The sequence below is a fragment of the Cricetulus griseus genome (assembly GCF_003668045.3).
Source record: "Cricetulus griseus strain 17A/GY chromosome 1 unlocalized genomic scaffold, alternate assembly CriGri-PICRH-1.0 chr1_1, whole genome shotgun sequence".
Lineage (NCBI taxonomy): Eukaryota > Metazoa > Chordata > Mammalia > Rodentia > Cricetidae > Cricetulus > Cricetulus griseus.
Window position 1 is genome coordinate 215,930,534 of NW_023276807.1, and position 144,179 is coordinate 216,074,712.

Sequence of the window (144,179 nt, forward strand, 5' to 3'; positions counted from 1 at the left end):
TCAAACCAGGCCAATGCTCTTTGCAATGAATACTTGCAAATAGAGATGTCTGAACAAAGGGGTTTACAGTGTGACTTGTTGGGTCAAACTGCAGCTTCCTTGACAAGATTTTTAATTTCTTCCCTTTTAAATTTTTTCTCATTTTATTTTCTTTATTTTTTTTCTCTTGAATTTTGTTTTGGAGGGGGATTGCAGGGATGCAGGGGTGGAGGGCAGATGAGAAGGGATGGGTAATGGATGGGATCAAGAAATATGATATGAAAAACACATAGAATAAATAAATAAATTTTGAAAATAAAATGATGACTTTTGAACCCCCATAATGCCTCTGTGACTCTCATGATGACTCTGTGTGACCTTAACATTGACTCTGTGTGTTATTCACAATGACATATTCTGACATTCAGAATGTTTCTATTTGCTCTCAGAATGATTGTATGTCCTCATATAAGTATAAATCCTTCACAATGACTCATTTGGATGTTCACTGTGACTCAGTATGGCATTCGTAATGAATATGTTAGACATAACAGTGACTCTCTGTCCTCACAATGAGGCAGTTTGCCCTTGTACTGACATTGTCTGACCTTCACAATGACTCTGGGTGACCCTCACAATTTCTTTGTGACCCCCTCACAATAATGTTGCATGTACTTGACAATTTCTTTTTCTATCCTGAAAATGACTAGTGTGCCCAGAATAATGCTCACATATTGTGAGGCTCAGAATACTTCTATCTGCCCTCAGAATGACTGTGTGTGTCCTCAAATGAGTATGCATCTGTCACAGCAACCCGGTGTGACCTTCATAATTACTCATCAGACGTTCACAAAGATTGCATGCCTAAAAATGATTCAGTGTGACAATAATAACAAATATATATGCCCTCACAATGACTCTTTGGGTCCCCACAGCGAGGCTGTGTGTCCTCACATTGACCTTGTCCGATCTTCACAACGATTCTGTGTGATCATCACAATGACTTGTTGTGATATTTACAATGACTTTGTGTTCCCTCACAGTGATATTTTCTGTGATTCACAGTGGTTGTGTACACACACACAAAGATTAGTGTGCACCCAGTAATGATGGATTTACCTTCACAATAACTATATGTTCCCACGCAGTGACTCTGTGTCCCATTGTAATGACTTCATGCGACCTTCACAATGACTCTGTACACCCTCAGCATAATTGTGTAACCTTCAAAATGATTCCGTGGGCATTCAAAAGCCTCAGTGTGGCCATCATAATGATGTAATGTGCTCACAATGACTCTGTGTGATCTCCACAATGATTTGTTGTGATATTTACAATGTCTTAATTATTGTGACGCTCACAATAATTCTATGTGGCCTCATAATGACTCTTTGTGCCCTCACAATGACTCTGCATGACCTCTCAGAGACTGTATGCGACCTTCATAATGACTGTGTGTGACATTCTCAATGACTTTGTGACCTTCACAATGATTCAGTGTGATGTTCACGATGACTTATTGTGGTGCATCCGATGATCCTGTGTGCTCTCACAATGATTTGTGTGACCTTATATGAGAATGTTTACTCACAATGACTCTGAGTGAGCCTTCCAATAAGTTCTAGTGCCCTAAAATTGGCTCTGTGTGGCCTTCACAAGGACTCTTTATGATTCTCATAATGACTTGCATGGCCTCACAATGATATTATGTAACCTCACAATGACTTCATGTTTTCTTCACCATGACATCGTGATCCTCTCAATAACTAAATATGACTTTCAGAATAGTGTCTTTTGATTCAAGTAACATCTGAGAACTCAAAATGAGTTTGCCAACACATTGAATTGTGACCTCACAGGAACTCGGTGTGATGCTCAAAATAATTTTATGTGCCCTCACAATGATGTCCTTTGACTTTCATGTTGCTTGTTTGTGCTTCTGAGAATGACTTACATGCAGTCACAAAGAGTTTGTGTGCTTTCAACATAAATGTGTCATCTAACAGTGACTTTATTTTCCTTCCTTTGTAATGAATTTCTTTGACCCTCATAATGAGTTTGTGTGTATTCATAATGACTTTATGTGTTCTCCTCAATGACTTTTGTGATGCTCATTAGTGACGCTTGTGAATTTCATAATGACACTGGGTCTACTCAAAGTGACTTCTGTCTCCTCATAATGATTGTTACTTCAGTGACTTGTGATTTTTACACTGACTTTGAATACCCTCACAATGACTTGTCCACCTTCATATTTGACTATATTTGACTCTGTGATGATTGCACTGACTCTGTGTGAATTTTACCATGATATTTATGTCCTCCCAATGACTTGTGCACTCATAAGAGTTCTGAGTGATGCCCACATTAATGAGTAACCATGACAGTGACTTTGGGTGCCCTCACATTGTCTTTTCAGCTAACACAATGCCTCTGTATGACACCCCCCAAAGACTCTGTGGACCTTTACAATGACTTTGAATATCTTCACCATAACCTGTGTGCCCTCATAATGACTGTGTGACATTCATAATGACTCCATGTGACCTTCACAAAGATTCTATGTGATGTTCACAGTGACATATTGTGGCACTCAGAACATTTTTATTTGCCCTCAGAATGACTATATGTGACATCATGAGTGTGGATACCCTAACAATGACTGTGCCTTCACATAACTTATGTGTCATCCCAAAAAGTTTGTGTGTCCTCACACTGACTTTGTGTGACCTTTGCAATGATTTTGATCATGAAAATGACTCATGTGACCCTCATATTGACCTTGTATTACATCAAAATGGCTTTGAGGACCCTCACAATGATTCTTTGTGTTCTTTGTGCTACACAATGACTTTTTGTACTTTCACATTGACTAGTGTGCTCTTAGAAAGACACTGTATGCCCCCACAATAACACAGTATGTCCACACAGTGACTCTCTGTGCCTTCTCAATTACTCCATGTGACATTCACAATGATTTAATATACTTCACTGTGATTGTACACACTTATATAGACTCTGTGAGCCCTCAAAAAGCACCAGTGTGACTTTCACTATGACCTTGTGTCCTCACAGTAATTCTCTGTGACCTGACAATGATTGTATGCTGTTTAATATGGCTTATTTTGATGTTGACGATAAATGTGTGTGTCCTCATAATGACTATGTGATGCTCATCAGTGACGCTTGTGAATTTCATAATGACACTGGGTCTACTCAAAGTGACTTCTGTCTCCTCAGTGTTACTTCAGTGACTTGTGATTTTTACACTGACTTTGAATACCCTCACAATGACTTGTCCACCTTCATATTTGACTATATTTGACCTTCAATCTAACTCTGTATGGACCTCACCATGACATTTTGTGACCTCACAATCTCTCTGTTCGATCTTCACAATGACACTCTGTGACTCTTGTATTGACTTGTGTGCTCTCACAATGACTTTCAGTTCTTTCACAATGACTTTGTAGTCCCCTCACAATGATTCTTTGAGACCCACACTATGTCTTTGTATGACTTTACAATGACATCTTGTGCACTAATAGTGCCTTGTGTCCTCATAGTGATTCTGTGTGACTGTACTATAACTCAGTGTTACCTAACAGACTCTATGTAACCTTCACAATGACTTTGCTTACTGTCACAATGACTCATATTGCCTGTGTGGAGCACTCACAATGTCTCTGAGGGACTGTCAGTATGACTGAGAGTGCAGTTCACAATTACTTTGTGTATTGGCACACATGCTATGATTCCATTTGCTATCACAAATGCTAAGTGTGATCTCCTATGAGTATGTGTGCCCTCACAATGACTCTTTGTAACCTTCGCAATGCCTTTATGTGATTCTAGTAATGACTTGCATCCCTTCACAATGACCTTATACACCCTTACCATGGCTTCTTGCATCCTTTACAATGACTCAGGGTTACCCTCACAGTGAGATTGTTGTGTGCCATCACAATGGCTTTGTTCTTTCACAGTGAACTTTTGTGCCCTTCACAATGATTCTCTATGACCCACACTGTAACTTTTCTGCTTTCACAAAATCTGCAATGTCCTCTGTATCCTCAACATGTCACTATGTGCTCACACAATGACTTCATGACTACACAGACTCTGACACACATAATGATTTTGTATTCCCTCATAATATCTTGTCTGCCCTCATGACAACGATTAATGACATTCACAAAGATACTCTGAGACTTTTACAATAATTCTGTGTGATGTTCACAATAACTTATCAGACCCAGAGAATGACGCTGTGTGCCCTCAGAATGACTACATGTTACCTCTTCTGAGTACGTGTGCCCTCGAAATGCCTGTTTGATCATCACAATGACTCTGAGTGACCCTCAGTATAAGATTGTGTGCCCTCAAAATGACCTTGGGTGTTCTTCACAATGACTCTTGTGACACCCGCAATGACTGTGTAATCTTCAAATGCCTATGTGACATTGACAATGAGTTATTCTGACCCTCATAATGATCATATCCCCTCATAGTGACTTGGGGAGGACACTACCATAAGTATGTGAGACCTCATGATAACTTTGTGTGATCTTAAGAGTAAGTATGGGTGTGCTCATAATGAATTATGTGAATTTCAGAATGACTGATGTCCTCCACATTGGTTCTGTATGGCTTTCAGTCTGACCCTCACATGACAACATGTGCCCTCCAAATGACTCTGTGTGACATTCACAGTGACTTTATCTCTTCACAGTGATGTTGTACACGCTCCATAACGACTTTTTGTGACCCACACTTTAACTTTGTGTGCCCTCACAATGACTTCATGTTGTTTTTCCAAATGACTCTTCATTAAACTCATAGAGACTTTGTGTGAGCTTCACAATCACAACTTGTGCACTCACAATTACTTCTATGCCCTTCCAGTGGCTTTGTATTTCCACACAATTACCTGGGTAACTTCAAAGGAACTCTGGTAACATTCACACTTTTTATATACACACAATGACTTGTTTGCTCTATATTTACTGTGTGTTACTCTCACAATGCCAGTGTGACCTTCCCAGTGACATGGCATGATATCCACAATGATTATTGTCAAACATACACTAGTTCTGTGTATTCTCACAAAGACTATCTGTGATCTAATATGACTATATGTGACTTGACATGGACTCTGTGTGACCTTTGCAAGGACTCCGTGATGCTCATAATGACATGTTGTACCTTCACAATCACATTATATTACCTCAAAATGAATTTGTGGACTCTGACACTGACTTTTGTCTCTCATAGTTACCTTACGCTCCCTCACCATGTCTTTGTACACTCTTTAGAATGATTCTTTGTAACTTTCAAAGAGTCCGTGTGCCCATAACTTTGACTTTTCCGTCCTCACAGTGACTAGTGGGCCCTCAGATAGAAGCTGTATGCACATATACCCACAATAACAATGTGTTCGAACACAATGACTCTGTATGCTGCCACAATGACTCTATGTGACATTCATAGTGACTTTATACCTTCACCACAATTGTGTGACCTTATAGTGACTCTGTGAGCACTGAGAAAATCCCTAGTATGACCTTCATAATGACATTTTGTGTCCTCATAATGACACTCAGTGACCTCAAAATGTTTATGTGTGATGTTCACAATAATTCTATGTGTACTCGTAGGGACTAAGTGAAGGTCACAGAGGAATGGGGAGGGCACAAATGCTCGCATGAGATTACACATAGTCTTTGTAAGAACAAACAGGATCATAATGTATATGACAATATGTCATTGTGAACTTCACTCAGAATCATTGTGGCAGTGACAGAGAATCATTGTTTACTCTGACCCTGTATGACCCTCACTGTGACACTGCATACCCTCACAATGGCTCTCAGGATTCATTTGTGTCCTCTAAAAATGACTCTAGGTTACATCCATAAGGAGACTCTGTGATCCTCATACTGGCTTGTATGCTTTCACAATGACTTGGAGTATCCTCCTCACACTGTGGGCCCTTATATTGACTCGTGTGCTGTAGGAAGCCGGTTCCTGCATTATCCATTACTATAATAGGTGCCGGAAGACACCAAGTTGTAAATTACTTCACAGGCGCTGGGTAATCTCCATTCCTTTGATCTCTGCCTATCCCGTGGCTCATTTTTGCCTGAGGAGCTGAAGCCATTCTTAGGGTAACACATCCCAGGCGGCTGGTCAGCCTTTATATAGGGATGGTTTTCTTGGTTTAGTGTCTCTGCTCAGTCTCTGTTCAGTCTCCACTCTGGTAAGATGCATTAAAGCTTGTCTGCAGAAGGATCCGAGTGTCCTGCGTGTATTTCTTGCTGGCGAGGAATACAGAGCGGGCGCGGGACATAGCCACGGGATAGGCAGAGATCAAAGGAATGGAGATTACCCAGCGCCTGTGAAGTAATTCACATCTTGGTGTCTTCAGGCACCATTATAATGTAGGAACCGGCTTCCTACAGTGTGCCAATGTGACACATGTGACAATGACTTTTTATTCTTACATATGACTTTGTACACCCTTACAGAGATTCTCTGAGACCCACATTGTGACATAAGGAATTCATGCACTCACAATCTTTTATGTGCCCTAAAAATGATTCTTTATGCCCACACTATAACCCTTTGTGACCTTGCAGAGACTCTGTGTTATTTTCACAATCACAATGACTTCTCTTTCCTCATAATAACTGTAGGACATTCACATTATATCACACGCTATGATTCTATTGGCTTTCACAAAGGCTATGTGAGTATTTGAGGCCTCACAGTGACTCTTTGTGACCTTCACTGTGACTCTGTCACTATTAAAATGACCTCTTACCTTCACAATGATTTTGTATGACTTCACAGTGATGTTGTATGCCCAGAACATTGATGTTGTACCCTCAAAATGACCTTGACTTTGTATGGCCTTAATGATTCTTACTGTCACATGACTTGGAGCACCCGTCATTGACTTGTGTGCTATTACAATGACTTTTTCTTTTATAATTACTTCATGCGCCCCTCACAATAATTCTTTGAAAGCCACACTATGATGTTTTATGACCTCACAAGTAAATCTCAGGCATATCAATTTGGTGTACCCTCACTAGAACTCTTTGTGACCTCACATAGACTGTGTGTCACTTTCCCAATGACCTGTATGCTTTCACAATGACATGTCTGCAATCACAATGACTCTGTTTGACACTCACAATGATTCTCTGTCATTGTCAAAATGATTCAAAGTAAAGGTCACAATAACTTATTGTCACATATGCTGTGATTCTATTTGTTTTTACAATTCTGTGTGTGGTGTCATGGGACACCACAATGCCCCTCTGTGCCCTTCACTATGACTCTCTGTCTCCCTCATAATGACTTCTGTATCCTTCCAATAATTATGTGACCTCACAATGATGTTGTGTACCCCAAATATTGACTTTGTAGCCTCAAAATGACCTAGTGTTCCTTAGCCTTGACTTTTTATGGTCTTTACAATGATTCTTAGTTACCCTCACAGTGACTTTGAGCGTTTGTATCATTGACTCATGTGCCATCACTATGACTTCCTGTTCTTTCTCAATGACTTTATATGTCCTTTGCAAGGATTCCTTGTGACCCACACTATAACTTTTGTGTCCTCAAAATGACATCCTTCACATTCACAATGTCTTCTGTGATCTAAAAGTCACATCAATGTATGCCCACACAATGACTCTGTGTGACCTCATAGAAACTCTGTTTGACCTGCACATTAAATTTTTGACCCTCATAATGATATACCCACCCCCATAATTGCTGTATGACATACATAATGACTCTCTCTGATCTTCATGATAATTCTGTGTGATGTTTACAATGACATATTGTGACACTCAGAATTTTTTTGTTTGTCCTCAGAATAACTACATGTGACCTCATATGAGAATGTATGTTCTCACAATGTCTTCTGTGACCTTTACAACTCACTTTGGTGCTCACAGTTACTTATTTGACATTCAGAATGAATATATTGTCCTCACAATGACTCTGTGTGGTGACAATGTTTTTTTTGTGTCCTCTTAGTGAGGCTGTATACCCTTACATTGACTTTATGTGCCTTGCACATTTACTTTGTGTAACTATCACAATGACTCTGTGTGACCTTCATAATAATCTGTGATACTTCACCATGACCTTGTATGCCCCTCACAATGTCTTTTTGTGATCCTTACAAAAATGTCATATATAGCTGGGTGTTGGTGGCGCACGCCTTTAATCCCAGCACTCGGGAGGCAGAGGCAGGAGGATCTCTGTGAGTTCGAGGCCAGCCTGGTCTACAGAGCAAGTGCCAGGATAGGCTCCAAAGCTACACAGAGAAACCTTGTCTCGAAAAATCAAAAAAAGTCATATATAATTCATAATAGATTCTTGCGTCCTCACAAAGGCTATTGTGCACTCAGAATGACGCAGTGTGCCTAAACAATGGCAAAGTGTGCCCACATAACAAACCTGTGTGTGTCACAACAACTCCATGTATCCATTGTAATGACTTGGGATATCTTCATTACGATGTGTGACCTTATTTTTAAAAAAGCCTCAGTGGATCTTAACAATGACTTTTTGTGTTATCACAATGACTATGTGACCTCACAATGTTTCAGTGTCATGTTCACAATAATTTATTTTGGTGTTGACAATAAATCTATGTGTCCTCATACAGACTATGTTTGTCCTTCACTCTGACACTCTATCACCCTCACGATGACATTGTATGCCATTACAATGTGTCTCTGTAATTTTTCCAATGCCTCTGTATGACTTTCAGTATTTGATTGTATGCCCTTAAAATGTCTCTAGTTGACATTCACATTTATACCCTGTGACACTGGTAGTGACTTGTGTGCTCTCACAATGACTTGTATCTTCAGAGTAAGTTTGTGGATCCTTAACACTGACTTGTGTGTCATCACAATTCCTTCTTTCCTTTCACAATGATGTTGTACACCCCTCACATGATTCTTAGAGAGCCACACTGTGACTTCATGTGACCTCACAATGACATCTTGTCTACTCACAATGTTTTATGTGCCCTCATAGGGATTCTGCATGCCCACACTGTAAGTCTGTGTGACCTCACAGAGATTCTGTGTGATCCTCACAATGCCTTTGTATACCATCACAGTGACTTGTCTGCCCTCATAGTGACTGGGTGTAACAATAACAATGACTTTGTCTTACTTTGATAAGGACTTTCTGTGATGCTCACAATGATTTATTGTCATATACACTATGATTCTGCTTGCTTTCACAAAGACTTGGGTGACATGCCCTCTCGGTGACTCTGTGTGACCTTCACAATGAATCTAAGTGACTCTCATTGTGACTTGCAATTACATTGTGTCCTCAATGACGTTGTATGATCACATAACCACTCTTTGGGCCCCTGTTGTCTTTGATAGGGTTTCTATTGCAGTGACAAGACACCATGACCACCGCTCCTCTTATGAAGGAAAAGCATTAATTGGGGTGGCTTACATTTTCAGAGGGTTCACTCCATTAGTATCATTGTAGGAAGCAAGGCAGCAGGCAGGCAGACATAGTGCTGGAGAGGTAGCTGAGAGTTCTTATGTCTTGACTCTCAGGCAATAGGAAGCAGTATGAGCGTCACACTGAGTGAAGCTTGAACAGAAGAGACCTCAAGGCCCACCCCCACCTTGACATACTTCCTCCAACAAGGCCACACCCAGTCCAACAAAGTCACACCTCCTAATAGTGCCACTCCCTTGGGGGTTATTTTCTTTCAAACCACCACACCTACCATTGATGTTTGCCCTTACTATAACTTTGTCTTCCCTCACCACGACTTTGTAAACCTTTCACAATGATACGTTGTGACCCTCGCCTTGAGTTTGTATGCATGTCCTCACAATGACTTGGAGTTTGCTTGACCATGACACTGTGGTCATAATGTTTGTTTTGTGACTTTCACAATGACATCCTGTGTACTCACAATGATTTCTGTCCCTTCAAAATGACTTTTTGTCCACACATAGAATTTGTGTCCTCACAGTAACTCAATTTGATCCGCAAAACGACTTTGTGTCCTCTCACAATGATTTTGTTTGACTTTCATATTGGCTGCTTATGTTCCTCTTAAAGACTTGTGTGTACTCACAGAGAGTTTGTGTGCCTTCACAATAATTTTATTGACACTTAGCATTTACTCCTATGCTCTCAAAATGACTTTGTCTTTCTTTACATTGGTTTTGTATACAGTTCACAATAAATCTTTGTGATCCTCCCAGTGAGTTTGCATGCCCTAACAATGACATTCTGAGACCTTCACCCTGACATTATGTACACTCAAAATTATTTCTGGGTCCTGATAATGACTCTGTTGCCTACACAATGACTCTGTGTGACTTCACAGTGAGTATGAGTTTCACACTGACAGGTCTGCCTGCATAGTGACAATGGCTGACATTCACAATGATTCTCTGTGACCTTCACAATGACTGTGTACTCATTTGCAATGGCTTTTGTTGCCCTCACAATGTCTTTTATACCATCACAATGACTGGTTTTCTGCTCAAAGACTGTGTGACCTGCACAATGACTTTGCATACTCTCACAATAACTTATATGACCTCATAATGGCATCGTGACACTTACCATAACCTTGTGTGACTTTTACAATTATTTGTATGATGCTCACAATGATTGTTGTGAAGCAGAGAATGTTTCTACTTCCCTCAAAATGACTGTGTGACCTAATATGAGTACGATTACCCTTACAGTGTTTTTTGTGCCCTAATTAATCAATGTGACATTTGCCATGAAGATGTTTGCCCTCAAATAACTCTTAGGACCCTCACAATGATTTGTGTGTCTTTCAGTGGTGTTGTGGGACCTCAGTCATATGCCCAGACATTGTCTGACCTTTGCATAACTATCACAGAGACTCTTTGTGACCCTCACAATTATGTTTTATGTGATTCAAAAGGACTTTTTGTGCCCTTACAATGATAAATGTGCCCCCAGCTTGATGCTATATGCCCTAACAATAACTATGTGCCCCCATAGAATTACTCTGTGTGTCATACGATCTTCCTAATGATTTTGTAAACATCTGATTTTTTTTTTTTTGCTCTTATATTGTCTCTGTGAGTCCTCAAAAATCCTGTTTGACCTTTCAATGACTTGGTGTCCTCATAAAGATTCTTTGTGAGCTCACAATATTTCTATGTGTTCACAATGACTTTTTGTAATGCTCACAATTCTTCTATGTGTCCTCATAATTAATGCACATGCCCTTCACTCTGACTCGGTATGAGCCTCACCATGACATTGTGTGTGTGCCTTCACAATGACTTTTTGTGATAGCCACAATGACTCTGGATGACCCTCACTATTTGATTGTGTGCCCTTAAAATGACTTTAAGTAACCTCCACAATAAATCTCTGTGAGCCTCATATGTCATGTTTGCCCTCACAATAAATAGGTGTGTCCTAATAATGAATTTTTGAGTTCTTAACATTAACTTGGATGCAATCTCAGATATTTTTACTCATTCACAATGATTTTGCCCTTCATAATGATTCTTGAGACCCTCTCTATGACTTTGTGTGAACACACAATGACATCTTGTGCACTCACAATGTCTTTTATATTCTCATAATAACTCTCTGAGTCTACACAATAACTCTGTGTGACCTCCCAGAGACTCTGAATGACTTTCACAATGACTTTGTATACTATCACATGACTGGTTTGTCCTTATAATGACTGTGTTTAACATTAATTTTGTATTACCTTCACAAAGATTGTGTGTGATATTCCCTATAAGGTTTTCTGCCTTCAAAATGACTCTAGGTGACCTTCACAAGGACTCTCAGTGACCTCACAACAAATTGTGTACCCTCACAATAATATTTTGTGTCCTCACTATGATATAGTATTTCTTCACAACGACTTTGTACAACCTTCAATGATCCTTTTTGACCCACAGTGTAACTTTGTGTGCCCTCATAACGACTATGTGCCCTTCCCAATGACCCTTTGTGACTCCATGTGACCTTCATGATCACAAAGTCTGCCTGCTTCTGCCTCCTGAGTGAGTGCTGGGATTAAAGGCATGTGCCACCACTGCCCAGCTCAAAATGTTTTTATGTACATTTGCAATGACTATGCCAGACCTCATATGAGTTTGTGTGCCCTCACGATAACTCCATGTTTGGTGTAACCTTCACAATGGCTTTCCATGGCCTTCATAATGACTAATATCGAAACACAATGACTCTATGTGACCTTCACAAAATCTCTTTGTGACCCTTCAAATGACTTCTATGCCTTCACAATTACTATGTGTGACCTTCACAATGATTTTTTAATGCCCTCTCAATGAATCTGTGTGCCCTCAAATCCTCAAAGGACTATTTGTGCCTTTCTAAGAATTGTTTTACTCACTATGATTTTGTCTGCCTTCACAATATGTTGTGAGTCCTCACAGTGACTTTGTGTGACATTCACAATGTTTCTTTGTTCCCTTCACACACCCTCATACTTACTCTGTGGGTTCTCAAAATCACTATATCTTTCACAATGGTTTTGTATTTCTTCACAATTATTCTATATGCTCTCACAATGACACTGTGTGCTCTCAGAATGTCTAGTATGCCCTCACAATGATGTTATAGGAATTCACAGTGACTTGTGTCACCTTCACATGGTTTTTTTGAACTATCAGAATAATTATGTGACCTTCACAGCAAATCTGTGTGATCTTCACAGTGACTTTTTGTAAGCAATGATAATGACCCTGTATGATGTTCACAGTGGCTCTGTATGATATTCAGAATGACTTATTGTGATGCTCACAATAATACATGTGCCTTCACAATGCTTTTCTTTTGAGGGGGACCCTGTGGATGGTCATAACAGGCAGAGAAGTGAATCCTGAAGAGGTGAAATGAAAACTTGGTTCAGATTGACTTTGTCATTCTCACAATGACTTGTGTACTCTAACGATGACTGTGTGTGACTTTCATGGTGATCATTGTGTTTCCCCACAATAAGTTGGTCACCTTCACAATTTCTTGTGTGTCCTCTCATTTACTCCTTGTGTCCTTACCACCCTAGTTGTGTCCTTCACAATAGCTTTGTGTGTACTACAATGATACTGTGTGCCCTCATAATGATAATGTAGGCACTCAGAATAACTTTTGTTTTTTTTGGTTTTTCGAGACAGGGTTTCTCTATGTAGCTTTGGAGCCCATCCTGGCACTCACTCTGGAGACCAGGTTGGCCTGGAACTCACAGAGATCCACCTGCCTCTGCCTCCTGAGTTCTGGGATTAAAGGCATGCGCCACCAACATCCGGCTGCACTCAGAATAACTTGTGTGCCCTCATAATTATCCACCGAGCCTTCAAAATGACCATATGCCTTCACAAATGGTCGTGTGCCTTCACGAGGACTCTATTGACCTCCACAATTACCCTGTCTTTCACAATGACTTGTGTGTGTCCTCATAGTGACTCAGAGTGCCTTCACAGTGATACTTTGGGAAACTCATAATGAGTCTGTGCCCTCATCATAACTTGTGTGCCCGCATAATGACACTGTGTACCTCCACAAAGCCTTAGTGTAACCTCAACAATGGTCAACAATGGTTTTGTGTCCCTTCACAATGACTCTGTGATCATCAGTGACAGTATGATTTTCACAATGACATCTTGTGCTTTCACAATATACCATCATAATGCCTCTGTGTGCTCACACAATGGCTTTGTATACTCACAGAGACCCTATGTGACCATCACAATAACTCTTTGTGACTCTCACAATGACTAGTGTGCCCTACTACCAAGCCTTTGTAACATTTATATTGGTTCTGTGTGACCATAACAATGACTGTGATGTTCAGAATGATGTCATATGCCTTCACAATGACTTTATGTGACCTCACAATGAGTATGTGTGGCCTCACAATAACCTTGTGACTTTCATAATGGCAGTGTGTATACTCTCACAATGACTTCTGTACCCTCACAGTAATGTTGTGTGCCCTCATAATAATTCTTTCATCTTCACAATAACTGTGAATAACTTTCATGTTCATTTTGTGTGCCCTGACAATGATTCTCTGTGCTCTCACAATGACCTTCAAAATACTGTGTGTGACTTTAACAATAGTTCTTTGTAGCCCTCACAATGACTTTTTGTGTTCTTGCCTTAGTGTGATGTACATTCACAATGACTTTTGGATGCTCACAGTGACTTTATGTGACCTGAACAACTATGTCGAACCTTCACCGTGTTTTTGTGTACTCTCACCATGACTCTCTGCGACCTCATAAGACTCTGTGACCTTCACAATGATGGTTTACAACCTTCACAACGACTCTGACATTCGTGATGACTAATAATCTTCACAGTGACCCTCTTTGACCTTTACACCAACTATCTGATCTCCACAATGACTTTCTTTGTATACCCTCACAAATTTTGTTTTGTTGCCCTCAAACTGACTATGTGATCATCACAGCTTCTCTTTGTGGCCCTCAAAATGCCTTATGTGCAATCAACATGACATTGTGAGTCCACTTTTATGACTCTTTGTGAATGTAACAACGACATTGTATTCCATTCACAATGACTTGTGTAACCTCAGGCGACTCTGTGTCTTTGCAATGATTCTGTGTGGCCATAAGTTTGTGCATGCTCACAATGAAGGTGACCTTTAAAGTGATTTTGTATACCCTCAAAATGAGTCTGTATGACATTTACAATGACATCTTGTGACACCATGATCACTTCTGTGCCCTTATGCCTCTGTGTGCCTAAGCAATTATTCTGTGTGCCTTAAAACTGACTATATGACCTTCACAGTGACTTCAATACCCTCATAATGACTTTGTGTGATGTTAACAACAACTTACTGTAATGCTTGCAATGGTTTTATGTACCCTCACAATGACTTTACCTTATAATGTTTAATGTGTGCCCTCACAATGACTCTAGGACATCCACAAGAACTCAGTTTGATGCTCACAATGACTCTATCACAAAAATTTTGTGTACCTTCACAATGACTGTGTGAAATGAACAATGAATCATTGTGATAATCACAATGACTGTGTGTGTCCTCAAAACAATGACTATTTAGTGATCTTTATGCCCTTATAAAGAGCCTGTGTGTCCTCACATTGAATCTGTGTGCTCTTACAATGACTTTCTGACCTTAACCAATGACTCTCTGTGGCCTCACAATGGTGGTCTTATCTTCACATTGACTCTGTGTGACATTCACAACTCTGTATGATCCTAAAAATAACTTTGTTAGACCTCAAAATGTCTCTGTGCATTCCTAATGACTCCCCATGACTTTTTATACTTACTTGTGCACCTTCACTGTGACTTTGAGTGACCTCACAATGACTTTTGTAGGCTCTTCACACTGACTCTCTTTGACCCTCACAATGGCATTGCATACCCTTCCCATTTTTTTGTGTGTCATCACATTGACTTCTGTGCCCTCAGAATGATCCTCTGGGTCATCACAATGACTCTGTATGACTTTCAGAAACACTGTGTGCTCTCTTAATACTTTGTGTATTCTCCCCAAAATGGCTTTGTTTACACTCAGAATAATTTGTATGTGTCCATGATATTTCTGTGTGACCTCCACAATAACTTTGTGTGCCTTCACAGTGTGTGTGTGCCATCATAATAACTCTGTGTGATATTCAATGACACTCTGTGATCTTAACAATGACTTATGTGCTATCATAATGACTTTTTGGGCTCCTGACAATGAACTCTTTGTGATCTTTACAATGATGTTGTAAGCCATTTGCAATGACTTTCTGTGCTATCACAATGACTTATGTATCTTGAAAATGATTGTATGTGCCCTCAATGACTGTGTGTCCTCACAATGATTATATGTGACATCACAATGATACTTTGTGATCTACACAATGACTTTTGTGCACTATGATGTGTGTGACCTTCACAGTAATTTTTGTGTGCTTTCACAATGAATTTGTGTCTTTCATGAGTTCTTGAGTGATTTCACAATGAGTTTGTGTCCCCTCACAATGATTCTATATGTACTCATTATGACTGTGTGACCTTATAATTACTATGTGTGTCTTCACAATGACTGTGTGTGTGTCCTCATACTTTGTGACTTTCACAATTACTCTGTGAGCATTTCACAATCTCTTGTGTGCCCTCACAGTAACTTTGTATGTCCTCACAATGACTCATAGTGCCCTCACTGTGAATTTGTATTGACTTCACAATGAATGTGTCTTCACCGTAATTTGTGTGCCCTCATGACTCTTTGTGGTTTCACAGAGCCTCAGTGTGACCTTCACAATGACTTTGTGTGCCATCACAATGACTCTGTGTGATGTTCACAATGATTCTTTGTGATACTCACAATGACATTGTATGAACTTCAAATGACTTGTATGCCCTTCAGAATGACTATATGTGCTACTCACAAGGATACTGTGTGATCTTTACAATGATATCATGTAGCCTCACAATGACTTCTGTGTCCTCATACTGACTCTTTGTACCCACACAAGGACTTTGTATCCACACGGTGACACTGTGTGACCTTAACGACTTTTGTTATTCCCCCACAATATGCTATGTCTTCATAATTCTTTGTGTAATGCACATGCATTTTGTGTGACCTTAACAATGACTTTGTGTGAGATGCATAGTGACTCACTATGATGCTAGCAATGATTTTATGTACCCTTACAATGACTATGTGTGACTTTACAATGAGTGTGTGTGCCCTTACAATGACTCTGTATGAGTCACAAAATTACATTATGATCTTTCTCAAAGACACTGTGCTATCTTCACAATGGTTTTGTTCACCATTACAATGACAATGTGTGATTTCACAATGACTATGTATGACCCTCACAATGAGTTTTTGTGACTTCACAATGATTTAAGTGTCCTCAAATGAATCTCTATGATCTTTATCATGACATTATACCCTCATAATAAAATTTGACTGTGACTCTGACAAGGACTCTGTTTGGCTTCAGTGACTTGTGTGACCTCACAATGACCTTGTGTGCCCTCACAATGATTATGTCTGACTTTCACAATGACTGTGTAACTATCACAATATCTCTTTATATGACCTTGACAATGACTCTGTGTGATCCAAGCAATGACTTTGAGCATCTTCACAATGACTTTAGGTGTCCTCACAATGAATCTCTGTGACCTTCACAATGTCTCTGTATGATTCAAGCAATGACTTTGTGTGCCCTCACAATGAGGCTGTGTAATCTTCACAAAACTCTTTGTGACCTTCACAATGACTTGTGTGCCCTCAGAAATGCTATGGGCCCTCATAACAACCTCACAATGATTCAGTGTTCCCTCACAATGACTCTGTACTCCTTCATGATGACTCTGTGTGACCTAAACAATGACTTTGAGAGCTCACAATCACTTGTATGTCCTCACAAATGACCTTGTGTACTATCACAATCCATGTGACCATTACAATTATTTTGTATACCCTACAATGTGTGACCTTCACAATGACATTGTATATCCTCTCAATGACTTTTGAGCCCTTACAATGACTATATGTGATGTCACAATGACTTTGTATTCATAATTACTGTTGGTTTTCATTATGAACATTTATAACTCTGTGCCCTCACAATTACTCTGTCACTTTTACAATAACTTTATGTATCTTTATTACGACTTTGTGTGACTTTCACGATGACTTTTTATGGCCTCTCAATGACTTTGTGTGCCCTCCCAATCCTTTGTGTTTCCTCCAGATGACTTTGTATGCCTTCATAGTAACTGTACTTCACAATGACTGACTGTGTGCCTTCCATCACAACTTTTGGTGACCTCAATGATTTTATGTGTCTTCATGACAGTGTGCCTTACAACATGAATCTCCTTAATCTTCACAATGACTTTTTGTGATCTTGTAATGACTTTGAGTGCCCTCACAAATGACACTGTATGCTCTTTACAATGACTCCTTTTAATGCTCACAATGACTTTCTGTGACCTTCACAATAACTTTGTGTACATTTACAAAGACTTCTGTGCCTTTGCAATTATTCTGTGTGAACCCCAGCAACCCTCTTTACCTTCACAATGACTGTGTGTGATCTTTACAATGACTCAGCTTAACCTTCACAATGACTGTGTGACCTTCGCGGTGATTTATGTGCCCTCACAATAACTCTTTTTGGCCCTTACAATGACTCTTTGTCCTCTGTAATGGCTCTGTGTGCCCTCACTGTGACTTGTGTGTCACTCTCCATGATACATGACATTCAGGTGAATTTTTGAAGCAAGCAAAATATAACCACAACCACAAAATTATTTTGACTTGACACATGACTAAGAATAACAAGTATCAATTTTATTCACAATTTTTAAAAAGCATTAAAAAAAGGTTTGTATTGGAAAGCGATAACTTACAATTTATAAATTCCAGCATTAAAACAGTTGTGATGATATCTAAGCTGATATAAACTATCTTAAAAGCAATGATTGTTTCTTTTTTCCTTTTCTGTTCCTTTTCTTCTGACACAGACAGCAGTGTTTATCATAAGTAACAGCAGCAGTAACTCTTGTAGAAAACCCCGCAATTCAAAATATATTCCATATATTCAAAATAGAAAACACATGACTTGCCCTGAATGATCCAAAAATCCTTGTCTCCATCTTGTCCTTGTTTCTGCCATGTGAAAGGTATTGCTGGTTTCCCCTATGCCTAGATGCCTCTCCAGACCAGTGCCTGACATCAGCACTCCAGCTCCCATGTAAACAGCCTTGTAAGATGTTCCAATAACGAGAGTGCAGGTTGCAGTTTTCCCCTCTTGTTTAGAGTATAAAATATAAAACACTATTGCATGTTTCTAGAGTGGCCAGCGGGAGGAGTCTGCCTTTCTGATGATAATCCAGGATCTTCCAAATGCAGCATCAGATGAGATCAATTTTTAACCCTCAGCATTTCTCTTCTGATTGAAAGTGAGGTTTCGGGATTCGGGGCCAAAGTCTCGATTCCAATCCCGTGTCTGTCTTTGAAGTCCATCAGGGCTAAGCATGTGGAAAATATATTCAGGTTACACAAAGGAACGCAACCCTGCTGGCTTTGATCATCTCTGTCATAACACAGATGATTGGGTTGCAAACATGGCACACACATGTGTATTAAGAGTAGGCCATTAAGGGGAGCTCGGCTTTCATCCTCATGGTTACAAGCTGGTTAAATCCTAAATATTTTATCACTTTCCTAAACACAGACTCACATAAGGGTTGGGGACACACAAACAAAATGCCAATAGGTTATGACTGGGCGCCTCGTGGACATGAAAGCAGATATGGACTACCATGGAACACTATGGCAGTGTTCTTCCTACATCTGGTAAAAGAACAGATGTCATGGGAAGCAATAGATATGGATAAGCCACACATCAAAAGCTATGATAATGAATAGAGAGAGGTCACAGGAAGGGGGCTCATTAAATTCTATTCATGTCTTACAAAGAGAGAAAACTATAGTGGGAAACAGAAGATGAAAGACTCTAGGAAGACAGCATCTCAATGATTGGTTTCAGGGTTGGGTAAAAGAGCCCGATTTAAGCAGGGCATCTTCAAAACAGATCTGCTAGTGAATTCTATCACCCTGATTGATGCTCATAGATCTAGCTTTTTAAAGTGTAAAAGTAACAGAACAACAGACAAGGGTTGAAAGGCAGAGGCCAAATCTGATAACATAAGTTCAAACTGGAAACCAAGCAAATCCTGCTCAATGAAGCCATAGGGTAAAGATGAAAAGAAAAACTAGTCCTAGCTCTTTCTTAGCTTTAGAGACTGTCTGGGAAGAAATGCCATCATGGAAGAATATGGAACACCTTACAGAACACCCCCACATAAGAACACCATGAGTATTACAAAGCCTTGGTTAGATACATGGCACCAGGGAGCCTGTTGACTGTCTGTCAACCACACTTTTCCACATCTGGTTCTAATACACACTGGATTCTCACGAAGGACCCTTCCGTAGCACACTGGATATGCTGAAGCCTTTCATATAAGCTTGGGTGCAGATTATACTATGTTTATAAATATTTCCTTTCTATATGAGAAATCTGGGCCTTGTAAGCTCAGTACAGGGGCAGACCTAACACGTTTCTACAGTCAGCAATCCTAGCACGCACAGCCAAGCTTCAGGATATGCATAGTAGGTGGTTTGCACAGTAGGGTAATGCCCTTTCCTTTTCTTCCCCTTGTGCCATAGTCTATCTACATTCACAGCCAAATTCTATAACCCAGGCCTCCTCTCCTGTCAGTTCTGTCACACACTGGGGTGGGGGTGGGGAGCAAAAGAGCTGCTCATAACAGATAGGCCAGTCAACTTCACCAAACTACAATTTAGGCAGGGCTACAAAGCTCCTTCAAACCACTGATGCGTACCACTCTGCTGATGACAAAGTCGCTTTTCCTCAATAGAAATCTCCAGAGCTCCACCTAAAATCTAAGAAAGGAATCTGCCACAGCTTTACCATAGGGTAATGGGTTGTTTCTGAAAGAGAATGTCTATGAAAGTTTATATGCTGGGACTCGTGAAACCTCATTCACCATGAACATCAGGAAGAGCCAGGCTGGGTCCTACCATTCCCACAATTTCGCAGGCAGCACATTCCACCCATCGGTCCTTCAAATTGCCCTCAGCTAAAGTTCTTGCTTGGGGAAGAAGTGCAGGTCCTGCGGCCGCCTACGGTCTCTCCTTGCTTCTCACTGGGGTTTCAGCTTACAGCTGGTCTGGCTCAGAAGCAACTGGTTGAAAGGCTGGAAATGCTGCCAGCTTGGTTCAGATTATTATTGCTTCCAGAAGCCATAGAAGGTCAAGACTGCTCAGTCTGTAAGCCTCAACACAGGCGTGTCCACAGCCACACCTCCACTTCAGGAAGATGGCCTTCAGGCATCCTAAAACAACAGAGAAAAGGCTTAAAAAAAAAAAAAAGGCATCTTCTATGTTAAAGCTGCTTTGTGGTTATTCTAAAACTGATTGTAAATAGCTACTAAGAGTAGTATCACATACTCAAGCATCCATTACTGTGTCTTCCAAGAAAGAAATGACAGTTTTGTAACAACACGATGACCAGTATGTGCTGAGTACTTGAAAGATGACACTGTGACCCAAAATAATCACAACGACTTAAAAACCATTTCTTTTGTTCATCAACCTCATGCAAACATTTGAAGGCACCTAAAACATTTGTAGATTAGTTATTCGTGGCCTCCAGAAATGAAGGTGGCCTGTGAACACTGCCGCTGTATCGATTATCTTAGCCATAGACCCTCAGACTTCCATTCCTGGCAGATGTTTGCAAAGACAGAGGGACTAGGATGGCTCTTAATGGTCTCCCTGGAATAGACACGGTCTTCTTACAATGATAACTCTCAACAAGGGGTTGTATCACTGAAAGTGTGGCCTTACTTCAAAAAGAGACAAGGCATCGGCCAGCTGAATGCTGCTGGAAGGGGCTAGAACCTTGTTTTCATTCAATGTCCCTTGGTAACGTTTTCATCACTAATCTGCATTGGTTACATAAGTAAACCTAAGGAAAACATTTCTAGGCAAAGAGCTTATCTAGAGACCAGAGGTTCTGAAGTCTGAATGCCCGGAAACATTCCTACCAAATATGTTGATCAACTGATGCTATAGTAAACATGTTGACTCCACTGCAGGAGGCAAGCCAGCCTCATTTTATCATATTCAGATTGGAAAACTGGGTGGTCCTCTCAGAGTTTCTCTAATGTTCTGTTCCTTCCTGTTGAGCTGTTTGTTGTTTATTGCTTTGAGTGTGTGTGTGTGTGTGTGTGTGTGTGTGTGTGTGTGTGTGTGTGTGTGTGTGTGTGTTGGAGGGGAGTGCTGTGCCATTGGTGGTCAGAACAATTGGTAGGTGTCAGCTCTTTCCTTCTGCCATGTAGATTCCCAGGATCAAACTCAGGTCATCAGGTTCTTCGGCAAGCACCTTTATTTGCTAAGCCATCTCCCTGATAATCAGCATCACTGTTGACATTAATAGATAATACCAAGAGGGCCAGCAACATAGCTCAATGGTAAAGCACTTGCCATGCATGGAGTTCAATCCCCAGATCCCATAGGGACTCCTGCAAATTGTCCCCTGATGTCCACTCGTGCTTCTCTGACCCAATAACAAAAAAATAAATAAAATTGCAAAACCATCAAGAAAGCTTTTCTTGCAAGAAAACAGGTGGTTAGTTTCTTTCTCTCAAATATCTCAACAACTGCCACCCCACATCCCTCAGCTCTGCTCCCTTCTGCACGGATGTGAACACATGGAGGCTAAAGGTGGCTCTCACACCTATTTTCTCACCCTGAAGGGGGGCCATCATCATCAGGCCCTGGGTGGTCTTAAGGCCTTCTAAGAACACGAGTATGTAAAGATACTGGTTCAGGAAACACATTCATCATGCTCCAGAAATCATAGCCTCCCACTGGGTAAAGACCACAGTGCTGTAAGCCTGGGGCTGCTTCCCAGAAAGTCAGATCCCTCTGATTTTTCAAATGAGCCCATGCTGTGGAATCAAGTCAACGAGTAATGAACTTAAGGAATGGACAAAATTATCTAGATGCTTTGGTTCCTAATAGTAAGATGCTGAAATCAATTTTTTTTGTTTGATTTCATTGTCTTAAAAAAATAAAGTTGTACAAATTATAGGATGGCTCAAAATAAGACCAGTAAGCCATCACTCCTGGCTACAGAGAGATTACACTATCATTTAAGGACACGTTGATAAGCATGAAGGCAAAGTTAGCCCAGGTTACACCCTCACCCAGAAAATGCAGAGATAGGGTCAGATCTCCCGAGAACTTCCCTGCTTTGTGGCTTCAGGAAGCCCCCACATCTACTCTCCTCTGCTCCTGACCACCCCCAGCACTGAACCTGATTTGAACCGTCTGTGCAGGGAGATCTTCCCGTGCTCTCCATCCCAGCTCACCACCACCAGTCTGTTTCTCACCAGACTGAACATTGAGTCAACGCAGTCAAGAAGGTGACAGTGGCTCTGGCATAGGAGGGAAAGAGGAGTCAGAGACTTCATTTCTGTCTAAGCTGATGGTGAATAAATGCCCAGAAATGTCAAGCCTTGACAATAGCGAAGATGGGGGCCCATGGCCATCCATAACTAGCCACCTCTTTGTCAGAAAGCACTCCACGTGAGTGTCCTTTGTGTTCTCATAATATGGTTCTGTTTGTTAGGGAAAACAAGACATTTACTTTAAAACAGTCTTCTGTAATGTATGAGAAATAACAAAACACAGCCATCTCTCATCTACCTCCCCAGATTTCACAGTGGGAACAGTTTGGATCCCTCCGGTGTAGCACACTCTGATACCCATCATTGTCTTACCTGGAAGGACGTAGGTGTAGCTAAGCTCAAGTTGCCACTGCCTTCCCAACCTCCTTGGCTTGGAGTCCTCTGGGCACCCTGAGCTAGGGTCTGTTCCCAGACTGTATCACCATATCTAGGCGAGTCAGTAGCTTCTGTGAAATTTCCAGAAGAATCTGGAGCAGCTGTCCCAGCCAGATCCTGACCGCCACTGGAATCCAGAGATGTTGAGCTTTCGTTTTCTGGATTGAGGGAGTTGATATCTTCTCCAATGAGTTCAGGATACGAGTCACAAAGAGAGATGTCGCCTTCCACAGGATTCCGTATCAGAGGCCAGCCATCAGAAAACTCACCGCAGATGGACCTGGAGACAGACCCGAAGAAAGCTGGCATGGTGTCCCCCACTGAAGCAGCATTTCTGAACACACATAAGAAGGTTAGTAAGTATTGTGTAGTGACAAAAGCCACCATTACAGAACAGCAATGCAGTTATAATTTTTAACTCTATGGCTGCAATACCAACATAGTGAGAATTCCAGTGCTAACTATTGTTTTAAATTTGCTTCAGTGTGGCAACTGCAGCTACTCCATTGACCTTAAAAGTGCTTCTTATACATACTTCTAATTAGTGTAAGTGTATCCGAATAGAGGCCGGAGAGATGACTCAGCAGCTAAGCCCATGTGCACACCTCTCCTGAGGACCTGAGTTCAATTCCCAGCACCCACATTGGGAGACTCACAGCCACCTGTAACTCCAGCTCCAGGGGGAGGTGATGCCTTTGCCCTCTGAGGGCACCTGTATTGATGTATATACTTACACACAGAAACACACATATATGCTTTAAAATAAAATCTTGTGAAAATAGAGAAATATTATGAAGGTAAGACACAATGAAGTGGGTGGGGAAGAAAGTACCAGAAGATAGTACTGGTTTATCAGCAACCCCAGGCCCTGCAATCCCTGCAGAGGAATCTCTTCCCTCAGTTTCCTGGGAGTTGTTGATAATCTAGAAGCAGATTGCAAACAGGCTTATGACATTGTTGACTAAGAGCAGTTACCTCTCCTGAAGGGTAGCCGAAGAATGCAGCCCACAGCCAAGGGCAGTGCGAGCAGAGCTGCGGGCCTCCTCACAGCACAAGGATGGAATCAGGTGAACAGGCCCTGAGAGAGGCAGACAAGTGTGAGACACAGGACTTTCTTCCTGAACTTTCTTGTTCATACCAGTTAAGCCTTGGGCCTCTTGGAAAGGTAGCAGATCCCCTTTGGGTGAGTATTTGGAATAAGGAATGAAATGTCAGAATAAGGAATGAAAATGTCAGATACAGAGATACAATTGAACATCAATATCAAGACTGAAGCAGGCTGGAGGACTTAGGTCAGCCTGGGCTGTACAAGGAGACCTTCCAGGAAGGAGGGAGTGGGGATATGGGTGAGACATTCTCTTCTCATTCTGTGTGTGACATACAGGACTAAGATGGTCCATTCTGCAACATTACCAAGAGACACTGGGTGATTCCAAGAGGCCACTCTAACCAGCCTGGAATATGAGTAACTAGAGCAGATAATAGTGTCCAAGAGATGACTAGGTACTGTCATAGGCACTATACTCAGACAAACCAAACTCAGGACAATAGAGAGGGCTACTGGGCCAGACTGACGCCAGAAGTACTGTTAGCCATGAAGGATTTATGTGTAGGAGGTCACCTTGCTGAGGCCTGGGATTGGACATACAGTAGAAACCTCTGGTCAATGCCAACGAGATGGGGGCAGAGGAAGTCATGTCACCTCTGCCTGGCTGGGTCAGAGACACATTTCCACCTGTGTCAACTCTCCTTAATGACTATTTCCAGCAATGGATCAAGAGGCAGGCATATCTGGACCCTGGACCTTTCTCTTCTCTCTTCCTCACAGAAGTCATTGAAACCAGTCACACTAGTGTTCAGTTTGAATTGGCCAGGTAATCCAGGTGTACTGGTTAGTTTTATGTCAACTTGACACAAGCTAGTCATGAGAGGAGGGAGTCTCACTTGAGAAAATGTCTCCAGAAGATGGGGCTGTAGGCAAGCCTGTAGGGCATTTTCTTAATTAGTGATTGATGGGGGGGGGGTGGTACAGCCCATTGTGGGTGGAGCCATACCTGGGCTGGCTGTTCTATAAGAAAGCAGGCTGAACAAGTCATGAGGAGCAAGCCAGTAAGCAGCACCCATCCATCCATGGTCTCTGTATCAGCTTCTACCTCCAGGTTTATATCCTGTTTGAGTTTCTACCTTGACTTCCCTTGATGGATTGTAGCCCTGGATATGTAAGCCAAATGAAACCTTTCCTCTAAAGCTGTTTTGGTCATGGTGTTTCAACACAACAATAGAAACCCTGACTAATACACAAGGATGTCAGCCCCACCTCTACACAGCAGGCAGAAGTGACTGCAAGTGAAACCGACTCTAAATGAGGAAGGCTGAGCTGCTAACATGATCCCGAGTTCTGTGGATAGTCCTGATTTTTTAATACTGAAGAGACCTGAAACACCCAGACCAATGTGGAGGGGTGTCACTGCCATGGATCAGCCATGACTGTGACCGGCTGCCACCCACTCTGAAGAATGAGGGCTGGACTTGGCGATGCCCCGTTTTGCAGCCCCATTCTACACTCCTGGCTCCTCCGGGCCCTTCATGACCCAACTCACCATATGTCTGGGCTGAGTCCCGGTGACACTGACAGCATGGTCTGTGGGCGCAGTGGTGGAGTCGAGGCTGGTCAAAACATGACAGCTCAGAGCCATTGTACTGAATGTCCTGTGACCGCAGAGACCCTAGGGGAAAGGAGAGACCCACGGTCAACACTTCTCCATAAGAAGCCTGGCATTTTGTATTTTTAACGAGTCCACACTATTATTCTATATACCCCTGCTTACCCCAAGACACTCATTGTAAAATGAAGACACTATATGCCAATCTTCCAAACATTAGTGCTTAGTCTAGAAAAACATAACCTGGATCATAAACTTCTGCTAGCCTACAGTGAGCAAAATCAATCAATACAAAGCCTGTGTCATCACACTTGCACACACATACTTAAAATATTTCTTATTATTTTATGTGTAAGGGTATTTTGCCTACATGTATATCTGTGAGCCACATGCATGCCTGGTGCCCATGGAGGTGAGAAGAGGTCATCAGATGCCCTGGGGACGGACTTGCAGACACTTTGTGAGCTGCCTTGTGGATTAAACCCCAGGGCCTTGCACATGTTAGGCAAGTGCTCTACCACCAAGCTACAGCCTAGCCCGTTTCACAACAGTGCACACGTAATTTACTGCAAATGGGCTGAAAGCGAGAAGAAGCAGAGCAGCTTAATGGATATGCTGTCAGACCATCATAACATTGAAAACTTGTGAGGCTGAATAATGGCAAGCTGAGGACTGCCTAGCCCTTCTTATACAGAGACACAGTTTAAAATAACCTGTTAAGAATGTGGGGTATAGGCAATTTTCAGTTTTGCCTTGTAGTCTTAGGACATCACAGCCTTGTCAGCATCCCTATGAGGCCCAGAAATCCCTGCAGAGGCCTGCTTTTATCTGCCTTGCATCCTAAATAGCTGCTGAGGCTTGTCTTAGCTAGGTCTCTTGTGAACCCTTGTGTAACAATGCTAGCAAGCTCACTTCACAGTAAGATGGGGGGCGGGGGGGACGACTTACAGCTGGGCTTTTTCTCCATGAACTGTCTCTTGCAGTAGATGACACACAGGATGAGCAGGGCTAGCAGCACGGTGGCCAGAGCACTGCAGATGACGGCAGCCAGGGCTGTGTCCCGAGGGCTGGAGGCTGTGGACGAGATCTTCACAAGGTTCACCTTGCTGGTACCTGAAAGTGACAGGAAGGGACAGTGAGCACACCTTCTGCCAACCTGGGCTCGGAATGCTTCCAGCACATCCACCCTTAGCTCATTGTGACACTGTTTTGTCACCCATCAAGTTACATTCCAGAACTATGTAATCTAGTCACTAAGCAAGTTTATGGATTTTTTTTTGGACCCCATTCATTGTTATTCTTGGCTATGCCCAGCCTGTGGGCTACAGGCCGGACATAACACACTGAAGCTAGTGGCTATCATCAGCAATTGCTTCCACAGGATAAAAACAAAAGTGGAGAAAGCAACTTGAGAGGTCTGAAGGTGTTCGAGTACCCCATCCTCTTTCTTGTTATACCTGCACCTTGCACACCCAAATGTCCCTGTATGTCACCCATTGCTCCCACAACACTGAGGACATACTGCCCTCAACACATGGTTTGGTTCCTAACCCTGCCCTTGGCCCAGGGAAGCAGAAAGCTGGATGGTCATCTTGACCTCTATAGCATCATTAAATGTCCCAGGGCTTAGCACACCACAGTATTGGAGTGAGTGGATTTTCCTTCTGTCTGCTCACCTGTTTACTGCCAGGAGCTGACAATACACGGATTAAAAGGAGAAAAGGACACACACGTGTATTTATATGCTCAGGGAATTGAGGTAGGTAATTCAGGAGATTCATATGCCTAGAGGTGCCCACCTTTTTCAGTCCTAATGATGGAACCTTGGGGACAGACAAGAGGTCTGTCACTGAGCTACATCCCATCCCTAGCTCTAAACATTCACAGTCCTCCCTCAGCTCCTCTCGTGTGTCACCCCCCCCTCTCTCTCGTGTATGTGTGTGTGTGTGTGTGTGTGTGTGTGCGCGCGTGCGTGCGTGCGTGCGTGTGTGTGTGCATGTGTGTGTGTGTGTGTGTGTGTGTGTGTGTGTGTGTACGTGTGCGTGCGTGCATATGAGTGAACCCTCTGCCCCTCATCTGGCCTTTTCATGGGTGGTTCCAACCCCAGACCCCATGCTTGTGCAGAAACACTCTGACCACCAAGCCATCTCCCCAGAACCTTGGATTTCTTTTACTTTTTATTTCAATACACAAAGTTGCCCAGGCAGGCCTTGAACCTTCCACTCTCCTGCCCGCAGCCTCCCAACTGTATGATTACAGGTCTGTACTACCAAACCCAGCTTATGCCCATCTTTGTAGGGACACAGAGAAGAGGATAGGCTTCTCTTTTCCTTCTCCCTTTTCTTTTCTTAGAAGAGGTGGATCATCACTGAATGGAGAGAATGGACCCAGAGGCCAGACAATAGTTTGAGTGATGCTCCTGGGGAACCGCATGGGACTACCACGTGACCAAGAGCAGACTACCTAGTGACCAAGTCAGCTCACCGCAGTGACATCTTTGCCTCCCTGGCTGGCCTGAGTTTAATCTCTGGGGAGAAGTTAAGTCAACTTTGCTCCTGTTAGATGCATCTACAACAGCGAACCCCATGTCTTTAACTGAAATAACCAGCATACCAGGGTGGTTAGCCAGAGGCCTGTCCGTTGGGGTGGCATTCTCGGACCCCTTCAATTGGTATATAATATTTTAAAATTCAATTGGAATTAGAATGTCTGCAGTTTAAAGCAGACTGAGCTTAAGTTGCTTCGGGGGACAACTTCAGGGGAAAGGAGTGGCCCTGGTCTCTGAGGCAGTAATCGTGGTTAATGCATTTCCTGGAGATACCCATGTGGCTGTTGCCGTGTGGGGAGGCAGGCAAGACACACTATGGAAGTCAGGGCATTATGTCACCCGAGACCCAGCCCTGGGCTGTGGTCACACAGGGTCCTGGCACTTCGTGGCCTGCACCAGCGTCTCATGTGGGATCCTGACATGATTCTACCATCAAAGCCAGACATATTCTATGATAGGAGCTGATGTGTTCATGGTTTCTAGATGGTAACTATTAAGTTAAGCTCATCAACTGATACTGTATGGGATATTCTGAAGTCCAAAGATCTGGGTTAGAGAGCCCCTGTGGTCTGGTTCTTTTTTTCTCAAATTAGCACAGAATGGGCTACAGGCTGGAATGGAAATACATGCCTTTAGTTCACTATTTGGAGCACATGGGTATTCGCCTGCATTCATGTCTGATCACCGTGAGTATGCAGCACCTTTGGAGGCTAAAGAGGGAGTTGGGTAGCCTGGAGATGGTCATGAGCCACCATGTGACTGCTGGGGATTGAACCCAGTTCCTCTGGAAAAGCAACTGGTACTCTGTTTCCACTAAGCCACTGCTCTAGTTTCTGGTGCCATTGGTTTTAAAAGTCATTTCCAAAGAAGTGGGGTGTTTTAGTACCTAACTGTAATCTCAGGACTTGGGAGGCTGAGTTAGGAAAATATCAAGTTCAAGGCCAGCCTGGGATTCCTGGTGAGACTAAGCCTCAAAAATAAATAAATAAATAAATAAGCAAGCCACAATGGGTGTTAGTTAACACACTTGCCTTAACATAAAATGAACTATCTCTAACTTATAAAAGGGTCCCTGAAGTGACGGTTCTATTTTTGATTTGGTAGTTTTCAATTCAGGATTTATTTTCTCTAAACATAGAGGTCTTGGCGAGAGAAAGATTTCAAGGCAAGGCACTACCTAGACCACTGTGAAGTCAGTGACATCAGTTTACCACAGGAACACCAATTTTAAAGAAAAGTGCAGTCAACATGTCCCTTCTCTATTTTCCCAGGACATTGAAAGATGAACAAGAAACTTGCACACACACACACACACACACACACACACACACACACACACACACACACAGAATCAGTATCTGTCCATCTGGGACATGTTGGGAGATGAGGCACCTATGTGATTCCAATCGCTTTTGAGTCCTCACTGGACCTCGTGCTCCATTCCAGCTTGTATGGACATATATAAGGTGACACTCACGGCAAGTCATCCCTCTGTGGGAATGCTATTGTTGTCGGCTTCCCTCATTTTACACAGTGGTACTGACACAGTCTAGAGGTTACAGAAGCCGTGGAAGCCAGTGCTCAGTATCAACCAGTCCTCAGAACAGCCCCCAAACTCCTTCACACAAGTTCCTGCTTTAAAAAGTCCATTTACTTACAATTCTTTTTACTTTAAAGTCCAAAAGGGGGGAGGGGAGAGGAGGCTTCATTAGCCATATGAAAGGGTTCTTCTCTTAAGCTGTGGCTGAGATGGGTCAAGGATTCCTCAAAAGACCAATGAGGTACAAACCAGCCAAAGTACTGCCCTGCTGCCTGGTGGAGCCATCAATAGCTGTCAAACACGTGCTCTGTCCCCCAGCAACATGCCCCACCCTAAGAGTACCAAACACAATGAATGACTGTGAGGAATTAGACACATTAATAGGTAAAATTAGATGAAATGCAAAGGCCTGCTCTCTTCTGTTGAGAGAAACAGCCAGGGGCAGCATCCCAAGACTTGGGTGAACCAGCCCACTCCTCGCCAGAACTGGTTTCACATAAGCAGCTCAGCCAATCCGCTTCATGGGGAGGGGAGGACCTTGGAATCTGCCAAGTAGCCTCTAAGAATGGGGAATGGGTGTGGCAGTCATGGGGCACCAAATAATGCTTGGGTGTCACCAGGAAGGAAGAGAAGGTGACTTTTCAGGCTGGAGATGACTGAACCTGAAAAGGGCTCAGTGAGAAGGACGGATGGCCACAGACATGCAGAGCCAGCTGCTGGAAGAGCCAAGCCCACACCTGGCCCCAGCCTGGGCTTCCAGCCTCCAGCACTCTCCGTTCTCTGCACCATCCTGCCTGTACCTCTTCGGCTTCCATGTACTTCATCTTTAAAAACGAAAGTTCCTTCCTTCAATCCAGAGTACTTTCCAAACAAGGGGCCTTGCTCAGACAGGGCTGGCTGGGAAAGGAGAGAACTGGGGTCAAAAATACAGGGAATTCCTCCACTTAGCACTCGGGCATTAACAAACCTTTCTCCTTCCTGAGTATGTTTCCTCCAGGGTAGAACAAGAGGAGCTTATTCTGCAGGCCCTGAACCCCTGTGAAGTTGAGACTTTACACTTTAAACTAGACAGAGAAGCAGATCACTGAACCCCATGGCTGTCTGACTTCTGGGCTGCTTTTTCTGAGCTCCAGGTTCATATGGCTCACATCTCAGGTTCACATAGATGGTGGTTGCTAGCTGTCTCCATGGGTATGAGGTACATTAGAGCTCAACAGACCCAGATGGGCTCCTCATTACAACCATGGCCATCTCTCCTAAAGAAAAATCCATTTCTCTCATGTGATGGCTAATTTGGACTGTCATCTTATTTCTGAATTAAGAAACATTTAGGACATTAGTGAGGTACAAACATGTGAGGATGTCTGAAGAGAAGATTGAGGAAGACCCACTCTGATCGTGGGCAGTATCATTCCATGTGGTGGGGTTTAAAAGGGTAAAGGAGAGAGCCAATTGAACACCAGTATCCCTCTCTCTTCCTGATTCACCGAGATGTGAACAAGCAGTCTCATGTTGCCACTGGCAGGAGCTGGTCCCACTGCCATGTCTTTGGCACCATGACGGACTGTATCCCGGGCCATGACCCCAAATAAACACTGCCTCCCTTAAGCTGCATTTTGTGAGGCACTGGGTCTTAACAAGGAGCAAAATGACTACTACGCCTCCTAAATCTTCCCTATCTGTCATTGCCCCTGTCTGCTCTTCCCACATGGCCATGCAGTTCACTCCCTCAGCTGTCATTTGCTGGGTGATGCTACTCACTGAACTAAAGCTGCACTAGCAATCCCCAGGGGTTCACCCTTCCCCCTGCTTTCTCTTCCTCCATGACAGTACTGTCCCCGACATTCTACACATTTCACTTTGGCTCATTGTTATTCTCTGGACTGCAGTTAGGCTGGCTTGGAAAGAGGCCATGCTTCCAGCCTCCTTTGCAGCTAGGCTGACAATGTCTAGGGTCAGGTTATTGGGAATGGGTAGAGATGTGTGGATCATCTCAGTTCACGGACAAATCATTCTCCAGACTTCCCATCCACTGTGACCTGTGAACTGGAAGTAGGGAAAGCAAGAGACCTAACAAGTGAGGTATATTGGTAAGGCTGGGCCAGCACCAGGGTGGGAAGCTGTTCTCTGAACTCACCCAGCAGAAATGCTCCCTGGCGCAGCTGGCTGGGCTGGCACAAAACTTCTGTTTTACTTTGGCAGAAATAGTTTTGAGTTCTTCAGTACATTGGGTTGGCCTCTTCCCTAGTAGTTACATCCCTTACACAAGGCAATGGCTCTTGCTAAACTTGTTTACTATTTACTTGTATTGCCTCCAAGGGATTCTGGCATACTCTTTCGTCTTGAACAGCAGAGCAAAGGAGTAATTGCTGAAGAAACCCCAGCCTCTGAGTACTCCAAAACATTGATTCTATGAGGCCTTGTAGGTCAATGAGATGAGACTGTGTACTGAGTACTTCCTGTCTGGTGGCAGTGCAGATGGAAATAGCTTGAGCAAAGAGCAGCTTTGTTTACAGCCTTTGCTGTGTTTACAAAGAGGAGGCATTACCGCCATTACAGCCTTACTGTGAGCAGAGAGAGAGAGAGAGAGAGAGAGAAAGGAGAAAGAGAGAATCAAGGACTGCTTGGCTTGAGAGAGAGAGAGAGAGAGAGAGAGAGAGAGAGAGAGAGAGAGAGGAGAAAGAGAGAATCAAGGACTGCTTGGCTTGATCAGTATGCAAACCCTGAAGATCATGACCTCATCCTCACAATGAACACCCAACAAAAGCTCAACCTCCCCTTGTAATGACAACTCATGAAGCCATCCTGGAGAGGTGCCAAATTTGATCTTAACTAACTCCTCACAGAAAATGATAGCTGATCTACAGAAATGCCCAGAAGTCATGTCTTCTATCCAACCAAAGCTAATCTGGTGCCAAGGTAATTATTAAGGGAACCAATAAGCATTCACACCATCTTATTCAAATTAGGCATATTAACACCTACTTATCCCGACCCTATCACACACTAGGTCGGGGGAGGGAAAAAATGTTGAGATCAGCTAGAGAATTGCTAACAAGAGCCCACATTCATCTTCTGCAAAGCATTCCCTAAGTTCTCATTAAGACCATTACAGCTAGCAGCATCTGTTCAACCCTGACCTCTCACTTTCTAAGTGTTATCATAATGCTTCCCGGTAAGGTTTCATACTTAAGGAAATACACACATTCTTTTTCATGTAAATAGTAAGTTGGGAAATATTTAATCCTAGGTTTGCTAGATTCTTAAGCTTAAACCTTTTTCTTCCTTTTCCATGTGAGCATGGTGGGCATGCATGTGTGTTGTGCATCTCTCCCCCCTACATACGTGTGTGTGTGTGTGTGTGTGTGTGTGTGTGTGTGTGTGTGTGTACATATAAATATGTTCACATATATATGTGGGAACATTTATATGTGCATGTGCATATGTGTGAGTTCTTAGGAAGTCTTCCTGGATTGCTCTTCACCTTGTTCATTGAGGCAAGGTCTCTCAGAGCTCATCCATATGGCTAGTCTAGCTAGCCAGCTTGTTCCAGGGATCCCTTGTCTCTCCCTTCCCAGTAGGAAACGACTGATAGTCCACCCTGTCCACCCAGGGTCTGCGTGGTTCTGGGGATCTAAACTCTGAGCCTCAAGTTTGCCGCTTTTATAGACAGCATTTTAAATGGTGATTCATCTCCCCAGGCCCAACCTATGCTAGTGTTTTTACATTAAGCTAAATTCTTTACAACCACTTAGAATAAAACATGTATGCCAAATGTAGTGTAAGGGATGATTGGCTTGAGTTTTGTACAGGAAGATAAATTCTAGTTAAGCAGCTGACATATACATTGTATTTTGACCTAATATCAAGCACAAATATGGCTTATCAAGTTCAACTCACTTTATCCCTAAGAATAAAGAGGCTACTGAATTTTAACTACAATGAGAAGCAACAGATGGCTTCTAGAATTAGTCCTAAAACTACTTTTAAAGTACACATTACATCATTAGATCAGTATTGCTACTACTGTTTGAAGGAACAAGTAATGAATGGACTAATGATGCTTTGGGTTTGGGCTATTGTTTTTAGGATCTCACTAATGCCTTGTATGTTCTTTAGAGTGGTAGTACAACGAAGATACTAATCTGGGTTTGCACTGTGTGAGATAGCACTCTGCAAACTGTGACACAGTAGGAAGCATCAATATTCTTCCTTGCTGATGGCCATATTTTGGCATAGGCAATTAATTCTATTCATAATTCTGGAATAAGTGCAATTCAGACATCTTACACTATTTCTCAATAGGATATTTTATCTATCTTACTTTTAGATTTGTTTCAAGTAAACTACAATTCGTTCCACTGCTTTTTGTGATTTCCACCATTACCAACAACCAACATCCAAAATGAATAAAGGTTTGGCACAATGAGAACCTGATGAATTATTTCTAGCCATGCTCTTTAATGACCATAAAAGCTGCTAACAAAGAGCCCTTGCTGTTTTAGTGAGGCAAGAGCACAGCCTCAGAGCAAAGACTTTATCTTGTTCAACTAAACTGGTGAAAGAAATAGAAAATCCACAATAACATTCAGCATACGAAGTCCAGATGTGCCACAGTTTGCCAATGAACAAAATAGTTGTGTTTTTCATCCACTTCATACCAAGAATTCTAATGATGGATGAGCATAAGCCTTAGTCATTCACATTTTCTTCACTCTAGACTTTGATCTTTATTATTTTAATAACTGATAGAAACATTATTTCAAAATAAGATTTTTATGTTTGTTTTTCTATCTATAGCTATATTTATATTTTAGAAATAGATTTTTTTTCTGGAGGGAGGGAAGGAGGAAAGTGATATAATTCTATTTTAATTGAAACTGTGTAAACATTTACATTCTTTGATTTAGTGTTTTGCGCCTTTTCTTATCTTATTGCTTCTTGTGTGTATTGTGTCCGAGCATGAGTGCCATGTCGTGCATGTGGGTCATGGGGAGGAAACTCAGAACTCTGGTCTCCAGGTTTGGCGGCAAGAATCTTTTCCCACTGAGCCACCTCACTGACCCTTATTTTCTCACTGTCACAACATATGAACAAGGTTCTGTGGCAAAGACACTGAGGATATTCACTGTGTTGTGTGGCGACTGTGGCTAATTCTAGAACATGTTCATCACTAATATATCCCCACACACCATCCCCTAAACAATCACTTCTTCACTCAAACCTTGGCAGGCATTAAGCTGCTTTCTGTTGCTATGAAATCAACTACTCCATGCGTTTCTGCATAAATGAAATTACACAATAGACGTGGATGGCCATTGTGTCTGGCTTTTGTTACTTAATATTTTCAAGGTTCATCTACACATCTAGATGTTACAGAATTCACTCCTTTTAATGGCTGAATAATATTTCACTAAACTGTTGCACTGTATTTGGTTTGTTCGCTCGTCTGATGATCCAAAGATCATCAAACAAATTTTGAAGCCTCATAGCTACTTTAGGTCATGTGCCATGAATGCTCATATACAAGCTTTTTCAACATATTTTAAAACTTTCCACAAACACACATTGCCATTGTTGCACATCCTCTCCAAACATTCATTACCGAAATTATAGTAATTAAACTTATCTGAACAAGTCAGTCAAAAATAGTTCCTGAAAAAGAATGAGACCAGGGGTTGAAGGAAACAATGTCACAGCTGCTGGGCAGAGCTAGCTCATGTGGGAATTTACTAACTTATGTGACGGATTTGGACTGTTCTATAAGGAGAATGGAAAATGCTTGACAATACTGGGATCAATAGTCTCCAGCACGTACGGGACAGTCACAAAGGGGGTGTCAACAAATCTGAAATGCCTGAAATCGTGTGAAATATCTTCCAAACAGAGTGGAATAAAATCAGAGATCACAGAAGGAAGAAATTGGAAAAATTTGCAAATACTTGGTATGCTAACAACATATTTCTAAATAGTAGACAAACCATGAACGAAATGGCAAGGGAATTAGAAAATAATTTGAGATGAATCAAAATACAATTACCAAAATTTGTAGGATGTGGCAAAATCTGTACTGTTTACAGCAATGAATGACTGAGTTTAAAAAAGAGAAAATTAATAATTCATAATCTATTCTTCCATTCTAAAACTTTGTAAAGAATAGAGCTGAGAGCAATAAAATATAATAGAAAAAACCACAAAGTATTATCAATAAAACACAATAGTGTTTTTTTTTAATCTTCAAAATCAACAAACTTTGGATTGGCTAGGGAAAGAAGAGCGTAGGTTAAAACTATTAAGAGCAGGAAATGAAACAAAAAGTTTTTATAAGAGCACTATAAACAACTGCAGTCCCCCAGACTAGGCAACTAAGAAGGATTTGTTCCATGAAGGCAAGGGTTAATCACAGACATCAATTAGTTGACTAATTAATCAATTACCTAATGAATCAATCAATATAAGAATTAAATGAAGGAGAAAAAAACTACAGGATAATCTCAACAAAGCCTCCCTCTACCCGCCACCAAAATCACTTGACCAAATACAGCCTCTTTTCCTGATTAAAAACAAAGAAGCAACAGGATCCTCCTCAAGATGCTAGAAACCACTTAGGGCATTGCACAGCTGACATTTTATGTGGGGAGGAAATTGAGTGCTTTGAAAATTAAGCAGCCAAAGGTGTCTACTGTTACCATTTCTAACCATCATAATATTTGGAGACCTGGCCAGAGGAATCAACCAAGAAAAACAAAACTAACAGCTAGCTAACTAACAATTAACTAGCATCCAGACTATAAGGAAGGATTAAAACCATCTCTGTTTGCAAATGATGTGATCATATATGCAGAAAACCATGAGCATTACTAAAAATGGTAAGAAAGAACAAGAGAATTCGACGGATTTGCAAGGTACAAATAAATGTGCAAAGGCAGTTATATTTTACATAGTGTTAGCAATGAACCAAAAAAGAAAATGCACATCAAGTGTGGTGGTGCTTGCCTTTCTTTAATCCCAGCACTCAGGAGGCAGGGGCAGGTAGATGTCTGCATTCGAGACCAGCCTCTTAGGCACAGTGTTGCTGCTTAAAAACAAAACAAACAGAAAGCAAGAAAGAAAAAGGAAAAGAACAATTCTGTTTGCAAAGTCATTAAAAAGACTAAAGCACTTAGAAACCCAGAACCACACTGCTCCTTCCATGCTTTAGACACTGGGAACCCGAAGTAGAGCCCTGATGGCACCAATATTTGTACAATGAAAACTATAAAATTCCATTAAGAAACACTTAAAACACAAAGTACATAGGAAGACATCCAATGTTTGGAGATTGGGAGACTTGCTATTGCTCAGAAGACTAGATAACTCAGTGATGCCATATTTGATTGCAATCCCTACCAAATGGCAACCCAGTTAAACCAGAAAAAGATAATTTTTCAAGTGAATGACAACAAAAGGGTTATAGAAGAATTTGTATGTTTCCCTAAGAAATCATTCTGTCTGTCTGTCTGTCTGTCTGTCTGTCTGTCTGTCTGTCTGTCTGGGTTTTGTGTATGTGTGTATGTTTGCTGATATTGCTGCTTATCAGCAGCTGAGACTGGGGAGCACTGGCCAGCCACTCTTCTAAAGGCTGTACCTAGGACAGACAGCTGTGTGCACGAAGTGGAAGCAATTTTACTCCGTCAGACCACTGTTGTCAAACACTCTGTGGGCTGTTTCCAGTCAGTGCTCAGTACCGTTCGCACTCAGCTTTGCTTTTGGACCCAGTGCACACCAAAAGCAGAGAAAGTCACACCAGAGCAGCTCCTCTGAGAGGAATGCAATGTTCACAAACACGAACTCCAGAGCCTGCTTGTCCACCCCAGTTCCTCTCCTTGCCAGTCCCTTTCATGCTTTAGATGCCAAGAGCCTGAGGCAGAGCCCTGATGGCTCCAAGCTGCCTTGGTTTTAATGGTCAAGCCAGTGACTGATTCTTCAGTATTTCATTTTGAGAAGGACCCTCCCACCAAGTACAGCTTTGCATCTGCATTTCCCAGTTGTGTTTCTGCATTATGTGTGAAGGCAAAAACAGTGTAGGTAATGTCACAGGCAGAGCCTGGAACAAACAGAACCCATCACATCCTTCAAAGACACTGGTGGGCCCTCTAAACTGCACTGTATGAGACGGAGGTTATTTAAGTTTCTATTTTTTAAGTTATTTTTATTATTTTTTTTTTGGAGGGTGCATGCATGTCATTGTGCACTCATGGAGGTCAGAGAACAACTTGTGGGGGCTGGCTTTCTCCCTCTACTAGGAGTCCTGGGAATCAAACTCAAGTTGTCAAGCTTGGAAGCATGTGTCTTTACCCACTGAGCCATCCTGCAGGCCCTTCCTTTTATTTTTATTTGGTGAAAACAAATAGTTATACACATTTATTGACCATAGACTCAACTTTCTCCTAAATGACATCTTAAGAGATATGCCTACAGTGGAAGTTCAAAGATGATTTACCTTATCACTTTTCTGTCTTCTGGATTCTAGAAGTGGAGGTTCAGGCCTTGCAATTACATGCATCAGAGTGTGTCGCTGCTTCGCTTACAGCAGGAGGCTGTTATGAGAAAAGCTTCTTTGATTGCAATTTCACCCTAGCATTTCCAATCGGTGCCTTAGCTCTGCACTCAAATTTTTGCTAAAGCATAGTGAGAAACAAGGTGTGTAGCTGATACTGAACTAGCCAGAACACTGCCAGGAAGCAAGGGATTAAAGGAAAGATGTCAGTATTTAATTTTAAAGAGGTATTGTTTTAATTAGAACTGACTATAAAGTGCTACCAGTGACTTTCTAGATAAATTTATATAATTTATCTAGAACGAGCAGGTTGTATGGAACAAATACTTCCTACAAACTCATCTTAAAGCTGTGCTCGGAGCACTCAATTTTACTAACAAAGAAAAAGCAAACAAGTACAACCCCCAGAGGCTGATATGATATCTGCTGTGCTCTGGAGGGGCAGATTTTGTGAAAAATGCAAAGGACTGCTTGTTTATCAAGCTGAGCATTTGCTTCCGGGAAAACAGACAGAGTTTTCTGTAAGATTTATACGGCTGCAACAGACACAAGTCAAAACACCCACTGAGTTGGACAAAGATTAAAGGGATTTATCTGGAAACCATCTTCCATTGGTCCACATAAGACATCAGGTGGCCTCTACTCCTTTAGCTTTCCCACATTGTCTGCTTTAAATATTCCTGGCATGTGCTGTACATTTAAATGGTTAAGGGATTTACAACCAAGTCTATATTTGAACGCTAGTAGGATTTTTGTGAGCATCTAGACTCTAGATCCTAGAGGAACATTGCTCTCAAGGGATCAGCATGGTTCCCAACACACAGCATATCTCTGTAAATTCACCAAGCATTCTCCCTACTATTTGGAACTGGATATTGTGATTATTATGTTGTTGGGTGTCTGTAGTCCCTTTAAACGCAACTGAAGCTACCTATGTAAGGAACACAACTCACGAAGAGAATGAGATTATATGAAGCAGGACCATTGACTACACCCTGGAATTGATGGAATGGGCTGCAGGGAATTGTATGTGGTTGGGTACTCACATTTCCAAAGTCCTGGAAAATTAATGTCATCAGAGGTTTCTCTTCTGCCTGCCATTCCAGAATAGTCACTCAGAGGCTTAATATTACTTACAAATGGCTGGCCAATGGCTCAGGCTTATTATTAGCTATTTCTTATATTTAAATTAACCCATTGTTTTTTTTTTTTTTGTATCTATGCTTTGCCATGTGGTTCGTGTTTTGTTACCTCATTTTCCACATGTCTTCCTTCCCCGGTAGCTGGCTGGCATCTTTCAGACTCCATGCTTCTTCTCCTGTCTCTCTGCTTGGATTTCCTACCTGGCCCTCTCTCTTTCATGTTGCCAAAAGCCAAAGCAGCTTTATTTATCAACCAGTGAGAGCAAAACATAGTCACAGCATACAGCATCTCACATCTCACAGCAAATTAGGAAGCAAAACTAATGGTAGAGAAAAAGCCAAATGTTTTCTCCGAAGGTGGACTTTCCTTTTCTGTGAACAATGTGGACACTACAAAGAACTTTACCAAAGTTATCCAGTGACGTTAACCAATACTTTATAACAACTAGCAAAATAATCAGTCTTTAAGGATTATTTGAATGGAAATGATAAGCCACAACTAATACAATGCTTTGGGGAAAGTTCTTTGACAGGCTAACAAGAACATTGAACTTATCTGTCAATTACAGGGCTAGTTCAGACAAGCTCAGTGAGGGCCACCTGCCAAAACTTTAAGGGAGCCCTGATAGTGAACACTCTCATTCAAGGGAGTCACCTGGGACATGCAGTCTCTGGGCACATCTATGAGGATGTTTCCAGAGAGGTTAAACTGAGGTGGAAAGAACCCACCCTGAATGTGGCAATGGCATTCCACAGGCCAGGGTCTTGGACTTACCAAAAAAGAGGACCAACAATTGAGAAGCAGAATTTATCTGTCTGTTTCCTGATGGCAGACACAATGTGACCAGTGTCTCATGCACCTGCCACCGTGCCTTCCCACTGATGGGAGTGGACTTCCTGCCACCATGCCTTCTCCATTCTGATGGATGTGGATTTCCTTTCACTATGCCTTCCCACCTTGATAAACATGAACTGCCTGCCACCAGCCTTCCCAACTCTGATGGACAGGGCCCTTTTAGTTTCTTTTCCCACTTTTTTGCTACAGCAACAAAGTGACCGATGTACTTACTTATCATGAAACACAGAGAATTCTGTGTGAATGATAGTATTACACTTGGCTATAATTTCTGTATGAGATTTCAGACTCTTTCCCTAAGTATAGAGATGTACTCAATAAACAGAACGAACTAGAAGAGGTTTTCCTCCCCTAGTTTCACTGAGGCCATATTTTGTACAGTTCGGCCTAATGTTGTCACTGTCATTGTGAACTACAACCTAACCTGATGTGTAGACTGTAACCTGTTCTTGCATCAAGTTAAGAGTCTCAGCCAGTTACAGCAGACTATAGTCAAACAGGGTTCAAATAACTCAGATACAAACTAGCATCCAGCAGGCTGTCTGTATCAAGATGTGTTAGAAATTTGTCTTTTAATGGCTTGGACTGATTAACAACAAATACGTAGAAATGTGAACACGAAGCAAAGATAACAGTTTTTAAATCACATGAAGGATGGATATGAAAGGAAAAGGGACCAGGACCGATGATCAGGACTGATGAGCCGGAGGAAGGCAGAGAAGAAATCCGTTTCCCTCAAACAAGTGTCTGTCCATGTCTACTTCACTGTTCAAATGTGCAGAGGTGGCAGTAAAAAGGAGTGAATGACAATTCTCTCTGTGGACAAGTTAATTAGGTCACAAGTGGGGACCGATCATGGTTAGCCACTCATCTCTGATATGCTGGATTAGTGACACATGGAGAGAAACTCTTGTACTTGGGAGGGACAAGGGGAACAAAAACACACACACAGAAAAACAGTCTGAACAATTCCCTGGCCCACAGAAGCACATACAACTTCAAAGACAGCTAACTCATGAAAATTATATCAAGTAGTGAGGATACTTTACTCAATGCTTTCCCTTTCTCCTGGACTTTACCTTTTAATTTTAGCTGGAGAGGATCAAGCTGTCGATCAAGGCTGGGTACATTATAGTAATCAAGGAAGTGGTGAGAGTAAGTTCAGAGGGGCTCAAATCTCCCTGAGGGCATTTGGCTAGGGCTTCTGCACTGTGAGGTTCAACTGAGCCAGTTCACCACAAGAGTTTTATTGTAGCTTCCTTTGATGCAACTCTTCAAATAACCAAAGCTTTTATGACTAAGTCACCCAGTCATTTGACAGACAGATGACCCTTCCCTTGTGCCCAATGGCCTGGACTGGGGAGCTGTCAATCAAGCAGGCACTTCTTTGACCCTTGGCGACTGGACAATGGCTTGAACACTTCAAGCCATTTTGAATCTGTGCTAGCTGCAGAAACAGCTGTGGCTACTGCTGAGCCATGGAGCTGCCCCAGAGGCCTTGTTCCTCTCATGACTGCTCCAGACAGCTTGTAGCAGCTACAGAGAGACTTCACTTTAGCCATGGTAAGCCTCAATGACCTTTTGATGACCCCATTCATCTAATCTTGGGTCAAGGGCAGAGAACTTCCCTGATGCCTCAGGTTAGCAAAAATCTGACTTGAAGCACATCTAAAGCTCAAAATAGGTGGAATTAGGAATCTGTGCACAAGTACGTTGTGTGCCCTTTTCTATCCATGTGTTGATTCACAGTCTTAAAGCTTCTCCTCTGTGAATCACTATACCCTGGTGTCTTAGGCAGGAGACCAAGGCAACTCTCCTAAAAGAAGGCATTTAATTGGGGGCTGGCTTACAGTGTCAGAGCTTAGTCCATTATCATCATGGTGGAAAGGAAAGGATGGCAGCAGACAGGAATGGTGCTGGAGAAGTAGCTTTATATCCTCAGACAGACAGACAGACAGACAGACAGACAGACAGACTGGGTCTAACATGGGCTTTTGAAACCTCAAAGCCCACCCCCAGTACCATACACCCTCCAACAAGGTCGTACCTACTCCAACAAGGTCATATCCCCTAACCCTTCTAATCCTTCCAGATAGTTCTACTCCCTGCTGACTAAGCATTCAAATATACCACACCTGGTGTTGTGACATTGGCTTCAATATGGTTCTAAGTGAACGGTGGTCTTTCATTTTCCCACGTGTGTTTATCACTGGTAGAGTGAAAGAGCTAATTTCACAAAGAGCAGACAAAACCCTGGGATTCAATCCAAGCAATGACAGTGGCCGTGAGTGCTCTTCAGCAACAGAAAAACTCCAGAGAGATGTCGGAAGCAGAAAACCAGAGAGCCTAGGTGATGGGAGGCAGCAGGCTGTGACATTGAGATGGTGAACGCCGCAGGCCTTGATCACTGGAAGAGTTGCCGAGTGCCACCATGGTTAAACACTGAGGCTCTGACAAACGAAGCCTGGGAACCTATAACATTAACTGGGTGCTACCTACTGACACTCACAGCCCAGAGCAATAAGCCTCTGGCCTGAGCGTCTATACTAATGCTTAAACCTCTGGTTTTGAAAGCTTGGAACAGTAAGCTTGTGGTCTTGGGGCACAAAGTTATAAGCCTTTGGCTTTGAGAGCTGAGAGTTTGCACTGACCTGAGCTCCCAGAATGTAAGTATCTGGCTTTTCAAGCTGGGAACTGTAAGGCTCCAGGTCTTAGGATCTTGTGCCGTGGGCCATGGGGTCTGAAAGCCCAGCCCATGAGCTTCTGTCACTAACATAGTCCAGACTGCCAACACTGAGGACTGATCCTGGCTCAGTCACTGATTCCACCTGAACATAGCGAACTGACCCACAGCCACTGTCTGCAACAACACATTTGCCAGTAAAGTGGGAGTGTGCAGTTAAGTAAAAATGTAGATGTTTCTAGTTAGCCTTGTCAGCTCAGCTAGCTGGGTTTTCTGATTTCTAAAAACTGTTTGGTGGGTGTAGACATGGGTGTGTTTCGTTGGTGGTGTTTCTCTGTCCAACCAAGACCATTATTTTCCAAGCAGACCCCCTCTAGCTACATAACTGGCCTCTCAGGGAAGGTTTTAATAGTCTCAGGCAGCCAAACTCCTTCTGGAGACAGCAACACCCTGACTGCTCCTTGCTGGCACACAAGTAGATTCACCAAGTGTAAACACAACCTACATCATCAAGCCAACTGGTCAACTGGCTGGATTAACAGCCTCAGCATGATGCACTATGCTCTGGCCAATCTAGTTTTATCCTCTTTCCTAAGCCAAAAATAAAAAATTAAAAGTCTCATCCTTTATTATGGCTGAAATAGTAAGTAGTTTAGATCTCAATTGCTAAGAAAATAAGTACATAAAGATCTTTAGCATACCCCTTAAACCAAATTACTAAACCTTAGGAGCCTCCTCCGTTCCTCCTGGCCTTAGTTCCCTGCTTTCCCCTGTCCTCTCTCAAGGGCATGGTCACAGATTCCTGCCTGACCTGACCCAGTATGCATACAGGAACCAGTTTAGTTCACAACAGATTTTACTGGTTCAGAAGCCACCTGGGAAACAGACAGAAAGTATGGCTTCTGAGGACCATTCCTCACAATGGTGGGGGGAGAAGGAAGTGTGACTTGAGTGTCCTTCCCCCAGAAGACCTGTGGTCTGTCACTCAAAAGCACCCAGCCCAGACTATCTGGTTTCAAATCACCACTGACTCTATTGTTAGCGGTTAGTAGTCAAGAGTTCTAAACTTTTCATCAAACTCGACTGTGGATTTATTAGCATAGTCCCTAGGAAACAAACAGACACTGAGACAGCTGCTGGGTTCTTACATCTTCTCAAGCCAACACAAGAAAGTTATAGATGGACAAGATAAAGCCATGTTCTCTCCTCTTCAAGTGCATCATACAGTCCACTTGTAGAGATGCTAACAAGATAAAGCTAGAAGGAACGAGTAGCCAGGGGCAAGGCAAGGCAGGGCAGGGCAGGCATAATGGCCAGAGGTTAGGGTTATTGATGGGGCCTAGGGTGATGCAAAAGACTGGCAGCATCCAGGAAGGCTTGGCAGGTATTGAGACAGAGATGAGGGCCTGAAGCTTAAGTGAGATGGACACACAACCACAGGAGGGGCCTGAGGCAGGGATGGCGCTACTGGAAGACAGAATTTGGGGAATTTACAGACTTAGTTTCCACAGTTCTACTGGCTTATTGATCATTTGGCCTAGGAATATATTTCCCACCAGGATTAGGCAAATCAAACATTATCGTACATGTCTCTGAGGAGAAATGGAAGAATGAAAGGAAGTCAGAAAGAGCTAACCACACTGCAGGAGAGTGGCTGGAAGGGCAGGGAGGTTTTCATGCCCCAGTGATGAAACATCCACTGAGGCAGTGTGAGGAGACTGCCCTGTGCCTTTATAGGAAGTCTGTCCCAAAGGACAGCTCTTTCTTCTACATTCCTCTTTAGCACTCGAAGGCTTCCATTTGGGACCTTAATTAGCATAAATACTATAATTAACACTGAAAAAAATTGTAAGCCATCAAAGAGCAGCTGATCATCTGTAGAATTTCTTTGCAAACACAATAAAGTTAAAGGAATTTTTCCTGCTTTCAAGGATGTTGCGTTCTTTTTATTACCCGCCCACCTAAAAGTCTCTCAGTGTTTATTTGCCTGGGGAAACAATGAAGCTTTTAAACTCTGCACCAAGAATCAGAAAAGACACCATAAAAGAGAAACACATTATGATGGCTATGAACATCTGTGGAGAGGGACAGGAAGCTCAAATAGGACCTCAAAGGGACAGGGGCAGGGGCAGGACCGCCATCTGGAACTGAAACAAGGGAAACCTGGGCCCTGCCCTCCCCCTCTCAGCTCTAAGTGTGCACTCTCCTTAACCCTTGGAGTGCCATGTACTACCAGGGCCCTTAGAAAGCAGAGCTTTGCTGGGAGTGGGGTGTCATATGGAGACAGACACACTGAAGTCCCAGAAATCTTCCTGGGATCCCGAATTAGTGAGGTGGTTAAGAAGCAAGCTGTAGGATTGTCCTCATTCAATGATACTTAAATTATTTATTCCACACCCCCCAAAAGTAAGGGCTTTTGCATAATTTAATACTACTGACTGGATCTAAAGGAAAAGAAAGATCTAGACTTCTGGACACTGTTTCCTGCGGCCTCCCATTCCAGTAGAGTGGAGAGGAAAGAGCGAAGAGGTTTGCAGTTAGTTGGAAAAAAACACTCTTTGGAGTCTTAGTCATGAGATGAATTTGAAAATTCAACCCATGTTTTGTTATCATTTGTAGTTATTAGACCTCCGCCTGGTAAAACAGGGGCACAAAAATGGAATTGTCTGTTAGGGCCAAGACTCAAAATGAAGACTTTTACAAAAGTGTGGAATGTGGCCATCTGAGAAAGACCTCAAACAGGCACCGTGCTGCATCAGCCTTAGGACGAGCAAATGATGTGCATGTGTGAAAGACAGGTTTTGCAGTAACATGACTACCTGTTTCAATAATCTGTCCCCGTAACTTCCCCAGAATGATGTGAGCCAAAGAAATCCATTTCAATGGAAATGACAAAGAACGATAATTGATTTTGTTTTTTTCTTAATTCCGGGTGTTTTGTTTCCTCTGTGTGTGGTGGCTTGGGGCTGGGAAGTTATCCCTGAGTGTCCTTGGGAGGTTCTGCTTCAGGACTTATTTTGTCTTCTGGATTCCAAAGTCCATGATGTTCAAGTCTCTTATAAAATGGTCACATTTCATAGAACCACACACATCCTCCTGGGCCATACATGTGTCCTCTACATGACTTGGAATGCCCAATGCGGTGCAAAGTCTGGTGGACAGCTACACGGTGCTGACAAAATTAAAATGCCTGCTCATGCTCTGGGCAGAAACATGTCTTTAGGATGTTTTTGACACACCAATTGGTTGGATCTGCAAATGTGAAATCCATAGATACGGAGGGCTGGCTATATAACTAAGATTATTATGTTCTTAGAGTAAAACCAGTAATTAAGTCAGCCAAATGACATTTATTTAAGCTAAATTAATTAAATTGCATTAATTAAATTATCAGTTCTTGAGAAAGGAGCAGAAAGCCTTTTCCTCAAAGTACATGTGTTTACTATACCAACTGTAAATATTCTGCTTAATTAGGACACTAAAGCCCTGCTTTTCAACTCTGGCCATTGGTGTGGCTAACACTGCCCTGTCCATCTTCTCATTCCACCATTGCTGCGGCTGACACTGCCCTCCCAGGGAGTCTTCTCATCCTGACCAACCTCCTAATCTATACGCCCTCCATCTGTCTCTCACACTAAGATCCAGTGGGTTCTTCCTGTTGTAGGTAGGCCTCTGTCCTCAGGTCTTTCTCTGTATTTGGGCTCACCTCCACACTTCATCTCTTTAGAAACTACTTTGCATCCTGGCATTCAAAAGGCATCCTGTAACATGCAGCCTGGGTTAAGCAGCAACCCCTAGAAATTTTAAAGAACAGCTGACCTTAAAGAAAAGCACAAGCCCCATCACTGCTGACAAACTGTCCCAGAGTTATTCATTCTGTCTCTCTCTCTGTGTGTGTGTGTGTGTGTGTGTGTGTGTGTGTGTGTGTGTAGGTGTGTTTGGAGATACCTGCTATGAGTCATGGTACAGATAAAACCCCTCTTGTGAGTTCTTAAAATACTTTCTCTGAGAAGCTCAAAACAGTTAGGATAAAGACTCAAGGGAGATACTTTTAAACTGAATTAATTCCTACTAGAAATTCAACTTCAAGCTTCTACTTTTAAAGGGGATCGGTTGGGCCTGTGTTCAGGGTCTCCTGAGTGCCACATTGACAGGCACAGGCTGCCAGGCCTGGGCCAGCTCTGGCTGCTAGTACCCTTCTCAGTCTGTGGGGTATTTTGGCCTAGTATTTTTCAGCAGTGACTCAATTACACTGCTGACTGTTCTCTGGCCATGTTAATTACAGAATCTGAAGAACTACGGCATCTGTGTTGAACATGTGCAGGCTTCTTCTCCTTGTCATTATTCCCAAAATAGTTCAGTAGCACCATGCAGGTTGATGCAAATCCAGAGCTGACTTAAATTACTCGTTAGATGTACCCGGGTCTTATATGAACTCTGAACTGTTTGGTACAAAAGACTTGAGTATCCAAGGTCACTGGCATCTAGGGCTGGGAGTCTCACCCTAGACTATTTCAATCCCCTGGGAACACCAAGGCATGACTGTGCATTTATTTTTATTTTTACAGTTCTGGGAATGGAACCCAGGCCTCACGCATGCTAGGCAAGCACTGTACCACTAAGCCACAGGCCCAGTCACACAGTGATTTATAATTTCTTAATCTTGGCATCTGGGAGTTCACTTGAGAAGCAGTTTTGAGCTGGGCAGTTCTGCGCTGTCAGGTAGACCCCAGCTGGATCCCCTTTCTTCTTCCACATGACTAGGAACACACAGAGCAGGCTGAGAAATGTCAGTAAGGATTCTGGCGCCTTCTTGAAACAAAGAGGGATTTGCTCTGCTGCATTCTCCTGGTACTTTCTTCATTCCATTCTCAAAATAAAACTTCTTAGGTTAACCCCCCCCCTCCTTGGGAAGCCGACTTGGAAGTAGCTGGACACCAAGTTTAAAGGCCAGATAACCTGGCCCCCAGTAGAATGTGAGTGGTCCCCAGAATGTACCAACAACCTCCTGAGAATACACAGTCTGGATGAAAAGCTGACTTCTGGGTCCCAGCTGTATGGTCCCTGAATCTGCAGCTGCACTGAATATTCTCGCTGAGGGCTTTGCCTCTCCATCCTCTCCAACTCACTTCTTTCTAGTGTTTTCTGGGCACTTGAGGATCACACAGGTTCTTCATTTGTAAAACAAACAAACAAACAAACAAACAACTCCACAGCTTAGTGAAATGGGCCTGATATATCTCATTTACTATTTTTTTTTAAAATAAACTGTACTTAATCTAAAATTCGTTCAATTTAGCAGTGTCTTTTAGCCAGATGTAGCTTATTTTTCCATGAGTAAATATTTGATACAGCCCATGGGCTTTATTCTAGCAGAGACTGAGGGTAAAAGCTGAGAAGGTAGATGTTCTGGGGACTGGCTAAGAACTGATTGCCCGTTTCTTCATAGTTCCCTTCATAGTTCCCTTCTCCAGACCCACCAAGACCTACAAAAGCAGCTCCAGGCTCAGGGGATGCTATGATCTACTCAAAACATCTAACTTTCTGCTCCTTCTTCCACTGGTAATAGACAAAATTGATGGTTTGTATTTAGAGATTTCTACTGGGAGAAAAGAATGGCTACAGAACATGTGAGTTTAGAATAACACTTTTAGGGCCATAAGTCTGAGACAGCTGGACAACCACACAGAGCAATTGCATGGCAGCTCTCTAAAGAGGTCTAGACTGGTGGTGGGAACAGTAACAGTCCCCAGCTTCCCTAGAAATGCTATGGTGAGGGATGTTGCTCAGAGACAGCACTTACCCAGGGTCCCAAGCATGACCAAGACCAAAAATCAGCAAACACAGAAGGCATAATGGCTCACATCTGTGGCCCCAGCATCAGGGAGGCTGATGAAGGACTGGCACAACTTCCAGAATAGTCTAGGTCAGTGGTCCTCACCCTGTGGGTTGCAATCCTTTGGGGGTCGAGTATCAGATATCCTGAATAGCAGACATTTATATTATGATTCTTAGCAGTAGCAAAATTACGTTATACTTTTATGGTTGGGGTCACCCAACATGAGGAACTATATTAAAATATTGCAGCATTAGGAATGTTGAGAACCACTGTCTAGTTTATAGAGTGAGATTCTCAAAAAAAAAAAAACAAAACAACAAAATAAAACAGAAGAAAAGGACTTGCACAAATGTCACTTGATCACCCCCCCCCTTTGAGTATCTAGAAAAATAAGACCTCTAACTGTGTAGTCAATGCCATTAGAGGAAAATCGCAGGTGTCAGTCATGAGGATGACTAGGTCTGCTTGCTTTGCACTAAATGTCACAAAATGACAGTGTGCTCTGGGTTCCTGTACCTGCTCTGGGATCAACAGCTCTTGCTTGATGATGGTCTTAATGATGGTCCCTGCTTTCTGGCTACATCCAGTTCTTGAGCTCTCTGCCTCCTGAGACTTCTCTGTCACACTTTGGTGATTCTTACAGCAAAAGATAAGCACATAGCCAGGTGTGGGAGCACAGGGCTGAAATCTCAGTGCTCTAGAGGCAAAGGTGACAGGATGTCAAGTTCAAAGCCAGCTTAGGCTATATTGGAAGACATCGTTTCAAAATACTGAGATTTGGGAACATAGCTCAGTGGTATGGCACTTGCCTGCTATGTGCAAGGCCCTGGGTTCAATCCCTAGTGTAGAAAAGAAAATAGATTCCAAGATAGACCTTCAAATGGTGTCCTCTGTAAAGAGGGCTGTAATGATGGGGGTTTACTTTTGAGTTGTCATCTCCATTTATGTATTTTCACCTAAGCACCCTGTGAGAACCACTGCTTACTTTCAAATAGATTATCAGAATTGCGTAATAGCAGCAGAAAGAAAGAATCGAACTAGAAACAAGTACCACATGGACAGTTGCACCTTAAAACAAACAGTGGAGAGGAAGAAGCGGGTGTCTCCCCTTAGATCAGGACAGGAGTCTAACACTCTAAGCTGTCTCCCCCATGCCAGGGCTGTGCTGCCTCTGCTGGCTTCTGATCTTAGCATCCTCATCTTCCCCGTCTTGCAGGTTATTTAGCAGGAGAGAGCTGAATTCAGACATCTCTGTGAGCAGCTTCCTCTAGGGATTACTGAAAGTATTTGTTGAAAGCACACAGCCATACTCAGCTGTACCCCCACACAATACCACAGTGAGGCTCTATGAACAGCCTCCGTTCCAGCAGTGACCTGGCTGGACACCAGCGCGTCTTGGTCTAGGGACCAGAGACAACTTCAAAACCCCCAGTAAGCTGAGCCCTTCATTAGTGCATACTGGCTTTTTGGATCATAACGAAGGCGTTCCAGTAAGCATCCTAGAAAATCTGGCCTCTGAGTAGTGGCAAACTCACCAAAAAATTACTACAGAAACAAGTCTCCCACATATACACATAGCAAGTGTGGAAGACATTGCACCACGGGCATCTCTCCTGCATCTGGACACTGCTGTAGTCTGGAGGACCTTGCACTGTGGACATCTCTCCTGCATCTGCATGCTGCAATTTTTCTCTGATCAATATGTATATGTTCAATTGGCAGGCTGAGACGAGAGAATTGCTTGAGATGAGTTCAAGACTAGCTTGGGCAACTTAATGAGACTGCAGTAAAAATAAGTGTCAGCACTGCCCAACATCACAAGGCTAGGTGGGCAGCACAGCAAGGTAAATCAATAAATAGATATTGTCTATATAGACATTCATTTCTTTACAGGGTAAGCCTGTGCCCCATCTCAAAGTGATTTAAACACAAGAAAGAAGTGCCTGTCCCCTATTGCCATCGTTACTTTTTCCACCATCATGACAAAACACCCTGATAAAATTAACTTAAGGGAGGGTTTATTTCGTTCCACAGTTTGAGGATACATACAGTCCATGATGGTGGGAAAGACAAGGAGGCAGGAGCCTGAGGCAGCTGGTCACACTTTGCACATAGGCAGGTGACTACTAGTGTTCAGCTCGGTCTTCCCCTACTCAATCAACCAGATCAAGATAATGCTTCACAGGCATGGCCAGATGCTAACCTAATTAAGTAATCCCTCCCAAGGGTGCCCAGAGGCTTATGGCCTAGGCGACGCCTGAGCCTAACCAGTTGACCATTAACACTGACATCATGTCTATCATTTTCTGTAAATCTTAAGAAGTTTGGAAGATGTGTTGCCATGAGAGTATAGAGTAGACCCCAACTTTGACCGGCTGGCAGAGTTTTGTCCTTTGGCTGTGGCTCTGCCTTGTGATGTGACCTGGGCAGTCACTCTCCTCTTTGACTCTTTGTCAATAGGAATAATAATAGCCAGGTAGTAGTTTGGGGATATAACTAAGTGAACTCATGTCCAGAATGGTGCCATGAGGCCCTGATATAATTCAGAATCCTCCATCTCCATGCTGGTCTGTCTTATCCAGACTATAATTTCACCTGCCTTCTGCCTTTTAGCGCCTCCTGGCATGAGTGTGCATTTAGAGAATATGGTAGTCCAGGAGCTGGCTCCGCCTAGGACAGTCCAGATACATGTATATTTGATTTGGTAACCAGCAAAGGACAGTACAAAGGGGCAGTCGACTCTTTGATATGCTGATAGCTGAGGGGCCTTTCAGTTTATTTTTTTTCCTCTCCCATTCCCAACCCCTACCAGATGCATGCTGGGAAGCCCCATAACAATGTAGTCTGTGAGAGCGATGCTTCCATGCACCCACAGTCCCTCTGCCAGGTCATTAATAGCATTAATTGGAGGTAGTGCTTGGTTGATCTTGGAACATGGGGTTGACAGTGGCATTGTTGACAAAGGCACTTTAGGTAAAATTTCCAACTGCAGGCTTTGTTCTTACTGTATCAAAAGTGCAACCATCTGGGACAGTGAGGTGAGAGAAGAAAACACCCAAGATGTTTTAGAACTAAATCCTGCCTTGGGTCTGATGAGAAATGCAGAATTTGTGGGATTTTTTTTTTTGAATAATGTTTATTCGATTTGGAATGCCGCTGTGGCTGGAGTAAGTGGTTTAGAAATGATTCGAAGTGGCTTTTACCAGAGTACAACTGTATTTAAAGTGTGTTTAAACTAGATGTTTGCTTTGTTCTTGAGGGCTTTGTATAACAGGCCACGTGAATCTAAAGTCATACCCATCAGATAAATCTCTGCGTGTGGGAGAAAGAAAAGCAGGAGCTGCGATGACCTGTGGGGTTGGCTTCTGTGCGTGGTTCAGCACTCACAAAAGTTCCTACATCCTCATATCGATGTGTAATAAGCCCCATTGTTAAATAGGAACTATTTTCTAAAGTGAATATGAAAGGCCTTCTTACATAATGAATCAAAGTCATCTCAAAATTAACTTTAAAAAGAAATTTGAACTTTTTGAACATTTTTTTGTTGTTGTTCTTGCTTAAGGGGGAAAAAATAGAGGGAAACACCAATAGTCCCTGGAACAACACATTTTTAGCATCAGAGCTTTATAAAACTCAGTAAGCAAAACACAGCGTTTTGAGTTCTTTCCAGTCTAGTTCCTATCTGCGTGTGTTTTCAAAAGATAGATGTAGGGGCTGGAGGCAGAGCTTGGTGGGAGAGTAGGTGTACATGGGAAGTCTTGGGTTCTGTTTCCAATAGGGTAGGTAACTGTGCTGTGTGTACTACTCGTACCCTTCCCCACTTCAGATATGGCTTTTCCTACGCATTATTTAAAAGCTTTGCTGAGCAGCATGTCACAGAAACACTTGGACCAAGGCTGTCTCTGCTAGCCATACTGCTGTTACCTTGAACAGGTGAGCCAGAGGCCTTGCCATTATGGAGAAACTGACACACCCAGCCCCTTCTGAGTGCCCATGTCTCCAAAGATACTAAAACTTGTTTTGATTTTGCTTTTTGTTGGTTCCTGCAGACAAGGTATTCCTCTATATTCCAGGCGTGCCTCAAACTCAAGGTCATCCTCCTGACTCTGCCTTCTGAGACTACAAGTGAGTCTCCATGGCTGAGTTGATACTAAGACTTTCATCTCTCTACATACAATGCTCAGCAATCTGATAGTCAGGTGCCTGGAAAACATTCTTTTGAAGAAACAAAAACAAATTTAAAAGGAAATGAGCTGATACTCTTTGGAAACCAATAGCAGTTCAAGTCCAGATTTTGTTCTGTTTTGAAAGAGAGAAGGGAGGTCCCTGAAACCCTCCTTGAATCTAGTACCCAGGGTCCTTGGGACGGCAACTCTATGTGAGCCTGGAAGCCCCAGCTGAGCCTGTTTCCACACACACCCTTAAAACAAACCCCACTGCTTGAAACAGCCTGAAGGATGCCTACTTCCCACAGCTAGGATGCTCAGGGACACAGGAACCCCTCAGGGGGCTGAAGAAGAAGCTCTTTGTGGACACACTGAAAAGCCCTGAGGAGAAATGAAAACACGAGGCGCCATGCATAATTTCCCCCAAAGACTTCCAGATCTCCTTTGAGGAGATTAGTTAAGCTCTGGACAGCTTCCCAAGGAGGATGCCAAAGATAGCAAACTTCTCTGACAGAGATGAAGCTCACCAAGACCCCTGGCTCTCTCCATCTGTGATGTAAAAGTCCTCAACTGCCCCCCCCCCTGTGCTTCCAACTTCACAAATATTTTTCTTTACTTTGTAGAAAGTTTGACATATGGAGAAATGTATATCTCTATATGTTAAACTAATTAATCGTCTTTTCCAAAGGCTTCATAAGGCATGAGAGCTGCACGTTGAGTTCTATGTTCAAAGGTCCTTTCATGCTATCTAAGTTTAGCTAGAATCATAAAGGCAAGACACTGGGGATTACATTACATCAAACCTGGTACATTAAGTGGGGAGGGGAGGGAGAGAACCTTACACTTTCCAGTTCTAACCTGGGCTGTACTGATTCCAACTCCATCGGTTTAATAACAAGTAGTAACAGATGAGCTTTCCAGCTAAAACAAACAGTTGAGCAGGACAGGGTTCTTGAGTTTTAATAGTCAAGAGGACATGTCATGTGTAGATGCGCAAAGAGGATCCATCAGTATCTGCTATATGGTAGATTCTTACAGTCTGTGGTCTGTTTTGTTGTTTTTGCCTTTCTGTCACTTCAAATGAAGAATACAAAGTAATGTATTTTCGTAAAGGAAGTAAGAATATGCACTGCAGAGGTCCCATAGCCCTCCCAGACCTTATCAAATGATGCAGACATTTGCAATTTGTTTGGAAGGAAGTTTTGTTACAGAAAGAGGCAAGAGGGCAGACACCATGGATTGGAAAGTTAACGGAGCAACGATCCAAGCAACAGTGTGCCAACAGATGCCAGGCGCAATATGCACCTAGCTTTTCCTGTGTCCTGAAGCCCAGCTGGGACAGCAGACCCTGCCTCACCCCTGGCTGGCTGACCCCATCCCTTGCCTGTGGTGTTTGTTAGCCAGCTTTGCTTAGCATTAAGACAGTGAGCAGCTACCATGCAGGCTGAGAACACAATAAACCCTCTTGTTTCCAAGGGGGAAGGAAAAAAACCTAATGGTCAAAAAGACTAATGTTAACACAAAGACTCAAGTGTCTCTTGGACTGCTGCCCCCACCCCGGATGAGGGCAATGAGTCCTCTCTCCTCACTGCTTTGATAGGTGAGAAAACAAAAGAATGCATGAACAGAAGTGCAGGGATATATTATGGAGGGCAAGGGTGTCCCAGAGGCAACTTCGAAAGGCAGAAACCCCTGTGTGATCCTATCAGGGACTGAGTGTTATATCTGGGGATTGGCACCTTGGACAGCCCAGGGGAGCCAGGTCTCTGGGAGGAAGGGTGCAAAGGAACAGGGCACAGCAATGCAATGTGACTGTTTCCCCTGGGGATGCAAATCAAAGGTCACTGTTGACTGAGGCTTTCTGTTCTACCAGGGTCTTGATTAGAGCACACACTAGGAGACAGGTTTTTTTTAAAGGCCTGCTGCCACTTGGCACATCACTCACAGTGTGGTTCATAGGGAGGAGGTGGGTCTCCGCAGGGCACACACTCCATGTCTTGAAAACCAACAAGTTTGGTCTTCCGGTAAAATCTAGAATAGGAAAGAGAGACTCCTGGTTATTGGTGTCATCTAAGATCACTGTTGCAGCCAAGCATCACATCATCGGTCACCAGCAACCTCTAGAACCAGCTCTTGGTGAAGACAGAGGCACCCAAAGGCTGAGCAGATGGTGGACACTTCACAGATTTGGTTCCTTACGTAAAATTTCCCAACTAGGGTGAGATACTGGAGATGGAATAGAAGCCAGTGGGCTCTGGCAATTATGTTGTAACCTAAATCACAAACACCTTTTAAATAAAGTATTAGATTTAGCATTTGAAATTTCGGAGCCCAGATGTAGCATATATATTTTCCTTAGAAATGTTTGTAGGGATGTTACATAATAAATATTAATTGTGGTTGCTTCTAGATGGTAGGAATTCAAGTCATTCAAGACTCTATCAATAAATTAATAAACTTATTTAAAATAAAATGTAAAGCATCAACAACATAGCTAACGAGCAACATCAAGTTCAAAATTATTATTACTCTACTGCCTGTAAATTAAACCATAAGGACAAACCTAAATCCATTACTGTGAAAGTGATGCTACAACTGGGAAAAAAAGATAAAGAATTTGTTCTCTGGACACCATTATTCATAATTAAACCAAAGTCTTCATGCAATTAAATTTTTTGTTTTGTTTTCTTGAGACAGGGTTTCTCTATGTAGTCCTAGCTGTCCTGGAACTTTCTCTGTAGACTAGGCTGGACTCAAACTCAGAGATGCGTCTGCCTCTGCCTCCTGAGTGCAGGGGTTAAAGACATGCACCACATGACCCAACTAAAATTGGCTTTAAATGCTTAAACTCCTAAATAATCAAATGAATGCAAATAGATGTGGAAATATATCATTTTTTTTATTTGGAAAGTAGGACAAAGGTTAGTGCATACACACAAATACACGGGAGGGGGCGGTGATGATGACGGACAAGAAAGAGGCCCTGGTACCATACCTAAAACCAAATAAAAGCGAAAACACTGGAGACAAAAAAAAAAAAAAAAAAAAAAAAAAAAAAAACAAAAAAAAAAAAAAAAAACCAAGTTTTAAAGCTTACTTTAAATGTATTCAGATATTAATGCCCTATCTTTAAAACTCTAAACTCTTGGCACTTGATTGGTAATTTAGTGATTACCCTGTGCGTTAGAGTCTGACCTTATGTTTGCTGTGTATTGTGAGCAGGTTGGTACTTCTGGAAACTTTACAGCAGTTTGAAAAGGTCTTAGCTGAGCATGCTATGTGGTGGCATACCTGTAAACCCAGGAGGACTGAGATCAGCTGGAGCTATGCAGGGAAACCCCTCAAAACAAAACAGGACTCCCAAACTCTTAGATTCTATCCATAAGCCACCAAGTGAAACAGCCGCCAACCAAGCTCTGGACATTTCTAACTGCCTAATAGCGCTGGTGGCTCCGCTAGCCCTGTCTGTGAACTGTGTCCGAGCACCCCCTTCCTGGCTAGTGCTTCACTCAGTATTTAGTGATCATTCAAACATGGCAGGACTTCTTCACCTCCAGCCTCAGTCGCTGTAGGTTCCTAATGGACATGAGTGTGTAGATATTGCTTCAGGACTCTGCTTTAAATTCTGTCATACACATTCAGAGGTGGATTGCTGGTCATATGGTAGTTCTATTAGTATCTTAGAGATGGCTACTCTGCTTCCCCAGTGGCCACACAGTCCCCCAGTCCTGACTCCCCCAGCACCCTTATTTCCTTAGTTCTGTTTTGTTTCGTAGTAGCCATCTTAAAGAGCACGAAGTGACAAATCAGTGTGATTTGATTGGCAGCTCCCTGATGACTGGTGATGTGAACATCTTCTCATAGTCTTGTTTGCTGGATTGCAGATCATCTTTGTAACAATGCTGTTTGACTCCTTTGCCCATTTATTAGATCCGGTTATTTAATATTTGTTGTTGTTGAGTCATAGAAGGTTTTTTATATATATTTGGAAATTAATCTCTTATCAGAAAGTTGTAATCAGTGAAAATTTTTAGTTTAGTTTTGTTTTGTTTTTTGCTTTTGTACCCCTGTGTGCATGTGTGTGAAGGAGGCCAGAGGTGAACCTTGAGCTAGACAATTAGGCTGAACTGACTAAACAGTGAGCCTCAGGACCCACCCCCCAGCACTAGGGTTATAAGCATGTGCCACTACTCCTGACTTCTTTTGTTTTTTTAACACAGGTTCTGGGGCTCAAACTCAGGGCCTTACTTAAAGACAAGGACTTCACCAACTGAGGCATCTTCCCAGCCCATTACGTAGAGGTGTTGCGTTTCATCCCACGGGCTATCTGCTAACTGTTGATTCGTGGATTATATGGTGGCTCTATTTCATTGCACAAGAGATCTTCAGTGTGATGTGTCATCTTCACTTTTGGTGTCTGTGCTCTGGTGTCTGCTCACAATCTTTCTCCAAATCCAGTGCCATGAAGTTTTCCCTGTGTTTTCTTCTTGTATTTCTGTAATGTTAGGTCTCTTTCTTGGGTCTTTAAATCCATTCGAGGTTGCATTTTGTGCAGGGAGTAAGCTAAGTGTCCAGATTCACTGCTTTTTTGTGGGTATATCATTTTCTCAATTCTACTCTTGGCACCAGTGTCAAAACTCCATATATTCTAGACCCCCCCTTTGTATTCCTTCGGCCTGTTTAATCTGCCTTTGTGCCAATACACCCTTTTGATTATTGTAGCTTTGTGATACACTTCAAAAAGAGGGAGTGTGAGTTCTCAAATTTGCTCTTCTTAAATTTTATGTGCTCTTAAATGAGTAATTTTATTAAAATCTGATCTGGTAGCCAAACTTCAGGAGTACTTTTAAGATACTGCAGAATAGGCAGTGGTTGGAGCACGCCTAAATTTAATCCCAGCACTTGGGAGGCAGAGGCAGGCAGATCTCTGTGAATTCAAGGCCAGTATCTAAGCATCTGCTTAAAGAATGAATTAACACTGGGGCTTCAGTTTATCCCTGATCCTCAGATGAGGAGACAAGACACACACAGACATGTTTCCATCACAGAATTGTGGGTCATAGGCTACGGAGGCATGTTAGATGCTCCAGGCATGTTTTTTAAATTAGGCTTGCATAAGATTAAAACTCTGTGAATAGCTGGGCATGCTGGTGCATACCTGTCATCTAGTATGGGGAGAGAGGCAGGAGAATGGGGAGTTCACGGTTACCCTAAGCTACACTGCAAGATCCTGTCTCAAAGTAACGCAAAAGAACACTCCCCATAGTACTGCTACCCACACTCATTACTTGGAGTTTTGAAACTATGGTACTTTTTGTTAGTTCAATTTTTAAATAACAGATTTGATGAGGTATAATTCACATACCATACAAGTCACCCACTGAAAGGGTTGCATGTCGGTGGTGTTATTATTGTCATGGAGTTGGGTAACTCTCTACAATTCATGTTAGAACACTTTGTCATCCCTGGAACAAACCTACTAACCATTACCATCACCACCCCCATCCTTCATGTGCTCCCAGCCCTCAGCCCACAGCCTTTGTTGGTTTTCCATTATTATGGATTTTATGTTCTGGGCATGTGACTAAGGTAACCAGCAGGTGTGCAGCCTTTTAGGACAATCCTCTTTCATTGAACACAGTATTTCCCAGGTTCATGTATGTTCGCCAGTGTCAGTTGTCCTTCCTTTTTATTGCTGAGTAATATTTCATTGTTCAGATCTACCCTATGTTGCTTATTCACTCATCAGTTGATGGTTATTTGGATTTGTCAGAAGTCCTTCTAGTGTGCTGTAAGAGAACACCGTAGACTGGTCACTTATAAAAAAAAAACAAGTCATTTCTCATGGTGCTGGAAGTGCGATGCCCAGGGTCCAGGTGGCAGAGTCAGAGGCCATGAGAGGCAAGCTTCTTGCTGTATCTTCATGAAGGAAGTAGCACCGTGTCCTTACATGGCAGAAGGCAGAAGGGCAAGAAAGGGACATAATTCCCAGCTAGTGTCCTTAGTCAGCTCAGGAGACAGAAGGTGTTAGGACCCAGTTACGGCTTTGAGGTCTAAGGCTAACCCGTCACACAGCAACACCAGAATTCTGGAGGGGACCAACTCAATCCATAGCAGGGTTATCCAGCTTTCTGGCTATTATGTGTAATAACAAAATCAGTATATCGGATTTTTGAATGCACAACATTTTTCAAATCTCTTGATTATATATGCTCAAGCATAGAGCTGTTGAGTCTATGGTATCTGTGTATTGAACTTTTGGGGGAAATGTCAGCTTGTTCCCTAATGTGGCCACCCACTTGACATCTCCACTGATCATATAGGAAGGTTCCCACTTCCCTACAACCTACAAACACGCATAACTGCCCATCTTTTCATCTATGGCAACTCTAGTAGGTATGAGCGGGTGTGGTTCAGACCTGCGGCTCCCCATAGGCAAGCAGCTTTTCTGCACAATTGCCACGTGCTTGTATTACTGGTGAGCATCTATTCCAAGCCTTTATTCTTATTTTAAATTGTCTTTTTGAATTATTGAGTTGCAGGAATTCTTCATGGACTCTTCATGAGAATACAGTGAGTCAGGCAGCTCCTCCTGCAGAGTCCCAGAACCTAAGGGGCTGTGAAAATAGCAGTCTAAAACCAAACACACACATGAAAAAAAAAAATCTGTATGTCTTATTTCTTTGAAACTAAAACACTTTTGTGCCTCTAAGACACCATCCAAAAAGTGAAGGCAGTCACAGGACAGGTTGAAATGTTGGTAAGTTCCACATGTGACAAGAGACGTGCTTACCTAGACACATGTGGACATAGTATGCACATCAAAGATTTCATGGAAGGCTGTCTCCATTCACACCTCTGTCTCTTCTACTGTTATCCTATTCTACTCTTTTCTCCTCCTGGGACTCCCTGGGCCTCTCTGCAGAGGTGTGTGGGGGGAGTAGGAACTGAACATAGAGCTTTGTACACAGGCAAACACACTACCACTGAGCTACATCCTTAGCCCTGTCTCTTTTTAAAAAATACTGTAAGATGGTATTTTTCAAACATTTATTGGGGGGTGGGTGGCATGGCATGCATGCAAGAGGACAACTTTTGGGGAGTTAGTTTTCTCCTTCCACTAGGAGGGTCCTAGGGTTCAAACACAGGTCAGCAGGCTTACTTACCTGTTGAATGATTCTGCTGACCCAGATTAAGCCTTAAAAAAAAGAAAAAAAAAAAAAAAAAAAAAAAAAAAACTAGTACGATGCAAGCTCCACATGGTCAGGAATCTCTGCTACCTTTTCCTCTGACCTATTCCAGGGACTGAGGGAATGCCCATAGCTGCAGTTCATGGGGCTCCTTCTTTGGAGCACTCCTGTCAATCCCTTTCTGTCCATTTGTCTAAGTGCTGCTTCTGTTCACTAGCTTGTAGGAGCTCTACATTTTCAGGGCACATCCCTTTGTAAGTGTGACTGCTCCTCTGCATTGTCACAAGTGCCTGGAACAGAGTCAGCTCAGCGGCTGTAGAAGGAATGAGACAGGCGTTCCAGATGTTGCCCAAACATCAAGTTCTTATCCCTGTGCATTGAAGTTTGGGGGGAACAGGAAATGCCTTGGGAAACATTTATTTAAATAGCAGGAGAAACAGCCCAACTCACCCGGGCAAGCAGTCCCCACAGACAGCGTCACTGGTGTGTGAGCAGTTGGCCCTCTGAAAGCGATTCACTAAGGCACAGTCCACACATGGCTTGCACTTCTGGAAGCCCCAGTCCTCCTTGAACCTGTGCGGCCTGCAGGGCACACACTGTGCATCCTCTCCATAGCCGAAGCCACATTCCTGTAGGGATTAGTGGGTAAAAGACAGCTATTCATACTTTGCAAGCTTGAAAAAGGAAAAGCTGCTGGGATAAAGAAGACCCACTGAGGCCCGCCTTTCCAGGGACAAAGGCAGCCCTTTTAGCAAGTTCAAATGTGTCTTCCCTGGCTAATAATCTCTCTTGTGGCCTGCCCAAGTATCCTTAGCCATCCACTTTATTTCAGAGGCGGTGAGCATGTGCATAAGAAAAGGTCTCCCGGATTCCCACTGGGGCATTAGGGCAGAATTATGGCACTTTCTTCTCCCCTAATTAAGCCAGCCATGTGACTGCTCAGCAGCTGAAGCCAGTGGGAAGTTCAGACACTTGTTCACTCATCAAGGCAGAAACTGAGCACATCACTATTAGCGGTGCAACTTCAGAAGATAAAGGCAGCTGTGTGAGAGCCTTCACAAGCTTTAAAACACTGACCAACTGAACATTTTCTGTGACCACAAGGGTTGTTATCTATCTGTTCAAAGAGAGCTAAAGTGGTACTAAGGGTCACAAGTTAGAGCCTGGACTGTGGCTCAGAAGGAGAGAGCCCACCTAGCATACAGGATGCCCTGGGTTCAATCCTTAGTGCTGCCAAGGAAAGGAAACACCTAATGGCCTTGAACCTCGGGTGTGATGCACATTGGAACACTGCACTGGTTTTACCGGGATGAACAAAGTAAAAGACTCTTTGGCACTCGGATGATAACTTTTACAGGTTCAAGAGCAAAATAAGCTATGGCAATCACATGATGTGTGTAATGCAGCATAAAAGCCAGGTTTTAGTTGTGCACTCATGACTAGTTGTTCAATACATGAAGCTGATGTCTCAGCTGGTCTTCAGTACACATCAGAACCCTGAAGAAGTAGGCTCTAAAGCCAATGAAAGAATAGACTGCCAGCAAGAGCAAAAACAAGCAAAGAGCAAAAGCTTCCTTCTTCCGTGTCATTATATGGGCTGCCAGCAGAAGGCATGGCCCAGATTAAAAGTGTGTCTTCCCATTTCAAAAGATCTGGATTAGAAGTGGGTCTTCCCATTTCAAATTATCTAATAAGAAAAAAAATCCTTCACAGTTGTAACCAGTCTCTTGGGTTTTTGTTAATTCCAGATGTAGTCAAGTTGACAACCAAGAATAGCCACCCCAGGTCCACCCCTTGTCAGCTTGACACACAATCTTATCTCCTTATGACCTGCATAATTTCCAAATGAAAACAATAATCAGGTCATAATTATACCTAACATAATATAACTATCCCACGTACAATCACAAACACAGTCTATATTTAATCAGGTCACAATTACACCTAATATGATGTAACTGTCCTTCATAAACCATAAACACATAATAAATTTTAGAATAAATGGAAATGTCCCTTGAGGGGCATTCTTTTGGTATCTCAAAACTTAAATATGGTAACCACTGATGTTCTCTTAATTGATGTTGTATTACTTGATAAAGGAAAGAAAACGCAAGTATCTATATGAACACATTCTTAACAAAATATGACAGAAATATTCAGGTCAATTATAATCATTATTTCTGGAAGTGGTCATGTGGCCTTAACTGGTATTTATAACTGCTTTCCTCTACTACCCATTCTGTATTTCCTCCACCATCAGCAAGTACCACAGGAGGTCTTGGTTCTTTTCCCAGAAGAGTGACCCAGACCTTCATTCCTGATGGGTTTGTGCCCTTTGTCATCCTGATTGGATCAGTTGTTGTAAATTTCCCATTGGCTTTTAATCACAGGACACAGTAGCACCAAGAGACACCCTAAAGGATCTCCTGCACTTCAGATATAATCTTCTTACCTCCACTGTAGAGAAGCAATACAATTTGCACCTGGTAATCTGAATCCATCACCTCTCCTAACAATGTTATTCATTTCTTAGCCTGTTGGTTTAAGGGCAACAGAAGCCCAACATAGCCTGGGGGAGTCTGAGCTTCCAGTTCAATGGGATGTTTGTTGTGCCTACTTGCAGAAGAGTTCCCTCCTCTGGAACCAAAACTTCTAAGCCAGCAGAATTTAAGATTGTGGGAACATGAAGCACTTTCCTGGTGGGTCACGGGGGTGATAGTGAGTGGAACTATTCCCTTTTCTACGGCTTGATTCCTGAACCCGTGGATCCTGGCTGTGAGAGAAACCATATCATGTATTAGACACTGATCCAAAGTATATACCCCCCTGGAGGAGCCTGCCCCAGCCCTCCAGGATGGTGCCACCTAATTGGCATTATAAGTGTGTCTTCAAAAGGCTATCCCATCTTTCTATCAGGCTGGCTGCTTCAGAATAGTGGAGAACATGGTAAGACCAGTGGATTCTATGATCATGGGCCCACTATCATGCTTCTCTGGCTGTGAAGTGAGTTCCTTGGTCAGAAGCAATACTGTGTGGAACACCATGACAGTAGGTAAGACATTCTGTAAGTCCACATATGGTAGTTTTTGCAGAAGCATTACACTCAGGAAAGGCAAATCCATAACCACAATAAGTATCTACTTCAGTAAGGGCAGCATTGTTCTTTCCACCAAGAAAGGGGTCCAATGTAATCAACCTGCCACCAGGTCGCTGGCTGGTCACCCTGGGGAATGGTGCCATATCTGCGGCTCAGTGTTGGTCTCTGCTATTGGTAGATCTGGCACTCAGCAGCAGCTGTAGCCAGGTCAGCTTTGGTGAGTGGAAGTCCATGTTATTGAGCCCATGCCAAACCCCCATCTCTGCCATTATGGCCACTTGTTCATGGGCCCACTGGGCAATGACAGGAATGGCTGAAAGAGGCAGACTATCCACAGAACAGGTCACCTTACTACTTGATTACTGAACTCCTCTTCTGCTGAAGTCACCTTTTGAACATGGAACACAAGGATCTTCACATCCTTTGCCCATTTGGAGAGATCTATCCACATACTTCTTCCCCAGATGTCTCTCAGCAATTTTCCAATCATGCTTTTTCCAAGTCACTGATGATCCAGCCAATCCATTGACTACAGCTGAATGTACACCCATTAACCAGAGAGCAATCACACATCTGCCATTTTCCCTTCCAAATTGTATGACCATGTGTACTGTCCAAAGCTCTGCCCACTGTGAAGATTTCCCTTTGCCAGTGTCTTTCAGGGTTGCCTGTAGACAGAAGTTTTTGTTCTGCCTGGTCTCACAGCTGTTCAGTCCCAGATAAACACATCAGAGGCTTCTAATAATTACAAACTTCTTATTGGCTAGCTCTCTCTTAATTATTAACCCATTTCTATTAATCTATGTATTGCCATGAAGCTGTGGGTTACCCATAATGCTCCAGCATGTTACTACATGGCTTCTCTCTGTCTCTCTTTCTCTATCTCTGTGTGTGTCTCTGTCTCTCTCTGTCTCTGTCTCCTCTCTCTCTCTCTCTCTCTCTCTCTCTCTCTCTCTCTCTCTCTCTCCTGCTTCCCTGCCTTTCCTCTTCCCAGAATTCTCCTAGTCTGGTAGCCCCACCTACATTTCCTGCCTGGCTACTGGTCAATCAGCATTTATTCATCAACCAATAAGAGAAACATATATTCATAGAATACAGAAGGGCCTCCCCCATCAGTTGTCCCAGAAAGAAGTTGTAATGTTGCAGCTGTACACTTCTGGGTGGTGCCTACATAAAACGAAGAACCACCAGTAAACCAGGCCCTAGTCTTCTCTTCCTCAGTCAACCAATCACAGCACACACTCCATGAGGCTATAGGGGCATTTTTGGGCATAGACAACATTATAAGGGGAGTAGAAACCATTGCCATTTAGGCAACTTCTTTGTGTAACTTGCTTGTGCCCTCAGGACCTGCTTGGGCCAGACCACATATATATCACTTCTATTTGATAATAGATTACATTGCATGTTCTACTTGATGGCTTGGTGACTGAGATAATACCCAGTGCATGATAGGTAACTTAGGTTGCATGCTAATTTGGTGGCCCATTGTCAAATGTTTCCACTAAGGCCCAACAGCAGGCCAAGAGCTATCTCTCAAATGAAGAATACTTGTCTGCAGATGATGGTAGAGCCTTGTTCCAAAACCCAAAGGTCTGTTCTGTGATCCATCTATAGGGGCCTGCCAAAGGCTCCAAACAGCATCCCTACCTGCCACTGACCATCAAGTCTGTTGGATCATATGGTCCAAATGGTAGAGCAGTCTGCATAGCACCTGTTGAACAGCCTTCTCCTGTTCTGGGCCCCACACAAAGATAGCAGTTTTCCAAGTCACTTGGTATATGGGCTGGAGTAACAAACCCAAGTGAGGAATGTGCTGTCTCCAGAATCCAGACAGGCCCACTAAATACTGTGCTTCTTTCTTGGTTTTGGGAGGGGTCAGGTGCAATACCTTATCCTTCACCTTAGATGGAATTTCTCTGCGTGCCCCACACCACTGGACTCCTAAGGATTTCACTGACATAGAGGCCCTTGAATTTTTCTTGGATTCATTCTCTATCCTCTGGTGCATATATGTGTCAACAATGAGTTCAAAGTGATTGCTACCTCGTACACTAATGCGATATTTCGTGGAAGAGACAGATGACCAAGATTCCTCTAAGTTATGACACAAGGCTTGAGAGTTTATATATCCTTGAGGTAAAACTGTGAAGGATATTGTTGGCCTTGCAAGTTGCTTCTGGTGGTCCTTATGGGCAGGTCCTGAGAAAAAGGCATTTGCAGTATCAATAGCTGTATACCATGTACCAGGAGATGAGCTAATCTGCTCAAGGAAGGACACCACATCTGGTTCAGCAGCTGTAATTGGAGTTGCTAATTGATGGGGTTTTCAATAGTCAATGGTCATTCTCTACCTTCCATCTGTCTTCTGCACTGGCCAGATATGAGCATTAAAGGGAGATAGGGTGGGAATCACCACCCCTGCTTCTTTTAAGTCTTTGATGGTGGCACTGATTTCTGCAATTCCTCCAGTGGTGTTCACTCGTTTCTTCACTCCATAGGTCAATTCTGCCATAGGTGAGAATTCTGCCAATTTCTAAGTGTATTTTTTCCCAATTACTCATTCTGGGATGGAGGACATAACTACAGGATGAGTTTGAGGACCACTGGACCTACTATGAGTCAGAATTCAGCCAAAACTCCACTAATCGTAGCCAGGCATGGTGGCTATTTTTGATCCCAGAAAGTCTGATATTGTTTCCTTGCCCCCAAGTGTACAGTTATCCTTGTAAAAGTCTATAGGTCCCTTTGGGGAAGGCTGGAGAAAGGTTAACAGTAAACTCTTAGATATTTTATTGGGGTTCTTTCTCAGGAGGACCTGGCTGTCCCTTCAATGAAGTAGTTCTGGGTGGACAAACTGACTCAAGTCTGGAAACTGGCTACAGGCTGAGATTCCCTTTGCCCACAATCCAATGTGACCTTCCTTTCATTTATTTGAGAATTTTTCCACTATATAGAGCAAACAGAAATTCAGTAACATTCTTATCTATTTCATGCCTGGAAACACTACGGGCGATTAGCTAGCATTCATGGGTCAGGCCATTATGGCCATCGCTTTGCCTATGCTGACCATTACAATAATTATGACAACCTTGCCTTTGGTGATTCAGTGCTGCCACTTGGTCCCTGATAACTTTGGGACCCAATTAAACCCACTACATTGAATTCATCCAACTGAGCAGCAGCATCTCCAACTCTAAGGTTTGGCAAGAGAAACAGGGTGATGACAAAGCTCTTCAGGTGTGCTGGTGCCCCTTCTTACCATTTTGTATCTTACAGGATTAGTGAAGGCCATGTCTTCTGGGCCTACCCATTGTTGAGGATGAGATTTTACAGTGTACCCACTCTAGCACCACAATTTCCCTGAGGCTTAAACCCTTCATCAACACTAAGCCAAGGGATATCAGGCATCTCCAACAGCAGGCCATCTTTTGATAAACACTTCAGCCAGCCAACCATTCAACAAACTTTTGAGTTATTTTTTAATTGCAAGCTTCCATATTAACCCTAGAATCTCCACTTAGTGGGCCCATATCAATAAATTCAGCCAGATTCAGTTATATGTTCTACCATTAAACCCCACACCCTTAAAATCCACTCCAACACATATTCCCCAGACTTCTGCTTGAATGAATTAGCAACTCACTAAACTCTTTGGCATGCCTCCTTGTGGACGACGCTTCTATCTCTTCTTGAGGAGCCTGCTTAGACTTATGTCTGGCTGTATGTCTGGAGGTGACTAGTGGTGGGCTCTGAGGGACATCAGTATTGTCTTGCCCAGCATTTCTTTCAGGGAAAGTCACTGTTGGTTTAGCAGACAAGGAAGGGTTAATTTCCTCAGTCAGAAGTGGAAAAGGCAATATTTCAGCAGGTAGGGGCAGGAGTGCATCTTCTGCGGAGGGTGGAGAGACTACATCCTCATCCTCTGGTGAGATAAACCCTTGGGAATCTGGGCCTCAGTATGATCCTCCCCTTCATCTCCATCCCACATCCCAGGGTCCTGTTCTCTACCAGTTAATGCCCTGACTTTAAGCACTGACACCTCCAAGGCTAAGATCTGAATTTCCACTGTAATTCAGCCAACCTTGTAATGAGGGCTTTGGTCTGATTTTTTGCAACTTGAGTTCTGTGGCTGCTGGAGAGAAGACTCTCTCCAGTCTAAACACACTTTAGACTGTAAATGCGCACCTGGAGCTGGTCAACGTAATCGCTGAGCTCATTGTCATCCTTTACCATATTCTGAGATGTTTGAAATTGGTTAATTTCATCACTGAATTCACTTTGCCAATTTCTCCAGAAATACTAGGATCGACCAATCAGAATCACCATTTTTTCCACACAATGTTAAAAGTTTTCTATAGAGAGTCACCAAATCCATTGCCTCTCACCATTAGTGAATTCCAAATAATCAAATACATTTGTCTCCTTAAGTTTATAAAATAGTTCACAGCGTGGGCTTCCAATACTCTCTGAGTTTAATAGGAGAGACTTCAGTAACTGTAAGTATTGACAAATTGGAAAGCTTATTCCAGATACAAAAAAAAAAAAAAAATTGTGTGTTTCTGTCACTTTAGAACCACTTCTGGTACCAAAATCTGTATTAGTCAGGGTTCTCTAGAGGAACAGAACCAGAGAGAGGGAGGGAGGGAGGGAGGGAGAGAGAGAGAGAGAGAGAGAGAGAGAGAGGAGAGAGAGAGAGAGAGAGATTTATTAGAGTGGCTTACAGGCTGTGGTTCGGCTAGCCCAACAGAAGGTCCGAGAATCCAGTAGTTAGTTGTTCAGTCCATGAAGCTGGATGTTTCAGCTGGTTGTCAGTATACACCAGAATCCTAAAGAAGTAGATTCTAATGCCAGTGAAGGAATGGACTTCAAGAGTGAGAGCAAACAGTGAAAACTCCCTTCTTCCAAGTCCTTTACACAGGCTACCAGCACACGATATAGCCCAGATAAAAGATGGATCTTCTTATCTCAAAAGATCTGGGTTAAAAGTGGGTCTTTCCTCTTCAAATGATTTAATAATTAAGGGGAAAAAAATTACTCACAGGTGTGCCCAGCTGCTGGGGTTTTAGTTAATTCCAGGGGATGTCAAGTTGATAACCAAGAATAGCCACCAGTCAGTGTGACAGAGGACTAGACCTGCAACCCCCACAGAGAACATCACCAAGCCACTTGCCACATCGGTTCTCACAGCAGAATTGCTTCCCAAAGGCCTGGCCACGCACACATGTACACTCTGTAACATCTGTGGTTCTCAAAGTCCAGTTCTCCTGATACTTCCGTTGATGTGCTGTGAAAGGTTGAAAATCAGAGGAGGGGTTTCCTGGTAAGAATTGAGAGCTGCTGGACTCGTGTCCATCCTGCCAGCTATTTGAAACACACTAATCTTTGGTAACCCCTTAAGGAAAATTGGCCTCTAACTATGAAGCCAGAAAACCACTAGAGTGTCTGTTTAAAAAGAATCACAATTCATGGCTTTTAGATTTTCATCACATCTGTTAAGAACCGTGTCCAATCGAAGTGCCTTTGCACAGATTCACATACAACCAATAAGTTCTTAATTATGAAGGGGAAGTCCTAGCTCTCCTGGGTGCTTCCTCCCTGAGAGCTTTATAAAGTACAAAGCCACACTCTCCCCTTGGGAGGGAAACACTGTCCCGTTGACACTGCCTGAGGGGATAGCACTTTAGAGAAGTGTTGGCCTTGTGCAGGGTGACCCAGATGGTGTTGGAGCTGAGCCTCCACATAGAGTAACTGCTATGCCAAAAGCTACACCTCAGGGTAAAGACTGCACATGGAGAACACTGGCCATCAGTGTTAGTGACATTAAACACAGACCCAGCTTAAGATCTGAGACAGTCACCTGCGCAGAGAGTGCTTAAACAAGATCACAGACACAGAGCAGGGTAAGGCAAAATCTCAGAGGGCTTCAGTTTCTCATCTGTATCACCAAATAATGGGAAAGAGGGCCCAGCTTGTGGGAAATCTCCATTCATTCATAAAGTTTTATCCTCATTTTTTATATAAAATTACTTACTGGCCGAAAAAACTAATCCCAAACCAACACCAAGGACTGCCTGAGCTGGAAGCTATTCATAAACGATAGGCAAAATCAACCCAGGATTCACTAGTTAACACCGTCCCCTCTGGGATAAGGGACACCTCCCAGAACCTGTTGTTCTCTCAGTTAACATGCCTCTTTCAAATGCATGTTTGTTTGTGTTTTTAGACAGTTTCACACTGTAGCCCAAACTGGCTTCTCACCCTGCCTCGGCTTCCGGAAGGGATTATAGTATGAAGCACTATACCCCTCCTGTGTACTCACCCTGCCCACAATTCAAAGGTATTTAGAGAGGGAAAGGGTAGAACGTCCATTGGTCTCTCTTCCCAGGGTTGGATATTGAACCCAGGACCTCTATGAGGGAGCAAACACTTATCACTGAGCTATGTCTCCAACCCCATTAGTTCAAGCATCTCACAAGGCACTCCAGGCTACCCTTGAACTCACTCTGTCTCTTTGTAGTCATCCATCACTCCCGGCTCTTGCAATCTTTCTACCTCCTCTTCCAAGATGTTCCCTGAGCCTTGAGGCGAGGGGGAAGTTTTAGATTCCCATTTAAGGCTGAGCACTCCACAACTTCTTATTCTCCATATGTTGACCAGTTGTGGGTCTCTGCATTCACTTTCATCTACAGCGTGAAGAAACTTTTGTGATGAGAGTTTGAAGATGCACTGGTTTGTGGGCAGAGCGATGCTACTAGGAGTTGTGTTAATTTAGCAGAATAACAGTAGTAGGTTATCCGCTAGGGCCTGTAACCTGTCTAGCTTCCAGTTCTTGGCCCTGTTATGGTGGCAGGTATTTGTTCTACCTCATGGCACAGGTCTTAAGTCCAATCAAAAAGTGTTTGGCCACTCCCATAACTTTTGGGCTGCTCTTGCATCCGTAGGCATCTCTTTATTGTATCTCACAGGCTAAGATGATCACTTTTCTCCTCTGATATCATGCATAGCACCTTCTGGCACTATACAAACTGACCAAAGGGCTGAATCCTCCCAGTCAGTACCAATGTTCTTGATTCAAGTATGTGCTGTCTTCAGCAATAGACTCTTATGGTCAAGTTCTGGAGAGCAATTGTGAGCAATGGAATCAATGATGTTTAGGGGTCTATGAGAACCAACAACTCCAAAGCTCCTTGCATTAGGATTTTTATTTTCTATCATAGAATTATCCACTGTCCCTCTTGTTATGGGGTAACTCCATTTAAACTCATATATGTGTATATGATGTATACATTTGTATAAATTTTACGAAGCTTCTTCAGTAGTAAGTTTCTATGACTTTTTCTAAAGGCCTTTAACGCTAGTTTTCCCTCCCCATATACCCTCCTCTCCCTACCCCCCATTCCCCACCCCATTTAATCCTTCTCGATCCATTATTTCCCCCTTTATATCACTGCATTTTATCTTCCTCCCTTGAAAGTTCCTCTCCCCCATGTCCTCTTTAAGTTTTCTAACCTCTATGGGTATTCCAAGTGAGACATACATATCTGAAAATTCAAAGCTAACATCTGTATATGAAAGAAAATATAAGATGTTTGTCTTTCTGGATCTGGGTTACCTCACTCAAGATGACTGTTTCTAGATCCATCCATTTACCTACACATTTCACTTTTCTTAAAAGTTGAATAATATTTCATGGCATAATGTACCACATTTTCATTATCCATTTATCAGGCGATGGAAATTTAGGCTGTTTCCAGTTTCTGGCTATTCTGAATAGAGCCGAAGTGAATATGGATGACCATGCAGTGGGATAAAGCACCCTTTGGGTATATGCCGGAAAGTAGCGTAGCTAGATCACTTGGTAGATCTATTCCTAGCCTTTCTGAGGAACCTCTACTCTGATTTCCATATTAGCTGCACAACGTTGCACACTCAATAGCAGTGAGTAAGTGTTCCCTCCCACCACAGCCAGCAACAGCCAGCATTTGTTGGATTTTGGTTTTATCTATCTGCCCATTCCAACTGGGATAAGGTGAAATCTCAAAGTAGTTTTGATTTGCATTTTTGGAGTGGCTAAGGATGTCAACCACTCTCTTAATGTTGAGTGCTTCACCTACATGATGTCCTGAACCAAACAGAGACAGGACAAAACTTGCAAACACCCCGGCACATGATCTAAAGAACGAACTTACAAGTTAGAATTTCTTTCAATTAACAGAGACTGTCTCCTGGCCAGTCGTGGTAATTTTGTTTTTATAATTCTACCATATATATTTCGGTACTCACAAAAGCATCTATCTCTCTTGAAATCAGGACAATCATAAAGATAGGCATTCAGAAGGAATTTCTTTGGACTGTGAAGGCTCTTGCAGGAGGCCATTGTTCAAGCTTCGGTGCTCTGTGTGGGGCTTGTGGCTGTGCTGTGGACAGACTCCTGTTTTTGCTGAGCACTTCTGTTGCTCAGAGCACCAGGAGCTTGCAAAGGCTTTCTCTGAGTACAGAGGGGCCTCCCCCACACTGTCTCCAGGGATCAAAGAGCTGTACACGTGACACTCGGGGGTGGGTGCCACACTGTTCACATGAGAAGCTTCTAGTCAAAGGCTCCAGCCAGAGCAGAGTGTTTCAAAGTCAGGCTTTGATCCTTGCAGCCAGAACTGCCAGAGACTGGGGTACAAGTTAGAACACAGCAAAAAGGAGAGGAGGGGAGGAGAGGAGGGGGAGAGAGGCAGAAAGAGGGGAAAGGAAAGGAAGGAGAAAGTGTGTGTGAACTGGAAAGAAATTGGGCTTTCTTTTTCTTTTCAAGCCAGCATTGAAGAAGCAAAAGGGATGTGTTTTCCCACATTGGCTCCAAAATTGCAAGGGTTGGTGTGCCAACTCTGCCACTTGTTGGCTATGTTATTCTGGAGCTCTGGTCCTCAGTCTGGTCATCAGTGAGATGGGAATAGTGATATCTGCCCTACAGGTTGTTTTGAAGAATAAATGAGAAAACATATAAAACTTAAATCAAACACAGTGGGAGCCCATTAAATGAATTATACTGATGGCTGTTATTATTTTGGATTTTCTACAAACCAATAAACCAACTTTCCTGATTAAAGTTTAATAACATATTTGGATGGTGAAGGCAAGTAAGGTTGTGAGCTCAGGCCAGCCTGGGCAATACAGTGAGATTCTGTCTTGTAAACAGCTTGCCTAGCATTGCACGACCCTGGGCTCAACCCCGGGACTGAAAAAAGGAGGGAAGAACAAAATTGCTCCATTGAGAAACATGGTTATGTTATCTAACCCCAACTTTTTCTAGTTCCACCTAACCCAATTTATGGGGAAAAATTATCCTAAAATGCATTACAACTTTTCTACATTGAAAACGAAAACCTCAGCCATCATTCAGTACAACTGGACTTCACCTGCTGAGTCACCTGCAATGCTGTTCCCAGTGCTGTCTACACTGGCAGCTGCTGGCTTCATGGCCCACTGTCACTCCTGGCTCCTGCTGAGATCACTTCCTCCACATGCTACCTCCATCCACCGTGAAGAACCAGGCAAATATCCAACTGGACTTAAATATCAGTAAGAGAGTTGCCATAGAACATGTGCCTATAATCCCAGCACTCAAGAGGGTAAGGAAGGAGGATGGACAGGGCTACCTAGTAAGACTCTATCTCAGAAGACAAAACAGTAACTAAAAATCAACAGGAGCTTTGAGGGTCTCATCTTTAAAAAAAAATGAATATTCAAACACAGGGAGAACATTTAGACTTGTTTTATTCTGACTACCTAGAATTTGTACCACATAAGCACCATTTTGACCAATGTATTCATGCCATAGTTCCCTGTGCCATTTATACCCATTGTACTTTATAGAATGAGCATCTCTTGAATATGCTTGTACATGTATGTGTGTGTGCATGCATGTGTATGCAAGTGTGTATGTGCATGCATGTGCATATTCCATCCTACACCAACCTTAATCATACAAAAAAAAGAGCAACCAGGCTCCAGATCCTCTTACTGCATCTCCTTACTGGACACCAGCTTACAGTGTTTGAACTTACAGAGTCAGGTGACAACAAGAGCCCTTTTCACTGGGTTGAGTTTAGAGGAATGAAAACTGACATCCATGCCAGCTGTTGTAGTCACACCTTAAGTCCTCAGTGCCCACCTCCCACCCCCTGCACATTTTAAGTCCCAGCACTTGGGAGGCAGAGGCCAGAGGATCTCTGTGAGTTGGAGACCAGACTCATTTACATATCGTGTTACAGGGGAGCCAAGCTTGAATAGAGAAACCCTGTCTCTCTCTCTTTTACAAACACACACACACAAAAGAAAGCAGGAGAGAAAACCTACATCCAATATAATCAATAACACTCATGAAATATATATCATTTAGTTTCCTGGGAACTCTGTCAATTTATTGGGGAGAATTTTATTTAAAATACATTTTCTCTAAGACTTGTTATTTTCAAAAAAAATAATCTTAGAAAACTTGCCTAATATTATTGTTAAATTCATTTTTAAAAAAATAGCCATACTTCATGACAAGCTAATAAACTATAGGTGTTAGCTCAGTGTATAATCCTACACATTGAATTAAGTAGAAACTTTGAATTAACTGGAAGTTCGAAGAACCTGTTTCCAAGGAACAGATCAGCATCTGCTGTGGCAACATCGCTGAGCAGTCACCGTCCAAAGCACCATAAACACAGAACACTGTAATTACTCATAATCCAGGCTGCACGTAAACAGCACATAAACATAAATTACCCCAGTATACACGTCTGCTTTGGTGTTTTTATTTCATCAGTGAAACCAGGTGCTGAAAATGCCTTGAAGCCTTCTCCACAAAGGTCAAGAAATATCAACCAAGTGGAAGTGAGGTGAACAGTGAGCTGACACACACAGCCTCCGACCATCACCGTCTTGGCAGGTACATGTCCCCTATCTTTGTGCACTTGTGACCCTCCCCAGCTTGGGAGCATGTCTTTTCCTTTGTATGCTGAAACCTACTACACGTAACATCTCAAAACACTTAAGCAATATACCTTCTTCTATCGCAGTCCCTAAAATTCCATCCCTGCCATAAAGGGAAACAATGGTAATGGGTTTGGGGATGACCTCTCCAAAATACCTGTTCCTGTGCCTGGGCTTGGTGCATGGCTCTGCAGCTCTCACTTGGCATGTCTAGGGGAGTGCTCCAACTGTGTGGATGCAGTGGGATGTGCCCAGCTGGTGCTGTTCACTCCCGCAGCGCCCACATGCTGGGCACGGATGGGATTCACACTTGTCAAGCTGCCCGTTCGCTGATCGGATCAACTTATTGTGCGTCGAATGAAAACGACTTCAAATCTTATTCCCCATAATGGTTTAGCAGAAAGGGAATAATACTCTGTTCTGCAGCAGGCAGATAGTAAGGGCTCAAGCTGTGCTCATGCTTAGCTTTTTGACAAGGTTCTTCCAGGTCAAATGCTCGGCAGGCTCCTCTGAGTAGTGCCCTTGATGGGCCGTGTCTACAACAGCTCACCTGTCTAAGGAATCTATCGAGTCTGTTTAATCCAGACCTCCCCACCATATCTGTTCAGGCCCCTCATCCTACGCCACTCCTGGGGTGGCTCCTGTCCATTCTGGATGGTCTTACTAAAAATCCTGCTTGGTCAGTTTAACCAAAATCCCCACGGTCATTGTCTATCCTTTTCCATCCTTTGACCCTGCCATGCTCCTTGCACACACTATGTTCAGTACAAACCCCTCTCTCCTTCGCTGCTCTCCAATTCCTTATTGTGGCAGCCCTACACGACGTCTACTCTAGACTCTGCTGTCTAGCTCTGCCCATTCTCTGGCTTGTTCCAGGGTGGGAGGGTAGAAAAGAGTGTGTAGGGTTAGTGAAGGGAAGGAGGGGAGGAGGGTGAGCACGTCACCTGCCTGGACTTAGAATTGGATTTCTTTTCTCCTTTAAGGGAGGTTCTACCGAGGTTCAAAATTTATCTTTTAGCTTCAAAAATGCCCTACCAACTTTATTTTTTAAATAAGGATGTGGTGTTGTAAAAGCTCGAAGGAAGTTGCCTGGCACTTCCTTAGATACTCAAGCAGACTGTTTTATCAATAAACTTTTCAAGTGAGAAAATATAGAGGTAGATAAAATAGCAATGCAGTGGGGAAAGGTATCACCCTTGGATTCTTACTTTCCCTCTAAATCTGTACAGGAAGCCGTCCTCAATACCAACTCTTCAATTCTTGCACCCACCATGGCAGTACAGGGAGGCAGACGGGAATGCTTGCTGAACAAACGCGTGGAGGAGTAAATAATGTTCAAAGCAGCACTTCCTAAAGATTCCCCTTTAACATAAATTCTCGGGAGCAAAACCTGTAAAGGCTGCAGCCATGGCTCCCCAGTCAGCCAGGAGTCTTCTTAGGCGATGTGGGTGTATGAAGGCAGGGTGGAGCATCGGGTGGGATGAGCCTGGAGACTTCCTTTCCAGGTTCTGGATCAAGCCCAGCTGCTTCCACCCCAGCGGGCAGCTCTCTGCCCAAGAGTCTCAAGCCACACTTGGTGGCTATCCAGTAGCAAGATGACTCAAAGCTGACAGTCCCTAAATCCCTTCGCTTTTTCCTGCCTTTTGCAAAGCCAGCATTGAACAAAGCACAGGCTGGTGCCACCTACAGAGGAAGGACAGGTCCCCAGACCGCAGGGGGCCTCCTAGACCCTCCAGGTCCAGGAATGGCTCCCAGTGCCTCTGGGCCTAACAGCACTCACTATTTATTTGTATAGCCAGTAAGTTATTTGCTTTGGTTCTTTGAACTTTAAAAGTTTAAATGTTAAATTCCAGATTTAAATGGGAAAATAGCTATTCATGGAGAAAGTCAAGGGCATGAAAAATGGGAATGTCAAATTAGGTTTATACTGCTCGTGCTTGGACATCAGCTCTTTAATTTCCTTTAGTGAAACAATACCAAAGAGCTACAGAAATCTGTACTTGGGGGTTTTAAAGAAAAATCACAAGCTGCTGCTATCTGCTGGACATACGGGCTCACCAGCTTGACTACAGAAAACAATGAGCAACTTAAAAGACAGACGAGTCCTCCTGAAATGCATAATTGAAAGTTATATTAATTTTTGGTGACTATCTTCACAGGGATAAGAAGCACTTTCAAAAATTAGACATCTTTTTAAAACCCAAAGCTGGACACTCGCCCTGTGGGGAAAGTGGGTTGTTTACAAGAGTTCCTTTTTTTACATTGACGAAAGTCATCCCAATAATTGGTTAGAAAAGCTTACTTTGAAAATCATGCCAGAGGCTTGAAGCCTGCTTCAAGTGGTTCATGCAAAAACTAGTTTCCTGATTTACTGCTGTGAGGCGATCATGTTAAAAGCACATTGCTGGCATTCATTCTCTGGGAGGAGGGGCCAGTGCTGGCGGATTCTAGGCAGTAGGAATTCTAAACTCTAGTGTGGTTACTTTGGGCAAACAAAAATCCCCCTCTCCCCTGTATCTCAGAAAGTCTAAAGGATGTTGAAAACAAGTGGCACTCAATCACGCTCACAGCCCCATGCGCCTGGCAGGTACCACCCGAGGGGCCGTGTGAACAGTCTTGGTTTTGACTCTGATAGGGAAAAAACATTCTCAACCATGTTAGAAACTTTCAAAGGAGAAATCTATAAGGCTGTGTGTGTGTGTGTATGTGTGTGTGTGTGTGTGTGTGTGTGTGTGTATGTACAGCTCAGCCGGCTTAATTTCCCCCAACAGACTCCAAATGGCTCAGTTATCTGTCATATATTCTTTCCAAAAATACAGTTACAGGGACTTTACTAAAGGCCACCAGAAGGAGCAGAGAGATTTGGGACTTCAAGGAGAGCAGCATGGGAACTAAATAGAACTAATGCAACGGGACTGCTCAGCAAGGCGTCGGGACCATCGTCTGGTGTGGGGCAGGGTTAGGGCTATAAGCTGGAGGTTCTGTGGAGAGGAAAGCTGGGAAGCAGGGAGCTGGCAAGGCAGCTCCACCTCTGCATCACACATGGGTGTCAGCAGGGTGTGTACTGGAGACCCGTTTTAGAATGTCGTCCTCTGTCAGAACTTCTGGAAGACGTCTTATGATTTCTCAGCTGTACCTTGTAGTTCATAAGCCCGAGTCTCGAAGGCTTTCACTTAGATTATAAAAACATGTTCAAATGAGATAAAACTAAATGTCTACTTTCTCAGTAGCACTAGCTAAACACATTTCAAATGTTCAACAGCCAAAGTGGCCAGTGGATGCCAAAGTGGGTGACAGACACACAAACCTACGAGACAGCAACCCACTGGAGCAGCATCAGAATAAAAAGGGTTTGAACTCCAGGTAGCTGCACCATCCCTGGCCCTGGCATATAGTGGACTAGACACAACAATGACAAATCGATCAACTTCTGGGTGACCGTTGTCCACCCCTAAGATGGGAACAATCATAAACCTTACTTAGGAGATGCGGTATGAGGATTCTATTATTTGGTACCCAAAAGTCATATGATAACATTTGCTGGCCTATTTTGGTCACATCATCTGTCATCACAACTGCAAGGTATCTATTATAGAATAACAAAACTAGGCTGGAGAGATGGCTCAGTGGTTAAGAGCACTGACTGAAGTTCCAGAGAACCCAGGTTCAATTCCCGGAACCCACATGGCAGCTCACAACCACCTGTAACTCCAGTCCCCTGGGATTCAACAATCTCTTCTGAATTCCATGGGCACAAGGCACACTCACGGTTCACAGACATTATATATGCAGGCGAAACATAAAAATAAGCAAATATAAAACATAAACCTAAAAATAAGTAAATAAAAGAACAAAACGCAACCTCAATTCTCTAGGTTTCATGACAGGTTCCGATAGCTAAGTAACAGTGGCACGGAAGGAAAGCGTATTGTCAGAGCAGGGGTCTCTAAGCAGACTTCTTCTCTAATGACTGACAGGAGGTACAGGAGGCTGGTCCCATCTGACAAGTGCACCAAGGCACACAGCATCTCCAGAACACTGCTCCAGCTGCTATCAGCAAACCCCAATTGCATATTACAGATGGTGGAAACCTAACCAGCAATAGGTAAGCCTAGACACCTTAAGGAAAAAGAGTTGAATGTCTTACAAAGAAAATAATAACTAGGAGTAATAAAACCACAGATGGAAAATGTACTTATGCCTGTCTACCCAAAGTTTCTCTAACTCTAGTTTGAAAACACAGATACATTCTTGCAGTGGAAAACACATTATGACCCTGGAGTATGATGCTTCAGACACCTCATCTTGGAGAAAGGAGGGCTGGAGGATATGGCGCAGTAGTGGAGTCCTTGCCTAGGATGTGAAAGGTTCTGAGTCTAATGCACAGCAACACACACACACACACACACACACACACACACACACACACACACACACACACACACACACATACACACACACGCACGCACGCACTGGACCTAAGTACTAAGTTATGTTTGACCCAGTGAAAACAGTAAACTAAAATAATAAATAAGGTTATCCAGAGGCTCTGATATCTAGGGAGAATGAACTTTGTTTTACTCTTTAAATAAAAGTTTGTTTTTTTATTATTAATTTTATTCACTGACCAAAAACCAAGATTAAAGACATTATAAAATATATTGCTTGTATACTAATTCATTGATGTTCATACTGTTAGACAGTAAGTATCTTTAAAAAAAACACTCAAGGTGTGTGGATTCATTCAACCCCTGAGCAAATGTACTATGCTGGGGGCCTGGGTGGGCTGGACAGTGAGGCAACCAAGCTGTACTGGCAGGAGTTGTCACTCTCAAGGGGACAGCACAGGCCATGTGCTAACATGTCTATGTCATAATGTATCTATGCAACACCATGTACACTGGAACACTGTGGATGCTGCTCCCAGGGCATTGGGGTATAGTATAGTATAGTATAGTATAGTATGGTAAAGTATAGTATAGTATAGTATAGTATAGTATAGTATAGTATAGTATAGTATAGCTTCAATGCTTAGGGAAATCTGCTACCTAGGTGTCTTAGTCACTTTTCCTTTGCTGTGACAAAACGCCATGATGAAGGCAACTTATAAAAAGCATTTAATTGGGCTTATAGTTTCAGCAGGTTAGAGTCCATGATGGCAGAGCAAAAGCATGGTAGCAGGAACAGCTGAAAGTTCACAAACAGGAGGCAGAGAAAGCAGTAGTGATGGCACCAGTCTTTTGAAACCTCAGAGCCATCCCCAGTGACACACCTCCTCCAACAAGGCCACCACTCCTAATCCTTCCCAAACAGTTCTACCAACTGGGGACCAAGCATTCAAACATATGAGTCTATGGGGGCCATTCTCCTTCAAATCGCCACAGGGGAAGCAGATTCCATAGGAATCTGAAATACAGAAACTCTCTTTTTGTTGTTGTTTCTTTCTTTTTTTTCTTTTTATTTGATTTTTTTAAGTAAGTGGGGATTGGAGTCAGAACTAGGCAAGCACTCTTCCACTGAGACAGATCCTCAGCCCATTTGCTTATTTAACTTTGGGGTTATAGGATCTACATATCAATTTTCACTGCATGTGAAACCATCTATGAATGTGTGTATGACACATCTCTAACAGGCCGAACACGCCTATTGAGTCAGGTGAATACAAAGAGTGTTTTACTTAGGGGAAAGTGACGGCTCCAGATCTGGGTCTGTAGTGAAGGATTGTATGAGCCAGGTGGGGAAATGGGAACCAGAGTAGGGTTCTTGAGTGAAAACAAGGCAGAAGGATGGGAAGGGGTGGTTTTGGACAGTCAGAGGAACCTTGTTCATTGTTTTGAAAGTCTAGGAAAATGGAAGGATGCTACTTGCTCATTCACTCATTCATTGAAGCCAAATACTCCTGTATCTCATTCATGATGGCTGTTCTATCAGATAATAGTCTCAAACAATTGATTGGTGATAATTTTATAAAGACTTCATGCTTTTCTTGTTTGTTTTTATTTGATGCTGTTTTTGAAACAGGAATCTGTCACCCAGACTAGCCTCCAATTAATAATTCTCCTGCCTCAGCCTCCTAAGTAGGTGGGATTATAGTCACATGCCACCACACTCAACTAAGACTTCATTTTGTTAATATTTTGAAACAACGTTGTATATGTTTGAGAGTGAGAAATGTGCATGTTTGTGCAGAGGCCAGAAGTCACTATAGTACCTCCTCATATGCTCAAAAACTTTGAGACAGGGTCTCATACTAAACCTGGAGCTCACCAATCTAGCTAGACTAGAGATCAGCTGACTGCAGGGATCCTTCTGTGCCTACACTCCTAGTGCTGGGATCATGGGTGCATGCCACCATGCCAGGAGTTTCTTTAATGTGATGTCTGAGGGATCAAACTCAGGCCCTGATGCTTGTACTTAATACACTTACCCAACCGGGTCATCTCCTCATCCCTCAAGACTTCATGGTTTAAAGACCAGTTTTAGGCTTACAGTAAAACTGAGAGGGGAGCTGTATCCCACACCTCCATACCAACATAGCGTCTTCCATTATCAACTTCTTGTGTCTGAATGATGCATTGGTTTCAGTCCGCTCACACCACGACTGCTGTTCTATGACCCGAAGCCTCTACTTAGTTCTCTTGGGGTTCAGTCCTGGTGCTGCACATATTACAGGTGTGCACAACTACATATTTGACGTGCTGTATTCTACCTTTTTGCTATCTTCAAACTGTCACAAAGTATGCATTTGAGGGTCTCCATGACTTTTCATTGCTTGCTATCAGTTTTTGGTGCAGTATAATATTGCATTGACTGGATGGTCTGGTCTCTCACTTGCCTATCTTAGGATAACTGACTGCATTGCTTGCAGGTCTTGATGATCGTGAGTTAACCTGCTTCCATAGTCAACCCTGTACAGATTTTGTATAAATACAAGTTTTTAATTCCTCTGAATAATTACTAATTATAGTTGTTCCAGCAGGGTATTCTTTATCAGGTTAAGTAAATCTCCCCTCCATTCCTTCTTTACTGGGAGTTTTCATTTTGAATGGGTATTGAATGGCTTTCAAATGGTTACTGATATGGCACATGATTTTTCTTCTTTGGTGTGTTGATGTGATGGGTTACACTTACTGAATTTCAAATGGTCAACCAGGCTTGCATGACAGGAACAAATCCCACACAGTCGTGATATTACACTGCCTGGGAGCGATCATCAGAATACAGTGGAATATTCTTGGCATGAACTTGTTGATTTTTCGTTGAAGACTTTCATGCCTATGTTCATGAGAGTTATTGTTCTGTAGCTTTCTCTCTCTTTTTGTATTATTGTTGTCTGATGTTGATAGTAGGTGCTGTTAGCCTAACACTCGCTACATGAGTTTGTGTTCTCTGCTTTTGTATGACAGGAGAGACTGGGGAACCCTCCTCTTAACTGGTGAACTCCTTCTGGCTTTCTGCTTGGCATTTTACTAACAGTGACAGAGTGGATCTCCTCGGTGGGTAAAGGTCTTCAGGGAACATTTTCTCTCTAATGTTTTGGTAGATTGTCTTTTACAGACTTGGTACATTTTATCTGAAAGATTACAGATCCAAAATTTTCAGCCCATGATCTGCAGTGACACTCTCCTTCACCTATGATATTTGTAGTATGTAGTCTTATTTCCCTAGTTCCTCACTCAGCCTGGCTAGAGAATTATCCTTTTTTAAAAATCTTTCTGAACAACAGATCTTTTTGTTAATTTCCCTTTTGATTTCCTGTTTCCATCCACTTCTCTCCCTCTCATCCTCTCTCTCTTCCTCCCTTTCACCCTCTCCCCACCTCTCCCTCCCTCCGTTATTACCTATTTTCTTCTCAGTTTGGATTTAATTTGTTCTTTAGTTTGCTAATACAGAAGTTTAGTTAGGTGGTTTAGATCTTTTCTAATAAATGCATTATTTCATACACTTTTTCTAAGTACTATTTCATTTCATCTCATAAATTTTTATAAGTCTATTGTCATTTTCTTAGGAAAAGTAAATTTCTCCTGTTTCTAGCTTGTTGGTTATCTAGCATGGTGGTTTTTTTTTGTTTGTTTGTTTTGTTTTTTTTATCTCACAGCACCTGAGGACTTGTCCAACTATCTTCCTGTCCCTGGTTTCTGTTGTCCTTTGTCTGATGAAGGGTAGATCACATTTACACTTCACATGTCCTTTTAAATGTGTTAGGAAGGATTTTACAACCTGACATGTGGTCCAGGTTGCTAAATCTTTCATGAAAGCTTGAGAAGAAGGTATATTCTGCTGGCACAGGAAAAAGATGCCTCTAAATGTCAATGACATCCAGTTTGATTGATGGTGGTTTGTCATCAGCTATGACCTTGCTAAGAGTCTGCTTGTTACTCTGCTGGTTTCTCACAGATGTCCAAGTCCCCACTGGAGAATTTTCTGTTTCCACTTCACTCAGTCTCCATTTCTCTCCCACTCACTCACCACCACTGTCCTTCCTTCCTTCCTTCCTTCCTTCCTTCCTTCCTTCCTTCCTTCCTCCCTCCCTCCCTCCTTCCCTCTTTTCTTTTTGAGACTAGAACTCACTATGCAGTACAAGATGGCTTTAAACTCAGGATCTTACTGCCTCAGCCTTTCAAGCCCTGGGATCATACACCAGGGCCACGTACCCTCATTCTCCTTCATGATAGAAGGACAACTTCACACTGCATAGGATTCTGGGTTGTTGGGTTTTTCTCTTAACATTTTAAAAGGCTCACTCGGCTTCCCTCTTGTTTGCATGCTTTCTGAGGAGTCAGAGGTCATTCTCACCTCTGCTCCCTTGCAGAGAAGGTGCTTTTTTCATCTCACTGTCTTAGGACTTTCCCCCTTTCATCTTCGTTTTTCTGTAGCTTAAAAATGGTTGCCCAAGTTTTTTTTTTTTTGTGTGTGTGTGTGTGTGTGGTGTGTGTGTGTGTGTGTGTGTGTGTGTGTGTGTGTGTGAGAGAGAGAGAGAGAGAGAGAGAGAGAGAGAGAGAGAGAGAGAGAGAACACTTCCATATCTACAGGATTTAGTGTCTAACATTAATTTGGAAAAGTTCCGAGTCATTATTGTTTCAAAGTATTTCTGCTGCTCCTTTCTTCTTGCATTCCCACTCTGCAAGTTGATATGTTTTGTTCTTATCCCACAATCTTTAGATATTCTATTCTGTTGTTGTTTTTCTTTCAGTATTTCTTCTATGGTTTTTGGTTTTAGGCGTCCACTGAAAAGTCTTCAAGCTCCAAGATCTTGCCTTAGTGGTATCCAGTCTGCCAACGGCCCAGTAGAAGCAGCCATCATTATTTATTTACTTATGTATTTAGTTAGGTCTTTTTAGGGATTTCCATCCTTCCGTTCATCCTACCCATCTTTCTCCAATAATACCGTTTTATATTCTACAGCACACCAGTCACAGCTATTTTAAATTCTCTTTGTGAGAATACCAGTTCTTCTGCCATGTTTCCTGTGCTTGTTCTGTCTCTTCAAACTGAATTTTTGCTTTTCAGTATGCTTTTTCTTGTGCTTTGTAGTTTTTTTTTGTTACAAATCATACCTGATAACTGGGTAAAAAGGATTATCATATATATATGATATATCCCACACTACTAAAGGGATATATATATATATATATATATCCCTTTAGTTCTGGGAAGCAGGCCCTGACTCTTTCATTATGTCTGTCTGTCTGTGAGCCTGTGCCCCTGAACGACCTTCAAGGTGCTCATACATACATACATACATACATATATACACACTTACCCTCACCTCTTCCTCACCCTCTCTCCCCATTGCTTCTAAGATAGGACAGCCAGAGTGAGCTCGAACTGGTCTCCCCTGTCACTTAAGGCTATGGTAATTTTCCTCCAGTTTCCCTCCAGTCCTCCTCACCCCCCACCAAGGGTGGGTCTTTTCAGGAGTACATTGCTCTGGCCTCTTTCAAGAAGCCACCAGCATCCCCCACCTTGTTGGAGGAGAGGAATGCTCTTTAACATGCATCATGAGAATCTCTTTGATCCCCTGGAGGTAAAATGGAGTGAGGCCACACTACACAGGGCTCAGGAACTCTGCATTCTCTGGCTTCTCCATACCAAGGCTTTGGCAATTTGCCAATGATAGTTCCGGCTTCCTGCCCAGCAGGAGGTTGTGAGCAGTGTCTTGTGACTCTTTGTATCTGCCTGACTTCCAGGGGCTTACTTCTCTCACAGATCTCAGAGCCCTTTGGTCCTTGAGTTTGTTCAGCTGCAGAGACCATCCTGGTCAGTGCAAACAGAGACTGTGCGATGATTTTTTTTCATTTCATTTAAAAAACTTACAGCTGATTGAATCTTCACCTTCTGGTCTGATTCTCTAGATATTTATTTCATATTTTCTACAGTCGAGAGATGAAGATAAGAGAATAAACTTTCAGCAATGGTTTACTCATCTCAGAATCCATGCAGCTACACACATCTTTTCATGGTGTTAGGCAAAAGCTCTCAGGGGATGGAAGACTCATCTCTTTTCCTCCCGGGGGCCTGGGCACTTGACTTTTGTGCTGTCCCTAGACAAGAGAACCTGCTATCTACCCAATATGGCAGAACCTATATCTGAAATAAACATTGGTACAGTCAGGAGGGACCAAAACCTTCCTGGTGAGATACAGTAATTAACTAGCTATCAGAGTTAGAAGGCATTTCAATCGAGATATAAAGCCAGGACTCTGAAAGCCAACACTTCCTTAACACAGCAACCAGAAAGCGAAGCCCCTGTAAGGATGGGACTTGTGGAATAGGTACCTCTTTGTTTCCAGCTGCTTGTAGATCATTGATCAACAATCTATGACCCATAAGATTGAGGTTTACATAAGAGCACCCTGCAGGGGAGAGGGCTTTCCTTTTAAAAGTCACTTTCAATAAAAACAAAAATCCATTGTCTCTTCCCTAACGGAAGGCTTTGATGTTTATTGAGAACAAAACATTGCACCGATTTCCCCACAACTAGTAACATCTTCAAAAGACCAAAAAATAAAGCAAATGGATATTTAGCTTCGAAGAGGCCAGGAGAAACTGTGGAATATGAACAACTGTGAGGAGAATTTCTTAATGAGTAGGATTTAAAATGCACACTGGAAAGTACTCTCAGGAATGATGGGCACTAACACTGGTAAGATTATAATGCTTGCTTCCTTCAATTCCCTTGCTTGCCTCATCTCATTCCTACTCAGAACATGGCTGACTGACTGACCAGCAATGGTAACGTTCATTTTAAGAAAAAGAAGACCCAGAAAATGGTAGTATTTCTATTTTCCCTATTTCACCCTTAGTTATTTGTGTTTTAACTTTTAATCTTCAGGTAGAATATTGGTTCTTTACAATTAACCTCTAAAATATTCTGTTAGTGAAACACTAAGTTATATACAACAATGGTATTTGTAGGATTCTAGTTGTTAGACTCTACTTACCTCAAAAAGATACAGGGATTAGTGTAGGGAGACACTGTAGCCCCGCCTCCTAGTAGCCCCAACAGGTATGCCTGGCCATGCCCTCATGGGCCTGGTGGGGGGGGGTGTCAAAGATGTGGATAGCCCCTTCTCTCTGGCCATGCTAGCTTGCGACCTGTGGGCACGCTCTGGCTTATGTTTGGGCTGGTGTTTATCTGAATAAAGAAATCTTAGCCTTACGGACTACAGATCATCACTTAGTAGATTAGAAGTATTAAAGGGGAATTATATAATATCTTCTTAACGTGGCATAATGAGCCAAGAATTCTGTCCTGTTACCCAAAGTGTTGCTAACAATCAACTAAAAGAATTTGGTTTGAAAGAATGTTTTGTCACACATAAACACAAGAATGTACTTGATATGTACCTTGGACAACTCCATGCCAGGCCCACACTGTTTGCAGAGGACACAATTTCCAGACTGATCCTTGAATTCTTGTTGTCTGCAGTCTCCGGTTTCACAAATCACTTTACATGACTGAAAAAGAAAAATGGTTGCCAAAATGTTATCTTCACTCCACTCCTCAGACTGCTTGCCAAGAAAGGAATGACAGAGTAAAAACTTCCTCAACATGGCATTGGCTTAAGTTTTTGATTTCAGAAGAACCACTGCTTTCTGAATGAATCCAGGGGACGAGTAAATCTGTAACAAATCCTTCTTAGCCTGGAGAACGTCCACTCATCCCATAACCAGGGCCCCTTGTTCTAGACTTAACTATAACCCCCATCTGTTACTCCTCTGATGATGACGATGATGATGGTGATGATGATGATGATGATGAAAAAGTAAGCCTGCAGGGACCCCAGGACTTTTGCTACCTGAAAACTTCTGAATTAAAACCAGCCAACCAAACAACCAACCTTTTATTGATCTTAGAAGAATATGAACATAATCAACTCTAACAATGCATACACAGGTGAGATAGAGCCACACCACCACAGGAACTTGTGATTATCCTCTAGATATCCCTGCACTTAATTTTTAAAAAGTTGTTGTTATTGTTCATTTATTTGGTTTTGTTTATTTGAGACAGGATCTCAAGATGCAGCCCAGGCTGGCCTCAAACTCCCTACCTTCATGCCTCCTCTCCCCAAGTACCGCCCCTTGGTTGGATGGAGATTCCAGGTGCACTACACTCGCTTGGAGACCCTCTTTGAAAACTACTATCTGAAAACCATGAGCTCACACCTCCTGAGGATAGCGGTGGTGATAGAGATGACCAATGGCCAGCTCTGGACTTTTACAAACAAAAGTGTTGTGTGAACCTGAACTCACATCCTCACTGATCACCATTCAGCCCTTCCTGGGACTGAACAGTGTGCTTTAGCTCAGAGCGTAGACCTTACATGGAAAAACCATACTGTGATCAAAAAACTAGGTAATAAGCAACCCCCCATTCATTAGCTTAATTAATCTAGCAACATCGATCTACTAAAAACAAGTTTACATTATTACTGTCATTCTATAGATATGTGCTTACTTGCTTTTTTACATTTATTTATATACATATTTATTTGTGTGTGTATGTAGTGCACATTCAACAACACTCGTGTGGAGGTCAGAGGACAATTTGTGGGAGTCAGTTCTCTCCCTCCACCGTATGGGCCCCAGGCATCAAACTGAAGTCATCAGGCTTGGTGGCAAGTGCTCCTATCTACTGAGCCATCTCACTGGCCCTTACTTACTTATTGACAATGTTCTGTAAAAAAGTTACTACTGGGCTGGGAATGTAGCTGATTTGGCAGAGTGCTTTTGTAGCATGAATGAAGTCCTGGGTTCAATCCCCAGCAAAGTATAACCCTATGTGGTGGGGTGAATGCCTGTCATGGCAGCATTGGAGAGGTGTAGGGAGGAGGATCAAAAGTTCAAGGTCGAGGCTGGAGAGATGGCTCAGAGGTTAAGAGCACTGGCTGCTCTTCAGAGGCCCTGAGTTCAATTCCTAGCATCTACACGGTGGCTTACAAACATCTGTAATGAGATCTTGTGCCCTCTTCTGACCTGCAGGTTGACATGCAGGCAGAAGACTGTATACATAATAAATAAATCTTAAAAAAAAAAAAAAAGAAGTTCAAGGTCATCCTTGGCTAGAGAGTTAGAGACCAACTTGAGCTACATAATGTTGTCTTTCATAGTAACATAAAATCATGTGTCTGTATAAGAAATGAAAATAGAAGTGACATTGTTTAGAGTAATAAAGGGGACAAATGGAAGGGAGAGAGGTAAGAAGAGGGAGGGCAGAGAGGAGGGTGACTTCAACATGTATAACCTGTTCAAAAATTGAAAAACAATTAAATAAAAATTTTAAAAATTACATTTATAAGGTTAACTCAAACTGAGATCTTGGCTCAAATGGTGGAGTGCTTGGTTAGCATTCATGAACCCCTAAGTTTGATCCCCAGCACCATGTAATATGAGAGTGGCAGTATGTGCTTGTGACCCAAGCACTCAGGCATGGAGAGCAGTTCAAGGCCATTCTCAGCTGTGTAACATGTCTGAGGCCATCACAGGCAACTGGAGACCCTATCTAAGAATAACAAAAACAACTGTTACCTATTGAGATGTAAGAAGGCTAGAAACTTCTTGTTTTTACAGTGTATTTACCTAGAAGTTCTAAGGATGAAAACTTGTGAAATAATAAATAGGGCAGCATTGTTGATGGTGTCTCAGAAAAAGGGAATTGGCTCAACCTTTTACTCTAAGCAGGGACACCCTCGTTAACTTCATGATACCCATTTTGCTGTTCTAAATTAAAGCTGAAAACCTTTAGAGATCCTGTGAGGACAGCCACTGTTACATCTGTGTGTCACACACATAGAATGGCTAAGCACGCCACAGATGGGTCTTCCCTCGGGAAGCAAGAGCTCTCATGTTGTGCTTTCAAACAGTCAAAGCCTCCACCTCCGGGACCAGTGGGAAGGAGAATCCAGGGTGGGAAGGAGAATCCACGGTCAGCTCAGAACTAGAAAGTCCTCTGGGGCTAGAGGTCTAACAGGCCCTTTTCCTACCTTCCATAGCTCCAGATAGAAGTTTCCCTTTTGCCCCAAATAAATGTAATCTTGAGGAAGAAATTCTACCTCTGTCCCAGGCCATTTCCTTGGTGTTTGACAACTGTAAGTCAGAAAGGAGGCTACATAGCTGTTTTTTTTTTTTTTCCCTCATAACTTCCTCAAGGATACAGACTCCAGGCTGACTTAACTTCCACTGACCTCACCTTCCAAGATTTCGGGTACTGTCTCTAGAGTTAATAACTCTCTCTATAGTTGTAGGTCCTTATTATATCTCCAGATTATATAGATGTCAAGTCTACTGGATACCTCCACAGGCCTTTTATCACACTTTCAAAAACACTAAAAATTCTCTGTCTTTTCCATTTTTTGAACTCGATAGATACAAAAAGTTTATCTTATCTAGTGATGTAGTTTAATGGTACAATATTTGCCTAGCATGCACAAGGTTCTGAATTTAATCCCACAAAACAACAACCAACTATTCTGACTTCTTCATTAACTGTTTAGATCCTGGAAATCAACTTAGAATTTATGGTCTTCTTAGACTCTAAAGCCAGTGATTCTCAACCTACAGGTCAAGACCCTGTTGGGAGTGGGAGGGATGTTGAACAATCTTTTCACTGGGAAAACGTATCAGATATCCTATATATCAGATATTTATGTTACTATTCATAACAGTAGTAAAATTACAGTAATGAAGTAGCAACAAAATAATTTTATGGTTGGGGACACCACAACAAAGGAATTGTATTAATGAGTCTCAGCAGTAGGAAGGCTGAGAACCACTGCTCTAGGGTGTATTATGATAGAAATATGCCTATAAACCCCAAATAATGCCATTAACCTAACATAATACTAAGAGTAACATGGCAACAAGATTTATGACTTTACCTAGCTTTACATGAAATAATTTCAACACCTGTGGCAACAGCACTACCTAATACAAAAGAGAGCAGGCATAATGTGAAAGAGATTTTTAAAAAACAATGATCTCATTAATAGAAAATAGTCTTGGTTTTATTTTTGTTTGTTTGTTCTGAGAAAGGATCTTGCTACACAGTCCAGGCTAGTCATGAACTTGCAATCTTCTTTCTCACTTAGAGTGCTGAGATTACAACACTCATAATCCTGAGACCACTATATGAATTCTTTCTCCATATTCATAGGAAAGAAAGACGAGTGGAGAGTATACTTACCAAATAGCCTAGGAGAAGCGTGGTGATGAGGGGCACTCTCCCTCCCTCAAGCAGGACCTTTAAAGCCATGGCTTTCATCAGATGTGTTTATTCCTGAAGAGTACAAGTCAGAGATAAGAAAGAAGACACAGTTAATAGTCAAAGTCTTAGGGACCACTCTCTACTTAATGTGACCACCACTTCTGTAAACACAAGGCACTGAGTGTTACTTATCTTTTAAAAAAACCATTTTATTTCATTTTGTGTGTGTGTGTGTGTGTGTGTGTGTGTGTGTGTGTGTGTGTGTGTGTGTGTGTGTGTGGTTTTCCTGCATGGATGGAAGCAACAGGATAATAACAGCAACAAAACAACACTTCTAAGCACCGGTGTGTCTCTAGTATGCTAATTTGCTTACTCCAGAGACTTCTAGAGCAGTGGTTCTCTACCTTCCTAATGCTGTGACCCTTTAATACAGTTCCTCATGTCATGGTGACCCCCCAACCGTAAATTATTTCATTGCTACTTCATAACTGTAATTTTCTAGTGTTATGAATCTGTGTAATGTAAATATCTGTGTTTTCCCTGTGAAAGCGTCACTCAGTGTGGCTCCACCCTAAAAGAGGTCAAGACCTACAGGTTGAGAACCACGGCTCTAGAGAACCATCAATACTGTCATTATTTAGAGATGGGAAAACTTAGCATCAGAAATGGCTAAGTAACCCATTCCAGGTGACAATGCAATTAGAACCAGATCAGATGCAAAGGCCAAGTGGGGCAGTTCTAGGGCAACACGAAGCCCTCTATGAATGCAAACCCTGCACAGATCTGGGATCGTGGCCTCCTCCCAGGAACAGATGCTAAATCTGAGGTTGGGCTTGAGTGAATCCTCCCCAACACTGCACAACACAGAGTGAGGCTGGGTGTCCGATAAGCTTTCATTTGAAAACATCTAAATGTCACTTGAACAAGGGATACAATGAGAGGCAACGACCTAACATTTCAATAAACCCGGCCTCTTGATTTTCACCAGGAATGATTTTTTTTTTTAATGTAGAAACAACGCTATTTTTGCTTGCTTGTTTGCTTTGTTTCTCAGATGTTCAAAAGGTCAGGAGAGGAGATCTGTGGGGATGGGGTTTTTTCTTTTGTTTTGTTTTTATTTTAAGCAAAGCCTCCCCAGGTGGCTCCATCCATCAGGAAGGGAAACAGCAGTTTGGTGTATTTGAAAATGGAATCTTCCATAGTTAATGGGGATAGGATGTGATGCCATCTACTAGTTAGAACCAGAGCAGAGAATGGGAACAAGGGACCCCGAGCACAAGCAAAACAGTTGAAAGAACAGTGCAGGGAGTCAGAGCTGAGACTGAGGCCAAAGGTCTCCGAGTGCTGGGACCCGGACTTGTCACTCAACTTTCTCCTGTGAGAGCCACACTGTCAGGACAGACATTGCTGCGAGTGCTCTCAATAATTAGCCATTTGGGGTGAATTCAAACCTTTTACCTTCTTGGTCATGTCTTTCCCCAACACACCTCAGACTTATCCATGGACTCCGCTGCCTCTACAGAGTGACTGAGGGTGGGGAGGTGAGGGGCTAAGGAGATGAATTGCATTCCTTGAAGTATATACCACAGATTACTGCTTGACATGGTTCTAAGATGTGAAAAATGTGTGATCACGATCAACAGAAGGTTCTCGGGGGACCCCTGTGAAATGCTGGGGAACACGGACATAGTGCAGAGACCCAGTGCTGCTGAGATGGCTCAGCCAGCAGGCTCTTTTTTGAGACTGGCTGGGCAGCAAGCCCCAGAGATCTTCCTGTGTCCGCCATCCAGCCTTGGTATGATCGTATCACAGTTGTGCCTGGCTTTTTATGTGGGAGTACTCACTAACCCATCTCCCCAACCCTCCTAAGAGGTTTTTGCTTTCTATTTATTTTGAGCTAAGGCTGTGCTAAATTGCCCCAGGCAGGTCTTAAACTCATCTCCTCAGTCTCCCAAACAGTTGGAATTAGAGGTCTGCTTCAACCGAACCCAGTTCAGAATAAATTTCAATCAATGACAGGCAGAGCTCCATGGCCCACTGTTCACAGGGAACCTCACAAAGCAGCTGTGTGAACAAGAGCAAGACCCTTAGCCTGTGAGGAACAAGCCAAACATCCCAGCAGGATAGGGAGTCCTCCAGCACAGTGGGAGAGGTCACTGATTCAGGGTGTTTCTGAAACATGGAAACTACTATAAAGTATTAGCAAATGCTGTCCATCATGTTATGGTGTTTTAAAAAAAATACTTTTTAATTCTTTAAGACTTTCATACATGAACATAACGCATTTTGATCATATTTCTACCTCACTCCTTCTCCTAACTCCTCTCAGATCCACTCCTACTCTCCACCTCTCCCAACCTTGTATCTTTTAAAAAATAAAAGTAATCTACTGAATCTAATTTGTGCTGCCCGTGTACTAATGGGTGAGAGGCCATCCACTGGATTGTGGACCTACCATTAATGAAAACCAACTCTTCCTCTCCAAGAAGTCATTAACTGTCAAGAGCTCCTCAGTTAGGGGTGGTGGCCTATGATGCCCTCCCCGTGCTAGAATGTTGAATGGCCAGATTTTGTGCAGGTCTTGCACAGGCTAGCACAGCTGCTGTGAGTTCATTAGTATCATAGTCCTGTCATTTCCAGAAGATAATTTTTTCACCCCAGTACCCACCTCTGGCTCTTCAACTTTTCCATTCTGTCTTCCTTGATGGTCTCTGAGCCTGGTGGGAATGTATGTGATACAGATGTCCCCAAATGTGTCTGAAAACTCTATAGTTATTCTCTGCACTATGGCCAGAGAATTAACTATTTCTGTGTTAACTGCCATCTACTGTACAAAGAAACTTCTCCAATGAGGTCTGAGAGCTGTACTGATCTATAGATATAGAGATGGATTTGTAGAGCCATTTGCTACTATGTCCTTTAGACTACGAACAGTAATATGTTTTACCTTTGAAGCCCATGAACTTGCCAGCCATGGGTTTGGATCCATATTGACAATACTAGGCATGCATTTCATATTGTGGAGCAGGCCTGACATATGATTTGATAATTGTTGGTTACCCCACAACATCCATGGTACTATTATACCTACAGGCATATCTTGTCACATCAGTTCTTACTGGAGTTCACTGGGCTCCCATCTGAGTAAGACGGTTGATAACTTTTGCCTCAGCAATCCCCATAGCGCCTACCAGTACTATGAAAGCTAGCCAGCAGGAAGGAAGTTTCCTGGACAGTATCCACTTGATTTCTCCATGTACTGTGACTAAAGTATATGGTATCTTTATCATTTGTGTCTTTACACCAAGTTCTGGTCGGCAGCTAAGAGCAATGGCAATAGCCAGTTTTGTTGGAAGGTCTCCAGGACACCCACAACCAACAGCTCAGTGGAGGTACCCTACATCAGGCACTGAGCTTTTTATTTGGCAACCTACAGCTTCTAAGCAGCACATTATCCCCTATGTAGGCTAACTCCAATTAAGTGTGTGTGTGTGTGTGTGTGTGTGTGTGTGTGTGTGTGTGTAGAAGGCTTAAAAAATAGTAGGCTTCCATATGGCTTTTTCAAACGTCCTAGTGATAGTCACCTCTCACCCAACTCCCTCCTCTGCCCAGCAGTCCCATCCCTCTCTCCATTTAAACATCCTTCTCCATTAGTTACTTCCTTTTCCTCTTCACATTACTTTTGTGTTACTACCCCCCTCCCTCATGTCATGACATTTTTATTGAGCATCAAATTACTTTGCATGGGACAATTGTCCTTGAAGACTCATCCTCTGCCAGACCACTGTAGGACATCAAAGTTCGGCCTGAGGAGAGCAAGAACTAATCGCCTACCATTTAAGCTCGCACCAAGCCGAGTCCTGTGTTTATAAAAGGCATACTGCTCTTTCCCTACTTTTAAGTAGGTATCTATCTCCATGCAATGGAAGAGAAAGCAAAAGGTCAAAAGTCAAAACTACTAGAGCCAATGGAGGTCAAATCAAATTCCTGTCTGGTGACCCCACGCAGGGTCTTCGACATTCTGTCACGTCCCTGCAGACTTGAGCCTTGTGTGACTGTATTATTGAGGAAAGTAGAATTGCCTCAAAAAAGCTGCTGACAAGTAAGAAAACAGCAAATTTAATCATTTTTCTACTTGTTCAACCCAGTTTGAGTGAAGAGTCATGGGGTGCCTTGGGTGGGGATGGTGCTAACATTGTACATCTGGAAACAGCTCACAGCTCAGTAGGAATCACTTCTACACGCCATTTATATCCTGGCCAAGGAGCACTTTAGAGACCAAGAGTTTCATTGGTGGAGTGTTATGAGTGTGACCACGAATTTCCTGGAATAGAATGAAATTCCTTATGAAATTGTTTGGCATTCATTAAAAAAGGAAAAACATAATGACATAACTAGTGTTAATAATATTTAAAATAAAATCAAGGCAATAAAAAGGCTATTTGTAAAACTGTTTTAAAACTATGTTTCAGGGATCTATGTATCTGACATCAACTCTTCAAGCCTGTAAGTCTGAAGATTCTGTAGTTTCTCAAAATGTTCATGCTGGAAACACCTTCCAACCACCCAGCATCTGAGTCTACAGAACAGATACAGAGAAACTGCTCTGGCTGCCACTTCAGAAGCAGCATTCCTGCCTGAATGTCTGCCTGCAGCCACACCAAGCAGGCTAATGGTATCAGAACTAGGCCAGAACATGAAGGTAGGGGAGTCTAAAGTGCAGGGCTGGCACACATCTCGCCAGCTGCACTGAAGAGGCTCTTACACAAAGTCGCTCTGCTTGCTCATTTGCGTGAATGGGCACTAATGCAGATGTGTCCCAACTGGCCTACCTTGGCAGGGACAGAAATATAACAGGTGCTGTAGATGCACACCCCTGGCACTTGTTGGGGAAAAAAAAAACTGTGCCACGTGTACATGGGCAAAGGGGCCTTAGAGGCCGCAGCTCAGGAAAGCAATGCCCAGGAGACTCGGTCTGTCAAGCTGGGCTCAGATTTTGGCAAATTTCTGATTCAAGATTTCTGGGCCTGGGATGATGAACCTCATTTAGCAACTGTCTCTAAGAAAGAAAAGCTGATGTTTATCACCCTAGGTCAAACAATAAGTAACATTTCTGAGAACCATCTTTATATTGAATTGGGTGAATCGTCAAAGCATACAATGCTTAGGATAACCTGCATAGTCTTTTACAGAATAAATCATTTAGTTTTCTTTTTATTCCATCTCTCTGTTTTATTTTATTTTTACTTTTGGTTTTTAAGATCAAGTGTCACTATGTAGGGCAACTCATTGCAAACCTCCTGCCTCATCCCCCCTATTGCAGAACGTATAAGCACAAGCCACCACATTCAGCCTCTATTTTTCTACTCTTGAAAACTTTTTATTAACCCACAGATAAAGTGGAGGGGACAGGTAGGTTTTCATCTAGTATAACTATAGTAACATTATGTAGCTAAGCAGTGTTCGACCCATGGATTTTTCTAATAAGCAATAAGATGAAAATTAAAGAAACGGAACAACACTAAAGCAAACCCATAACTTGCTGCTTATAAAAATTGCCAGGGGAATAAAGCCAATGTGATAAATGCAAATGCTTAGATTGTGACAGTGGAGCAGCGGCTTAGAAATACCACTAGTCCCATATGCTAGCAGAAGAACAGAAATTTAAGACGCTATTTTCCAAAAGGACAGTAAGCCTCAGCCTGTGGCTATTCTGAATCTCACCCTACTTCACTGTATTCAGAAAATCCTTATTCACGCAAGGGAGCTGGCATCCCTGGCAGCTTAGACAGCTTGCAGAGGTGTGTTAAGGTTGAGAGGAATGTGCACACTGAAAGGGAAATGAGAGGGGTTTTTCTTCCAAATAACAAAATGTTTTCAACTAAAAACTCTACAAGCGCTAAGATTTCCTGCTGCCAAACACAACAAAGTTCAAAATCAACAAGGGCCACTGTAAGGCTTCTAGTTAGTTCTGTTTGCTTTGTTTTAACAGGATTTAACCTACAGCAGGGTTTTCCCAGATGAATTCTTATTTCTTGAGTTGTGAACTCAATCATGTTTGCTCTAGGGGAATGTCAGGATTCTCAAAATGTTCACTCAACAAATACACTGTTAATAAGTCATGTACTTTTTCTGAAGTCAACTGAATGTTTATCAACACAGCATCACTGACGACAAGAGCTTGCACACAGTTGCTCTCGGGACTGTGCACAGCCATCCCTACGCCACAGCTGTTTAAATTTTTATTTTGGAAGGAAGCCTGGGCAGATTCCAAAAGGTCTTTATACCATTTGGAGTGTCCTCCTTCATAGGCTGCCTCTGCTCATTTAGAATTTCCTCATGAGACCCATCCAAGGGTTTTTTTTTTTTTTTTTGAAAAGAAGCTCAATAATCACAGCCTCATATAACTGCTGATGGATGACTTTTTTCTTTTTAACCCTGGGTTTTAATCCTATAGTTTAAAACATATAAGCTTTGTGATGTGTGCACTACAAGATAACCCAGTTCTGTTTAAACATCTTACTTTCAAATGTAAACACTTTCAACAAATAAAGTATAATGAATGAACTCCACGCTCAGCCTGCGAACAGAGGCAATTCTGTTCATATTGCCTTGTTTGTCTTTTTCTTCAGCTGGAATTTCCTTTGCAAAGCCTATGGACATCCACTAGTCACCTGCTGCAGGACACATGTATTTAACTGTTCTGTGGCCTCTGCCCATTCTGTGGCAGCTGGTGGCTCACTCCTTTGGCATGCACACTTATTCTAGGAGGACATTCTTAGTCAACCGGATTTGGCACTGGTGGAACTTGATGGTTTTGTCTAGAATTTTAAATGCTTGATTTTTAATATGGATTTGTCAGATTTAAAACAATTTGGAATTTTGTGACTGAAGATGCATGAAGCTTTCTGACTGTGCTGTGGTTACAACGTTTGGGGGTGGAACTGATCAAGAAGACTGAACTAAAGGAAGCCTGGGTTTGGAGTTTTAAATAAGCAAAGGAGAAGGAAGTTCTCATGAGTGTTAGCTCAATTCCTCCACTGGTTTTTAAAGCCTCAACATACTTTAAGTTCCCTAAGTGCTGCGACTAGTAAATTCCATTATTGTACTAAGGAGGACATGCAAACTAACACGGCCAGTCAAAAGCCATTCATTGTTTTTGCTTGTACAGTTCATTTGAATTCTGAGTTCATTTGAATATACATGAGTTAAGTTCTGAATCATTTCATCATCTGTACTAATTTTCTGGGATTTTTTTTTTAGGAGTTAAAAAACTCTTTTAGGAGCTGTAGAGACGGCTCAGTAGTGGCTAAGAACACATAAGAGCACTGGGTGCTCTTCCAGAGGACCAGGGTTTAATCCCCAGCACCCATATGGCAGTTCTCAACCACCTGTAACTCTAGTCCCAGGGAGTCCAGTGCTATTTCCTGGCCTCTGCAGGTACTATATACACATGTTACACAGACACACATGCAAGCAAAACACCGATGCATAAAGTTTTACTTTTTTATAGGAGTCTGGGAGATAGCTCAGTAGGTGAGAATGCTTGCTCTGCAAGCATGAGGACCCAAGTTTGGATTCCTAGCACCCAAGTAAAACAAAAAAACAAACAAACAAACAAACAAACAACAAAACAAAAACAAAGTGTGTCAAGGAGATGATGGTACAGACTTAGTAAACTTCCTAGGGGAGGCCTTACCCTCTCTGAGGAGCAGATGGGAGTTGGGGGTGGAAGAAGTGAGGAGAGCAGGAGGAAAGGAGAGAGGGGTAACGGTAACTGAGATTGGAATGTAAAAAATAAAAACCAAGGTGTGGCTACAAATTCTTATGATCCAGTGTGGGGAATGGAGACAGGTGGGCTACGGCTCTGGTAGTTTACCTGAAAGAACAATCTTCAGGTTCAATGAGAGGTCATGTCTCAAAGGAATAAGGCAAATGGTAATAAAGATATTCAATTGTCCTCTGGCCTCCACACATCTACACACACACACACACACACACACACACACACACACACACACCTACTTGCACATTAACAATGTCTGTTATACAAGTCTTTTACTGGGAAAGGCATTTTACACCATAGTTACTGCCATTTCTAGTGCATAAGAGTTCATATCTGTTGGCTTCAGATTAGAATCTAGTTGGAACTCATCATTAGTCACTCCCACCAAAGAAACAATTTCTACAATTGTCCCAGAAAATACTAGCATACCATCTCAAGAGTTAATATCTACTATGGAAAAGAAAATTCTAAAGTCAATAAAGCCATGGAGTGCTAGTAATAAAGTAGATGTTTCAAGACACTTTCATTGACTAAAATGAACTTACAGAGCTATGGTAATGCTTTAATGGTAAGGCAATATTTTCATAACACACTTTTATATTTTGTATTCCTTTCACACCAACTCAACATGCAAAGAAAAATTCGTTTTTCCTACCCATACCTCTGAATATTTCAAACACTGTCTTCTATATTAGTACTTAATTCTTCACCCCTCTAGATACATACCGTCTTCCACAGAAAATATGCCCAGTAAATCCTGACCTAATGTAATATAATCCTCCCTGTGCATATAAGAAGCTGATCATGAAATGATAATACAAAAATAAATTCTTCAGTTTACAGAAGCCACGTCTAATAATACAATATCCATTTCCTGTGTGTATAAACTGCCTTGTCAAAGGACATGTCACTGATGTAAAGACACACACACACCTTCATAAATAAATTGAATTGAACTGTTTCACTTAGAGAAAGACTCAATAGTGTCTAAAGTTTTGTTTACCAATTGACTCTTATTATTATAGGCTTAGTGGTTAGTTTACTATTATAAAACTGATCACAGGTTTCAGATGCTGCCAAACTTGAGATCCAAGAATACATCCAGTAATCTGAGTGCTCAGAAGGCTGAGGCAGTTGGATTCAGTTCAAGGCCAGCCTGAGCAACAGAAGGTTAGGGCCAGCCTAAGCTACATGAAGAGACAAACCCCCCCCCCCGAAATAACAGAATAAAATAATGAAATAACGTAACTAAACTCTAGTTCAAGAAATGGCAAGGGGGCGCTGACAAGCCCGTGAGAGCTTGCTCTTCTCCTCCAATCCATGACATGCTCTGCTCATATGTATTAGCAACTCTAGTACTCAAGAATCCTTTTTACACAGAGTGAAAACGATTCTGGATTACAGATGGATCTTCTAAAACCTTCCCCTTTGGCCCTCTCCGCCGCAGTTGCGCAGTAGGGCGTGGGCGCCGACTGGGGGCTCCGGGTGCCCACCCTGGGACTCTGGACATGGGAGAGAGTGGATGGGCTAGGCGCGATCTGCACACGCACGTGTGCCTTACAAACACATCCTTCACGGACTAGACCCTAGCTAAGTCCTGTCACTCACGCTGTCGCCCACCCCCACCCACGCTCTAAGTGACTAGGTTGTCCAAGGCGCTCCTAGCCGCACGTGCGCCTCGGCTGCCAGTCCTCCTGCCTCAGGCATCCACCTCCCCTCGGCTCGGATCCCCAGGCCAGCTGGGCCCCGCAGTACTGCAGTCACGTTACAGAGACGCCTACCTTCCTCTTGTCCTGTCCAGCAGCGCCCGAATGCAGTCCGAGGCTCGGGTGGAGTGGCGTGCGAGCGCTAGACTGCACCGGGATCCAGAGCAGCCCTGCCGCCACTCCGCTCTGTAGCCCGGCAACCGCCACTGCCGGAACCCGCCCCGCCCCTGCTCGCCAGGAGCCCCGCCCCCACCACGCTCTTCTCCTAGAATCTTACCACGCCTCTAGTTAGTCCCTGTCGGGTTAGGAGCTTAATCCAGGTACCTCACCACGCTCCCAGCCCAACTACTTCCACTGATGGCTCCCTTCTCTAATCTGTCACCATGCCCCCACCTAGGCCCTGATGCCCTTTGGATCTCACCTGCCCCACATCTATGGCCCGGCATGACCTGGCTCTACCAACCCCTACCCTGGGCTGTAGTTATGGGTCCATCTGTCGTCCAAGTCCCATTATCACCCTCCCTACCCCCCCAACCTCCCCACCCAAACCCCCAAGCCCGCATCGCCCGCATCAGGCTGCTTAGGCCAGTGGATGCAGGATGAGCAGGGGAGGAAGACCCCCCCCCCAGGTTTCCTTAGGAGCAGGAAGGGAGCTTTCCTTTCCCCTCCAGGCATAATTCCCTGGGATCTCTGTTCTTTTCCCTTGCTAGATCACATCCCACCCAGAGCCTGTTTCTTCACAAGAAGGAGAGGCCAGAGAAGACCTAGATCCGTAGTTGTGACCCCTCAGCTTGGGTCACTGAAGATTGAAAACTCAGCTCACAAACAGAACCAGCTCACTGCATGATACCTCCAGGGCAGGGCCTAGGGTGCCAGACTACGGGGGGGGGGGGGGGGAGAGACACGCTAGCATCACCATTAAACCTGAACCACTGGCCATGGGAAGGAGACATTAGAAGGCAGGTCCAGGCTCACTGACTTCGGTTTGTTATGTATGACAGGTAATGTTTATAATTCCGAGCCTCAGTCTGAACATTTGGAAGAGGGGATGAACGGTACCCACTTTGTATTAAGACAGATCTGTGCTGTGCTACAAGAATGTAAGCCATCACTGCCCTGCATGTTCAGTCATTGGTTCAGTGCCCAAGGTCTTTCAAATCCAAGGAACTGTGCGTGACTTTGACGAAGAAGCACATCACTGCTGTTTTCTTCGTTGATATGACCTTCCCCAAGTCAACTGTGCTTCTCTTCGCATGCAATTCGCTTCTTGGGATAGCTTGTTGAGTGGATCTAAAAGTGAGTGGCTTTTATCATCCATCTCCCAAAACACAGCCTCTGAACTCGACACCTCAAATAACCTGGTGGAATGCTACGAACCTGTGAAGAAAACCTTTCCACTCCTAAGTGTCCACTTTAAAGGTGGAGACTTTGAGTGTAACACACCCAGAATATAAATCTCAGGAATGATTTATTTGTTAGGTGGCTTGCAGTGAATGTGCTTGCGTTTACTTGAACGTCAAGGCAAGGGTCTTGTCCCTGACCTGTGCATCACTAACACTCTTGAGCATCCGGGTAATGAGGTGAGGCAATCCCTATAGTGTTTCTCTCCCCACCAGGCCTCCATCCCTTGAGGGCATGTCTTACTTTCTTGATAGCCCAGAGTCTCACAGAGTAGCAGTTCATCTTTACCAAAGTAAACTTCAGCTTCCTCCTTTCTAAGATCTCTGGCACTCACTATTCTTGTTCATTTTCCTCCTGCCTACCACCTCCTTGACAGTGCAGTGTCTCCCCACCCCCACTCCCCCCAGAATACGGAGCAAAGGCCCTCAGCCTGTGGTCTGTCTTTCTGAGCTGCCACTCACTGTTGGGAGAAGGCACTTCTTTACTCCTTGGGTTAGCATGTAAAGATTTCCACACTCAGCTCCACCCACACTTACAGCCTTATCTTCCTCTGGACCTCTTGCTTTATATTCTGACCAAACTGGTCTGCTTGCCTGGCCTCAACTGTGTCCTGAGTTTGCCCTTTCTGAGCTCTGGAAGCTTCCTCATGCTCATGCATCTTGCTTCCCTGACTCTTTTCTTGTATTTCATGAAGTCTTGACTCCCACATTTCTCCCCCTAATCCTCAACTCTATTTCCTCCCTTCCAAGGTTTGTGATAATTTGGCACTTGTCACAGTCACAATCTTTGTGGCAAGAGGATCTGTGGACTTAGTGTTCTTCATCAAGGAGTTAAAATACTTCCAGAGAAGAGGCAGATTTTGCTCCAACTTGTGCCCCTGATAGCATCAACCATTCGAACAGATGCTAGCTCAATGGTTTTGGATGGAATTTAATCTGCTGACCAGGAACTAAGCTTCTCTGACTTCAGCCAAGTGCTGCTGTCCTGTGTGACCTCCTTTTGTACTCTGAGACAGCAACCCATTATTCAGCTCATTAGTTCTTGGATCCTTTCATGTGTTCGATTGATCTTGCCAGTTAGCTTGTTAGCTCACTGTGCAGAGAGACCCAACTGTGATCACACAGGCTTCGGGATCAAACAATCTGGTCTCAATGGCAACTTGGCACCCAATAGTTGTATGACCTTGGAGTAGTTAACCACTGGATATTTCCCTTCATCTGCAAAACAGGTCACTTCACTGGAGGTTGATAAATAACACCAGGTATTAAAACTCCTAGGCTAGGACTTGGCACAGAGTACATACTTAGTAAATGGCACCATTCATGGGCAGGACATTGGTCAGTCAATGACAGTAAATTACTGAAATAACAACTGACAATGGGAAAAGGGACATTGAGCCTCTGTATTCTAGCCCTTAGATGCCCATGAAGTTGAACAGTGTTCTCCCCTTTGCTTTGCTTGAGGGTTCGTATGACCCAGTAACAGCACTGTGCAATCACTAAGGCTCACAACTGAGCACCAATGACCCTCCCAAAAGAATCCCAAGATTTAGCTGAGTGTGGGGTCACAGTGGCCTGAGGCAGGAAGGTTGTAAGCTCAAAGTCAGCCTGGGCCACACAGTGAGACCCTATCAAAAACAGAGAGAGAAAGAGAAGAGATTGCTAGGCTCCTGCAGAATGAAGCTTGTGCTTGGGATTAGGGCTGGGAACATCTTCCTCTCCTTAAACACTGGATCTTAACAATAAATAGCATGAGATTTTAAGTGGAAAAGCCAAGTTACTGTGAGGATCTTGAAAGAGGTACTGTTTTAAAGATTAGTTTATTTGTTTTTTTGTTTTCTTGAGACAGAATTTCTCTGTGTAACAGCGCTAGCTGCCCTGATGCTAGCTCTGTGGACATGGCTAGCCTTGACTCACAGATATCCACCTGCCTCTGCCTCCCGAGTGCTGGGATTAAAGGACTGTGCCACCACGGCCCGGCCTAAAGATTAGTTTTAAGGAAGGTTTTGTTGTCATTGTTTGAGACGGGGTCCTGTTATGTCATTGCATAGCACTGGCTGGTTTAGAATCCATTATGTAAGACCAGGCTAGCCTTGAGTCTATGCCTCTCTCAACCCTGCTTCTGAAGTACTGGGTTTACTAGCATATGCCACCATAGCCAGATTCTATGCTTGGCTTCTATATCTAGGTTTGACAATATCCAAGTGTCATAGAACACACTCGTTTAGGATCTTTTCACCCAAAATGTAAAGTATTGGAGTAACATTTCTTGGGGGAAAGTTTCAGGGGTGACCGTTCACTGGGATGGTTAGCTCACTGGAATTGTTCATTACTAATGGAAAGCTGCCTGACTCCTGGGGTTTCCACTATAAAACATGACTCCGTGGGAAAATGGACTAGAATGCTAGTTACATGAAAACAGTGGATTTTTATCAGGTTAGTTCACAGCATGTGGTACAATGTGATATTTACTGAAAAATCAGTTGAATGAATGGCATCAAGAGTCTTAGCTACCAAGTTGGAACCTCAGGACTCACATGGTAGAAGGAGAGGACCAACTCAAGCAAGCTGTCCTCTGATCACCACACACATGTTATGGCATGCAATTACCACCACCACTCTGCCACATACACATGTACACAAGATAAATAAAATGTATTTCAAATAATTTTTGGATTGATTAATTTGGAAGGGAGATTCTCAAATGATAAACAAGTTTGTAAATATAGGCAATAAAGCAGGAATGGGACTCCAAACAAGTATTTTTAACAACCATTGCTACCAATTAGACTGGGAAGTTGGGAGGACTGAAGCCCAGAGGTGGAAGTCATGTTCAAAGTCACACAGTAAGTTAATAATCAAGCCAAGATCAAATTCTGGGCTCCCCGAATCCTAACATAATCTTTACCATACCATTAAAACATCTACATAAAGGGGAAAGAGGCTGTTTGATCAACCTTGTGACATTCACAGGGCAAACTTGTTTCAAGTTGGAGCCCTTGCACTGATACTCATGAGTTCATGACATCTAATCCCCAAGTAGACGACCATCCACTCGCTCTGCTCCTTGCCCTTCTCCATACAAGGCTAGATTAAAAAACAGGCTGGCTGGGCCACAGCCTATGGGGCAAGTCTGTTGGGTTACTGATATACTGGAGACAGCTAACAGGATGGAAGCAAACATATTGCTGTTGGAAGTAAAAGTTTCTTAAAGTCACTTGACCTCCTCTTGGCCTCTCCTTCCCTTCTCATCAAAGATCGAAGTCACCTCGAGTGATGATAGTAAGCACCTTCTCAGTCTAGGCTGTGAACCTTGGGCAAGCGAACCACACACTGAATGGGTTGCGATGGCACAGAAGAGGCTAGGGAGGCTCCTGTTTTTATCTCTTCTATCTTATCCATTCCTCTAAACCAAACACAAGTTAAGGAATCACTCATTAGAGGATCACAGAGCCCTAAGTTTTCCCAGAGTGGCCTGGAGTGGCACTGCCATTATAGGGGCCCTGTCAGACCAGCCAGCGGCAGTGGAAGCCTGAGTTCAGCCCACTCTTAAAGGAAAGATTTTGAGTCCCTTTGTGACTTAAGAGTTTAGGCCCGCTAATTCTTTGGAAATATGTCTAAAGAAAGACAAAAAAAAAAAAAATAGGACCCATTTTGTTCTGTTTGTTTTGGCCAAAATTTTAGGTACAGTGTTTGCTCACAGTGGAGTTCAGCTTTATGTAACTGGCGGAAGAGCCTAGACTGAGAACAAAGGATGTAAGATTTGAAGTTAGATAGACACTTGCACTTTACTGAATTAATCTTGTGACCCTGAACTTGTAACTCAACTCCTGTCAGACTCACTTTCCTCTGAATATAATGGGGAAATCTCAATTTTAATAGTTGTTAATTTAAATGATAAATGTTTTAGAAATATATAATTCATGTGGCTGAAATCCTGGATATTACTACATCAATGATTAGTGAATTAAATAGTGAAATAATAAATGGAAGTAACAATCCATAAAGATTTACATGAACTTTTGTAAGATTGATGAGAGAGTACAATGGAGCTGAACAGTGCTCTTCCAGGGAACCCAAGTTTATCCCAGAACCTAGGTCACACTGGCTGCTTTCTAACCACCTCTAAACCCAGCTCCATGGGATCCAGTGCCCTCTTCTGGCCCCAGCACATATGTGGCACACACACACACACACACACACACACACACACACACACACACACTAAAAAAAGAAATAATACAAAGGACAGCTAGCTACTTGGTTTTAAAAGCAATAGACAGGCGAAAACTATAGCCAAATTTTAAAAAAAAATTAGAAGAAAGCAAAAGAGTTCGTGAGGATGAGGGTCATGATTGTCAATATACTTAAGTGGGATAGGCTGTAGATGAAGCTGTATGGAATTTACAAGCAGAACTTTCATAAAATCCCATGGTAAATCCCCATTCAGAAGTAATAATTTTTAATTTACTATTAAACTTTTCAAGGATCCTATTGACACCCCCCAAGAAAATACCAATTTTTTAAAATCACATAAAGATGTATTTGCATAATGCCAACTTCTACATATAGCCTTCTTCTCCCCCATCTTGCCTCTAATATCCACACACTTTCCATATATCACTGACATATGAGAATTACTTTAAATGTTAAGGAGGACAGGCATGGTAGAAAATGCCTGTGATCCCAACATTTGAGAAGTAGAGGCACAAGGCCCCCCTCAAAAAATAAAACATAAACAAAAACTAAACATATGTGTGTGTGTCTATATCTATATCATATCTATATCTATATCTATCAAGGTAAAAGGTAAAGGAAAATGGCGGCTGCAAGTCTTTTGAAAACTCATAAATACTTAGAAAAACAGAAGGAGAGGAAGAGTTGGGAAGTGTTCCAACAGATCCAGTTGACATATTTCTCATGGGAACAAAGGAAGGGATTATAGTAGGAAGTGGCTATTTCTACCTTTCAAACCTACATTGTTCTCTGGTGGGCCCCACAGTGAATTTGTTTAAGCAACTGGAAAGTAGACTATGCGGGCTCAGAAAGTCAGCCATGGGGCTTAGGTAAGACAGAGAGCACTTTCTGGTCTCGGTTTCGCCATACGTGATTCCAGTGGTCCTTGTTCCAGGAAAAGAAAACGATTCTGTCAAGCCCCTCACTTTACACAGTGTGCAGGCTCTCATAAGGTCACAGAGCTAATTAGTGGCAGCATCAGGACCAGAAGAGTCCTTTGAAGACTTGGCCTTTCTGCAGGAACAAAGCAGCCATTGAAGCAGGAGATAGGAAATGCTTTGAAAAAAAAATGGAATATTGTAAGGGAGAACTGTCAGGGACATATCTACTAAATCCCCAGCAGGGGCATCTGTGGCCATTAATTAAGAAAGGCCTTTCGAAGCACCCCTGTGCCACAAGAAGAGTCTCCTCTTTAAAACCAAATGCACTAAGTTTCAGTTCAACAAAGACACAAGGAGTAAACAATTAACTGAATTAATTCAGGCACTGAAGTGGATTTTCAAGGACTTGACTTGCCCAAGCTAGTTTTCTACAAAGCCTAAATAAATCAGATAATTGCTAATTCTCCCCTTTGTTTTGCGCTGAGGAGAGTCTGTCTGTTAAAATGAACCTAGCAGAATAAACAGTCATTAGAACATTCTCAGAGCTCCACAACTGAACCAAGACAGCACATTCCAAGCACACTACCTCTGTTATTACTTTTAAAATACTGTTTTTATTATTATTATTATTTGGAGAGAACCTTTTAACCAAACGTCCAAAAGAAAAAAGAAACAACAACAACAAAAAAAGCAACTGAACACAAGTTAGTAACTCTACCATGATTCTAAATAGTCTCTGCTTCATGGCTATTAAGGTTTTAAAATTAACCCAAACATGCAAAGTGCCCTATTATCAACAGGAAAGTTGTGAAAATAATTTAATTAATTGGATAAGAAAAATTAATCACAAAATAAGCAAGTCTCTTGACTTTTCATCAGAACTTCAGAATCCAGAACAACTATTCTTATCATTTACATTCCCTTGTTGCCCAGCTAACATAAAACAGACCATTATGACAATAATGAGGTATTTTACTAACTAAACCCAGGGCCAGAACATTAGAATAGGCCAATGTGAGTATAGAACTCTGGTTGCCACCTTCCTGAGTACCTGCATTTCAGTGTGAAAATTGTGTGTGTGTCTGTGTGTGTGCCTCTGTCTTTGCCTCTTTTACTCTGTGTGTCTGCTTCTGTCTCTGTGTCTGTCTGTCTCTGCATCTCTCTCTCTCTCTCTCTCTCTCTCTCTCTCTCTCTCTCTCTGTGTGTGTGTGTGTGTGTGTGTGTGTGTGTGTGTGTAAGTGATGAATTCACAAGTTTCAGTGAACTGGCAAGCTCAGTGCCCTGTATAATTTGGTTTTGTAAGGCACTAATTGAAGTGAAAATGTGGCTAAAATACTTCATGTAACATAATAACTGTTGATTGCCAGATAGTTTTGGTAAACAGTTGGCAAATTTTAACTCCCAACAGCTGTCACTATATATTTAGAGTAAATGTTAATTTAAGAATATTAACCTCGTGAGTGTTTCTGTAAACAAAGCTCCAGCTATTTTCAAAGGTTACAGAGACTGAGTATTTTTAGCCAAACCTAGGGCAGCTTGGCCCTCACTGTTTCTGAATTCTTCCGCTTTACACTTGAAAGGCTTCGATCTTAAATGCCTTGCTGAGGTTCCCTTGGGAATGCAAATAGCAAGGACGCACGTGTGTGTGTGTGTTGGAGGCCAGAGAATAAACTGATAGTATTGCTAGAGATGAGTTTTGCTCAGAGATGGAGGGAGGGAAGGAGGGAGGAAGGGAGGGAGGGAGGGAGGGAGAGGGAGAGGGAGGGGAGGGGAGAGAGAGAGAGAGAGAGAGAGAGAGAGAGAGAGAGAGAGAGAGAGAGAGAGAATATTTTCATCCAAGTCCCACCGTTTGCTAAATAAAGTCGTTTTTTTAGCCCAGTTCCAGTCTGAAACCCCCTGCTTCCAACAATCCTTAGCGCGGCTGTTTTTGTCCTGTTTGAACTACTCACTTCCAAGTAAGATTTGCATGACAGATCGCAAACTCTTGTACAAACAGCGAAACAATTGCATCAAGAATCAAACTGAGTCTCACATGCATGCAGCCTAGTGCAGGACTTGGCTACAGGCATGCTTGCCGGGAGTTGATAGAAAGCCATTTTAATTTTGAACACGCGAGAAAAACTCAGTGAAAGTTCCAACCACACACAAACGCCTACCTGCTACCCGCCTGGGCTCCAGCCCCACGCATTCGGCAGCGTGGTGGCAGTTCCGCGCCAAACGCTTCTACCTTCCCAAAAATGTGTGTGGGCGCAAGCCCGGACGAAACTTCAAATCCAGGAAAATGGATTACCCGCGCAGATCAAAGGCAGGCGAGCTGGGAGATGGAGTGCCTGTAATCTGATCTCCGATCAGTTGCTGCGCATCAAAGCCAAGGCTGAATGAACTTACTCACTATGCACGCAGATCTAGAAAGTTCACCACCCTCGGGTTCTTACCCGGGCTCCCGTCTCCCAGGCCACACGTTCTTTTGTTAAACGTGGGCCACGTTGTTCTGCCTCGGCTCTGGAGAGCAGGCTCTCCCCCGCCTGGGCTGAGCCGCTGGATCCGCAGCTTTCTCTCGCGGTGCCCCAGCGGGGCTGCCTAGTGCCAGCGGGCTGTGCCGCATCCCTTTCATCTCGCTGAGTGGCAGCTCCCATGACATCATGCCGTGCCGTGGGGCTGGTCGGGAAAAGCCAGCCAGACTGATTTCTAGTCGCGTTGGTCTGTGCCTCGCCCGCGACAGCCCTGCACTGTGTCTTTTGGCAGGGAGGGACACATCAGGACTGCTACCGCTGTGCTCCAGGCCCGCAAGGTCCTGGACCCGTGCGAGTTCCTGAAGATAGCATAGGACTGCTGCCTGTCGCAAAAAGCACGAAGACCCGCCGGTTCAGGGTGTCCGAAACGCAGCAGAGCTCCACAGCAGTGTTTAATTACGCTGTTTCTCCGAACACCTGCCTTCCACAGCCCGGGTCACAGGCAAACGTTTTAAAAGCTTGATCCCCAAAGCCCCCCCACACACACACACACACTGTGACAGTCTTTAAGAATTAGTTAAATGTCTTTTCCTGGTGAAATGAATTATTACAGATGGTGTCAGTCAAGTAGTGGAGTTCATTAAGTAGTGAAAGCGCATGCTACAATTTATCAGGAGACTACCGCATGCTCACAGGACACCTGGGTCAGAAGCCTCTTAATCTAAATTTGGGGTCCTTAAAAAACAAAACAAAACAAAAAACATCCGTTTTAAGGATGCTTCCTTCTTAGACATAATTCATGGACAGCTCGTGAGAACTGGAAAATTCACAAAGCAGTTAGAAGAAAGCATTTGCTTGCGGCCACTCCACAGCTTCCATCTCAGTCAAGGCCCACAGTTTGGCCCCGACTAAGAAATCGCCATCTCGTTGTCCATATTGTAAAATGAAACTCATTGCCCTTTATTTAGAATACCCACAATGGTGGATAAAACACTGCAGTGGGAATGTGGCAGGTTTCTGAACCTGGAAGGGTTTATTCTCGGAGAAAGAGTTCCATGTTATGGTGGAAATGCGACAGCTTGCAGGACAGTGAAAACTCTTTTGTGGCAGCTCAGAGGACAATAGAATGTACTTCCTTCCCATGACTCCCTTCTCTTATCAGTAGCATCTCATTTTTCCTGGTGTGATATTTGAAAATAGTCTATAATCTGTCTATCTCCAGACATCTCTGATTCCTGGGCAAATCTTGGTAACAAAATACTTGGGATGGACATCATGTGACTTCGGCATAGCATTTAAATAGGTCTCTTTAGTATACAATATTTTTTTCCCAGTTGTGGCTGGGGCTGGACCCCAGGGCCTGCTTATGCTAGGTAAGCCCTTTAGCTCAGAGCCCCAGTCCATATTCATCTCTGATACAAGTTCACTAAGACATACAGAGCTCACATTATCTATCTATCTATCTATCTATCTATCTATCTATCTATCTATCTATCTATATTAGACAGTGTCTCCAGTATCCTGTGCTGGCCTAAAACTTGCTGTTTAGTCAAAGATGGCTTTAAACTCTTTATCGTCCTAAATGATGGGAATATAGGCATACACTTACACAAAGTTTATGTGGTTATAGGTGCTGAACCTAGGACTTCATGCATATTAGACAGATACTCTACCAATTGAACCATGTACCTGACACCACACCCTTGAACAAGCAGGTATACCTCTGCGTGCCACCCTGAGACACCTATACCTACACAGCTCCTGAGACTCATGAAAACAGGGACAAACTATCACCAAGAAGGCCAAGGCTGACTCTTATCTGAGGTTACCCAGCTGTCCAATGGCATGGGGTCAATATCCACAGCTGCACTGGGTACGCTGTTGCTGTGGGATAGTCTTTCTGTATGCGGTGAATATGTGTTGCTCTCATTGGTTGATAAATAAAGCTGCTTTGGCCTATGACAAGGCAGGATAGAGCCAGGTGGAAAATCCAAGCAGAGAGACAGGAGAAGAAGGGTGGAGTCTGAGAGACGCCAGCCAGCCATTGAGCAAGCAAGACATGTAGAAAATGAGATAGCAAGCAAGACATGTAGAAAATGAGGTAACAAACCATGAACCACGTGGCAAAGCATAGATAAGAAATATGGGTTAATTTAAATGTTGAGCTAGCTAATAATAAGCCTGAGCCATCAGCCAAACATTTATAATTAATATTAAGCATCTGAGTGATTATTTGGAAATGGCCGTAGGATGGGGCAGGACAAAAAGCCTCCATTTACATGTTGTTCTCTGTACACCATCACAGCAAATGGAAACAGTTCAGTGTTCTTACCAGTAGGTGAGCAGGAGGATCAAAGGTCTCAAAGTTTACCACCCATGGGAAATGGGCAAGGGTTGGATTCAGATGTTTATATTCCTAAAAACTTCCAGAAGGCATCTAGAAGCAACAGTTCAATGGACAATCATGCCAATCAAACTAGCTCTACACAAATCTCACAAAACAATACTGGCTGTGCAAACATCTTTGCTGTTATGCCCTGTGCACTCAGAATTGTTTTCTGTTGGTCTTTGTGAGATGAGAGCTATCCCTGTGGGAAATGAAAGAGGCCTGAAGTCAGAGCCTCATCTCTCCCCAGATGCAGAGTGTGGCTAAAGGCTGGTCTCCAAGGAAGAATGACCTCTTGACCTGAAGCTTGTCTGCACTTTGCTCAACTAACTGAACTCCCTGAATTGCAATCCTGAACAGCATTGTAAAGTGCTTGACTGGGAGGCTCTTGCCCAGCCAAGAGGCACAGAAGAGGGCCAGAAGATGTCTCAGCCAGTCAAGGAACTTGCTGTCAAGTCAGATGACCCAGGACCCACAAATGATCCTCTGACCTCACTTGCACACATGCAAAATAAATGAATAAAAACGATAAATTTTAAAAATTAAAAGGAAAGAGATAAGTGAAATAAAATTAGATGCTCTGTGACAAGAAAAATGTCACTATACTTGACATGCAGTCATGTGTCGTGTAACCATGGGGATTTCTTCTGAGAAATATGTCATGCAAACATCAGAATGTGTTACACAAATCTAGATGGTGTCTGAAGGGACTCTAGTTGGCCTAAGCATGGCAAACATGGCTCTGGCAGGTCCTCCCTTTACCTTATTCCCTTTGCCTTGTTAAAAACCATTTGAGGTTTAGTTTACATTCTGTAACACAAAACAAAAACAAAAAACCCAGAAACAGATATTGGGGTTCAAGCTTCAAACTGAAGATCAGAAAGGCAAAGCAGCCAGCCACTAGCACTTAACCTCTACCTCCAACTGAAAGGTGATCCTTGCTCCACCAAACCTCAGACTGCTATGCTCTCCTCAACATGGCTGGAGAATGAATGCCAACTCTGAGACACCCCATTCCAGTCTTAAATGCCTCCCTAATGCTGGGATTAAGGGCTGTGATCCCAGGTGCTGGAATAAAGGCATGAGCTATTAGTCTTCTTTCTTGTGTAGGCCTTGGTGGCCTTGAACTAACAGAGATCCTTCTACCTCTTAATCCTGAGTCCTGGGATTAAAGGTGTGTATCACTTCCTCCTAGCTTCTGGCTGCTGGGATTAAAGGTGTGTACCACTACTGCCTGATCTCTATGGCTTGAGGCTGACTTTGCTTTCTGAATCCTCAGGCAAGCTTTAATAAATCATAAATAATATATCACCACAACATTCCTCAAGTTAGCCATCAATGTCTATTCCCTTATTTGACAATTTATCCCACCTGAGGGTGACCACCAAGGTTCAGCTATCAAAGTATTGAAGTCCAGGAATCAAAAGCCCCCTTTGGCTACCCTAATCTACACGCCCAATCAAAACAAACCAACTCAGCCTAACACAGGGGTTCCTGTATTCCCTTTATAAACTGCCATTGTCATATGGTTCACATTTGTCTCCTCTCTCTCCAGAGGCAGTCCTTAGTCCCCCTGGGGCAAATATCCCTTCTCCCTCTCCCTGATTCCTTTCCCTTCTCCCTTGTCTTCTATCTCTATGAGATTCTAAATTCCAACCTCACACTTGCTGTCCCTGGTTGACCATACTGTCATTCTGGCACAATGCTGTTTTAGGAACAGCTAGTCACAGTGTTTTATCATTGACTCCTAATATCTTGTCACAACATAAATGGTACCTCTTACTCTCTTTACAAAGTTGCACTTTCGTCACTTGAAAATGCAAATAGGAGAGTGTCATAGTTAGGGTTTCTATTGCTGTGAAGAGACACCATGACCACAGCATTTGTTTGTTTGTTTGTTTGTTTGTTTTTCTGAGACAGTTTCTTTCTGTGTAGCCCTTGAATGTCCTGCAACTTGCTCTATTGACCATCAAGCGGCCTGGAACTTAGTGAGATCCTCCTGTCTCTGCATCCTAAGTGCTGGGATTAAAGGCATGCACCACCATTGTCTGGTGATGGCAATTCTTATAAGGAAAAGCATTTAACTGGGGCTGGTTTACAGTTTCAGAGGTTTAGTCCATTATTCGAATGTCAAGACGCATGGAGACATGCAGGCAGACATGGTCCTAGAGGAGAAGCTGAAAGTTCTACACCTTGATCTGCAGACAGCAGTCAGAGAACTGACCTGAGGTTCTGAGACCTCACACGCCCACCCTCACAGTGACACACTTCCTCCAACAAGACCACACCTACTCTAGCAAGCCCACACCTTCTAATAGTGCCACTCCCTATGGGCCAAGAATTCAAACACATGAGTCTATGGGGATCATTTCTATTCAAACCACCACAGAGAGACAGCCCTCTGATCCAGTGGAGAGTTAGGCACAGTTCCGTAGAATTATGACTGAGGAGTCATCTGGCCACTGTCTATACTAATGAAGAAACAGCTTTATGAAAAAGCTTGTTGGGGAGTCTCACCACGCCCCTCAGTTGCCACTAATTTTCCCATCACCTGGAACATTCTTCCTTAGTTTCTTTATTCCTCTTGGTTTCTTTTCTTGCAGATTCATCTTCCTCCTCATCCTTCTCTTCCTTCCTTTGAGACAAAATTTTCTATGTATCCCAGGCTAGCCTCAAACTCATGGTCCTCCTGCCACAAAGCCTCTATTAGTTTTGCTTTGTTTTCTGTTGGAGTGATAAAATACTCTGACTAAAAGCATCTTGGGGAGGAAAGAGAAAAGGGTTTATTTTAGTTTAAGTCTCCAGGTCATAGCCTATCACTGAGGAAAGTCATGGCAAGAATTCATCAGAAACCATGAAAGAAAGCTGCTTTTTGGCTTGCTCTCTGACTCGTTTCAGTTAATTCTCTTCTACAGCCCAGACCCACCTTCCTAGGAATGTTGCTGTCTGCAGTGGGCTGGCCCTTCCCCCATCAATCATCAACCAAGCAATGTCTCAGTCATGGCCACAGGGCCATGACTCTCTTGACTCTAGATCCAGTCAAGTAGACAGTACAAAAATGAGCAGCACAGCCTTCCAAGTGTGGGAATTACATCTCCTTTGCTCCAACCTGGAGCCCAGAACAACCAAGGAACTCTACTGTTCCATGATTTTGTCTTCTCCAGGATATTGATGGATAGAAGTTATGAGGAGCAGATGAAATCCTGAGTGGAAATGTGTCATTGACATAAGCACAGCCTATGCCTCAGACCCACAGAAATGGCAAAGCCTTCCTCTGGTCCAAATACTGGTGTGGAGGAAATATTGACCTTTATCTAAAACCAGTGTATGTACAGCCTTCCTGGGGCTATGCCCAGTATTGGCCAAAGTATTCAGAAAGTGTCAACCCAGCTTCCTCCAGGATGTTTATGGTCTGACTCTGCTCCCTTGCAGACAGCTCCCAATGAGACTAGCTAGCCCACCTCCTTGTGCTGCACATAATATAGGAGCCATGTCTCCCAACTGCATAGTAGATATCCTCCATCAGACGGTGAACAGCTCATCCAATTCCAGCTTTTTTTGTATACGCATCTGCCATTTCTTCAGTATGTCATTTATTCTTTCCCAACTTGCCCCAGTCAGGTTTCCAGGTCCTAGCCATGCTAGACATGGCAGTATGTGCCCTTTCTGTGTGTCTATTCCACATATCGGGGTACATTTAAGATTCCTCGTGATAGGAGGTAGATGTGGTGCTGGAGAAATAGCTGAGAGTTCTACACCTGGATCCACAGACAGCAGGGTAAATCCTTTGTCCTTTTCAGTTTTGGAGGGTTTTGTTTTATATAGAATGTTAGTTCCATGATTTTGTCATGCTTTATTTGCACCTTGCATTCCAGTCTCTGCTTGTGTCTTTGTCCTTTTTCCCTCAGCAGGAAAATGTTTCCGTGTTGTGATCATCTGCCTAGATCTGATTTGACTGAATTTTTAGACAGGGTCTCTCTGTATAGTATCAGTTGGCCTGGAACTCATGCTCCTCCTGCCTCAGCCTCCTGAATTCTGAGATTACAGGTATGCCCAACATGATGCCTGTTTTCTTTTATCTTTGGTTGATTTTCTGCTGTTTGAGAGTGACATGCCAAGGTATGATGTTCGCAGTGCTTGGTACCTGGCAGATATCCCCTGAACTTCCTGGATCTATAACTTGAAGGTTTTTGTTAATTGTGAAAAGTTATCAGCCTTGACTACTTAAGATTTGGGGGTTTTATTTTGTTTGTTGTTTTTAACTCTCTCTCTCTCTCTCTCTCTCTCTCTCTCTCTCTCTCTCTCTCTCTGTGTGTGTGTGTGTGTGTGTGTGTGTGTGTGTCGTGTGTGACACCCAATGTGGGTACTTGGGAACAGAATTCCCATCCTCCAAAAGAGCAGCAACGGCTCTTAATAAGCCATCTTCCCAGTTTCCACTACTATTTTAAATGTTTCTTTTGCCATTTTTCTCCTTTAAAAGCCCCATCACTAATTTGTCACAACTTGAGTGGTTGTTTTACACCATGAAACTTGTGTTTGCAGAAGTCTGGTTCCGATGCTACTATGTCTCTTTCCGACTATTTCTTTCCTGCCCTTTAGTATGCCTTGTGATTTCAATCCATCAACTAATTAATTGCTGAAAGTGGGTCACAATGTGTGAGGTGATGGGAAGGGAGGTGAGGGGGCTTTTCGTGCAGAATCTGTGTTTAGTGTTTTCTATGGTTTCTTCCCATCCCTGCATGTTTTCTCCCCCTGTAGCCCTGGCATCCCCAGGAACTCCTTCCACAATCTTGCAGCTTTCTTGTGTAACCCACTGATGCTTTCCTAATGCCTTTGATGTGGTGGGAAGCTTCCTGTGTTTTACTGTGAGAGCTCAGGTGTCAGCCGGCCCACATCCCCGAACTGTGAATTCCAGAAGTACTTTTGGAGATGTTAGGAAAGGCTTCCTGAGAGGTGGGAATGGCAGGAGTGGGAGGGCTGTGCTTCTTCCTTTGGGACAGTAAAGCTGGGGTAAGACAGTATTCTCTGGAGGCAGGAGGGGTGACAGAGAATATCTAGTCCATAGTTCAGAAGTTTGCCTCTCTCTCTCTCTGTCTGTCTCTGTCTGTCTCTGTCTCTCTCTCTCTGTCTGTCTGTCTGTCTCTCTCTCTCTCTCTCTCTCTCTCTCTCTCTGTCTCTCTGTCTCTCTTTCTGTCTCCAAAATGCAAAGGGTTTCCCCTTGTCTCCTTGTGGGGCTTTTTCTGGAGGTAAAACCCAAGAAGGTGTGATGGTCTTCCTGAGACTGGTCCTCCAAGGGTCTCTAACACACAGGAGTCTACACACAGCTTCTGGAAGTCACCCAAGTCATAGTTTAGGTGTTCCTCAGACTTCCTGGCTCTGATGACATCTGCCTCAGTTAAGCTGATGTGGCCACAAAGCTATATTCGCATAGATTACCAGACTGGGGAAACAGGTTTGCCCTGTGAACTCGTTTCTCCGTCCATTGGTGGATCTAGAAAAGTCACTGACTTTCAGCTTTCTGTTTTGTGTTGTGGGTTGGAGTGATGCATCCCCAAGCTCTCCGCACATAGATGTGGGAACCAGAAGTCCTTTGAACACCACAGTGCTTCCACAATCATCACTGTTACCCAATAACACTTTTCATTTTAGTATGTGTTTCATGTGTAGTTTTATCATTTCCTGGTCATCAACAATCAGTTTGAATCTGTTTGTATAGAAACTGTGAGCAAATACTGGGAATTGTGTTGTTTCAAGTTCCAATTTGTTGTGGCTCACTCTGTGACCTTAATAATGCGTGATTATCTGTGAATAAAGTGCTTGCTCTGTGGACGTGAGGACAACAGCTCAGAACTAGCATAAATAGCTTAGAAGGTAGGGGTGGGAGATCCCTGCAGCAAACTGGCTTGCCTATCAACCTGAATGGGTGAACTGGGCTTTCAACTGAGAGACTAACATGAAGAATGGTGTTAGAAACATTCAATGTCAACTTCATGCCTCCATGTTCACATTCAGACACACATGCTCTGTTCATCTGAGCATACATACATATGTGCATGCAATACACACACATACACACACACACACACACACTTCATTGTACCACAGGTCTAATTAAAAGGACTATTGCTTTGTCAATAGAGCAGTACAATCTGTTTCACTCATGCCTGGGCTAGGATTTTTTTCATTGTAATTATTTGTTTTTATCTGTATGGACATTTTGCTTGAATGAATTTTTGTGCACCACATGTATACAGTGTCTTTAGAGTCCAGAGGAGGACATCATCCCCTGGGATAAGTTACAAGCAGGTGTGAGCCATCAGGAGGGTACTGGGAATTGAACCTGGTTCTTCTGGAAGAGCAGCCAGTACTCTTAACCACTGAGCTATCTCTTTAGCCTCTAGGATTTACTTTTTTAAAACTTTTCTTTTAATTTATTTTTAGAATGTATCTTAAAGCTTTGTCTTTCTGTGTTGTTCATACTGGACTTGAATCCCCAGACTCACCCAAGCCTCCTTTAGGCCCAGTCTCCCAAGTAGCTGATACTACAGGCATGAGCCACTGTGCCCAGCTACAGTTCTTGACTTTTGTGACCTAGCATTTATTTTATGTTGTCTGCTACAGCACCGTTAACTTCAACTCTTACATGTCCCTTGTGTAAACTTAGAAGCGAGAGTCAATTAACTATAATTACAAGGCACTAAAGCAGCTAGTGGTTTAGATAATCTGCTACCTTCAGGAAGTTCTGAGGTCAGTAGCTAGCTATAATTAGTGATTCCAACAACAAAAAAGATGAAGCCTATGTTCTGTCACTAGGATAAAATATGTAGGCTTCAGTGTTGTAGGAAGAAAGTAAGTTAATTTGGCTCACAGTTATATTTAAAAGCTCTAGCCTCTGCCCAGTTCTCATGAAGGCTTTGTGGCAGATGCTATCACAATGATACAAGTACAAAGGAGATCATAGGTAAGACAGGGAACCAGATGATTTAGCGATCAAGCAAGCTCTGTTACAGCTCATTCTTGTGTTCCCAATGATGTCTTAGAGATCCTACCATTTGTTAATATCACCATCCTGAGTGGCAATGTCTGTTGGAAGAAGCAAAGCAAGAGATGAGTCTGAGTACCAATAGCTTGTTCAGAGGCATGGTCCCAATCACCTGTTTTCCTCCCAATAGGCCCTACTTCTTAAGGGTGATACCGTTTCTTAAGGACAGCATGCTGGGGACCAAGCACTTAGCACAGGGGCCTTTCAGGGACGCATAAGATGAGAACCTTATCAGGGTACCCAGCTCACAGGGTCCTTATACACTGTAGATCAGAATCGTATGACAGTATGTAGCACACTAACCAGCTATTTTAAAGCAACAAGAATGTGCTGAGATGCAGCTCAGTGAGTGTGGACCTAGCATGTATGAGGCCCTGGATCTCATTCCCAGCACTGCACACTTCAAAAGCCCTGGTTTAAAAAAATGACTTTATTTCTAGTTCTTAGCAGATAAGAAAAAATGTTGTTTCCCTTAGGAAATACAAAAACCACCCCATATATTCTACTTTTCTCTTCTCATCCTGAAGCCTGGAGAATTTACATTACAGCACACTTCATAGCACAGCTTACAGCATACTTTAAAACTGCAGTTTTTTTTTTCCAGAAATGAAAGTGACACTTGGATTTTTTTGTTTATTATTTGTTTTGTTTTGTTTTGTTCTGTTTTCAACACAGTCATAGTCTTGGCTGTCCTGGAACTCACTTTGTAGACCAGGCTGGCCTCAAACTCACTGAGATCCTCCTGCCTATTGGGATTAAAGATGTGAACCACTATTGCTCGATGACACATTGATTTTTAATAACCACTATAGTACTGTCACGATGTCACAGAGCTGAAAAATCCCAAAGAATTTTTCCAGAAGGGACACTTCACTTATGTTAGAATTCAACGTTAGGTTTATGCCACTCTTTAGATGAACATGTGAAATACATGACATTCTCAAACTAAGGCATAAAGTGTGTGTGTGTGTGTGTGTGTGTGTGTGTGTGTGTGTTAACGCACATGGACATGTAGATACCTGTGTGTGAATTTCAGTGATTGATTGAACAGCTTCCTGTGCAGGTTCCTAGACTATGAGCCATTGTCTAGAGTTGGCCATTGTCTAGAGAGAGCCAGGGTAAGAGAGAATGCTTGCTCTTTCAAAAGTTCCCAAAACGGGTGCTGGAGAGATGGCTCAGCGATTAAGAAAGAGCGCTGACTGTTCTTCCAGAGGTCCTGAGTTCAATTCCCAGCAACCACATGGTGGCTCACAACCACCTTGAATGAGATCTGGTGCCCTCTGCTGGCGTGCAGGCAGAAGACTGTATACATAATAAATAAATAAAATCTTTAAAAAAAAAAAAGTTCCCAAGCTTTGGGTAGAGGGACATCTGCAGTACTACAGAGCAGGCCAGCACATGTGGGTGAAGGGGTCTAGGGAGGAGGTAGCCTAGGGAAGTAGACTAGGGAGGAGGTGTGTAGCCCTGGCTGTCCTGGAACTCACTCTGTAGACCAGGCTGCCCTCAAACTCAGAGATCTGCCTGCTTCTGTGCTGGGATTAAAGTGTGCCACAACCTGGACTACAGATTGCTGTGCTCAATCAAAGCCTATGAAGGGCTGAGGTGGAAGGGGAGGCTGGGGAGTGGGGGTGAGTAACAAAGGTGCCCTTAGAAGAGAAGGAAGTCCACCTGCTGAGTGAAATCCGCTATGGTGAGAGAGGAGGGGCTCAGTGCCACGCCCAGGCCTCCCTTGTGTGTTTTGCAATGAAGTAGCTCACACCTGTCTTGGCATTTGGGAGCCGTGTATTGGTCCTGAAGAGTAGCTTTCCTTTCACCCCAGGGCTGTGCTAGCGTTTGTTGTTTTTGCAGGGCTGGGAATGGAACCCAGGGGCTCCTGTAAGCTAAGCAAGCCCTCCACCACTGAGCTACACTCCACACCTCAGCCCTGCTCTGTTAATTCTTAATCAGCATTCCCATTTCACAAGACAGGGAGCTGGAACAGGAAAGTTAACTCACCTTGCAGAGCCACAAAAAAAATAAACCCACCTTAGGAGCCTCCACTTTGCAGAGCCCTTGTTTGACAAACGTCTTTCTCAAATACAGTCTTTGTTTTCCTGTAGGGAGCACTGCCAACTACTGGTTCTCAGCTGCTAACTTACTGGGCTGTTTAGACACCAACCCTCCCCCCACGTCCTGCCAGGGCCAGGAGCTGAGGTCTTCCAGAACTGGGAAGCCTTTACATGCCTGTATGCCACCGTGTTTTTTGCTAGTCATATTGTTCCTCTCAGTAGACATATGAACCCCAAGGTCATTAGGTGCTCGTGTGTGTGTGTGTGTGTGTGTGTGTGTGTGTGTGTGTGTGTGTGTGCTTTTTTAAGACAGGATTTCTCTGTGTAACAGCCTTAGCTGTCCTAGAACTCGGTCTGTAGACCAGGCTGCTCTTGAACTTCCAGAGATTCACCTGCCTCTGCCTCCCGAGTGCTAGGTGCGCCACCACCACCTGCTTTTAGGCATTTTTTCAATGCTGTCTTCAGTTTTGTCCCTTGTGTAATGTGTTTTGATCAGCCTTTTCCATTCAGTATTTAGACGCCCCTGCAATAAATAATGTCTTAAATATTTATATCGACACAAAATTACTAACTTTCAAGTTTTGGTCTTTGTCCTGAATACTACAGAAAGTGAGTAAGTATATAAAAACAAAGAATACTACATGTAATTCTTATTTATCTTTAAAAAAGGTTTAGTTGCAAATAATTAAAGAGGTGGAAGCCTTGCTTCCCCATCATCTCAGATCCTCATGTCCACTCTCAGTTACCCCTTCCCAGACAGATTCCCAGGGCTGGGAGTGCTAATCCAGCTCACCACCCTGCCTCTTCTTCTGGAAAGTTCTGAGTACAGAAGGTTGCCCCTTACAACAGTGGTCTCTTCTCCTGGGTGTCTGGGGGGGGGAGTTTCTTCAGTGACATAATACTTGAACCATGTGGTCACCACTTTATCTCACGTTTGCATCAGGCATGGTTTTGTACCACACACATGGCTGACAATCACTCTTTTTTTGAGTGTTAGTGTTTTGCCTGCACGAATGTCTGTGTAAGGGTGTCAAATCACTTGGAGCTGGGTTACAGACAGTTGTGAGCCGCCATGTGGTTGCTGTGAGTTGAACCTGGGTCCTCTGGAAGAGCAGCCAGTGCGCCTAACTGCTGAGCCATCTCTCCAGCCCCATAATCACTCTTTCAGTCAAAGCATCTCTGACACCAGGAAAGAGGCTGCAGAAGACAGAAGCTACCACCAAGGGACTCTGAGAGAAAGGCATCTTGTGTGTGTCAGGATGAGAAGAGAGGCTACCCCACTTCCCTGGGGTCCAGTGTGAGAAGACATGAGGGCAGCTCCAGGAGTGGAACAAGCAACACACATTGTCCACTGGGGAAACTGCAAGACTGGGCTCAGTGGATGGGACTTTTGATACCTATTCCTCCCACTTGCACGGGCTTAGGGGACTTTCCCACCAGAGGACATGCCCCCCCCACCTCACACCACATATACCCACACCACACGTGTTCTACAGCCCTCAAACAATTCTCACACATGCATGCCTTGCACGCATGCTCTGTCTATCTATCTACCTATCTATCTATCTATCTATCTATCTATCTATCTATCTATCTATCACTCATTTTGCTCACAACACACACACACACACACACACACACACACACACACACACCTATATCATGCTTGTACTGCACCTGCAAATAACCCTCACACAGATACACACATACTACATACATCACACAATGCTACTCACAACACACCATATACACATCACAAACCTCACACAGACATGCACTATAAATCATAGACATACTATACTTGTGATAAGCCTCACATAGACCTACAACTCACAGTCATGCACACTACACACCGCAGACCTTACATAAACACCATATACTGCACTTCCCACAGACAGCCCTCAAACAGACACTCATACACATGTCTGAGACAAACCTCACTCACACACACGTCCACACATCCACAACATAGATTTTGTGCATACATCATACAATACTGTATTGCACACATCTCACATATACTAAGCACACACATCCCTCTCACACACACCCACATATACCACCCCTCAGTCCACATGCTTCACATACAACACACATACACACCATATACATACACCTTCTATATATACAGTATACATATTACACTACACAAGACCCTACCATACTCACATTATACACCACGCACACACACACACACACACACACACACACACACACACACACACACACACACACAGATACATACCTGACAACACTACACAGAAACCACACAGAATCACTTTCATCCCCATGTATCTCACAGAAATACACACAATGCACACATCCCACACGCCTCACACAGACACACTATCTGTGTGCATGGACATACACGATACACACCTTGGATTTGTTTTTGTTGTTATTTGCTTTTTTTTTTCTTTAAGAAAACAGTGTTGTGCTATGTGGATGCTCATCTTTTTGTGTGGCTTACTTTTGCATACTACATGCATTTGGGAGCTACAGTTGCTTCTTAGCATGTATGTGCGTGCTCCTGGGAGACTGTGGAGCAAACATGAGGGGCATTTCCAGTGCTAGGGAATGATGATGTCACTGTCAGCGAATGGTCTCAGATCCTCATTGGCAGCTGAGAAGGAAACAAGCTCCTTTCTTTCCTTTGCCAACACAGAACTTTATTGGTATTTTCAGTTTTTATCTGTTAGGTGAAATATGGAATCACACAGTTCACTATGCTCTTTGGAGCTTCTAAGAGGTTAGAGAGTATGTCACACAGTCCCTGCCATTCTGTTTCCACTGCTGTGATTTCTTGTCTCTCCATATCAGTTAACATGCTCTAACTGATTTGAAATTATTTTTATAAGCAACAATCTATCTACTATATTGCAAAACTGCCTTCAGATCTGCTATTTGCATTTTAAACTTGTGTACACATGTCATCATCAATCAAAATGTCACTCTTAGCTCAAGCATACAGTTTTCCAATACTTTTCTGGTATATTCTGTAGCATAGGATTGCATGGCATTGTGTTTTTCATCATTGTATTTTATATATTTTCCTTTCTAGTCATACTTAGAGTTTAATTTTCTAATCTCTTCAGTATCTACTCTTATTTGCTAATGCAGAAGAAAACATTTTGTGCTTGCTTTCTAGATTTTCAGATTTGCTGTTACGATTAGGAAGATCTGACTTTCTGAACTGGCTCTCCTTGTTCTGAACAGAAACATCAAGCTGTGAGGCCACTTCCTGGGTACTCAGCTTATACACAGAAGGGAAAACCATGTGATGTGTATATTACTCTTCCTGGAGCTGACTCCTCTCCAGAGCTGACCTTTCCCCAGAGCTTACCCCTCTCCAGAGCTGACCCCCTCTCTCCAGAGCTGACCCCTCTCTCCCTGTGTTCTCCTCAGATCTGAGCCTGGTGCCTCCACTGCTGTCTTCTGAGCAGCACCCTGGCCTCCTCCTCTCCTCTGCCTCAGAAAACCTGTTGCAACAGCCCAGGCTGATCTTGAACTTTTGATACCCTTGCCTCAGCTCCCCCAGGTTCTGGAATTCCTGGCTTCCTGTCACTAAGCCTGGCCTCTGCTCTTCATTTGAAGATCTTTGCAGGCATAGGGACATGGGTGCTTGGCATGCCCAGCTAGTGGGCTCATAAAAGTGTTCAGAATCGACAGCTGTATTTATCCACTGTGATTCTGGGACTGCTGTGTATGAAGGGTTGAACAGGATGTCCATTCTGTCATGAGTTGTTTGACAGATGAAACCAGAGCTTTGTCCCTGTTTTTGGTTGGAGAATATTGGGAGTCACTCTGGTGCCTCACACTGGGGCATTCTCTGCCATGGAGATCTTTGTCATAGACATCAGGCTTCGGGGGCATGAGTTTGAGCACCTTTGACATATTTCGGGAAGGTCATCATTTTGTAAGGAATGGGGTCTGAGTCCAAGTGGAAGGAAACATCAGATTGACCTTAGATTCCCTATGCAGGTGCAGATTAGTGGTAAACCATGTTTTCTTCAAGTCCTTGAGGAGATTAGCCAGACTCAGATTTCTGGCGGAGAAGCACTGAGACATGCCTGTTCCTGTCCACCCTCCTTCCTTCAGCATGATCCTCCTGGAGCATACCACAGAGAAAGGCAGCCATACCTGTGCCCTCCAGAATAGAGTCTGCTCTCCCGAGATGGTGTACAGACAGGAGACTGGCTGCTAGATCAGAGGAGGCCTGGGGAGTCATGGGTGCCTCATGAGTGGTCAGAACAGAGGGACATTCTATGGAACAACAAAATGAATGGACAGCCTATGACCACAGCTCCCTCAGCTGCCTCCACCAACTCCAAGATATTCCAGGACACCTGGGGCATTGCATCATTATTTCAGGAAACGTCTTATTCCTGCATCCGAGCAGGGAGATGTCTCTTCAATTAAAAAAAAACAAACAAACAAAAAACCAAACCAAACCAAACAAACAAAAAATGCAGAGAGGAATCATGCTTTGGCCTGCTTTTTGCCACTATGACAAAGTACCTGGGTCTGAGCGGTTTTTAAAGAATTTATTTGGCCCATATCTCTGGAGGCTGGAAAACCAGAGAACATGGAAGCTGTGTCTGCTCAGCATTTTATTGCATCACAGTATGGTAGAAGTACATGGCAAGGCAGAGCCATCTGCTAGCTCCCTTAGGTCTCATCCTTATGGCCTCACCAACTCCGAATTACCTTTTAAAGGCCCGACTTTTAAATAGCATCAGCATACAAATAAATCTAGGGATTAAGTTTCTAAAGTGTGGACTTTGGGGGAAATATTCAACTAATAACACCCCTTGTAGAAACCATAATGAGAGACTATCTTCCAGACTATGTCAGCAATGAAAAGGGGGAATGTATACCTTGTACCTATCAGACAAAATGAGGTTCAGGAAGATGTGTGTGTTATGTTTTGAGTCTTAAAAAAAAAAAAAAACCAACTTATATAATGTATTAGTTACTTGATAAAACACGCTGACAAAAGTGGCTTAAGGGAGACGGGTCTCATTTGGCTCACAGTTTGAAGGTGCCTCCCTTGTGGTGGGGAAGGTGTGGTGACAGGAGCTAGCTGCAGCTACTCACACAATATCCACAGTCAGGAAGCAATGGACACTCCTGCTCATCTAGCTTCCTCTCTGTAATGCAGCCCAAGCCCCAGGTCCATGGAACGTTGTTTCCAATGTTGAGTGTGTGTGTTTCCACTTGAACTAACTCTCCTGGCACAAAGAATACCATCTATAACCCTAATCAAGGTAACCCTTCACAGGCATGCACAGATGCTAACCCAGCTAGATAACTCCTCACAAATGTGCCAAGAGGTTTGTCTCCTAGGTTATTCCAGATCCTGTCGGGTTGGCAGTCTGCATTAACCATCACACAGAACAATATGTGTGCTATAAACCTAGAAAATCTCCATGCAGACACTGACACACAGGGAAATAGAGAGATGGACACTTTAAAAAGTACTTCTCGGGAGCTGGAGAGATGGCTCAGCGGTTAAGAGCACCGACTGTCCTTCCAGCACAGCCCTGGGACTGATAACCATAGCCCTTTAGGGACAAGAATTGGGTTCCCAGGATCCAGAGTCATAGCTCCCCTAATTGCTTGGCTTTGCCAAGCATGTTCCTGGTTTTAGACAGGGAACTACATCCCTTCTACACTCATCTGGGCCTCAGGGAAACCTTGGGTGGACTTGGCTCCCAACAGTCATCATGGGTCTTGGTTACTCGAGGTGGAGTGAGATGAGTGGGGAGATTGGAAAGAGCAGTGCTGTGTGTGAGGATGAGCTCTTTCTCTACCCAGGCATCTCACTGGATGCAAAACCATGGTTGGGATGACTTCCACTTACACCCTGATCCAAGGTCATGTTCCATTAAGACAAGTGTTACACTATCATAAACTTAGCTTTCAATTTTAAAACAACCATATCAGTGGTAAAATTATGGAAATTTGAGAATATGTCAAAAATAGAAAAGTCCAAGATTTGTTAATAAAAAAAACTATTGCATTGTGTTTCTCTCTTTTTTAATTAGGTCCTTGAGAATTTTGTATAATGTGTTTTGATTATATTCACTCCCTTAATTCCTCTCAGATCCACCATCTAATTCTTTGTCTTCTTAAATTTTTTTTAAACCCATTGTGGTGGTTTGAATGTAATTGGCCCCCCATAGGCTCATAGGGAGTGGCACTATTAGGATTATGGCTTTGTTGGAGTAGGCATGACCTTGTTGGAAGTGTGCCACTGTGGGAATGGGCTTTGAGGTTTCCTATGTTCAAGATACCGTCCAGTATCTCAGACCACTTTCTGTTGCCTGCAAGAAGTAGGACTCTCAGCCATTTCTCCAGCACCGTGTCTGCCTGCATTCTTCCATGTTCTATCATGATGATAAGGTCTGAACCTCTGAACTGTAAACAAGTCACCCCAATTGAATGCTTTCCTTTATAACAGTTACCATAGTTATTATGTGTCTTCACAGCAATAGAAACCCTAAGGCATCCATCTACACTAATCCATGCTGCTTGTATACCTTTGGATGTGTGGCTTCTACTTGACTGAGGTCACTCTAACCAGGGGCCACATCCTTAAAGACCCAACTCTCTCTCTCCATGAAGCTATCATTTGCCAATAACTCCTTAGGTGAGAGTGGGGCGGTACAATAACACCCTCATTGTGACTTTTCCTGAGAGCAGGGCATAGACAACAGAAAAACAAATGAAAAACAAGAGTTCCCCACCCACACCCCCCAGTCTAGCTTTGTGAGCTCATACAAGCAGCTGCCTTAGGGGAAATGCTACCCCAGCCTGGGGGCAGCTCTACCAGTCCATTTTCTGCTTTGTGGCAATGGGGACCTGTGAAGCCTGTACTGTATTAGTTTTCCAAGGCCCTCTGCATTTCCTTTTCCTTTGGGGGGAAGGTTTCATTTGTGAACAACCAGCTATACAACATTCCCTACGGTCTTCAGACCCCACTCTGCCGAGCACCAGGTTCAGGCTCTTCTCTGCTACTGCATCCTGCTTGTGCATTTAGAGAATTCCACAAGGCTCTTGGATGGGATCTAGTCACCTTGAACTTGCTTCTGCTCCCCAAAACTCTGTGATTCTGGAGTACATCCTCCCGAGGTAGCAAAGGTATTGCGGATAGACTCTGCACAATAGTGGCAACTGCTCAAGCGCTGTCCTGTTTAAGTGGGTCCATGTAGCTTTGTCACATGAGTCAGAGTCTACCAAAGACTAGTAGTCAGCTTTGTGCTAGTGCAACAAAATATTGGAGACAGCCAACATGGAAAGAAATACGTTTATTTAGTTCACATTTGTGGAGGTTCAAAGTTCAAGCTCAGGTAACTTCTGTGGGCAGCAGAAGGTGCTGAAACATTCAGTGGGCAGAGGCCCATCTCTTTCTCGCCCCGTTGTCCACTCTGCATCTAAGAATGGAGGGGACAGACAGCAGAGCACCAAGAGGCGATGCTTCATTGCCAATTTGGGTAAGATAACAAAACGGATGGTCAAGAAGATGTTAAATGATACAAGTTTGAGCTCTTGGTAACAGGATGATGAGGGCTGGTGAAACTCTACAAAGAGTTGTAGTCCAAAGCTCAGGAGTTTCAGGTACCAGCTGAGCACTGTTCCTTGTGAAGCAAGTCTGCAAGTGACCTGCAAAGAGAGTGGGAACGGGCCTCCTATCTCTGACAGGTTTTGAGGATTGGAGTCTCTGGTCTTTGGTGGCTTAGGGAATGAGGCCCTCTACCTGTTAGTGGAGTCCTGGAAGCTGCCTCCCATGATCTCTGCCTAGATAGAAGTCACAGGGACAGCAGGGGAACCAGCCAGTCCACAGGGGCATGGCCCAAGCAGTCAGCTCTGAAGCCTTCCCATCTACCTCCTCTGTCAAGTTCTGCAGAGAGAGTGTATCCACATCCCAGGCCCACCACAAGCATTAAGGACCATCTGGTCCCCGATTCTCTGAATCGATAACCACATCCAGCCAATCAAGGAAGAGCTAGCTGTCAGTTACTGGCCATTCTGGTTCTAGCATCTTTGTAGACCTCCGTCTGCTGTTCTTCTGGTATGGTTACTGCGCTGCTCTAGTGATCTCTCCTTTAATTTTTTTCTTCCCTCCATTGCTCCATTGTCCTCCAGGCTAAAGTTTCCTGCCTGTCAGAGAGCCTCCATCCCCATTGGGCAGGAAGCTTTATTTATACTGTGGGCTCTCTGTCCCATAATGGTGGGCACACCGGCAGGACCAAGCGGCCACATTTCACCCCGGACTGCCTAGAGATCTGGGTGGGACATGCTTGACTTTTATGACATCTGTAGCAGGAGAATTAACTCAGAATCCCAAGAGAAAGAGCTCAATGTCTCAGAGGCCCTGGCCCTTAATGGTTCTAGCTAGGTCTTGTTTCTTGAAGGTCTATGGCGTGTCCCACCCCACCACACTGGATGTTAAGCCTCCAACAGAGAGCTCTGTGATGGAGAGACTCAGAAAACACACCCAATGTCACTGAAAAGATCACCAAGATGGGAAAGCATTTGGTCAGATAGAGTGTTAAATAATGTGCTAATGGGGAGGGGAAAACAGCTGTATCAGACGTAGTGCTTTGTGAACAAGGGGTATTATTCAGGGTTAGTTTCAGCTTTGGACAAATAGATGTAGTTCTTCATACTGAATGTTTTTCAAAAACATCAATTTTCTCTGTTAGGAATATTTTTTGCTCTTCTGGACACATTTCTCTGTTGTGAGCTTTGCCTTTGCTATCCCCAATTCTATCTCCTCCAAGCAGGCAAAATAAGGACTCAGTTTCCTCCGGGTTAACACTTTTAAATATTTGTGGACTCTTATCGAGTCCTGGCTATCTCCTTTCCACCACTACCTGGCCTGCACCACCAGGCCTTTTGATCTTAATGCACTAGTCGCGCCTTTGATCATCTTGGTACCGAGCTCAGACCCTCTCAGCGCTATCAGCAGCTCTTACCTCTATCACTTGCAGCATTCCAACTGGTCTCTGGAGAAGCAGATCACAGAGAGAACATTCCTGGTGGCTTTTTTTTCTTTCTCTTTTTCCATGATGTAAACCCTTACAGTATTGGATTCAGCTCAAGATTTTCTTTTCAACGTTAACTAAAGTTCTCTGAAGGTTACAGTTGAGAGATGGGTACAATGGAGCATGATTGTGGTCCCAACCTCTCGGGAGACTGAGGCAAGAGTATTGTTTGAGTTCAGTTCTGAGCCATCCTGGGCAATCAAGTGAGGTCCTGCTTTGAAAAGGAAAGGAAGCTCAGAGATGTAGTCATTGGTATGTTGCTTGTGTTCCTGTAAAAACCCTTCACCCCTCATCCCTCACCCATGTCCGTGTAAGTAGTCCTGTTTTAAACTCATTGAGTAACCCAAACAAACAAACAAGACATGAAAGCTGAAGATGGTTAGAAGGAAGAAAAGGATCACCAGATGGGAGGGGGACAAGAAAAGATAAGAGGAAGTGAAATGATGAAGTTAAATTATAGGCATATATGAAAAGGTCATAGGCAATCTCCTTGCTATATATAATGAACACGTATCATAAAAACTAAAATAAAATTAAGTTGTCAAATTTTTTTAAAGGGGGAGAATTGAGGGAGGAGGAGTAGAAGGAGGGAGAAGGGAAGAAAGTAATGAAGGTATAAGCATGTGTGTTAGTTATGTTGTATCACTGGGGTCAACATACCTGACATAAACAGCCCCAGGGAGTAAAACTCTTTTGGCTCACGATCTTAGAGGCCCCAGTCCACCATGGTGAAGAAGGCGTGGTAGAACATTGCAGCTCACACCATAGAGGGCCAGGAAGCAGAGATGGAGATTGGAGGCAGCCAGGGAGATTATGCCCAGCCCACCCCATGACCTGCCCCCTGTAACCTGTTTCTTCTAGCTCAGCTTTGCCTTCTATGTTTCTAAAACTTCCAAATACAGAACCACAGACAGACACCAGGCATTCCTGTGAGGGACCCCTGGTGAGGGACCCTAAACAAAAATGATTTCTGCTTTAAAATGGCATTCCTAATCATGATAAGATGCAACATAGCTTGACTCCTAGGCCTACAGGATGGCCCCCGTAAGCAATACATTCTGTTGATGACTTTCTTTTTGCCTCCTATTTTGCCAGCCAAGTATTTCCACTAGCATGGATATGTTTTAAGATATTAATTCTTCTGGGATGGTATGATGGACTGAATTTCACTTTCTCCTGAATCCATATATTAAAGCCTTAACCGCAAACTTGGTGCTATTTGGAGGGAGGCATTGGGAAGTAATTAGGTTTACATGAGGGGATGGAGATAAGGCCCCTGGGAGGCAAACAGTACCAGTAGGTAGAAGAGACACCAGAGAGCTTGCTTCTTCTTTCCCTGTGAGACTACAACACTCACATGAGCTCAGCTGCCTGTCATCCAGGAAAGACCTTCCAGAATCTCAGTCTGCCTGCTGCTCCATCCTGCACTTCCTGATCTCCAGAACACTAAGAAGTGACTTTCTGATGTTTAAGTGGCATGTCTTCAACTTTTCCACACGACTCCTTTTCATTTGCAAAATATTTACACAACTCCAGGTTATAGCTATATAAAGCAGTTATACATATCAAACATTTACTGATAGTAAATTAAAAGTTAGTTCAAAACACTTCTTTGGTATGTAGACATTTTTATCACTTGTTAGATAAAAGCAAATTTGCATTCTAATGAGATAAAGTGCTTGTTTGTTTTTACATAAATAATTAAATCTTGGCAGAGTATTTGGTACTTCAGGGCATCATAGAGCATCGAAGAACGCTTTTCAGACTTGACTAATATTTTGATTTTATAGTAATCAGTGCTGAGAATACCATTTCACATAAACACACAGTACAAAATAGCAGATAAATGTTTAAGGCCATTTCAGAAATTGGAAATTCTATTTAACCCCAAGCCAAAATCCTTTTAAAGATTTTTAAAAAATAAAACTCAACTCAGCAACGAAAACAGCAACTTTCAAAAATCAGATATTCTGCTTCCAGCTACCCCAAAATGTACTAACTTGACTAATAAATCCATGCTCAGGATCGATGCTGGGAAAGGAAGCCTCTCTCTTTCATAATCATTAGGTTTCTATAAGAGCAGAAGACTGTATGAACTACAGTTCCTAACAAAAATATCATGAAGGACATGGTACTGCATCTGAGGTAAGGTGTCTCAGACAGTCTTAGTCGGCAAGAGTGGCATGACGACACACGTGCGCAGAGTGCACATGATTCAGATTTAGAACCCAGGCTGCAGTGAACGTCTGTGATGCACTCCAAGCAAGAGCTACCAGGGACTCCTCAGAGTCATGACACAGATATTTTTCATAATTCTTGGTCATTATATATTTATAAATCTTTTACTGTTGTTAAAATGTTCGTAACCCCCACATTCAGTCACATGACCTCCTGTGAGTTCACAGTCCATATTTTAAGGTGTTGAGGCTTAAGAGACCTAGTCTATGAGTTTCCTGGTAGAACAAACTAACCAAGGTAGAGAGGATATATAGACCTAAATTCTCATTAACACGTTGCAACTCTTGAAGTTATACCCATGAAATCTTAATAATAAGATTGCCCAAATACAATCTTAACAAGACTGTTGCAAACTATAAGATTGACCTGCACAATGACTATACCAGTTGACAGGCCAGTGTGGATGGGGGAAATCTCACAAGGTCCACTCATAAAGGAAGAACTGCCAGGCAATTAATAACTGCCAAGAGAGGGAGAATCTGTTTTCTTCAGGGATAAGCCCCCATAGATTACCCGCTCCTCGGTGGTCAGCCCTAAATATGTGTACATATGAGCAACAGTAAATGGACTCAATATACGTTATATATTATATACTATGTACTGTATGCACACATATGTATATATAGTACATAGTATATAATATATAACAATAATAATTAGAGTTGTAGAGGTCTTGAATTTGAGAGGGAGTGGGGGTATGAGAGGAGTTTGGGAGGAGGAAGAAGTGGGAATGATGTAAATAAAGTTATTACGTATGAAAATTTCAAAGAAAAGTTATAATCACTATAGCTGAATATACCATTACTAACGTATTTATTTGTTTTAATAATGGTACTTAGTATTAGAAATTGAACTACAGAGAGAAAAAGGACTAGCCGAAATTTGCAAAACCAGGAATAGGAAAGCTGAAGGCAAATGTGTATCTCATAGTTTGGGTCCAAACTAACCCTGCTCTTAGGGACATTTAGGGACCTGATTGATACATTTTTGTTTTGTTTTTCGAGACAGGGTTTCTCTGTGGCTTTGGAGGCTGCCTGGAACTAGCTCTTGTTGCAGGCTGGTCTCGAACTCACAGAGATCCACCTGCCTCTGCCTCTCGAGTGCTGGGATTAAAGGCACGCGCCACCACCGTCTTGCTTCTGATTAATACTTCATATAAATAAATAGCCATTCTTGACATCTCCTGTGGCATGTGCCATACCATGGGACCAAAAAGGAATATTTTTAAAAACACATGATTAATTTTTGTTAGGACTCAGGACTTTCATGAATTGACCCATCCCATTTTGCTAGATTAATATTCATTTTGTCCAGGGTGTACTTTGGTTTCTAACACAGTACCTTTGCCTTTCTGTTTAATAAATTACTTTGCATGATTCCTGAATATTTGTTCTCAGTATTGTTTCTCAATTTCACATGTGAAAAAAAAAAAAAGCTAAGTCTGCACAGTCATAGATTGCAAACTTTGCAAAAAGACAGCTCGTATATTAGTCAGGATTGTGTTTGCTGAACTCAACGTGAGTTCACACGTAGGACATTGTTAATGCCCAGGGCATTATCTTCTTCAAATTTCATATCCCCAGGAGGTCAGGTGCTCCTTCATAAGCAGTAGGAGCCCAGCCATCTACTTGCTATGAAAAGTGCAAAGGGAACTGAGATGTCTAAGGAATTTCAGATTATGGACAGAAGAGCTTTGTAGATTAAATCTAGGCTTTCAAGTCACCTTCAGAAGGGAAATAAAAAGCTTCTGTTAGGCTCTAGGGAATCTGAATTCTGCATATCTAGCCTTCGGAGTTGCCCATTGCTACTGAGCCACTGTTGGAATCTGTCTAGATGAAGAGAAATCCCCTAAGGAATTCTCCTACTGGAAATGGCAAAGGGACAAATCTCTGTCTTGGCATCTTTCCCGTGAGTTCTAAAAGGCTTGCTTTGTTGTAAAAAGAAATTTGAAGTTAGTGATCTCTGCTTCTCCCTGTGCATATTCCTTCTACAATGTCATTCATACCTTATACTTAAAAGGGGACTTTTTCAGCAGGCACTTGTCTTTGTTCTTAAAGTCCTAAGAACCACTGTGCACAAATACAGTGTTTATAGAAAAACTCTGGTCTTGTTACAGGCAGCCAAAAGTTTAGTTAATTAAATGTTTATTAAACAATTCCTAGCATGTCGGGACCAGTGTGGATGGGGTGACATTCATCCTCTGTGCAGAGTTGGTGCACAAAGTGTGCCTATGAAGCTCACCCAGGAGCAGGTCAGGCTTCAGACTCCAAACTGAAGGCACACCGAATGTCTCCTGGTTGGTGACACCTCAGGTGGTTGTAGGCAATTGTCTCAGTGTTTAGACTCTCAGGTCCTCTTTCTGTACCCAGGCAATGCTCTGGATTGTAACTCTGGTGGGATATGGCACCATTAATGTCACAAGGCAGGACATTTATACCTGCCTCAGTCTTTCACTAGGCTGCACTCTCTCAGAAGACTGAGGAAGAAGGCAGTTCTGCCTGAAGCTGGAAGTGAAACATTGGGCCCAGTGCATGGGCCCAAACCGAACCTGAGTTAGTTATGCCGAAGAGTGGATGTCTGAGTGCCCAGCGGAGCATCTGAGTCACCTTCAGGAGAGAATAGCCTCTGTTGGATGCCAGGGAACCCAGAATTCTGCACAGCCAGCTTTCTGAGTTAGACATGGCTACTTAAGGCTGCTGGTGAAATCCCTGACAGAACAGGAGCCTCAGACACAGGCGTTGACGCTCCAGCCCACATGTGTGGGCTGGCAACCAAGGAGGCCATCCTCTAGGGCACAAGGCCACAGGACATCCAGGCTCTTCATCATGGTGGCCCAGCTTTGTGTAAGGAGGGTTAGCCTGCTGGAACCCAAGGGCTTTCCAATCAATCACAATCGTTCCTCCATGAGCTGCCCACTCACCATGCTCTATCACCTTCCTAACAGGTTTTGCTTTCTGTTTCTTAATTTACCGACTGTTTTTTGTAAATTTTAAATAGTAATTCATGGCTGGTTGTATTTGTAGCAATTATCTTCTATCCTTGCTTAAGATGCTTTGCGTGTTACAGTTAAATAAGTATACTGAAGTTGAAAGGTAATAAAATGTATGGCTTTTGTGAACACTATGCTTTCTCGTTGACTTATCTGCTGCCTCACCAGGACTGTATGTGTATTACAGAGAAACACACCCAACCATGGCTTTCAATTTGTTTAGATTTATTCAATATGGTATTTAGATACGCTGCCTGCCTCTGCCTTCCGAGTGCTAGGATTAAAGGTGTGCACCACATGCCAATACAGTGCTTTTCAAACTAAGAAAAAATGTCTAGCTAAGGCTGGTGAGATGGCTCAGAGGGCAGAAGAGCTTGCCAAGAAAGCATGATGACCTGACTTTAATCTCCACACTCCACTCTGGAAGGAGAGAACCAACTCTCAAAGGCTGTCCTCTGACATTCACATTGGTGCCCTAGCCTGCTCATGCCCCACCCCTAATAATAAGTTAAAAGAAAAGAAAAAAATGTCTGGATCATTTTGTTACTAAGCATGTATTTGTTTGAAATCATATGTCAACACAGTGAAGAGTCTTTTAAGATAGATGGCTATAAAATTTTCTTCAAGTTACCTTTTAATGAGCTAAGTCACACCACTGTGTTTTCTTAAGGTAACTTGGTTGGGGTAAAGGCAACTTGGCCAATTACAAACTGGTTGAAGTAATTTGACCCTTCTTCAGTCTCAGCTCCTTTAAGGCAGAGAGCAAGCCGCAGGAGGCTATGCAGCAGGAGGTTAGCCATTCCCCAGGATCTCCTTAGCAGGAAGACACAAGAAAGCAGTCTCATCCCAGATCTGTCACACATCACAAGGCCTACTAAACACACACTAACTTCAAAGTGTAAACCTCCCTTCCCTTCCCATTCTCTGGATGGCTTTCTAGCTGTTTATTTGAGGGCTCTGATCTGCAAACTGCATAAAGTCTTGACAAGGCTGCACAGGTGGTGCCAGACAACCAGAGATTTGCCCAGACCAATGGCTGGAGTGGACACTATTTACAGATTAGCTCTCAAAGCATCGTGGGAGGTTCAGGGTAAAGGCTCACTCAGCTTTTCTGCCCCAGGTACTGTAAGGATTATGATTGCCCTAAAGAACTTTAGCCAGTCTCTATAACCTGACAGTTTCAAATACCACACATGTTCTCACGTGGCCTGCTAATTAGAAAGTCCGCAGATGTTCACCGCTACACTAGACAGTGTAGACTAAGGAAATTGACCATACAGATTAAAATTTGAATTTAGTGGAGCAAACATGCTATCCTTTCTTGATCGAATTAGTCTCAAGTAGGTTACAGATAGTTCAATCATTCCTCTGGTAATTAAAAAAATATTTATGGTACATTTAGGTACAGAATTTACCTTCTAAGACAAACTGAAGAAAAATGGGCAAGAGGGGAGGCATGTGCTTAGATAACGAGATAAAGGCTGACTCGAAGCTTTTGCTTTCACTCACGGTGTAGTCACACCACTGGACTTGCCCTCTCCCCATGAACAACCGTGATACTTGGGTCCCAAGACCAGGAACTCTGAGAGAAGGTACACAAAGAGTGGATGCCTACTGTCGTCCTACTTTTGTGTCTGAACAAACTTGAAACTGTTGCTCTAAAAATGTTAAAGCCAGGCCATGGATGCAATGGCCTCACCAAGGACAACAGAAGTGCCAAACCATCACTGACTGCAGTGTCCAAGAGCTTTCTGAGGCCAGGACACATCCCCAATCTCATAGTCATTGGTACTGTGAAAAGCAGGCATCAGAATCTGTATGGGACCCACAGAGGAATCCCTGGGCAGGCATAGAATAACAGCAAAGTCCAGGGATCTGGGGGAGAAGATGGATGGATGTCAGGGACAGAAGAAGCTAGGGACAGGCAATGCCAGGTGTCACCCTGCCTGAAGAACAGCAGGAGGAGTGAAGGCTAGGAGGATCCAACAAACAGAACTGTGTCCAAAGACATGATAGTGAGATGAAATACGTGATAATGAGAAGCCACACAGACTTTATGATGGTGCAGCCAAAGTCTCCTGTGTACTATGTCCTGGCCCTGCAGTATCTGCTCTAAAACAAGGTCTAACTCTATGACTCTCAAGCCTTGCAGAGTAGTAGCATCAGGACTTTTGTGGATCTGGGTGGGAATAGAATGTGTGCATTGCTAACACGGTTCCATGCATTTGGGGCATGTGTTCTGAGAATCCTTGGCTTGACTAATTCTGAAAACTGTGAATTAGAGAGGTAATATTGTCACCACCTTCTAACACACAAGTAGCAGGAAGGGTGGAGAGATGTGGTGACATCTTTATTCCCCACACACTCCCCTGGAGGAATCTCTGATGCTAGGCTGGAGCCTGGATCTTGTACATTTTTTGAGGTAGGGCCATGTTATGCAGCCCAGGCTGGCCTAGAACTCAGGATTCTCCTATCCACCTCCCAGGGCTGGGATTATAGGTAACATCATCATGCTCTCTTCAGGGTCTGGATTTTAAATGTTCAACCAGACTTGTTGAATAACTAGTTTTACCTGAAAGATTGTATGTAAGACAGTATCCTTCGGACTTACTTCCATTGAATGTATTTCTAAAGCTATTAATCCCCCAAAGCAGTAAATACTACATATTAACTGAAATAAATCAATACATTTACACCCAATAATTGAGGACCAAGATGGATCTGCAGGTAAAGGTACTTGCAGCCAAATCTAATGACCTGAATTCAATCCCTGGAACCTACATGGTAATGGGAGAGAACTACTGCAAATTGTCTTCTGCCCCCCACACATATGCGCACGTGCAGAAACACACACACACACACACACACACACACACACACACAATCACATCATACATACAAATACACATACACACAATAAACACACATCCACATGCATAAACACACACACACATCACATATACAAGCACATATAAACACAAACACATACACATTACATACACATCATATATGTAAACACACTAGATAAACAAATAAACCTACAATAATTATAAGTGCCTTTCAATGAAATTAAGTTATACAATACTAGAATGAGTGAGTAAACCTACTAACCAATCACATTTTCCCGTAATTTCAAAATAATACCTTGAATGTGGGTTACTGTTTGCACTGAATTTAAATGCTTTAAAAAAATCTATTTGGTTTTCTTCTGTTGTTGGCTGCAGAGCTGAGCAGGTCAAAGCATGTTAAATAAATCAACAGAGAACATTCTTAAGTTAAATTTAGGTGCACTTAATTTAAGGCTCCCCTGGCAGATAGAACCTGTGAGCCCCTGTGAGCCCCACCCATCCAACCAGAACTGAAGTTCTTATCAGAGATGCCATAGGTTATTGCTTCAAGGCCTTAACTGCAGCGTGAAGAGTATGCCAATGCCTAGTCAAATCAGTTCAGAAAAGGGAGAGGGAAAGAAAATCCAGTCTGTTCTTCCACAAACCCACTCATCCTGCTGCCCCTAAAGCCCCCGTGCAGAGTTTCTCATAGGTGCAACCACAGATTAAAGAAACTTGTGACCACCTCACAATGTCAGCTGCTGGTGACAAACGGATGGCATTCACTAGCACTGTGTGTTCCTACCTGTTGTTTCTATTTCAAAAGCCCAGAGAAATTCTTCTGTTACTTTTGCATGCAGTTCGGGATCTGATGAAGGGTGGTCAGAACGTTTACCTGTAAGAAGAGGCAGGGCATGCCGGGCGTTGGTGGCGCACGCCTTTAATCCCAGCACTCGGGAGGCAGAGGCAGGCAGATGGCTGTGAGTTCAAGGCCAGCCTGCCAGCCCGCTCTCCAGAGCGAGTGCCAGGATAGGCTCCAAAGCTACACAGAGAAACCCTGTCTCGAAAAACAAACAAACAAACAAAAACAAAACAACAACAACAAAAAAAAAAAGGCAGGGCAGAAAAGCTCCGTGACACAGTGCCTGCTTAGCGGTCATGGGGCCAGTCATGGGCATAGCCTCCAGCCACAAAACCAAACAGCACAGCCTTTGGGTATAATCCAGGCCAGGTCTCAGTAGCCTGGTGCTGCTGGTGTTTTGGGACTGTGACTCTAACATGGGGACTGGCTAGTGTTACACTCCTGGTCTCATCTGTCCTCGACCCCAGTTGTAATGTTTCCAGACTTTGCAAATGGCCCTTGGGGACAGCAGCTGCCTCTACTTGAGAACCCCTGGGTTAGATCAATTTACTAGTCCTCTCTTTTATAAATAATTGCCTCTAAGAACATGATCATGCTTTAAAGTCTGAGGAAATAATGACCAAGGAACACTTTTGATTTTTTTATTTTTTCTCTCTAAATGAAGCAACTTCAAACTATAATGGGTAACTTCATTGACTTGCTGGTTCTAGTTCTCAAATTTGGGAAAATTATGATAGCTTTGATTAACCTCACATAATAATATAATCTCACATAATAATATATTTGACCTATTCCTGAAGAGAAAGGAAAGAAAATAGCTAAAAATTATCTGAAGAGCCAAATAGTACTACTGGTTATGCTGGCTACTGCCTGTCATTCCATGTACTCAGGAAGCTGAGGCAGGAGGATCCCGAGTTTGATGTCAGTTTAGGCAACTTAGCCAGACCCTGTCTCAAAATAAAACTTTATTTTTAAATGTGTGTGTGTGTGTGTGTGTGTGTGTGTGTGTGTGTGTGTGTGTCTGTTCTGTGTGAGTATATATCACTTGTGTTCTGACGCCTTCAGAACACAGAAGAGGTCATCGGTTCCCCAGAGCTGGAATTACAAGACCTCAATGTGAGTGATGGAAAGCGAACTTGGCTCCTCTGCAAGGGCAGGAAGCCCTTAAACACAGAACTATTACTCCATTCCCTTGAAATAAAATTTTAGACAGGGATAGGATGAAGATTTGCCTAGCATCTGAAAGACACTGTGTTCATTCCCCAGTGCTGCAAACACCAACAAACAAAAATAAATAAACAAATAAATAAATAAGGAAAGGGAAGAGAAGACAAGCAATGATTATAACACAAAGATTCTTATTGGTGGCTCTGCTAAGAGTGCATTGCATAAGGTAACCATGTACATTATACCACAACCACTAAACGTTCCTTGGAGCTCTCAGTGGTCAGTTTACACCAGCAGCCTAGGTACCACGTTTGCTAGGTTTTGTTTTATTGTGAGTAAATAAAAGCAGTCTACCCATTAAAATCCAGCCAGGTAAAGAATAGACTCCACAGTACAGTAGGGTCATTGAACTGAATTGTACTGAGAGAGTCCAGTACCCACAGTACAGTAGAGTCATTGAACTGAATTGTGTTGAGAGGGCTACAAAACCACTCAACGCTTTCTGTGAAGGATCAGTACCTGGGACAGAAAAGCAGATGGGTATAAAAAGGTGGAATGTACCTAACCTGTGGAAACTTGTAGGCATTTGCTGAGGACAGGAAAGGCATATTTCTGTGTTTGGATTATTTGATGTTCTAAATTGATCCAACAGTTATCAGTGCTTAGAAACAGATAAAGAGTATGCTTCTACATGCACCCCAGAAAAGTACAATGTACTCTCAAGTGTTGCCAGGCACCTTGCTGGATGTGAGGGCTAGAAGGCTCTCCAGAGGACTCAGTTGCTACTGGGAATGAAGGCAACTGTTTTGAGCACTCTGTCCCCAGCCCCAGTATTTTCATATGTAGTTGTGGCAGAGCAGTAGTGTTTGGCAAACTTCTAGTAGGTCAGACACGCTGAACATAGAGGATCCCTATTAACCATAACATACTAATGAAGGTAGTACGCTTATCCAGCATGCCTAAGGCCCTGTGTTCCACCCCCAGAGCCTCATTAAACTCACTGTGGTGGCATGTGCCTTTAATTCCAGCATTTGAATGGTAGAAGCAGGAAAACCAGATGTTCAAGGTCATCTTTAACCACACAGCAAGTTTGAGGCTAGATTGGACTATATGAGACCCTGCCTCAAATAAAACCAAACAGAAAACACTTTGAAGGATCCTTTTATACCCAGATCAACAGACTTGGATTTATAGTTACCATGTAAGGGACAAGAAACATAACCCAAGCAATAATTCTACACAGTTTTGACACAGACCTCCTAATGCTCTGGAGTAGAACAGAATAGTCTATAGAAAGGCAGAAAAAGAACTCTGACATCTGCCAGTTGTGGCCTTCCTGTGTCACTGTCATCACCACCATCACCACTGTCACCATCTTTGCTCTGCTTAGTTAAGATTAGGAAAGTGTCTTGCATATTACTAAGAATGATTTGTGCTATCACAATGATAACCAACCCTGACATTGTGGAAGTTACTTTTGCTTTAATTTTGAAGCATTGACAGGTTCAACAGCAGACTCATGTCCTACTTTTGATGATGAAAACTCATGACTGAGAAGCCTGAGTGAATTCCTCTCTACTTTATCATTTTAATGTGAAAGTGGCATGATGAGAAATGTCTCAGATTCCTAGGACACTCACTAACCTAGCTATCTTGAGGGCTCTGCTCTCAGACTCCCTTCCAGAGCCACCTGTGCAGAGGTGAGTCGCTTTCAAGCTGCATGTGGTAAGAAACAGTATCCTGAAGATGAGGTCTGCTCAGGGAAATAGAATCTTGGATTGCCTCTTGAGAATATTTAATTCATTTCTTTCTTTCTTTTTGTATATATGTATTGTGAATCATGGGTGTGCGTTGCATATACCTGAGTGCGTGGTTGTCCATTTCCACATATGTATGTTCAGAGGCCCAAAGAAGATGGGTGATATCTTCCTCTGCAGCTTTTAGCCTTATTCCTTTGAGACAGGGTCTCTCACTGAACTAGAAACTCACCATTTTGGCTAGGCTTGCCTGATAGCAGGCTCCCAGAACCTCCCTGTCTCTGTCCCCCAGTGTTGGCATTACAGGCACACACAGCCAGGCTCAGCTTTTATCTGGGTTTGGGCTCAGACGTGCATGGGCACACAGCAAGCCCTCTTTCCTACTGACCTACCTGCCTAGCACACCCCCTTAGCAATATTTCTTTCTTAGCAATAAAAGCGGAGTGTGGTGGCCTGTTGGACAAGTCACCGTGTGTAATAGTCCAAAGACTATCAGGTACCTATCTCTCCTACCCCTGAAGATCGACTGTCAGCAGCAGAGAAGGGTTCTTAAAGCACACATCCTGAAGTTGGTGAAGAATTTGTCCTTGATACATTTAAGCTGCACTAGCTTCCCTAGATCCCTTGGCTGTGTGGGGGATGTTAATCCCATCATTCTTTCTTGGCAGAATAGCTTGGAGTTTGCCTGTTACTGACACTATTTTAAAATCCCAATGATTGAAAGAATGGGCACAGCAGTCAAATAATCACAGAAGAGATCTACAAAATGATTACAAAACAAGCAAATCTACACATCAAAGCGATGGCGAAGATTAAACCTTAAATGAGCTAGCTACATAGCAAGAGCGAATTTCAGAAACCCTAAATGCTGCTCAGCTTTGATAAAAATGAGCGTTGGTTAAAATCCAGTCCTGAGAGATTCTTCATGCTGTTGTGGCAACAGGATTTAATTCCAACCCACAGGTACCCTTTGATTCTTTTCAGCAATGTGGGAGTATCATGAATCATGTTGAACAATTCTAGAAGAACTTTCCAGAAATTCTTAGGGAAACAAGATGGGGCTTACTGGAGCTTTCCAATAAAATACTTCATAATCTCTAAACAGCATGTTCTTTGATGCGCCACCATGATGTGGAGAATGAAGAATGTTATCTCCATAAGCTCTGTGTGTGAGTGTGCTTCATTCCTCAGTGCCATTTGGAAATAATGTACTAAAAAAAAAAAAAAAAAAAAAAAAAAAAAAAAAAAAAAAGGAGAAAAATATTCACATCAGCTGAGACAAGCACCTTCAGGATCATGTCTGTTATCATAATGTCTGCTTTTTGGAGGAGATAACCAAATCCCAAAAGGGTGAACCACTGGCCTCGGTTACACAGCAAGTCTTCAGGGGATGTCCTAACCCATCCCAAGCTTCTTGGAAATGGGAAACCCGCCAAAGAGGTTGAGTTGAGTCCTTCCCCAGAGAGGCTGATAAGGGGTACGGGTTTCCCAGCTCCCATTGTCCTCAGTCTCCGGAGGGTCTCAGGTTAGCTTTGTAGCCGCCAAAACAAAATCTCTTGAATTTCAAAGACACCGACAGGTAGTGACAATGTTAATGAATGCTAATGGCCATGACCTAGGCTGATTACATCTGGCTCACTGGCTCATTGGCTCCTGCAGATATCATAAGAAGGATTTTGGAGAGAGAGTCACCTCTATACTCCCTCTATACCAAAGTTATGGAGTTCTACCATGCACCTCCGAGGCAGGGGCTTCCCAAGGTGGCTGGCCATTCCTTACAACTCAGCAAGCTCCCCAGCCCTAGGGAGAATAGGTGGATTTCCGTTTCCATAAATCTGCCTTTCTTTGCTCTGATTCCTTGCTGGTATCAGTGAACTCATGCCATTCCTCCAGATCTCCGTCCTCCCAGCCCAGGCCCTTATCTGGAGCTGGTAAACCAACCAACAAACTAACTGTAAAGTTGAGTAGAGATGTTTGTTTCCCATGTGATATCTATCATCACATTTTTTACTGTTTGAAACTTGAGTTACTCAGTAAGGTTTAATGCTTTCATTTATCCATTCAGGCTTTCTTTTGAAACTCCAAGGATCAGCCTTCATGGAGCCAGGACCATCTAGAGTTCTCTACCAGCCAGAAAGCCATTTTCCTTCCTCTGTGTTTCCAATCCATTCTGTTTAGCACTGATAGCCAGGCTATTTAAATGGAACTAGGCTCTGGACCCTTCTCTGCATAGAACACTTGGGAGTGCTGAGGTGTTCTTTTGTTTGTTTGTTTGCTTTGCTTTTTTTCTCCTTCCTTTTTTTTCTTATCTAGGAGTTAGTCTCCATAACTTATTTGGTTTATACCTGAAAATATTGACTGACCTAAGAATTAATGCCAACAATTGAGAAGTGTGACCTCCTAAAACTTAAAATCTTCTGCATAGAGAAAGAAACAGTCCAGTGAAGAGGAAGCCCGCAGAATGGGGAAGAATCTTTACCAGGTATACATCTGACAGAGGATAACATTCAGAATAATAAAGAACTCAAAAAACCAAGAGTGAAAAACAAACCAAAAATCTGACCCATTCTAAAAATAAGCTATGGATCTGAACAAAGACTTCTCAAAAGAAGAAATAAAAATAGCTAAGAAATATCTCAAAAATTTATTATCCCTAGCAGGTAGGAAGATGCAAATTAAACCATCTTTGCAATTTCATCTTACACCAGTCAGAATGGCAAACAAAACAACCAACAAATGATGGAGGGGATGTGGGGAAAAGAGAACTGTTGGTGGTCTTTGCAAACTGGTGCAGCCACTCTGAAAATCAGTGTGGAGAACCCTCTAAAAGCTAACAGCAGTTCTTTATTTAGATTGACAGATAGGTCATATAATCATTTCCTACAGTGCATGTCACTCCCTGTATGCACAGGCACAGGGTAGCAAGAGA

At 43.0% G+C, this 144,179-nt stretch overlaps 1 protein-coding gene across 2 annotated transcripts; it reads right to left on the reverse strand.

Moving 5' to 3' along the window:
* Window positions 1-18,367: 18,367 nt before the first annotated feature.
* Window positions 18,368-100,128, reverse strand: Tnfrsf19 (TNF receptor superfamily member 19). Of its 2 annotated transcripts, none has more exons than XM_027390402.2 (10): window positions 99,989-100,128; window positions 90,401-90,493; window positions 86,563-86,673; window positions 61,095-61,273; window positions 55,400-55,485; window positions 27,090-27,254; window positions 26,079-26,204; window positions 24,454-24,556; window positions 23,416-23,758; window positions 18,368-20,961 (listed from the first exon to the last, which is right to left on the reverse strand). In XM_027390402.2, the coding sequence occupies exons 2-10, from the start codon at window positions 90,476-90,478 to the stop codon at window positions 20,953-20,955; spliced, it is 1,200 nt and encodes a 399-aa protein (XP_027246203.1). In that variant the 5' UTR covers window positions 90,479-90,493; window positions 99,989-100,128; the 3' UTR covers window positions 18,368-20,952. The 2 variants fall into 2 exon arrangements, with proteins under 2 accessions (XP_027246203.1, XP_027246200.1); XM_027390399.2 differs by having other exon boundaries at window positions 23,416-23,812.
* Window positions 100,129-144,179: the final 44,051 nt, after the last annotated feature.

Excerpts from the sequence above, each read along its gene's own strand:
- Tnfrsf19 (XM_027390399.2), bottom strand. The coding sequence starts at position 90,478 with ATGAAAGCCATGGCTTTAAAGGTCCTGCTTGAGGGAGGGAGAGTGCCC. Across the intron at positions 86,674-90,400 it reads CGCTTCTCCTAGGCTATTTG|TCATGTAAAGTGATTTGTGA; the intron begins GTAAGTATACTC and ends TTTCTTTTTCAG. Across the intron at positions 23,813-24,453 it reads TCGGCTACCCTTCAGGAGAG|AAATGCTGCTTCAGTGGGGG; the intron begins GTAACTGCTCTT and ends ATGTGTGTTCAG.